The sequence below is a fragment of the Strix uralensis genome, chromosome 6 (genome assembly GCF_047716275.1).
Source record: "Strix uralensis isolate ZFMK-TIS-50842 chromosome 6, bStrUra1, whole genome shotgun sequence".
NCBI classification, from domain to species: domain Eukaryota; kingdom Metazoa; phylum Chordata; class Aves; order Strigiformes; family Strigidae; genus Strix; species Strix uralensis.
This window is the reverse complement of record NC_133977.1, coordinates 24,429,097-24,550,992: the sequence shown is the minus strand read 5'-3', so window position 1 is coordinate 24,550,992 and position 121,896 is coordinate 24,429,097. Positions and strand designations below refer to the sequence as shown.

The window sequence follows — 121,896 nt, the reverse complement described above, 5'->3', positions numbered from 1 at the left end:
TCCCCTGCGCAGGTGACTGCAATTTGTATTTCTTGATGCTTTCTGTGGCTGAAGACACCCGGTGAGGTACCGTGATCACTGGGCAGGTGTTTGTGCCCTCTACTGCCTGCAGTCAGGCTTCACAGTTTTTTTTATAACTATGCTGCTAACAGCTAGAGGAGAGATGCTTTTTTACTGAATCTGATTTATTTATGTTACTCAGCAACATACATTTCTGCTTAAAAATAATAAAACACCACCCTGAATATATTTCAGGCCTCTTTACAAAAAAAGCAAATGAGCAATATCCTATCTCTACCCCTTGCCATTTTTCCCTTTTATATTTTTACAAGTAATTTTGCATGCTGGATGCAGGAGAAGTCTTTGAAGTGAAATAGTTTTGTTACGGAGTTGAGCAAGGTCAAGATTTTAGAAAAACAGAACTTTTCCCCTTTTATGTCCTAATTTAGTGTCTGTTTGTTGGGGGGGGGGGGGGGGGGGGGGGGGGGGGGCGCGGGGAGGTGTTGATGGTACCTTCATGAAATAAAATACACTTACATTCCTGGGTGGGTAAGAGAGTCAACTGTGTCTTCCATAAAGGCAAGTAACTTCCAGGTGTACTGGAATAATTTCAAAGAAATATAAAAGGATACAAGTTTATTCAAAAAGATACACTTAAAATCTGCAAATATATTACTCCTTTTGCAAAGGACCAAAAAGTTTAGAATTTGATTCAACAAAAATGGAGAGTGACTTCAGTTGGATTATGGTTTCAATAAACATAACTTTAATGATAGAATTTTTACAGGATAAAATTATTTTATAAATGACCTCACACTACCAAGTTTGTAGAAAAATTATTACATACACATTTCACGCTTATTCCACGTGGAATTTTTAACTACCTACCTCTCCAGCACTGACTTAAAACAATTTTGTTCTTTAAACAGCAATTCAAGAGTATGACCAAGATTTGTTAAAGCATTTACATTATTAATTTGAGTAATTACTGTTAGCAGCTAAGATATGAAAAACAATAACTATTCCGGATTTTTTTTTTTTTTTAAAAAAGGGTTTTAATTCAAATCAGATACAGTTAGTAAAACCATACACATTGTCCTTCCTGTTAGCTATATTGGCCCAAGTATAAGGAGCTACTCTTCACACCAGAAATGAGAATGGAAAAAAAATGCATTAATTACTCCAGGCAGAGGTCAACCTGCACACACCCTTCCCCATACCCTGCCCCCTGTATGTAGTAACCTCTTGCCAGGGACCATGCCTGTTAGGCTCTGTAAAGGCACCAGTTGCCTGAAGGCAGCTGTGAGGTGGCTATTAACACCTCTAACAGGTCTTTTTCCCTTCTCCTGGCAAGCATGGATTTCCTGACAGGGAATGGGATTAAAGTGACTCTGTTATCCCCTCTGTGGGGCTATTTTGGTGAGAGGTCCTAGACCAGCCACCCCAGGGTGAGCAGTGTCTGCTGGATCTGCTGCTCAGCAAGAATGTGGAGACACCCTTCATTGGACTTGGCCACCAGAAGACACTACTGGAGCTCTTCCTGGGCAACTCACAAATGTCTGACAAAACCCCACATATGGGATTATTTTCTAAATTGTAGAAAAACTTATCTGGGCAGGACAACATAATCATTTCTTTCATCTAGATAATGACAAGTTGATATTGATCTAAGTCATAAAGCAACATGTGATCTAGATGTCTAAAACACACTGCCTCATTGCTAAAGGGGATCCCCCTTAATTTTACCAACCATTACTTGTTAATCTGTATAAACTTCATACAATAAAAACACCAAGACTGGAACGAGTACATAAAAAGGTTATCTTTATTCTTTTGGATTGTTAGCAATGTAGTTATTTTTAGTGAAACAACTTCCTGCATGCAGTTCATCAGTACACTATGAGCCAATAGTTTCTATAAAAGCAGGAGCCCATCTATATTCTAGTTATTTTATAAGAAATGCAAGGTATTCCACTGCCCATTGCACAGGTTCACTACTCATTCTCATGAAGAAAGACTCTGAATAATAAATCATATTTAAAGCATTTCTACTGCAGTATGAATCAACAAGAAAGGCAGACAGTGTGAGACTAACACTGGGGAAAAGCAATGTTTCTATGACTAAGATTACCCTGAAAATTGACAGACAGGATTATAATTTCAAAAGAAACTCTTCTGTCTTGTTTCACATACAGAGACCTACCTACTGATCAGAAAAAGAACTGTACTGTCCATTTCTTTTAAAATTATTCCTTATTAAAATGTTTAATATAATTAGCAGAAACTTGCAATTACTAATTCACATTGTATCTTAGGTTCCCCAGCAGTAAAGTGTCACAGGTAGACAGCAATAACAAGATGAAGATACATGTAGTTTTTGTAAGTATAAAATGTTATAAAAGAAAACTATTTTCAAAATAACAAGAATAGATCAATAGATATATATTATAAAAGTTTTTTTCTAGACCCACATTTTAAGCAATATATTTGTCCTGTGTAGTCTGGTTATTTACTGCATATTTGCTGATTACAAAACTCAAACAAAATAAAATCTATAATAGCAGCAGACTATTGCTTACTGGTATAAGGAATGACGGTCTCATTGAACAGTTTTTTTCTTTTTACCACTCACATGTCTTCCCAATCTTAGACTTTAAAAGCTGTAGGATAATAGCAGCAAGCATGCATCAGTTAAAGCTACCCAATTATGTGGAGTATTGCAGAATATATCATATTATCTATTGAAATGTTATAAACTACATTTACTAGGGTACATATGTGATGCAATAAATATAGTACTTAGGCCATTGTCTCTTTGTTCAAACAGGTACCACTGCGTAAAACAATTGATTAAATAATAGATGATATTTTACTTACATATATAGTGCCAGCCTTGATGATAAAAAAGTCATCTAATCCACAATGCAGGACAAAGCTGATTTAAATATATCCTTTTGGTCATCTCAGTCTTCTATAGAAGATTGCATTACGTACAGTGGAAACCTGACTAAAGTGCCACAGGGGGTCAAAACCAACTCTGATATATGTGTTTTGTGTCTCTAGCATGACCCATCTTCCCAAAGTATAAGCAGCTACTCTTATATTTAAGTCTTAAGACTTAAATTTCTTAAAGTCTGAAGTATATATTAAGGTGGTATTTGTCCCAAAAGGTACTTTGCTATCAATTTATACACATAGCTTTGATTATTATCCTAAGTGGGATATATTCATGTGAAATGAGAAGTATAGAAACAGATTTTTGGAATGAAGTATGGAAGCTACTCATGAAATTAAGGGTCTACAGTTAAAAAAAAGATTTTCTTAATTTCAATAATTCCCTGTAGGCACAACTTGGCATTTGTAGCTTTTCTGTGAAAAGGAGTTGTGTGTGTAGCATCATTTATTTAAATCACTGTATCTGAAATGGACTGCATAATAAATTAATAATTAATAAAAATATTAAACATAAGTATATTAAAACCAAGAGACTAAACTACCAACCTCTTTTCTGTGAAAATTATCCCTTTGCTTTGTTTTCTGATAAATTCTCTATCTATACTTTTTCTTTTTTATAATTTATTGTTGATTTGATCTAGATTCTGAGGTTTGGTAATCTGGAATCTTGGTTTTCTGTTTAGAAGTGACTTGAAGAGAATTATATTCACATTATGATGACATAATTTCATATTCCTGACATTTGTGTTTTTCTGCAAGAGTATTTAGTTTTTTTCTCAGCACAGCCGAATTACAAATAGCAGTATTTGAATTAAAGCAAATGATATCATGAGAAAAATTGACACACATAGAACATACATAGATGAAATGTACACAGTAGATACACTTATTCCACAAAAATACAGATTTATTAGGACTGGTCATTTTGCACTCCATTAAGGGTTCCTACAGTCCAAGTAGAAATTTTGTGTCTACTCTCTATTTGGTGCCAGCTGATAATAAAAACTGTTCTTCTGGAAGGTTTTTTCCCCTGTTACAGACTGAGAGTTTGCTAGTGAAGGGTCATCATCCTGGTACAGGCACTGACTGCAACAGTGGGTAAATATGTAAATTTGTAATTACAAGTTTGTAAACTTGTAATTTTGGCATAATCCTCCAGTAAGAGTGCTATTGATAAAAATGTCATCTTCTCAGGCTTGTGAACATTTGTCATGAACAACCTCTTTGTCTTTTACTTTTTATTTGGTTTTCTGTCTTTCCCCTTGTCTTCTTTTTCTGATTTGTCATCTTCATATTTTTCTTTTTCTGGTTTTGTTACACTATCATAAGAAGGAGGAGAAGCAGTGGATGAAGACATATCCGTTTTCTCTGGAGGCGAGTTTTCACTTAACTTACCAATAATCATATCTTTTTTGATAAGCAGATCGACCCCATCCTTCCGATACATAAACGAAAGTTTCTTTACTGACTGTCTTAAAAGATAACGTCTATAAGCACGCTGAATAATGAGAGCAGATACTTCCTCCTGTTTTCTTTTTAATGTGGTTGTAATTGGTTCATAGGAGACTTTAGAAGGATTGGCTGCCATGAACCGATCTTCCATCTGTATTCTGAGGGCATCCATCTCATCACTTTCTCCCAAAACGCGCTTTGTGAAAGCAAACAAGATGTCAAGGCAGTGAATTCTGTCACCGCTTACCATGGGCAGATCCATTGCAATAAGTTGAATTGTGTTTGGTTTTGGCATATTAAGAGGAGGATCCAGAGAAGCTGCAAAATCAGACAATTTGCTATATTCTATGAATTGTGTTGCATCGGGATCATATTTTTCCCAAACCTCATAGAACATCTCAAAGTCATCCTCACTCAAGGGTTCAGCGCTCTCTTCAGTAGCAACACTGAAGTTCTCCAAAATCACAGCAATGTACATGTTCACCACTACCAGAAACGATATGATAATGTAGCTGACAAAGAAGAAAATCCCAACAGAAGGGTTGCCGCAGTCGCCTTTCACAGAGCTCCCTGGATGAGGTTTGTTAGGGTCACAGTCTGGCGGCCCACTGTTAAGAATTGGGTCTAACAAACCATCCCAGCCAGCAGATGTGGTAATCTGGAATAGGCAGATCATGCTGTTGCCAAACGTTTCAAAGTTGAACATGTCATCTATACCAGCTTCCCTCTTAACATAGGCAAAGTTGGACATGCCAAATATCGCATAGATAAACATGACCAGGAACAGCAGCAGGCCAATGTTGAACAAAGCAGGGAGAGACATCATCAAAGCAAAAAGCAGAGTGCGGATTCCCTTAGCGCCTTTAATGAGACGCAGGATTCGACCGATTCTGGCAAGTCGTACAACTCTGAACAAAGTGGGGGATACAAAGTACTTTTCAATCACCTTAGCTAGAAACATACCTGTGAAACATAAAATTAAAAGGGTAACATTTTATCACAGATTACATATTCCACAACAAATTATGAATAAAGAACAACTGTACCTGTGCAATTAGCAGAAATTATAATTGGAGATAAATTTTATCTGCTCTAAGTAATTCTAGCTTTTTTGCCAGCACTCTTAGGAAAAAAAGAGTATTAAAATTGATAAAGAATTATTAAGTTACTACTCTAAAATATGCTTTTCATTTCCTAAATAATCAGAAGGAATTAAAATTATTTCCTCTAATCTGCAAAATTTGACAGAGATAAAGCATTTAGTACCGATCTTACTATAGTTCATTTTGAATATAAGAATTTCTTACCTACTATTGAAAGAATAACAACCACAAAATCAAAAATATTCCAACCAATGGTGAAGTAATAATAACGGAGCGAGAACAGTTTGAAGACACATTCTCCAGTGAAAAGGACAACAAAGACCAAATTAATCCAGTATAAAATATTTTGCATCAGTTCACTCTGGTCATCTGTTTCTATCATCATGGTGACCATATTAAGACAGATGAGAACCATAATGGTGATGTCAAATCCTTGCTTTGTTACAATATCAAACACCAGACCTTGCAATTTGTTCTGAGGGGAGAAAAAAAGAAAAGGACATAGTATGTTGTACGTAATGAACATCATTTTCCTCCCTCCCATTTCCTTCTCCCTCCCCCAAAATATACAACCAAGCAAAAGGCTGAAAAATATAAGAAAAGCACTGTCATTAAGTTTTCCCCTCAAAACCCAACAGATTCTATTTCTTCAGATTCTTTGATTCTCTACTTCATCAGGCATGACAAATATGAGACATTTTTCTTGAAGAACAGAAATATATACAAGTTTCAATTCAGAATGAAGGGCTAACTTGAATGAGACCTAAACCATTTCAGAGTTAAGGAAGAAATTTTTGGTAATGTACTGCTGCAATTTTTTCCCAAGCGTAGATGATAAAAGAATAGCACGCATTCTTACTGCTGGTCTAGGTATAGGTTTTTGTGGTTTCTTGGACCCCAGCTTCTTCATTGCATTGTAGTATTTCTTTTGTTCTTCTGTCATGAAAATGTCTTGACCTCCAAGGTAAAATAATAAAAATAGAACTGATTACAGCCAAACCTTTAAATCCATTAATTTGCAGCATTGCAGAACATGTTTTTTTTATGAAGGATATATTCATAGATTGTTATCAAAACAAAAATATAGTAATTATATCAAAAATTGTTAAAATATCTGACAAGTCTTGATGGAAAAATAAAACAAATTAAGGAACAGAGGAAAAACCCCAAAACTTCTATTTATTTGTTATTAAAAAAACCCCATACCTGATTAATTCAATTAAATATGTACCAGAAAACCTTGTAAAAACATACATTCCATAGATACTTATAAATCTAAGATCATGAACTCCACACTGTAAATCAATCAACCAGAAATAAAAAAGCTTCAAAGGTAGAAAGATTCACTGAGAGCTGATATGCCTTCAAGGAAACCATATGAGGAAGAAGAAATTACTGATTCTACTTTTCAGGATGCATGCTTTATCATTTGAGTACAGGTATCTCAGTTCAGATGTTCTTTTGTCACAATAATACTTTGACAGTGTATATGAGGCTTGATCATTTCCCTACATCATTCAGAGATCACCAGAAGCATGGGCTTATTCTGGGGTTTCTTGCCTGAATAAGAGGACAACAGTTTGAGTAAGAAGATATCTAGACTGGTGTGTTATGGATATTCCACATGTGGAAACACTTGTCAGAAATACAATTTATGTTGACAAGTAAGTTCTTTTTTTCCTCTCATGCATTGGTTTGTAAGTACATTCCAGGCATGCATGATGCCAAAGCAGTGACATTTGGAAATGAATTTCAGTCTCCCAGGTGATACTGTGACTTTGTCAAATGCAGTGTCAATCTTATTGAGAAAGTAATGATGAATCTGGATGAAGTTGTGTTTGAGTTTTTCAGCTGTGGCTACATATAGACATGAAGATTTAGAAGTCAAAAGAGATCCTGTTTAGCAGGTCTCCTATAAGCCAAATATCCAATTGAAATTCAGTTCTTCCAGAGTAAGAGGTTTGGGAGAAAACCAAGAAATTAATTTGCTGGTTATGGTGGAAATGTGATGTGACTCTGTCAGGAGATTTTACCCAGTGGGAAATAAAAAACCCATGCTACAAAGGAACTGGCATTGAACATGGGATTTCTTCTGCTGTCTCACTGATGTAATGGCTATCAAGAGTGAACAAGTTGTCTTTGTCTCAGTGTGCTGTCCATAGGAAGAATAGCAGTCTCAAGATGAGATACATCCTACATGCCTTTGAGGACTGTAACAGTTAAGAATCTGTCAGCTATTGGAACTTTTTTTTCCTCATAGGAACTAATGTAATGACGTAGGATGCACACAGGGACCAAAGACATGCACACAGTTTAACTACACAGAGACAATATATTGGAACATGAGGTCTTTCCCATTCATATCCCAACAATATTGCCCAAAATGGAGAGATCTCAGTGATGTGAAGGCAGAACAAAGACCAGAAAAATACTGCTGGGTAGCCATGCACTATGTGATCTGCACAATTTTATGAGCATGGGTGCATCTATAAATTCAAAAGACGGGCAACTAATGTTTGCTAATTTGCTACATGAAACTGAAGAATAGCATATAGATAAAACTTTACTCAGCCTAATTGTTGTCCTTTGTGATATTGGCAGTATTTTTTCTTTCTTGGTGACAGTTATAACAGCTACAAAGAGGTGTATACCACACAGCCAGAAAAAGCCCTTTAGCAGGAACACTTCTCTGCCTTCTGAGTCATAATGACTACAGTAGACAGTGTCTGCCAAGTGAATTTATAATCACCTCATTACTAAGGTCACTTTGTCACATACAGACTGCTAAAAATGCCAATAGCATGTATGTAACCGTAGTCTTCCTCTCCAATGATAAGAAGCTGAACTACCTTCCTCTTAAGTACTGGAAGCCCCTGATGTTTATCTAATGGAGGTGCAAACATCTTGCAGGATGATGTCATCAGGTTTGGAACCACAAACTCAACCTTTCTATTATGTGAGTCTGCAGATAAGAGACTCAAAGGATCTGAAGAAGCAACATACGAAGTTGCATAGTCCAATCTCAAGTGGAAAGATTTAATGGAAGTTTCCACTGCAGTAAGTCTAGCCATATCTTTTTTCAGTACAATGAATCAAACTTGACAAACCATCTAGAATCACAGAAGAAGAATCACATGAAGAAATTATGTACTGCTTTGGTATTACTGAGCTTTTTTTTTTTTTTTTTTTTTTTTTAAAATCAACATTCCATCATGATTCTTCTCTAAATGTGTACAGAAAAATAAGACTATTGTAGACCTCAGACAGAATTTATAGTTTAAATAGCAAGTAGAATTCAATTTGCCATCATAGCCTGCATTTTAATCTATTTAAATGCTCCTGGAGCTCTTGATAGAATCCTGTGTTCATCTGAATAATAGAAACAATTTCAGTTGAAAAGAAAGACTACACATTTTCAAACGTCAACAATTTTTTTTTTCTCTTGTAAATTCACTACTAACTCGAGACAGTTTCCCAACCATCTCTAATCTTACAATACAGAACAGTAGTTCCAGAATTCAGCTTTTCTGTGTTAGTCTCTTCATAACTGAGAAGGCCCTCACAGTACTGATTATGTTTATCAACTTTGATATTTGTAGTTTTGCATATTCTCTTCTTCCCTGTCATCTACTATTTGCTTGAATTAAGTCATCTGCATTTTCACATAACTTTGTCACAGCCCTGTAAGGGTAAGTGGAAAACAGTACTTAAATTTCTGATGTACAACATTATCTTTGAGCAGTACAGGAATATGAAGAATACTCAGACACTCAGTGTAAGTTTAAATTACTTCAAATGCCTTAAAAAGCAAAGACATTTAATTATTTTGAATAGAATGAAACGAAACCTTAATAGCCGATTTCTTTTTTTCTCCTATGATAAATTTTAGACACTCATATTTATCCTTGTATGCATTTGCTGAATGCTCAATAACAATGAAGTGTTGTGAAAATGAAACGTGATACTTATCTTCTTTTTTTGTTGGTTGAAGTTATCTATGATGACACCAATAAATAAGTTTAGGGTGAAAAACGATCCAAAGATGATAAAGGCAACAAAGTAAATATACATGTACAGGTTGTCCTCATACTTGGGCTGTTTCCCTGTCTAACACAGAAAAACAGCAATACATCACAAATACAGTTAAGACAAATTACATAATGCCAAGCAGGAACAGAAGTTGCATCCAGCTGGTTAGCAACTCCTTGACAAGCAGGGGAAAACAGCTGTTTTGGAGCATACCCTACACTTGCCTTATCTTTGAACTTCAAATTGATCTATTTAATACAGGTGTCTTTAATTGCACACACAGACCTGCCATTCCTCCCCTTTCTGTCTGCCAGTTCTTCTCTAATGACATTTGATGCAGTACCTACTAAATTTGACAAAAACGTGCAAATCTCAAAAGCAATGCAGTTCCTATGGTCTTCATGCAAATCATGAGCTGGATAGAAGAGAGATGTAAACAAAGACCAACATTAACAGAAAAACAAGCAAAATTCAGCCATGTTATTTTTTGAGATCACCAGAGTCTGCACCTCTGGATTAGTTTTTGCAGGTGATGTCACTTGATTATTTGAGCTATTTTTGGAGACACAGGAAAAACTTGTTTCCTAATCTCTACAACCTCAGTGACATAAATTAATAGGAAACCAGATTTCATTAGTTTTGTTATTTACAGATGACTTATTACATTAGTAATACTAATATACTGCTGTAATTTTTTTACCTATTAGAAGTATATGCACTTAACTACTTTATAGACCATAGATGTATATAGAAAATTTATCAAGGTTTTACATTTTTATTCTTTGTATTTTACTTCATTTCAACAGCCATTCAAGAAGGATTACATCAATTTTGGATCTGATTTCACTCAGTAAATTTTATATTGGACTCACTTCTCTAGAATCAACCGCAGCGTACATGATGTCCATCCATCCTTTAAATGTTGCCTAAAAACAAAGTTTGTTAATATTTTATATCAAAGCTTCAATTCTGTAAACTTTCTCAATAAAACACTGTCTTCTGCAATGTATTTGCACCCACAATAATAAAGACGATTATTAAAAGCCTGGTAAGACACGAGTGGAGTATTCACAGGAAGTAATTTACTGTGAAATACTTCTCCCTAATACTTGAGCACTGAATAAATTCTAAACTTCATGAAAATTCATATAACCTCTATGTGGGACAAGTTGCAATCAATATCTGAGCATAACAGAAAGACTGCAATTTTTAAGAAGGCTCTCAGTTCCAACTTTCTGACTACCAAAAAAAATGGAGGACGACTCCAAAAATCAGCCATCATGGGTTGGCATTTTTCAGACAGAATATGCAAATAGTCCTAGAAGAAACTCCAGAAGATAAGTAGTACCAAGAAATCTTAAGCAAACAATAGAATCATAGAGTGGTTTGGCTTGGAAGGGACCTTTAGAGATCATCTAGTACAACTCCTCTGCCATGGGCAAAGACATTTTTCACTATATCACACAACCAATGATGGGGCACCCACAACTTCTCTGGGCAATCTTTTCCAGTGTCTCACCATCCTATCATTGAAAAAAAAAAAAAAAAATTCCTTATATCCAATCTAAATCTACCCTCTTTCGGTTTAAAACTGTTGCCCCTTGTCCTGTCACTACAGACTTTGGGAAAATTTTCTCTCCATCTATAAGCCCCCATTACATATTGAAAGGCTTCAATAAGGTCACCCTGGAGCCTCCTCTTCTTCAGGCTGAACAACTCCAACTCTCTCGCTCTTTCTTCATAGTAGACATGTTCCAGCCCTCTGATCTTTTTCTTGTCCCACTCTAAGAGGTCCATGTCTTTCTTCTACTGGTAGGCCCTCATGAGAGTGGAGTGGATGAGAAGAATCACCTCCCTCAATCCATTTGCCACACTTTTGATGCTGCCCAGGATATGATTTGCTTTCTGGGCTGTGAGCGCACATTGCTGGCTCATGTCCACTTTTCTGTCCACCAGTATGCCAGGTCCTTCTCTGCAGGGCTGCTCTCAATACATTCATCCTCCAGTCTGTACTGATACTGGGGATTGCCTTGATCCAGGTGCAGGACCTTGCACATGGCCTTGTTGAACTTCATGAGGTTCACAAGGGCCCACTCCTCAAGCCTGTCAGGGTCCCTCACAATGGCATCCCAGTCCTCTAAACATATCAACTGCACAGCTCAGCTTGGTGTCATCCGCAAACTGCTGAGGGTGCACTCAATCCCACTACCTATGTCAGTGATTAGACTATTAAATAGTATTGGTCCCAGAGCAGACCCTTGAGACACACCACTTTTTACTGGTTTCCACTTGGACATTAAGCCACTGACTGTAAGTCTTTGGACACAGCCATCCAGCCGATTCCTTATCCATCTAGTGGGCCTTCCATCAAACTTACTCCTGTAAGCTGTGATATTAAGTAAAAACAAGGTATGAATGGTGTGTTTACTACAAACATTATGTAGCTGAACCATTCTATGCAAGATATGTTGCAAAAGCTAAAAGCACTGCTGTCCTTTACACTTAATTTATGCAATCAACTAGTGCTATTTAGCAATAGCTACTGTCACTCCCTGGAGCAGTCAGTGCCTGCTAGCACAATATTGTTAAATACTACCAGTTGGAGAGTTTTAAAACACAGATTAATTACCAAGTGCTTATGAGCACAAATATTTTTCCCAGAAGTAGTTTGTAAAGCGAACCTGATTAGGAATGTATGTTTCTGCCCTATTGGCTCCAAATTACAGATGCTGCCTCTGAAAAAGTCTTGTGCTTTGAAATCTAGCACTAGTAAATTCTGCAACTGCTCATCTAGAATTTAAAAACAAGCCAAACACTATCTTCAAAAAACCCACTTGACAATAATTTATAATGACTGGAGTGGGACTAGTAAGAATAATAAAAAGGGAAAGAAGAGAAAGGAAAAAGTGAATTTAAAAACTTTTTCTAAATCAATACTTGGCTCTCTTCTCGTTTGAAGATCAGATGAGCCCCTGAATGTATCTGAGTACTATGGCAAAAATCTAAATCAGCATGCCATTACAAATCAAGCAAATAAAAGAAAATTAATCCAAGCTGCCTTTTTTTTTTTTTTTTTTTTTTTTTTTTACTAGATACTGTATTTCTGTAGTACTTGGAAATGTACTAGTGATTGGGTGCCAAAGAACTTTATATCCATCTGGTAGATACTAGATATTACTCCTCTTCCAAATGGCCATAAAATGTATCAGATTTTTACCATAAGCAATATTAAGTAGCTTCACAGACGACAATTATAAAATCAAATCCCACATCCATTCATATATTGTAAAATAACACTGAAAATTATGGAATTAAATGTTATGCTACAAAACTTAAAGCTGGAAAATTAATTTATCAAAATTTATAACTTACTACTTGAAGCAGAGAAAGATAACCAGCTCCAACATTATCAAAGTTTACTTTCACATTTTTCCACTGAACTTCCACAGCAGTGTTCATAAGAGTTTTACACATAGTTACATTACTGACTTTCTCTGGTAGAAACTTCTCACCAGTTGTGGTGTTAACACAGTGATAGAACTTGCCAGCAAACAAATTTACTCCCATGATGCTGAAAATTAGCCAGAATGTAAGACAAACCAGAAGTACATTCATAATGGATGGGATTGCTCCAGTAAGAGCATTCACAACCACCTAGTAAATAAACACAGAAAAAAACCTTTTAAAAACAATATGTAAAGCACTAAAAAGATTACTTTTTTTCAAATATAGCAAAAGATTTAATGTAAAGTATTTAAATACACTGAAGTAATGCAAATAGAAAAGGAATAACACATGTAATACAATCAAACATGCGACTGTTGGCCTTGAAAACAGACATGCAGTTCAGTGTTGGTCCATGATTTTATAATTAGGCATATTTTTATGAATTTGTTTTACACACTGTTTCTTTTTTTTCTTACCCTCATGCCTTCAAAGCGTGATAAAGCTCTTAGAGGTCTCAAAGCTCTTAACGTTCGGAGGGATTTAATTGCACTGAGTTCAGAGAAACCAAGGGCATAAGCTACTAAGCTAACCAAGGAGACCTAGAGGAAAGAAAAAACAAAAGAATTCTTTTTTTTTTAGTGGCCTCACAATACAATGTAATGCCTTGAGGAAGAAAACTTTGATCTGTAAATCAGAAAAAAGTTCATAAGGACCCTAAACTTCTAGCAAGAACAAATAAAAAAGAACAAAAAATTTTTAAAATTAACATTATGTGTAAATTTCAGAACAGTTTAAACAAAAAGAGACTTTAATCTCTGGAATTTTCATCACAGTGCTAATTAGAAGAATGCACATCATACCTGTGCAAAATGAAGGGCAATTTGGATAAAAAGAATTTGAATAAAAGCTCATCTTCCCAATAAACAAACAAAGCCTGAAATCTACCGAAAACCTAATCCCATTCTACATGACATGTTACAGTACTAAACAGGGCCCTACTACAGATGCGTTATTACAGTCATGACAGAATGTGAGCCAGAAGCATTTGCTTCTGTTAATTTGCACTTAGAATAATTCACATAACAGCAGATGCATTAATAACTAGTAATTCATATTGCCTGCAGATGATGACAGGCTTGGAAGTGGAATATACTCAGTCAGACAGGACTCTGACATGTGTGACTCCTAACCGTATGACAGACACAAAGAAATACCAATGTCAATACAATTACCTAAAAGCAATGCACTTAAATGCATAGAACACAGTAGACAGCACTTTCCTGGGAAGTGGAATTATGACAGAATTAATTTGTGAGCTATGGCTTGTTGCCTCTTCAGACTACTACAATCTGGATATTTAAAAATCATAATATCAAATACCAGAAGAAAATCTATGTTCACCTCCATGTGGCAGAGAGCACAGTTTCTGGTTTTTGAAGTTCAAAACTGAAGTTAAAAATTCTAAGTCCAAGAATGATCAAGGAGCTGGCAGATGTGTTTTAGAGTTATCTGCCTTAGAGTATTGAAAGGGGTTAAGCAATGGCACATTATAGAATACACAAACAAGGAGAAAATGGCTAAATTTTTATGCCTTTTAAACAACACATGCAGTGTTTTAATAAAATCAAGGGTGATTTTAAAAAATCAAGATGCAATATTTTTTGTAAATCACACAAACTAGATAAAATTAACTTAGGGAACTTAGCATCTGTGCAATATATGACATACAAGTCAATGATCACTACAATGCTTTATCATGGATGACTATATACCTGTATTTGTGAAATAACCCATCTAAAACTTTAGATAATTCAGTTGCTGAAGTAATTATAATTAGGCCACGTAGTTCAAGAGAAGAAAATTTCATTTAAGATAGGAAAAAAGAAAACTAGAAGATCCAGAAAAAGAACACATTCACTGAGCGGAATGACCTTTGTTTATGCCACCAATCTGATTTCATATACAAACTCAACTATAATACTCAAGTTTCAGAAGACTGTGCCTTCTTTAAATTCAAATCCTAGACGAACATTTAGCATAGAAAGCACTAATCTGTATGAATCCATCAAGACCTTAAGATCATTACGCCTTACTTTTCTAATTCTCTCTAATTTGAGAGAAGATACAGAAAAATCTGTTTCAAGTATTCCTGTCAGATAACCATATTTTCTTAGATAATGAAATTATATTTGCTTATTTGTGTTGCAAGAAATCCTCTTCCTGCAAAATTAGCACATCTCTACTTAATGATGCTGTAATTTTATCTTTCTTTGGAAACTAAAATACAGTTTAACATATCTGCTTTCTTTTTTTCGGGGAGGGGAGAAAGGAGAAGGAGGATAGTTCATCTCATCACGTGGTGCTGATGGCAATTAAAGCTTAAGTTTTCTGGTACCATCTGTGGATGTGTATGCATGTGCATACAAGCATTTATTTATTTATTTAAATAATTTCCTCCTTTTCCTTATGTATGATCATGGTTTGAACAACTCCTGATACCAGCTCTGAACTGTCTTCCACATACAAAAGTGCTAACTGTAACATTTCTGTGATGTAAAATTAGAAAGTAATATTATATACTTTCACCAATACAGTAAATTCAAAAGGTGTATTGTAACAAAAAGAAAGGGAAATGTAAAAATCACACTGTGACGATACATGTGAGACAGAATCCATCCTCAGCTTCATTTCAACTTTCTGTTCTTGTAACTACAAAATGGGGCATTTGCAGAAAAGCACATTGTTAACGTAAGGTGGAAACATCTTACTTTGGATTTGTTAAACTGCTTGTGTTTTGGACAATTAATATGCCTTGAGATTAATTTCCTCTTTTAATATTATTACTCTTGCAGAAGACAGGGTCTAATTCACAATAATTTTTGAAGACTTCAGTACAATTAACAGCTCAAAAGCTGATTGTCCTGCTGTTTTCTGGTGAGAGTCAATGACTTCTTTCCTCACTGAGTCTTCCACACCAGATGGTTGTCTCCTGTTGCATTTACACGAGGAAGTCTCATGCAGATTTCTTTCCTCCAAGGGTAGTTCAAGCAGGCTGTCAAATACTACACAAACCCATGTTTGTTCTTTTTCATTATACCCTTTGAACTTGCACATGGAAGGCTGAGGAAAACTGGCATTTGTACTTGTTTTGGGGCTAATTATCCTTTTCTGGAAACACTACGAACACCACAATGGGCAAGAATTTCTGTTTGTGTGCTATAAATTCTTTCCCAAAGAGGGGACAGCTGGACAGTTTAGACCACCAGGTACAGAATAGTTTGCCTAGAAAGATCCTGTAACATGTTGCCTCACTGTGAAACATTTAATTAGACTGGTACTGGTATGGCAAATTTGTTCAATGTTTAGCTGCATAAAGGCATAAGACAGGAAGATAAAGTAAAAATAGATTCAAACAGTTGAGGGCAATGCACTGCCTGTTACCTAAACCAACAGGTAAAATGCCAGCAGTAAGAGAGAGTTAAAGTTGCTTGCTAGTAGCTGAAAACAGTAACAAGTAAATTTGTCAATAAAGTCAGAAAAATCTAAGCAGACCACCACTGACTTTTTCAGGGGGATAGGGTGGGGTGAGGAGCAGGTTTACAATACAGGTGGTCACACACTGGAAACAGATTGCCAATTAAGATGGCAGAATCTCCATTCAAAACTGGGTATCATCCTGAGCAGCCTAATTAACCTTAAGGTTAGAGCTAATTTCTAAACTGGCCCTGCTTTCAAGGCAAGGAGCTACACCAGAAAACCTCCAAAGGTACCTTCCAACCTAAATTATTCTATGATCTGCTGCTATAGGGTCATAAGATGTAGGCAATTCCAAGCAAGAAATGAAGATGGCTACATGAAAGCATTGAAATCACTGAAAGAAGGAATAGCCCATACCTATCCATATGGAGATATGGTATGTTTTACTAAGAAGAATTTATCTTAAATATCATTCAAGATCAACGTTTCACAATACAGGCTCATACAAAGATATTAATTCTGAATATGTCTTAATGGTTATCTGTTTATTTACGCACCTGTCACAAATCACAACTCTAATGGACAAATAGAAATGCAAATTTAAGTATCACAAAGAGTTCTGGAAACATACTGTCTTGGAATCCTAACAGGAAATGAGACTAAAGCATGGCATCAACAATTTTATGCAAAGAAGACAAAACCCACCTGGATGATTGCTGCTGATTCCCATTAATCATAAAATTGTCATACTTTTTCATTTAACATTTGAGTACAGTTTAAAAAAAAAAAAACCCTGAAGTCTATGACATCCATAAAGAAAGTAAATATAAAAAAAATATATATATATATATTCAGCCTCACTCAAAGACAGCCAACTTTTCTTTCCTTTGCCTTATTAAGGGTATCTTGTTTTGCAGAATTTAATCTTAAGGAAAGGGGAGAACCTCTTATACTTACTAAGGTTCTTAGAGATCAATACATCTGTTCTGGGAATACATGTTGACTTTATAATTTGTAGAAATATATATTGGGTGTTCACAACAGAAGGAATGGAGAGGACATGAAAGAAGAAAGCAGAAAACTGCATTCCCAGAGAAACCATGTGTCATCTCATGTCACTGAGTTAGCCCATTTGATCAGAATGGGGATTCTGCACCCCCGCCCCATAACTGATGCTAAAAAGAGAAGCACAGTTAAATGAGAACAATGGATAACAAACACCACTTGTGTCTTTCCCTCCAAAAAATGTATTTAAAAAAGAACATTACTTAAGTTTCAACTCTCTTGGTAGGGGACAAAATTTCCATCCTAATTAATAGATTCCTTCTCTGTCCATTTGTTGAATTTCCACTCAAATGTCTACACAGAGAAAGAAGTCCTTTATAAGAACATACCACGCAATGTCACTAATTTAATTAATTCTTTGGAGTGCAATTTCAACACTACTTTTTATCATACTTGTTGAAAAATGTTACTTCTGTCATCTAAAACTTGGCTTTTTTTTTTTTGTTACAAGAATTCAGAGAGGCTGCAAGAGGCATTCTCTATGATTGGAGACAGAGCCAAACAAAACCAAAACAATTTCAGCTTTCAAAAAAGTATCTTTAGAAAGTCATGTGTCAATGAAAAGTGGAAGAGTTGCACTGAAATTAGACTTGCATAGTACACAATGAGCACCACAACAATCAAAATGAGGATTGCAAATGAATGATTCCCACCTTTTTATATTGATCCATAGGCCATCACCTTTCATTTTCCTCAGTCCTTCTCTTTACTCCAATTGCTGCCTCCTTGCCCCTACCCCTCTTCTTTTTCTGTCTTGATTTTCTGATACTATTCCCTCTTGCAGTTCTTTGCCAGTGACTCATTAAGCCCAGGATCAACTGTCCTGCCCCAACCCCATGTGCTCACGTAAACTTCCCTTTCCTTTCTGTGTCTGCTGCCTCCTTGTTCTCTGTCATCAAATCCAGAAGACTGAAGTCCAATCAGCTGGTAGTCCTCACTCACTGGTTGGGACCCAGCACAGTAAAACATAGACAGAACACAGGGAGTCAACAATAGCATAAATATAAAGGCAGATTTAGTTACTCACTGAATAATTACAAGGCAATCTTATTCACCTGTATGTAATTTTTTTCTTATTTTAAACCCAATTTATATTCTTCACTATATATATATATATGTATCAGATTGGAGTTACATAAAAGGACCTGCCTAAACAACAGAAATAGGCTACTTAGAAAGTATAGTACCTACATCAACAATCAGGAAGTCCAGCCAGCACCAAGCATTAGTGAAATAAGTTTGAAAACCATAGGCAACCCATTTTAGCACCATTTCCAGAATAAAGACGTAAGTGAAGATTTTATCAGCATATTCCAGTATGATTTTTACAGTTTTGCGCTGTTCAATATATATATCTTCAAAAGCCTGTGAAGAATGGGTTATATATATGTCAGATATTCATAGGTCTTTGCAAACTACAAATTAAGTCAAAAGAACTGAATTAAAAATGGCAAAGTAAAATCACTTTCAACTTGAGATGTTTTACCTTGAAAAGCCAGCATGAGCAGAGATTGCAATCGCATTCTTTCAGAGTTTTAGATTTTATCATTGCCTGACAATGGAACTACAATATAATGACTGAAGTTGCCAAAAAGGTTTTCAGAAACTTCAATAATAGTCAACAGAGAATTACAATTTATCAACATAAAAAGCCTAGTCAGGCTCATTCAGAAGACAGTCTCCCGATTAAAAAAATTCAACCAACAATAGAGAATAATGAGCTACAGCGACCAAATATTATGTTGCTGCTGATCATTGCTGAATTCCAATATTGGGTGTTGGTGGCAAGGTTTTCGTAGCAGGAGGCTGCAGGGGTGGCCACTGTGAGAAGAGACCAGGGGCTGCCCTGTGCCAGCTCCACAATGGACGCACTCCAGGAAGCAGCTGAGCCCATCAGTGAAGCTGGTGGTGCCTCCATGAAAACATACTTAAGAAAGGGCAAAACACCACATGGCAGTATGAGGACTGAATTAAAACAGTGAGAGAAACTACCCTGCAAACAGCAAGGTCAGAGAAGGAACGGACATGGTACTTCAGGTGCAGGAGCAGAGATAATGACAGCATATACCAAATCCTATGTCAATCAACAACCAAAAAGAACCATATATTTAGTATCTGTCTGAAGGACTAAATGTCACGAAGAATAGTATAAAGGAATTCAAGGATTCCTATGTAACAGTCTAGAAATACTGAAACTAAAACTACAGCAAAAAATTAACTGAGAACATGATAAATTCAGTATCTCTACTGCTTCTGGGGACAATTTTAAAGTAGAATAATTGTTTCAGTTATTGCATACAATTCATTTTGTATGATTTTTCTAATTTCTTAAACAAGATTTTTAGTTTAATCCTTTTCATAAGCACCCTCACACACCCATATCAACTTGTATTCACCAAAAATTCATTTGCAGAGTGTTATTTGACAGCAGAATTTTAATGATTTTATATGCACTACCCAAAATTTTCTGGGAATTTGGTTCCAAGCACTTTTTCAAGACAACTTATTTTCTTAATGAACATACATGTGTTATAATACTATCTCTGATAAAACATTTTTTATGGGTACTGTTTCTATGGGTGCAAGCTTTACTTACCAGAGCACCACTACTGAGAAGAATCATGAAGACAATGAATGTTTCAAACCAGTTGTGTTCTACTATCTTGTAGCAGGTTTTTCGAAGGTTCCACCAGATTCTTCCTTTTGTGCTTTCCATACTGCCTTTACAGCATTTAAACTTTTGTATACAGCCTAATAATACAATGACAAGTTGTTATAGGGTAGAATGTTCATTATCCTGAAAAAGCATAATCACTCTTAAGTAGCTCCTGTTTCATGAGGTGCAAATTACTTCAATTTACGCTTCAAATTACTGCATGCCACTTAGAGCATCCTTACCTTCTCGATTTGATACTCTGGATGTAGGAAGACTCTCATGTACACAATTTTTCTACTACCCTGATGCTACATCAAGTAATAAAAAATAGTCATAGACTACTATAAATAGACTAGAATAAAAAAAAAAAGTCATCTGAGTGAGCTAGTTTTCATTTATAAACAGATTTTTAACAATTATTTTTCACTTATATACAGATAATCAAAGAACATGTGAATTGTCAGGGAGTAGAAACAAAGAGCATAAACACATAGCAACTTTCACATGAACTAGTTCAAGAGAACAGCAGCTTCTTTTAAAAGCAGTTTTGACTCTCAGCTAAGGTTCAGATAAATCACACAGACATAAACGCTCTTTATTTTATTATACTGAGGAATGACCTCTGCTTCAAGGGCTAAGTATACCTCTTTCATGACAGAAACAACTGATTTAACTGGAGATTGTGAGAGCTTTTGCATGTGGTACAGATTTGTGGCAACCGTCCACAGAATCCTGCCTCACCTTAGAGAGGTCCGTACCTTATCATAGGGCCTCAAGGCAGTTTTCAATGAACATCAGTATCTGCTTGGCTAATAGCAGTCTCCTCGTTTCTTTAAAAATGATTAATTACATAGAAACATAACCAGGTTTAAATGATTTTAATGGGTCCCAAAGGCAGTATTCTAGTTTTCCTGGGAGTGTTGTTAAGTTCATATGTTACAAGTAAGTTACACTGTATTTCATCAGCTCAGATAAAACAGCTACCAATGTGAGGAGCATGATTTACCTTACCTTCAACTACTCAAAATTTCTACATTATGGAAAAATTAATCTTATGCCCTAGGATTGACAGATATCACATAATATAAGGATAAGGAAGAACTGTAATATAATGTGAAATTATTTCAGAAGTGTAGGGGTTTTTTTAATCAAGAGCTTGATATATTCAATACAGTCCAACATTCCAAAACAATTTTGGTTTTTTAAAGATCAGTGAAATAATATTTCAAAGCACAAGAGTCCTAGCCTAAGTCAAAGGTGTCTTCATAACAGTAAATCAAAAAGCATGGATAGGAGAGTTAATCCTGGAACATATTTTGTTTTGAATTATTTGAATCCTGATTTAAAAGGAAAGTGAAATCTGTACTATCACAAAAATGGGAAATACATTCCTATACAGTAAATTTCAGTAGTCCCCTAAAAGACAGCTACACAGAACTAAAATAAATCAAAACTTCGACAGACATGCAAGACTTCTTTACTTGAATAAAAACATAAGATCTTATTCACCTGTTGCATCCCACATTATATTTACACACTCCCTTCCCTCATTAATGGTGTAATGTCAATATAATATCTCTATTGTTTAAGTAAAATTTTCCAAGATCTGAATCATCCATCCGGATTGCTTTCTAGCATTATGAAGGGACCATGTGTAATCACATGATCCTGGTTTAAATTTCTCAGTGGTGAGGGTTTGGTCTTGCAGATTTCACTAATGAGGATGTCATTGCTGAGAATCAAGTTTGTAGAATTGTGCCTAGTGTTTATTTAAAAAATATTATAAATTATCACATACACACATATTTAACTTTGCATCACACAAATGGCTCCATGGACTTCAGTCCAACTATCTACAACCGGCAAAATTAATCATATTATAAGACTTGACAAACTAGGATACAAGACTGCTGTAGCAAATAGCTTCTTTGAACTGCTAATGCTTGTTGCAAACAACCAAAATGTAATTGCTAACCCCAAATTTTATTTCCATACCTTCTGTAAGACATACCTTCTGTAAAGCATGCCTGGAGCTCTGATGCTTTTTCTGGTTCAGTTTCAGCTTTTTCTTCTCCAAAAAGAGCTAAATTAACTGTACTTCCTTCAGATGAGCTAGAAAAATTTAGCTTCTGAAAATAAAATTCAGTAACAGTTATACTTTACTACTATTTACATTTTTAGAATTGTAATTAACTTTAAGCATGCAACACTGTGCGCAAGTAATAACAACAGTATTTGTCACCAGAAATACACACAAACATCCACATATAGCAGTCAATGCTGTTGAAATGTGCATAAACCATCTGCTTTCTATCTGAAGATTGCAAGGCATATCATGTAATCTTTCATGGAATTTCAGAATTTCTGGTCTAAAAATAGTACAGCGTTATCATTCATCAAAGTTAACTACTACCAAGTAGATTTCTGATACATATTTTATTTATTTTGGTTTCTACTGTTATTTTCATACTACAATTTCTCTTGCTACATTTTAAACCAGTACCATTTCTACTGTATGCTTTAAGATGATGTATGTTGGCAGCTACTTTCATTAGAGTAGTCTCTTCAACCAGAAAACAGTAAATCCTGACAGCAAAAAACTTCAGATTGTGAACTGTCAGTGTAAGCTGTCCAAGTGAGAAAATGTAGCAGATTTTTAAGGCCTGATTTTAATTCATAATATAAAAATAATGGAAATTAATTATCAGTTCTTTTTCACTGGCATCTTAAACATCAGTATGATGCAAGCTAACCACTTCTGGCATATATGACAATTTATAATATAATTTGGTTACCTTTCACAGCAGATAATTTAGTTATTTTTCATTTTAATATCATTCTTATGATCTAGACTGGAAAATGTTAAAGTAAAATCATGATTAACATGAAACCTTTTTTCAGATGTGAATTTGAACATCACCCTCAATGCATTCATAAAACAAATTAAGCCTGCCCTATCTTAACCCATAATTATCACTAACATATGAACCTCTTTTATGTTTTTTCATATATACTGATAAGTTTCAAAAAGGAAAAAGTATGATAAATACATTTCAACTGGCATTAAATTGCATTCTTTATTGCCAATGCACATATGTATTACATTGTGCATTCTGAAACTACCCATTACTTTGGTACACACACCCGTACAGTTAACACCCAGAAACAAAGGATGTTTTTGTTTTAATAATTAAAATTACATAAATCACATTAGCATGAAAAAAATGACTTAATAAAAGAATAAGCCTTAATTTATTTTTTATTTTGTAATCTGCATGCGTATTGGAAAGATCCATAATCTGGAGATTTTAAAGGAAGATGCGGTGTCCTGTACACTTAATCTGAGTATGAGAGTACCAAACTAAGTCAAAGTAGTTTTGGTCACAGCATTCTCTGACATTTTACAATGTTATTATCAAGAAGTATATAACATCAGTAATGAATTCACACAACTAAATGGTCCTTAGGGAATGATGTAAGCACACGTTGTAAAAGAGCATCAGTTTTGTAGAATTAACACCATTTTCACTAATTTAGCTAGACTTGCATGATTAAGAGACGTTTAAGATATTAAAGCAGACAAGTTACAGGCACTATCCAAACTATATTTATACCTCAACTGCAAAATGTGAAAGGACAAAATTATTTTAGGTATTAAACAATTTTTTTTTTTTTTGCTATGTTTGTGAAAGAAGACAGAGACAATTTAATAAGAAAAAGTAGCCCAGCGTTCTGCATTAACTTTTATTAAAAAAGATTCAGTAACATTGCCTACTTTGCTGTTACTTCAAGAAACTGATTATCTGGAATAGAACCCCCAAATTACTCATATTTAATGTAAACACCTCTTTTCATTTTAGTAGCATTAATTTTAAAATATCAATGTTCACAGCAAACACCTTTTCCTATCAGTAATTCTATTGAACCTGAGGATAGCAATATATACCTCCATCTTTTTAATATTATGCTGCTTTCATCATTCCATGACATAGCATACATATTGCAAAATGTTGCAGCAGTGGTGGGTAAACTGAAATAATGAACTGAATTATAAATCAAATTACTAATTTTAAAAATATATATTTTTTTAAGAGTAAGGAAGTTTTGTGTCATATTGCTAATAAAAATTAAAAACAACATGAAGTACCCTGGGTCATTTGAACTATAAGCTACTTAGAACACCGTTTGAGTGGATGATATGAATTCAACTGAAAGAATACAGATTTTTATGAATTAACAACATTAAAAGATGAACAACCATAAATGGAAAAGGAAGTGGAAAGAATCAATATGTTTAGAATGCAAAACTATATATGTCATTTAATACATGGTAGAAGAATCAGAGATTAGAGAAGTTTTTTATTTTAAGTTAAGAAAGGCAATTTTCTTGACTTTAGAAATCAAATTAAGAAGCTCAATGAACTATTTTGATATAAAGGACAGGTAGCCTGGTTCCCTCTTTCTTCTAAGGACAGTGTAGGATATAATCCTGTGCTCGAAGAGTTACAGATTTAATTAAACATTGGTTCTCTTTTTTATGTGGGGTGCTCATATTTTTCACTAAGATGAAGGTATTGAACAACCAAAAAACAGACAGTAAAAAGCAATATGCAAGAGCTTCCTGTTCTGATTAAAAATTCAGTTAGTTTCTTTGCTACGTACAATGTTCACAAAGATCTAACTGATTTTGTGAATCACTCCAGGCAGAGGACTCTTAGGAAAGACAGAAATGTTCATCCTTCACCTTCCAGGGCACTTAGTTGCTGTTCAAATATTACCAAACTAAGGTAAGAAGGCCTCATTTTATATACACTAAACACTGGATTGAATGGCTCAACTCACATACTCAAAAATTTATTAGCTGCCTTGATGTTTGCAAATCAGCAGCTAAAACATTTTGTTATTCCCTCAATATAATACCTTTTTTTCTTTTTCACTGTTGGCAGTAAAAAGCTATTCAGATTTTGAATACATTAACTTTTCAATACAAATATCTACTGTAAGGTTATAAGGTCAAAATTTGGAGCTTATGATCTTTTTTTTTTTCTGAAGGAGTCAAGGTATGATGGCACAAACACGTTCAAGAATAATGTTACTACTACAGATTGTCCCACTGAAGTCACTTGTGATTGCTTGAGGTAATTCGTAAAGTCAATCTTTAGTAAGCATCATCTTAAAAATAATAAATGAACGTACACAAAATTGCAGATAATGACTTTAAAGAAAATTCTGTAATAAGGACTAATAATAAGTAGGCCACTTTTTATTCACATGGTGTAACCTACTGTGCATTCAACTTATAAGTCATTCACATTTTGATATACAAATAGTAAAGGAAAATCTGATATGTTTCCCAACCTCCAAAGCAAAGAACATACCAGCAATACAGCTGTTAATAGGAGGAAGAAAAGAGAAACACTGTCTTGTGTAATTTAAAAACACACCAAAACCAGAAACCAAAACAAACCCAAAGGAATACTGTGCTGCTTATTCTCATCTTCTCATTTACTAAGGATCTCTCTCTCTCTTTTTTTTTTTTTTAATAATTTAAGTAGACTGAGACTTTTTGCACTGGAGAAGGAGATGAAGAACTGCAGTAAAATGTGGAAGACAGTTGTTGACAACAGTGCTTTGGAAAGTATGTTCAGGAACCTCTTAGAAAAGAGGATCTGAAAATATTACTACGACTACGTAGAAATGCAACAGAAAACCTCAGTGCACCTGTGTTAAACCACTTATATTCTATTAGTTGAATATTTTCCTGCTCAATCAGATCTATTTTCAGCAGGAAATACTTCTTCAATAAAAACAATCTCATTTTTCCATTTAGTCCAAACTGTTAATTAAACAACAAAAAGGACACAAAGCACATTTTTTGTAATCATCTTTACTACATCAGCTTGACTTATCACTGAGTATGGTACTCTTCAGCTTAAGCACAGCTGGTAAAGTCACTTTTATTGAGATCTTTTTATCTTTTCCTGAAAGAATAAAAGTATGTCTATAAATAAAGCTTGCAATTTACCCTTTAAAGAGACCAAAAGTATTGTCCATAGAAAATACTTAGGTTTTTTTCACCAAACTAAAACCAAAACCTACCTCTCCTACTCTTAGAAAAAAAAATATGGCATGCATATCTTAAATTTTAAAAAAAGCATCACCTTTTTTTAATGTAAGGAAGTTTACAGTAAAACAACGTGACATCCAAATGAAAAACATTCAAGTTTTCAAATGATTACAAGGCCCTGGTTTAATATTTTGCATGCTATTTTACACCTGTCCAGATTCATGACAGCAGAAGTCCAAAGAAGGAGCAGCATCACATAAACAGTATCCATCAAATCAGCACCATCCCCCCATACTTAGCACCCAGGAGGATGGGATACTACCACATTCTACTCTCCCCTAAGTACCTTTTCTAAAATGTTTTTTAAAAACCCTTAGAAAGATACTTTTCCATTCCATCTTTCTAAATAGCTTACAGGTCCCCTGGGCACAAAAGTGAGACCTGAAATATTTCCAATATATAATACAGTGCAAAAGAAAACATGAAAGATAATGCAGGATTCCACAACAAAACCACGTGAACAGAATTTGTATTTGGAAAAGGAATACCTCAGTGACCCCTAAATGGCAAGGAGCAGAACTGCCCAACTATTCAGACAAGATCATCAGGAATAAGAAACACATAGTTTGGTAAAATTAAGGTTTGTTTTACAGTTCTGGAGTTTAGACATTCAGGAGGGTACTAGTTCCTATTTTGTCTTTTTAACAATTGTCTTAACTTTAGCTTTATCCTGCATTTTCCTAATTTTTATATTTCTTTCTTGGTTACACTTCCTTATTTATATCATTCTAAAACACACAGATTTATTTAGACACTTACATAGAATCCTATATAGAATTTTTGCTTGAAATTATGTTTTACATCTGTCTTTCTAAAAATAAAGCAACTGGATTAAGTTCATAAAGAAACAATTAGTGACGATGAAGAGCAAAACTGATATAACTGATTCCCTAACTTCCAATCTTGCAGACATACACAAACTTCATGAGTAGAATATAACTAAGTTATTACATCCATATTCAGAAGGACTATGCATATGTATACAAAAAGGTTATGTTTGATTGTTCGCAGGAGTGTATCTTTCATCCTATATTTTAGCTTCTCTTATATGAGAAAGCTGGAATGTAAATTATAAAAACATTGTGAGCAAACATGAAACAATTTATATCAAGACATATAAACATTTTAGCATACAAGTAACTGCATATATGTAATATCACAAAGGCATTGTTCAAATGAACATGAGCAGAAAATGTTTATAATTACAAGACAGCTAAAAATATGGTTCAACAGATGAACAGAAAAAGTCAAGTGAAGATTACCTTTCCATTTTCATAAAATCATAGGCTGTTAACCTTCTGTAAACTTGAACAGTCTCGATACTTAATAATTCAGTTAACAATAATAAAAACCTACAAAGCATGCAGGTTATGCCACAGAAGTAGCACAGAAAATACCAAAGATGTAACAAGGAGAAAGAAACATGTTGGGGTTGCCCTCCACCATGCTGTGACTTGAGTCATGGGACTCAGCTTACAGAGCGGCTTTGCATGTTTCCACTATATTGCAATGGATGGGGAAAAATATATTGTAGCTGAGTAGCATGCAGGCCAATCAATCTCAAAAGTGATCATATATGTATGATTTGTTTAGGTAACCTGTGTAAACATGCTGACACGTTGCTCTGCCTGGTTACAAAGCACCAGATCTGCATTCTTGACTGATCCAGCTTGATTTTACTCCTGTGAGAGGTAAGAATGGTACGTAATGAAGTTAAAACACGGTACCCTTTAGGTTGGTTGAGTTCTGGAAACAGCAGAAGTATGGATTCCGACTTATTAAAGATGTGTTTTCTAGGTATGTCACACATTTGCAAAACATAACATTTATAGCTGTTGATTAGAGCTTTAACCATATACAAAGACATACTGAAAGAGTTAAAACTAGCAGGATATTGAAGCTCACAGATGTATATCGGACTTGGGCCTGAACTTAAAAAGAACCCACAAAACCCCGAAAAAACCCAAACCCCTCCCTCCCCCTCCCTCCCCAAAACCTCCAAACTGAAAAGACAGATACACCCACACTATGTATATTACAGCTTTAAGCATCCTCTAAATGGTAGTAGTTAGACTATTAAAATAACAGAAATATATTTTTCCTTGCATTTAATTTTCAGGGTTATTCACGGTCTTCACTAGAATCTAAATATGTTATCTAGGATACACTTTCAGAAAGAAGTCATGGGCAAAACAAAACAAAACAAAAATCAATCATACCAGGTCAAACATGAAAATTTTGGGGTAAACAATTTTTCCCAGCATTTTAACTTCATGACTTTAAAAAAAGTTTCAGCTATTTTAGGGTGCATTATGGATTGTAACAGTTATACAGCAATGTAAAAACGAAAACCCATGCCTAGCAATGAACCTGTCACCTCCCAAGTACCTCACATCTATCTTTTATTAGTGTTGTGGTATAAATCTAATCTCACTTCTCACCAATGACTTCTCAAAGGCTCATCAAATAATGTATAGCTATCCAACAACTCCAACATAAACTGTTCCCATTTAACGGGAAAGTCTGAAAGACAGAAATGAAATAATCTACAAAATGAAAGACAATTTCTTTACTGACTATGAACTAGCGTATATGAAATGTTTTTTTGTTGTTAATTTACATATCTCCTATGACTGTCTTTCAACTATGCCAAGCCTTAGCCACTTTACCAAATTTGAGTGGGTTAAAATTAATATTAGATAATAGTATCTTATAAAAAGCAAAGGCTTATGTTTAATCTTGAATATCAGAGGTGAGAATGCATAATTTTGTTAACCAATTCTTAAATATAAAATAGTGAAGAATGAGGTGTCTTAAATTGCTGGATAATTTCCAGGTAAGGGCTAGATTTAACACAGTTATCAGAGCAAGAGTAAACTACCTAGGTTCATCAGATACTACTTCCATGAATCCAAGTTGTATTAAAACACACTAAGAAGGCCAGTATCCTTTATTCAGACTAATAATACGTAAAAGATTTAGCAGCTGTTCAGTAAACATTATAGCTTCCTTACAAAGCACAGTTAATACTTTAAAACAATTATGAATATTGTCTTCTCAAGTGAGAGGTCAACATAACATACGGAGCAACAGAACCTCCAAAAAAACCATGAAGCAAATCAAGTGTCAGGAAATGAGCTGCTGAAGTAAAAAATGAGTGTAATACTATTGAACACTGCACTCTAGGTGATAAAAGAAACAGCTAAAGAGTCACCTTATTACACCTTTCAAATTTAAGTTTAATTTAACTACACTTTGCTAGAACAAACTTATTTTCTAAAATTTGGAAACAATATGGGCAAATTCATTGCCAGTTCAAAACAACCAAAAGCATAAAAGCCCACAATCAAACAAATAAAAAAACCCCAAAAGAAAACAAAACAATCCAGACAAACCAACCCAGACTGGAGTTGTCTGCATAAGAGTGACACTCCATAATACCCTTGTGTCCTCAGGTGCCAAGGGAGTTGATACCAGGCACAGTCTGTATTGGAGCCACTGCATAGCAATCTGAATTTTCAGAGTCTCTCAGGATCCTGCTGAAATCCATGATTTTGCTTTCCCCCTCAGTCTGCAGCTGCTGACAAATGACTACTTTCCTAAAGCTGACCCAGTTTAAGGTCAGGCAGCTGTCTTTGAAGTGACTGGTTCAAGACTCCCACCAACAAGCAAGAAACCAGTATCTTTTCTTTCAGTAATGCTATTTTTTCTCATCATTTTTACCTGTCCTATTCACCTTATACTACTGACATTGTTCCCTTGGCTTTCCCCTATCACGTTTACTTCAGAACTCAAAAACTGTTGTTATTGCTCTCATTAGCCTGAGTTAGCACCTCTGTTAGATTATGCAGTACAAATGATGCTGATTTCTGTAGAACTCAGTGAGCTTTAAAAATCAAATGAAAAGGGTGTTAATATTCTTATTAATATCTCCTCTAATCTTTTAAAATAGCAGTTTATTTTCATCCTCACTTCATGGAACTATGATTATATTAAAAAAAAGTCTTTCATCTCTGCTTATTCTGTACATATATGCTAGTTTGTCTATCCCACTAAAAATTTAGAAAAGCTTGTTTTTCAAAACCCTTTTATAAATGGGTTTGTATATACAGTCCTGCCTGGATTTCCTACTCTTTGTAGCCCCACTTTTCCACTTCAGTTTATTCACTCTCAGTACAGTCCAACAATCTCAAATCATTTGTTTTCTAAGGAGGAAGAGCCATACTATGAAAGAATACAATCAGTATAATTCATTCACAATATATAATATAAATAATATAATACAATACATAATAATATAATACATAATATAATACATTTAAATTTTACCTCCTTGCTTTCCTCCAAATCGGAGTCACTGCTAAACTCTTCTGTATTTAGATGTTCAAAATCAGATTCTCCAACAGCTATTGGTACTGTAACAGTAAGGCTTGGGTTGTTTATGAATGATGTGTAATCACTGCCACCTATAACAGTGGCCATTCCATTCTCATTTTTGTGATAATTCGTATCTATCCTTATTTCAGCGACGGTACAGTTGGAAATGCAACGGTCTCTCTCATCATTCAACTGATCAGTTGCTGTTTTTTGATTTACAACAGCTGGTTTCCCTTTACAACACTTTTGGACACATTCACCTGCTTTTTTCTTCACATAACCTATTCCCTTCTGAATTCTTGCAACAGCAATCTGTAAGTTGTTCATTTCATTATCATCCTCTGTAGGAGAAAGGCTGTCTGAACTAAATGAACTCAGCAGCAAGGCCAGAAAAAGGTTCAATACCTAAAAAAGAGGAAAAAAAAAAAAGACAATACAGCTGAATTTTCTCACTTAATTTTTCATTCACACGCTTCTTCTATCACCCATTATGAACTTAGGCTTCACATGTTTTCCTTTGCTGTATATGATTCTGGAAATTACACAGTAAGTAAAATGTAAATGCAATTTAAGCACAACACCTGTCCTATACTCCAGTGCAGGCGGTTTTGCATTGCTGTATGACTACGAAGACACTTGTAAATTCTTTTTATGCTCATGATTGTAGAAGGTCAGAAATTAATGATTCTTTGGTACTGACTGAACAGATCCAAAGTGTTTACTTCTCTGGCACAGGGAAGCACTCTGCAACAGAAGACATAGCTGATCTGTGCAGAAAACAGCTTGCTTAAACACCGGTCCAAACTCAGACAAATATTTTACTGCATGCGACTTAAAACTGTAAAGCACACCCTGTCTCCTAACTCCCAAGTCATCCTCTTCCCATGGCAAGACAAAACATAGAACAAATACCAGTTATACAAGCCCAGAGTTTACCAGAAGCTCAGATGGTACTAAGATAGCCAAAGAAGCAGAGTACCAGCTCTTAAAGCCTTCAGATCAGCTGTTCCATACAGCTTTGAAGACAACAGGGTAAAAACTATGTGTTGGGAACACAAAAAGACAACTGGATAACAGAGGCCTGAACATACACCAGAGATTGTCTACTCATGTACAGAATTCTACTAGAGCTATCATATAAAATCATAATACAGTATATACTGTGGAAAAATTCACAGAGATGGATTCTTCATTCCACAAAGTTCTATCCTCTGGTTTAGAAAACTTTAAGGAGGATGTTTTGTTTGGTCAACCAATTTCACAGTTGTCTTCTTTATAAGACAACAGATTTGTAGAAAATCCTGGAGCAAGTGGCTGTGCTACCATTAGCAATGCATTATTGGTTTAAAGATAATTAGCTTATTCCTGTTAGAAATTTTATTCCTAAAGAATGCCTCCAGTATGGCTAATTTAAAATCTCTTTTGCTACTGACAGTTGCCTAAAGAAAAGATGTAAAATAATAGAGGAAGACTCAGTAGGCAACGAGAAAAACAGCACAAAAGGCAGAGCAATGAAGGCCTCAAATACTGGTGAGTTAATAAATATAAAACATATTTTAAAAGACAAATTTATACATGGTAATGTAAAAACTGGTAGAGATCTGATGCTTTCCTCTCAAAGAGAAGATATAATACAGACCACTTTAAAAGTGTCTGTAAAAAGCACTTAAAAAACAAGAAGCAAAAAGGTGAAGAGGTGAAGGAAAACGTGAAGTATTTGAACCTGTTTTTTCTGCAGAACTGTTGCCTTCCAATTCAAGTTTCCTTACCCCATTTGTGTAAAAAGTTGGCTGTCCAGCAAGCAGGGCTCAAAATGGCTTAAATTTCAGAGTCTAAGAATGTTAAAGTGGTCTTTTAGACAGGAGAGAACAGGAAAAATAAAAAAAACCAACAACCTGGCTATGTATGATTGGAAGCGATGCCTCAATCAGTTAGATAGAAAAGGCCCCGGTATGTTCTCTTCTGCAAACAGCAAACTACCATCCTGGGAGCGTAACACTTGGGGTGCCTTTGCCCTTCTCTCTCTCTCTCTCTCACTCTGTAACAAGGAGTATTCCACAAAAACCCTAACACACAATGCTTCTCTCTGTCACCCATATCCTCTGAATTTCACTCCAGACCCCTGAGGGGGCCCATCCTCCAAGCTGAAGATTCTATATAGGATCAATAATCTAACAAACAGGAAACTCTATTTCAGAACCCATACTTGTAGCAAATTCAAAACCATAAAAAGCATATTTAAATAACACATTTAATAGGGCTTAAAATCTTCATTACTGGTTCTGTTACCATTCTTTCTCTAAATGAATTCTCAAATTCTTTTGGCTACATACCACTAGGTTTCCAATCACCATGACCATCATGAAGACAGTAAGGCACATTGGTTGGCCTGCAACTTCCATGCAGTCCCACATCGTTTCTATCCATTCTCCACACAGCACTCGAAACACAATCAAGAAAGAGTGGAAAAAATCATTCATGTGCCAGCGTGGAAGTTCGCAGTTGCTAGAGATCTTGCAGACACATTCCTTGTAGCTCTTCCCAAAGAGCTGCATTCCAACCACAGCGAAAATGAACACAATGATGGCCAGCACCAGGGTCAGATTCCCCAGAGCCCCCACTGAGTTGCCAATAATTTTTATCAGCATATTTAGTGTTGGCCAAGATTTTGCCAATTTGAAAACTCGCAACTGAAAAACAAACAAAAAAAATACATTATTTGCAGTACTTACAAAAATGCTACAGAAATAAACAGATTATGAACCAGTGACTCTCAGCAGTAACAAAAAGAAGAAACTTCAACATAATTCCAACAACCGTAACTTACACAGAAACAGGAGTTTCATAAAATCCACACTTTTAAAGCTTAATACACGTTAGACTTTGCTCATTTTTGTGTAGCATATCTGTATTCTTTTCTACATTAAAGAAACTGCTGGTTGAATTTGTTCAGGTAGTGAATTCTGAACATGGCAAATATCTCAACCATTATGTGCAAAAAAGAATTTTTTAAAAAATAAAGCTCAATAGGATTCTACTGAAGGAAAATAAAGGATTCTGAAATCCTCAAAGAATGGGGTCTTCCAAAAGAATATTGCCTCCAACAAATTTAAAAAGAATCAGACAGACCCACAGTCAGGAAGTAAAAGCCAAACACAAGCTATAAGTCCAACATTTCAACTTATGAAGGGGAAAAAGTATAATTCATTCTTTCTTACCCATAACCCACCCAAAATAAAAAAGGTATTAAATACTGTTTTCAGATAAAAGCAAAATGGAAATGCAAAATGGAAAGAGATTATAGGGGAGAAATGTCTCGTAGTTAATCTCTCATTTATAAAATAAAAATATTTTTCTAATAAAATAAAGCACTCCTTTTTTGTTTGGGGGGAAATCAATCTTTTTTAAAATTAAAAAAATATTAATTTTATAATTCCTACATTTTAAACATCACTTCTAGTCCTCTTGCAATTTCTAGGTATGGAAGTAGACAGAAGACTACAAATATTTATCTCTCTCAGTATGCACTAAATAGACTGTACTCTTCACTGTGCTTTACCCATCCATGTTAAAACACTTACAATAAAACTATTATTCTTCCCCTTGAAAAAATACTTAGTTGCTTCTGAACCATAAAATGGTACATAGTATTCAGTGATAACATAAATAATTTTGTAAAACATACTTGCAGAGATATCCTATGACATTTAGCAAAAAATATACATATTACTAAAAAGTGTCTTATTACATGAGTACAGTTAAAATACAAACATAATGCACTAATTAATGCAGATATATTATTATCACTAATTTATTTACCAATCTGAATGATCGGAGAACGGATAATCCATCCACATTTGACAGAAAAAGCTCCACCAAACTAAGGGTAACTATAAAACTATCGAAAATATTCCAGCCAACTTGGAAATAATAAAAAGGATGCATGGCAATTATCTTAAGAACCATTTCTGCTGCAAAAATTCCAGTAAAAACCTGAAAGAAGAATGTTTATTGTTACTTTATAGATGAGTATGAATAAGTTGAACTAGCAGATAACAACTTATGTAAGAAGGAACAACCCTCTTACAGCAGGATGTCAGTAAGGAAAATTATCACAAGCTGAACCTCACAGAGAAGGTAAGTGGCAACATCAGAATGAGCTGTAGTGTAACTCTTAACTTTAGTTAAATCCAAGATACATTTAGTGACTAGTGAAGAATACAACTATTCCTAATGGGCCTCCTGATTGCCTCTCATATCTGCCATCCGTCTAAAACTTTCCTCAGCAAGGTAACAATTGATCTTGCCACAGATGGAAGCTGCTTTAACAAAGGTGTGTGGAAAAAGATGGATGTGCTATTAAATGAGGTCTTCATGAGAACTCACAGATACAATAAGCATATCTTCTCTCTCTAGCTGCCAAAAAGAAAGGCCAATTATGCCAAGGCACATGTTTGAAGTAAAACTCCTTTCTGCCTCTGAAGCCTTCTGAAGAAGGCTAACACCTCTGGAATAAATTAATTGTATTTACTGTAGATCTATGTCCAGCTCTATGAAGATATATGCCCAGATCTATGTAGACCTGCATCTACAGAACTGCATAAATTATTATCTTTTACAAGAAAGATGAATGAACTTAAAAAAATCAGGAGCATCTGAAAAACCTTAAAAGATAGTGCTACACAGTTCAAACAGCAAGAAATCAACTGCTGAAACTACACCTGGTTTATAGTGGCATTTTAGCTGACTGGGAGGAAACACAAATTCTTATCAGCATGAAGGAACACTTCTACTCACACAGCTCAAAATTAATTAATATTAATCTACTTCATAACATATGAAAGTTAAAAATGGTTGTGTTTCCTGGGTAAAGCACACAGGCATGATCACAAGACAACCCTCTGCAACAGCTATTGATCCTAACCTATTCATCTTCCCTGTCTTTCTCCTCAAATACATCCTGAATCTATTTTAAAGAGCACCATGACACGATTATCTTCCATGTAAATAATCTCTGACTCCAGGTTAAGATTAAAACATTGAACGATGTCTGTATTGGCTAAAAAAAACACAGCATACAATTTAAATGTTGACACATTAATAACTCTGGACTTAAACCTGAATATATTCCCAACACTTACTAGAATTTAATATATTCTAATTACCAAGTTGTTTTATTATTTTGCTACATTATAATCACCAGAATTACTACTTACAATAAGCACAGGTTAAGAAGTATAGCAGATAACATTATCTATATTATTGCCATTATAAAACAATCCAAACAACCACCCCAAACCCAGCCTACAGACTGTGTCCACTAGGGAACAAAACCAAATTGTATCAACAGACACTCTTGGAGGAAGTCACACATTCTTTGCCTTCCAAACTGGTATGGACCAATCAAAGCAACATTCTTCATGGAAATACAAAAATAACAGTGCAAATAATAATCCAAAATAACACCCAACTCTTGTGTTGTCAATGATACTTACAGTAGAAAGGATCTAATTTGGCTCCTACTGTTTTTGTAATACTAAACAAAAACAAGTGAGATTTCTTTTGGTTTTGTGTCATTCAAACTGGTTGTTGAAAAACCCATTTGCATAAGTTTTTACATAGAAATCAAATTCTTACATACAATATATCTCAAATACTATTTTTAGACTATTTTTAGTACAATTAAGCTTTAAGAGTTATTTTATGGGATGATAATAAAAATAATAAAAGTAATTCTATTTCAAAGAGAAACCAGGTTCCAACTGTATCAAATTATATAGTTTGATGGACTTACCTGATTACCTATTTTAAGTACATTATTGAATTCATCAGTCATTGGATAATGTTCCATGGCCATAAACAGTGTGTTTAAAATTATGCAAACAGTGATAGCCAGATCAACAAATGGATCCATTACAATAAATTCAACTACATTCTTTACTTTTAACCAGGGCTCCCAACAATTCCAAATTAAGAAAGTGTGGGCAAACTTATACCAGCAAGGTGGACATTTTTGTCTGGATTCTTCAAGTTCTGGGAAAAAAAGAAACGTATAGTGAACAACTTTTGGAGAAAGAGAGATAAATTTTTGTTTATCTGCTTTTTCAGGTTTTAATATTTATCCGAATCATTAAAGATCTTTGGAGGAACCTCCTCAGATTTCCATGGACTGAAATTATTGTTGCTGACTGAAAAGGTTTTAGAAGACTAGAAGAAAAAACAGTTTTGAGGTAATAATTGAAAAAGTTGTCTATTTTTAATATCATACAATCCTGTTTAAAAAAACCCCACTATTTATGCTTGCACTTAGGGATAGTTTTCTCAGTAGAACTTCCAACTTCACAGTCCTCTCAAATTTCTAAATATTTATTTTTGGGAAAAATAAGATTAATTTCACCATAAATATGTTTCTGAAAACTAGTCAAGCTTATTCAACAATTTCACTGTTCCAAATAATTTTACTAATAATTTCTTTCTCCTTATTAAATAAGGCCTTGCCTTTAATTTTCTGTAACATTTTTACAGTATAGTTAGTGAAAAATCTATCACAAGGCATTTCTTCCAGTAATCGTATTGCTAAACATGAATAACTACTATAAAACACATACATATTATCTATTTTAATTAGAACATGTTTCTTAGTTTAGCCTGCTTATCAGATTCCTTAGTTTCTTTTTTCACTGTACATATGCACTTTTGTTCTATTATTCAGTTTATGTATTTGCAATGGCTACATATTTTTTGCCTTCTGTATTTGCACTGTGATATAATACCTTCAAGCAAGTCTAAGACTATGTCAAGAAAGTTCATGCACCTGCAGTTATAACATACCTTCCATTGTATTCGTGATAATGCCAGCTATACTCATGGCTCTTTGCCTTAAGCTGGGATCCTCCAGCAACTCCACTGGTATTTGGTAAGAACTTGTACGCCTCTTTTTTATTTCTATTTCTGTAGTAGTGCTCTATAAAAAAAGAGGGGCATAAATTAAATTCAACTCTATAAATACTGCAAAACAGGTATCAGAAAGACTTCAGTTTCAATGAATTCATGATACGTGAAGTTTTGTATTTAAGTGCCGTTACATCAGATTTTTTCCCATTATACATAACATAAGCCTAGTATTTTTTTTTTTAACTACTATTTTCATGTTGTACTTCTGAATACTGTTAATACTTATAAAATACTAAAACAAGATTTTGATATTAAGTTCCCAGATTACCACTGCATTTTAGTTAACTACTATTAACTCCACATTAGACATAGCCGAGGAAACTTGGCTGCAGCACTAGAATTGGAAAAATTCCCAGTTCCCAGTTCCATGATTTCTCTACCAATATTTCACTTTTAAACTAGTTCAACCACAAAATACTTATAGTAAGTGATTTATACTAGGAAGTTTTCTGCAATAACAATAATTCTCTAAATTCTCTAAAAAGATCGGTCTTGATCTCCATACCCATTCAAAACTAATTTAAAGGATATATTTTACCTTTCATAGCCATCATCTCTGATTTATTTTATGAATTTCAACTAAAGAAACAAAAGTCCAACTTAATTGACCCGAAAAATGAATAATTTTTTTTAAAGTATTTTATTAAAAACATTGAAAGCTGTGTTATAGTCATATAATTGACCAGACCTCAATAATAAAGAAGTTTTGAATGCATGAGCATGGCTAGATTTTTTTCAGTAAATTAAATAATTGCATGAAAATTAAAGTATAATAAACGGCAAAAAGATTATAACTGTAAGGATTTTGGCTGATAACTGTAGGAATCTGGCTGATGTACTTTCAGATGCTGTGACCCAAGTAAAAATTTTTGTTTCAGTAAAAGAAGGTTTCTAGGAAAAAAAAAAATGCAACAGATCTCTCTGTTCCATTCCTAAAGCAGACTGAGGGAAAAGGGAAAACTGTCCAGAGGAAGAAATGGATGAATCTGCATGTACTTTTTTTTTTTTTTAATTATACCCTGATCCTAGGCAGTGAGAAACTCAGATCATCTCAGAGACCCAGGAGAAAAAGAAGGCCTTCAGAACTTCTAAAATGTCAACATAATCTTAAAGGCTATGCTACATTTGCACAATACCAAATATATGGATGGGGAAAAAAGTAGAACCAGCAGGTTACTGATAGAGAATTAGGAAATACATTTGAAGGGAGGCTAAAAGCGTAAGGAAAGATAAAAATTCAAACTAACATAATAATATGCAGAATGTTTAGAAAGTTGAGCACCCTATTTTGGATTCTAAAACAGATTTAGCAATGGCACATTACTAATTTGATTCACTATGCAGGTGCATGCATATCCTTGCTCTGCAGGTATATAAAAATCTGCTACTTTGTTCTCTTTCATTTTCATGCTTCAGCCTCTCATTTTTGAGTGAAATCACCATAAACCCATTTCATTACAGTAAGATATGCAAAAGCATTCAGAACTTCTTAACCATTTTCAAAGCATTTCATTCCATTAAAACATGGCCAGGTGCAATAAAGAAGGGTCATGAAACCTGGGGTAATTTAAAACTTTCTTACATTGTCATCAGTTGTTGGTTTATCTATTATCACCTCTGGCAGAAGCTGTCCAGTAGGTGACAACAGACCTGGTGGTCCATCCACTAAGGAAACCACCCCATTGCAATCCACAGTGCTGTGCATCTTCCCGTTCACTGGAAACAGCCTTCTTGATGATCTACTGGCCTGACTAATGTTACTACTGCGCCGTTCACCATGTCTGCGTGGCAAAAAGAGAGAGCCTCTTCTGCTCCCATTATCCTCAAACGTGCTGTGCTCATCATCAGCAAAGTCATTTTCAGATCCTATCTCTCTTCCGTATTCTCTAAAACTGAAAAGACTTGTTCTGCTGCTACGTCTGGGAGAAAACAGGGAGCCACGAACGCTCAGTAAAGACTGCAAAGGAAACAAACAAAATGGCCAGCTGAAGATTTTAAATATACAAAATGCATGTCTATATATTTAAAAAATAGTAATTTATATTCCCCAGGAATCTGCCAGTGTTATTTTTAATACACTGCCTTAGGTAGATTTCAGACATATGCACTAGAGATTAAAGTCATCTGAATGGGTCAATTTACGGTATACCTAAAGAAATTATTGGAGAGAAAAAAAATGAACATGCATAAGGCCACAGTATTTTTCATCTCTGTATTAAAGAGAAAAATCAAGACTTCTAGAAATTCTAATGATCCACATAGATCATGCATTATGTTAAAAGATATCAATACCCTTAGTCTTCTACACTGATACAATACACTTAAATTTTCCTTTTATGATGTAAAAAGGGATTCCTATTTCAAATTAACTAGGAAAATGCAATGCTGCTGTGCATGTTAAGACCCACTGGATCCTCAAAACACTTGTTTAGGTACAATCTAGAAAATAATACCAACAGTAAGTTGGTATTTAAAAACAATGCAATATTATTTTTCCTTGGTTGTATTACTTTGCAAAGATGTAGTGAAGTTTGCTGGATATTACAGTTATCTCACAAACCCACAAAATTACAACTGCACTATTCACAGTACCTGGTGGGGTGATATGAATGGCTTCCCATAAGCAAGTCTGCTCCCATCGAAAGAAAAACGGAAACCTTTCCTTTTGATACTTCCATCTGATTCAGATTTTGGAATCTTTTCATCCTTCATGTCCTCCTCTTCTCCAGAGAGCTCCCTCTGCCTTCTTTTCTTCCTTCTATTTCTCCTTTCTTTGGCACTTTTTGAGCTAAGCTTGGATGCTTCTGAAGAACTATCTGAGCGTCCACCAGTCCCACTTTCACCACTGTACTCGGTCATCTCTGCTGCAGCTGCTGCTATTGCCTGCCACAGCAATTATTTAATGTGATGCTTTACAAATCACACCATTTTTTAAAGAAACCTATAGTCCTTGTTCTTAAGATTTATATCAAATTACTTCTAGATGAGTGACAAAAGCCTACATGGATTTGTGCAAAACTTCAAATGTAATTCTGTAATATGAGTTACAGTAAAAGGTCAGTTACAAAAGTTGCTGTTCAAATGGAGTTCTACTTTGCATACATATCATGGAGTCAGTCTGCATTGTGTACAGCATTCTGCCACAAAGTTCATTAGAAAATACTTGAAAGTTAATACATTTATTATTTATAGTGAATGCAACTGCAAACAAAAGAGCTAAACAGAGTCATACTTCAGTCTGTATTAATTTAGTAAAATAATTTTAACCGTTATTGTAAGTAACAGCTTCCTTAAGCTGCTTTGCAGAGAAAACTCTGGGGTACTGCTTCCAGTCTTTGATTCACTGGTGGTTATACAAGTAGTAAAAATTAGTCAGAAATTTATGAATAAAAATATTTTAAACTTTACTCAAGGCTTGACAAGTATTTCACAAGTATTGTAATTATTTCTAAGCTGAGAATTTGAAAAATCATCAGGACAGGTTACAGGATATTACCCCTAGATAAGAAATATTTATTTCAAAACTATTATTCTGACTTGGGGAGTACTTTTTGTTCTCAGTTCAGAAATTTATTACTGCTTTAGACATTTAAAAACGCAATAGCCATAGAGAAAGCAGTCTAAATTCAATTATTGGTTTTGTTTTGAATGAATAGCATGCAAAGGAATACACTAAAGCTCAAACTCTTGTTAGAAAATACCTGAGCTTCTTCTTGCTGCTTCCTCAGCTGTTCAAGCATCTGCTGCAAGTCTGCCTCCCTCTGTTCTGCTTCAACCATAGTTGCTTGATTTTGTTCTTCATAGGCCATGGCAACCACAGCCAAAATCAAGTTAATCAAATAGAAGGAACCCAGAAAAATGACCAGAACAAAAAATATCATGTATGTTTTGCCAACAGCTCGTAGTGTCTACAGGAGAAAAAGAGAAATGATCCATCTGGTGAAGACATGCATCAGTTCTGCATTCATAAGCATTTACTGAATTTGAAAAGTGCAAAACTCAATAGAGTTGTTCTTCCTTCTGTAATAAGATCATATAAGCTTTCTGAATTACAAAGTAATCAAAATAAATGGAGCATTCACGTATGTGAAAAACTTGTTTAAGGATCATGCTGCTTTGAGACAAACCTCTTTTAATGCCTAATAATCTTGAAAAGGATGTGGGATCAGAGTAATTAATGTAAATTGCATATCACAGGTTGGATGCTTAGTATGCTTACCATGTATTAGCATGCTTTCCCCGTAAAATAACCAAAAGAATTAAAGATGGCACAATTTATTAAATAATTCAAAGACAATATTTATTATAATTAACAAATTTTCACACACCTTATAATGAAAAGCTATGGTTAGAAAATTTATATCAAGACATGCATTCCTAGTTATCAAAAATAGTATTCAAAGTACAAAAATGAAGATTCAGATTTTGCTGTCAAAGAGTATTTTTACAATTTAAACTAAATATTAAAATTTCTGAAAAGAAGATCTTATCGTGAGGCACAAAATGAAATATACACTGTAAAAATCAAATAAACGATCGAATAAACCTCATGTGCCTCTTCAGAAATCATGTGAGATTCTGTAGGAAGTGCCCATGTCTGCTTAATTCTGCAACTGAATTTGTTCCGTTTCATAAATATTGTTCATTTTCAATTGCTAACAATAACAACGGTATGTAATACAAATATGAATGGCCTTTCCATGTTTGATTGGGGGACAGTAAGACACTAACCACAATTTTTTCTATACACTCACCAGCTGATACAGATTTTCCCAGTAGTCCTGTGTCATCAGTCGAAACAGTGACAAGAAAGCCCAACTGAATGTGTCAAAGCTAGTATAGCCATAGTTGGGGTTTCTACCAGCTTTCACACAGATGAACTCTTCTGGACATTTACTGGGAGGAAAAAAACAAAAAAAAAAGTAAAGCAATGCATATAAAAAAATCATATAACACTAACATTGTTTTTAAATTATTGTATCTCGAGCTTCTAATGAAGGCTAATTAGATCTAATCTGTGAAGGGGGCTGCTATTTGCAGTTTACAACATTTTAAAAATTAGTGAGGAAATCAAAAGAGTGTTCTTTAAAAAAAGCCAGAAAAGAGCAAGCAAGTAAACAAAAATCTTTTTTCCTACCTTCTTTCACCATTATACACAAAATAAACCTTTTTCCCAACAGTTTGGTATTAGCTCTGCAGATACCTCTTCAATGGAAACAATATATTTACTTAACACAAACATTCCCTAAGGTGCATATTTCCATGCCAAAAAAAAAAAAAAAGTCAGTATATATATTTTATGCTGAATTTTTTCTGTCAGCAGGGTTGGCATACCAGATTTCTTGGTTTCTTCGGGTTTGTGAATTATTGAAGTTAAATTAACAAATTCTACCAATTCCTCAACAGCAAATAACCATCATAGTGGTACTTTTATCTCCTGAAACTGTACATATCAGTTTTGAGAGTAGGTGATCCAATCTTGATATCAACTGTAGGCACACTGTTTCAGTTCTTGAAGGGTAGAAGAGGTTCTTGCCTCCAAAACCTCTATAGAAAAACACTATAAAGATTTCATATGTGTGCATGTATATTTGATGTGTATTTACACACACATAAAATTATCTGGTAGTTACTTACATATATGCACAAAATGTTTACAAAAAAAGATTTAAGTATATCTGTTTTAAAGACATAAGCAACCAAAGCCAAGGGATGGACTGATACATCATTAGAATATAGAATTATGTGATTTTATTACAAAGTAATGTCACAAAAAGAGAGCAAGACAGTGTTATGCACGCAGTCCACAGACAGAAGAATCCTGAAGATGTCTTCCCAAAAGTTGGTCGTAAGTCCCAGTGCCCCATGCCTATTTTAGAGATGAGAAACCACATGAAACCCATGATAAAGAAGTATATTCTTAAGTCATTGATAATGCAGTATCTACCTGCTGAAATGGAATTTCCTAGTTACATAAGTTTTAAAAATAAATTCACAGTGTTTTTTTATTTAACAGTTTTACTCATTCAAGTGTTTACTTACTATGAACCATGACCACATATTATTGTGAATTTAGGTAGCTAAATTAACTTCTTAAGTTTAGAGTGGCTTTTTTTACATTTTGTTTAGACAGGTAGTATGTAATTTTCAGTGTACCTTACCCTGCATCTGAGCTATTGCCACAAAGCAGATAATCCTTTTCTCCTATGCGATAGAAATGACCTAAAGAAAAAATAGGAAGTGACATGATTATAAATGGAAGGAGGTTTGGGGGGGGGGGTTTGTGAGTATGAACCCATGTTCAAGTTATCATGGTTTGAATGTTCATAATCTCCCATTCATGTTTTCCCAATAATGGGTTCAAATACTGGCACAGCCATACTGGTAAGTAAAGTTGCAAAATTAAAGGATAAATAAAAACTCAATGTAAAAATAAAATCCTAGAACAATGGTTAGAACAATATAAGTTGCATATTCTCTTCTTGATTCATAGCAAACTCTGAATATCCTTCCAAAATCTGATGTTCAATAAATGACAGAAAGAAAGCACAAAGCTTAAAACTCCTTCTCTTATTCAGTAGGTAGACTGTAATCAGACAATTAAAACATATCTTATTTCAAATGAAACTATTTACAATAGCTGGCTAACAGTTTTGAAGTCAGAGCAACATTACTAGCACATCCTGTGACTGAAAAGATGAAGGTAACATTTAAAAAGAAGATGGATGCTCCAATGACAATAAACAACTTCACAGAATTTTTTTTTTAATTATAAGGTGGTAGCCTTCAGAGATAATCATTAATAAAAAAATGTATTCCTTTAACAACTGTGCTGTCCTTAAAAAAAAAAAAAAGAACAAATAAAAAGATACAAATAGAAAGATGATAACAAATTGGGGAAGAAGTTAATATGAGTGAGAGCAGACCCCATTCAGAGAGATGTAGGCAGGCTGGAGGAATGGGCTGACAGGAGACACATAAATTTCATCACAGACAAACGCAGAGCTGTGTACCTGGGAAGGAAGAGCCCCGTGCAGTGATACAGGCTGGGAGCTGAATGACTGGGGAGCAGCTCTGCAGAAAAGGCCCAGGGCTCTTGGCAGACAGACAGCAAGCTGAAGCGTGCCCTGGCAGCCAAGAAGGGGAACAGCCTCCTGGGCTGCATGAACAGAGGCACAGCTAGCAGAGTGAGGGAAGAGCCTATCCCCCTTGGCTCAGTGCCCATGAGACTCTACCTAGAATATTGTGTCCAGGTTTGCCCCCCCCTCCCCAGTGCAAGAAAGACATTGATAAAGTCGAGCAAGTTCAGCAGAGGGTCACCAAGGCCATGAGGGGCCTGGAACATTCAGCCTGTGAGGAGAGCTGAGGGACCTGGCCTTCTTCAGCCTGGAGAAGGGAAGGTTGTGGGGGGAGTTGATAGAAAGCATCCAGCAACTACAAGGAAGTTATCAAGGGGACAGAGCCAGGTTCTTCTCACTGGTGTGCAGCACAATGACAGACAATGGGCATAATTTGAAATAAGAGGTTCTGACTGTATATAAGGAGAAACTTTTCACTGTGAGGATAGCCAGGCACTGACATCTGGAAAAGAGACAGAGACCTGGAGAAAACTTTTATCTCAGTTAAACTAATCTTCTGTCATCCTCAATGTACCTTTCAAGCTGACAGAAGGCTTTGGTTTTTCACAGGGTAAAAAACTAGTGTAGTATTTAAATAGAAACAGCCCATGGGATGAAGAATCTGTGAAGATAGGAGGATTCTAAACTGAAAACTTAAATCAAAACTAGTGATGCCAGAATCCTACCATTCAAGAACAGTACTTATACAGTGTTAGAAAAACTATAATCCTATTACTTCCATAATAACTTTAGAACCAGCCAAAACTCTGAATGTTCAGATACTGATCTAAATACCAGGTGCCAGTGCTTTGACATGTGGATACAAGATCTGTGCATGTATTTTATAACAGTGAATCTGGCCTTGTTCCTTAATAAATGAAAATGCACAGACATTAAGAAAAGTCACTAGAGGGTATCACACTCGGTCACGGCTGACCAGCATATGATATGCTGAAAAAAAATATTAGTAGGATCTACAACTGAGCTTAGTAAAATTATAATGCATCTGACACATACAAATGATTAAGAACAGGTTATACAAGAAAGGAGGAATACAAACACAACTGGATGGAACTGCCTTGCCTGCATCAGCACTCTGTAGAGCCTACCAGCAATATCAACAGTTGTAGCATAGGAAGCAACTGACATTCTGGAAGATTTTAGTTCTAGATTGCTACTTAGTGGGAAATGGAAATAGAAAATCTATATACTGTATTTGAAGAGAGAATTCACAAGTATTCTACAGCATATAAACTATCAGCCAAAATTGCCCACAAAGCACTATCACCACTCCATTTTCACAACCCTTCTTAGGTAAATAAACTAGCTAAAATGATAGATTGCATAGAAAATGTAACTACAGTCACAGAATTTCCAGAACTTTAATAATTCGGAAGTATAGAAAGAAAATCTGAAAATACAGAAAACACCAGAGAACTTTAATGTTCATTTTTAAGGAAGAAAATATGACTTATCAAAACTCAGCCTACAACAACTGTATTTTCTTTTAGGTCAGTGAGGAGGAAAGCTAGTATCCATTATTTTACCAATTTTATTTTACTTAAATACACTACTTTTACAATTAATTACTGAGCAATATCCTGTGAATCCACTTCCAGCACAAACCCACACATAAAAATGAATTAAATTTTTGGCAACTAAAAGCTGTTATACTACATCTCATGATTCATTGCGTATTACAGCTTTACTGGTGCTATCACAAATCTGTTTCTAAATCAGCCTGAATGTTATCACTTTCGTCTATAGAGATTAAGACTGTTGCAAAATATGTGGATAAAGATGTCTTTGTCAGCCCCCTTAGCAACAACAATAGGTCATACAGATGGATACCATCTCCTTCCATACCAGAATCTCTACTTGCTTATTGAGTTCTTCATTTCACAGAGAGCAATTGATTTCTTACCTCTACCTAATAATAAAAGTACATCTTAGTTAGGAAATCTCTGACATTTATCTAGTGCTTCTCTGTTTTATTTATAACCTAAAGATACAGGGAGAGGCTACGAGAATTGGTTTTATCCAGCCTTGAGAAGGCTAAAGCGTGTGTGGAAGGATCTTCATGCTACCTACAAGTATAACATGAAAGACTGTCATGAAGATGAAGCCTGACTCTTTTTAGAGGTACACACTGGAAGGATAAAAGGCAACTAGCAAAATTTGTGCATGGGAAATTCTGAACTGGTATTAAAAAAAGTTACTGTGAGACTGGTCAAACAGTGGAACAGGCTGACCAGAGAGGCTGTAGAATCTCAATCCTTGGAAATATTAAAAACTGGACTGGACATGGTATTGAGCAGTTTGCTCTAACCGGACCTGCAGCTGAGCAGCAGTTGTCCTGGACAATTGTGGACATCCTGTCCAACCTGCATGATTCTGTAATTCTAAAACCAACCTAAACCTATAAATACGTTTCTAAGTGCAGTTAATAGAAAAAACAAACATGTCAGCATGAGTCTGAGATCCAATACATAAAAATCCCTACTCTTTGGTCACCCTATTTAATTGATTCTTATCTTTAACCTACAGTATGAAACAGTAATCTTGTGTAGGTGTGTTCATACACAAAAATTTTAGCAAGTTACAACAGTATTTCTTACTTTCATTCTCAATGTATGCCGTCCAATCAAACACTGTACCATTAAAGTACGGAGCTAGGTATTTTTTAAAAGACGTTGAATTTTCTGATGGCCATAACAAGCATTTATTCTTCAAGTTGCCCATGAACAGCTGCAGTCCTATTAGTGCAAATACACTCAGGCAAAACACAGTCAAAATCATTACATCTGAGAGCTTCTTCACAGACTGAATTAAGGCTCCAACAATAGTCTTCAAGCCTGCAAACAGAAAGATTTTTATTATACATTAAATATTTACCTAAGCTAAAATGCAATGTGAACTACTCCAACACAATATTAAATATCATGCACAGCTTCACAAAAACAGTTTCAAAATGTTTTCCAAAGTAAAAGGTACCAATAAGTCTCATCATTCCTGACAAATTAATTTGAAAATATGAATGGGAATGAATGGTACACATTCCATAGCACCTGCTCTTCAAATGAAGTAACTTTTTATTCATGCTCTCTATACATGTAAACTACATGTGAAGAAAATAGTTAATTTTATTTTCTTCTTGATGCCTCTTGCTCCAAACCTTTGCCAGTATTCTATTCCAATACACAATATATTGGTTCCGTAACTGCAAACAAAACCAGAACACAACTGCATTGTAATAGAAATTTTAATGATTGCATTCTGTTGCATCCTATTCAAGTGGAGGTGGGGTTTGGTGAAGATAGGCATCTTAAGGTAATAAATACATCATGCAATACCCATGCTATTCTTCATTATCTTATTCCTTTGTCAGGGATTCAACTTTTACAACAGATTGAAATTTTCAATCCCAAATGTCTTCAATAAACAGTATCATTCACATTAGTAAGAGAAAAATAAAAAGAATTAATCTTGATCCTTAACATGGGAGAGAAAATTTGACATCATGAAATGGAAATATACACAGGCTATGGAATTCAATTTCTCATGCAAGAATGTATTAAACTCTGAGGCTGAGTGTTTTAGACAATTAAAAAAGGGAATCAAATTGAAGTTAAGATTAAAACCTGGATGATTCTGTTAAAAATATGAGTTCAGCTTCTGTGGAATTTCAGTCAGCCTCAGTGTTTAACCTAGCTCTCACCTGGAATGACTGATATTGTTTTCAAAGCTCGGAGAACTCTGAATGTTCTCAACGCTGAGACATTGCCCAGGTCCACAAACTCTGTCACATATCTGTAGTAAGGGATTCCACACACAAACACAATGACAGCACACACAAAATTAAACAGAGGTGATGTAGAGCGCCTACCATTTTACACAGCTACTTCTTACCTGGAATTACAGAAATAGTTTTCAAAGCTCTCAATACTCTGAAAGTTCGAAGAGCTGAAACATTGCCTAGGTTTACAAATTCTGTTATATACCTGTAGGATTAAATCACAGTTATTCAGAATTAAGGTAGAGTGTATACTACTTACCTGGAACTGTATTCCAGACTATACTTTTTGGAAGGGGCAACTTTAAATGAAAGACTTGCATTCATATTTTCCTGTTTCAACTAAGTTTTCCCTAAGAAACACACCCTTAACGTATTTTCATTAAATGCAAATTAATAATGAAATGGATCTCCCTGATTTTCTTCTTCAAATACTATTTAAAATTGATTGTTCAGTGGTAACTTCTCTTTCATACTGTGGAATAGTCCACTAATTCTGCTGTGTGCTACATTAGTGTAAAATATTAAAACGGAAAAATTTGAAACACAATTCAACTACAATTAATTTTAAATGAGCTAAAATAACCCAAACAAATTGTTACAGGTTCAAAAAAATTCTAACTGATATTTTACTTAAAAGAAATTATATACTTACGCAAAGGAAATGACAACAAAATCAAGCCAGTTCCAGGGGTCACGAAGGCAAGTAAAATCATTTATGCAGAAGCCTCTTGCAAGGATTTTTACCAGAAATTCAAAAGTATAAATTCCAGTGAAAGTATACCTGTGAGAAAACATCCAAGCAAAAGTTAAAAGATTGTCATTCAGTAATACAACATCACAGGCATAAAGGAAAATCACTCAAAACCAGTGAGGAGTACATATACTGTAAGAGCAGTTACAAACTCACATAAACCAAGACTGTTTTCCCACCATTCTTCTGCAAGATAACTAGATTTATTCATTTTACCTGAACATATTTTTGCAGTTTCTGGCATATAAGATTTTGAAAGTTCAGCACAAATAATAATAATCATGACTAACATGAAGAAAATACTTTTGCTCAAATAAAAATTTCAGCAAAGTTGCCATGTCAGAGATAAAATCCATGAGTAAGTGATAAAGTTACTTGATGGCTGACCAGGTAGACTTAAGAAAGCATCTTCCACACTACAAAGCAGTAGTTTCAGGTTGAATGGCTATTTTCGTCCTTTTTTCTTTTTTAAAATAAAAATGCTAAAGGAACAGCTCAAGAGGAAGAATGCATAAAAACATTACTTGCACAAACATTCTGAACTGTATTAATCAGAGTCTTGTTCAGAGAAAAAGGTTAACAATATCACAGCCTTTCCTTCCTAGAGCTTGCAGGTCTGTGCTGCTGTGAGTTGCAGCTAGGACTAAGCTCCAGGCTAGAAACAGGAGAATACTGGCATTACACACAAGGGTAAGTAAAACTACATGGTCTAGCTCTTAATTTAGCTTTTTGTTTTTAAATCACTTAAAAAATTACTAGCTAATTTAAGTATACTTACTCTACATTCTTTGTCCACTCTGGAAGGTTAGTCCACGTCATAAATACACAGTTTGTCAAAATAGTGAGCATAATGAGCATGCTGAACAATGTTGACTGTAGTTAAGGAACATACTCTTTTTTAATGCTGAATTTGCATCAGACAAAACATGAGGAATTGACCAGACTATAGAACACTGACAACATATATGACACAAATCAGTTTACTATCACTAGCATTGTCATAAATAATGCAAAGATGTTTCACAATAATGATGACTATACCACTAACTCTAATCTAGGCATATCTGCTGTGCATCTCTTCTGAATTTCATCAGAGGGTTAAAGTGACAAATCTTAGCTCCAATGCATTTTGAGAGAAAGAATTAAGGGTAGGAAGACATTTAAACACCAAACCAAAAAACCCAGTGTTATTACATATTAAAAAAGACCAGCAATAATTTTTAACAAACCACTTGAAAAGGATATGAATGAACCAAAATCTTAATAGCTATTCTTCTAATAATATTGAAAGGAGATAAAAGGTACAAGGCAGGTGTGGCACTGAACCTGAAGATTGTCTTCCCTTTATTCAATACTATAAATGTCTTTAAAACAAAAAAAAAAAAAAAAAAAGAGGGGGGGAATAGGAGATAGGAAATTAAGGATACATGTTGGCAATCTTACCATAAATAAGAGGATAAGAGGCTGCACTTACACAGACATAAGTAGCCCAATTTATTTTCAGTAGAATTATACAAGCAAATATCAGATTCTAACTTTTCACATGAGCAAAGAAAACCGAACGCCATACATTCTTTGTCTCTGTGCCCTTAAACAAAATCTTCATTTCAGCATTTTCCAGGATATAATTAAAAATTTGTCATTTTTAACATTTAAAATTAATCCAGCTATATTACTTGCACTTCAGATGGCAATGCAAAACAAAGCATTTAACTAACAATTTCTGGACACTTACGAGCAACTATTTAACCATTTCAGAACTTTAAAACTGCTTGAGGTGAGCCATCCTTGGGTTTTAAAGGCTTTACTGCCTTTATTGCCTGTGCAGTCATCACTAGTACCATTTATGCAACCATTTTTGATTTTGACTAGGAGACACAATGAAAATATCACCTAATGAAATCTTAATTCAATCTACATCTTATGATTATTCTCCCAAAAGGCTAATATCCGGAAATAAGTAGGTTTTCTAATGATATTCTATTGTCAAAGAAATAGATCATTTGACAGTAGCCTTCATGAAGTTGAAACAACAAGAACTAAAATAACTAAAAAACCTACATCTGATTATTAGTCTTCAATGTTCTGTACTAGCAAAAACACTGCTTTAAGTTAGTTGCTTCTTACTGAGATAATATAGCTCTTTGGTCACTTACTTACATGCAAGATACTAACCTGTTGATTATCCAGTATTTCATTTCAAAAACCTGTTTTTAATTCAACAAGCATTTTATTGATTACACACAATAAAATAACCTCTCGCTGCTTATTTTCTACTGCCTTCTTAATGTAAACTCAATTTTGCTTTCATTCTGAACATCATTCCACTTATGCCTACAGAAGAATATTTTTCCTTCATCTGTACTTGCCAAAGTCATCACCCTTGATCCTTTCTCCTTTTGTTAACATTATATCTATAAAAGAAACCAAGTCACATTACAGCATGTATATATAAATTTAGATTTTGTCCTCAGGTCTACTACAGAGTTTTAGTCTTTACACTCAGTCCCATGTGAGAAGTTAATGTGGGGCTATTCACATGAATTTATTTTTATACTGTTTTGCTGAACTGATATTGAGCCACAAATCCTCTTTTACATTAAACAAAACCACACCGTTTATATAAAATTTCTAGGAAAACTTTGTATTCATGTAGATGTAAAGTGATTCTAAGAGGAATGATGCACAGACTTTCAAGAACTTCCTTGCTCTGTAACATACTATTATTGAGGGCATGAGACCTCAAATTGTCCTACCAGTGTACTGTCTTCATGTTCCTCATGGGGCAATGCAGGGAGTGATTACTTGCTGGAGAACTGGTATTAAAATCATCCTGATTATTAAAATAATCAGGAAAAATCTAAGTGGCAAGAAAAATCAAATCTTCCCCATGACACTCAGAATAGTTGCAATGGTTCTGAAGCAAACTAGTACAATGAGCTCACATCTGTAAGTGAGACAAGCTGTTACCAATCCACAGAAATCACATCGCATGAAGCTGGCAATATGTGATAATTTTTTTTTTTTTTTTTTACTTATGTCCCTCCCTAGTCAAATAGAGTTTAACATTTAACTTTTTATAAAACAAGTATTTCTATTAGATTTCAAGGAAATAATTTTTCAAGGTCAATCATTTTGGCAGATGACTGAATGAGCACTTTGTCCAAAGACCACCCTACTGAACTAGATCTCAGGTACTATGTTTCCTAGAAACCCCAGGAACAGAGAGGCTCAGCATTCAATCAGATTTGGTGAAGAAAGGACATCTAATGCAAAATCCACTAACTCAAAATATCATTATAAGGAAGCCTTAGACATTAAAAGAAAAGCTCTTTAAAAAAAAAAAAAGGCAGCTTCAGCAAAAGAGTTAGTCATATTTATAGTGTATTCAAAATAATTAACATGGTATCACATACCATATAGTACTTTCAGCCAGCGCTTCTGACTACCTCCACATCAGAGCATAGTTCATCAGGAATGTTCTAATTAGACTCTTAATATAAAATACTTACTTTTTTATTGATATAATATGGATCCAGGTCCTCCAGGGGCTCAGACACCATTCCTGGAGGAATATCACCATAAATAAATGGCAGTGTCTTTCCTGCCTCCAAGTCATTTCTTGGCTTTGGGTGATTTTCTTCATGAGCACCATCATCTTTATGCTCATCTTTGTCACAATGAGAGGTTTCATCAGCAATACGTTTTTCAATAGCTGCAAGAGATTCTTCGGTGAAATAGAAGAAGCTGTCAGATCCTGGTGGTACCAGCATTGCCTGTGCCATCTTTTCATTCTGCAAACTTTAAATGCTTTTAGGCTCTTGTGCAAGAAGATCCTAGGAAAACATGAAAAAAAGAAACAGAAAATAGAGGGCAACAGCAACAAAAATCCACAACTAAAAGCTTTTGGCATAGTCATCATCTGCCTCTCTTTTAATTCTAAAGCACCGTAGCAAGAAGTATTTTAATTAATTGTCAGAATCGTAATAGAAAATTAGCTACCAGTAACGACATAGCAAACAGATACAAGTTATGAGGTAAGGAAAAAAACGAAATGGGAACAGAAAAATCAAATTTGCATGCAGTTTGTCAACTCAGGTTAATACAAACCTCACAACAAGAAAAACATTCTCACCCTAGTCTAAACATTAAGTTAAAACACACCTTATTGTGAAAAAGTAAGAAATGTTTTAACACAGCTATGTACTACAGCCAATGGTTACAGCTTCTAACATATGGATTTATACACCAAGTTGGCACAGTACCTTAAAAAATCTTGCAAGTTATGTTACAAAAGTAGAAAGAAAAACCATACCTTTTCTATTACTCTTTTAATTTCTGATGGCAACACTACTCCATCTGGTGGCTTATACTATGCTTGCTAAACTAATGTTTATATTATACTATTAGACAGGTACTACATTCTACATTTAAAGCCATATGCACAAGAAGAAAGCAACTGGGCTGAAGTTTAGTCTTTCCCTTTTTGGGTTTCCTGACTTGCATCTTCCTGATTTTTAATTGTAATTTTGGTGGTGCTATGCCCCATAATTAAAGAAGTTATGATGGATGAAGAGTTAGATTTATATAAAAAACACAACATACTCTCTCCAAAGTTACAGTACTCTCTCTGAGGCCAGATATACTTTCAAATGATGTAAAAATAATAAATTGATTAAATTACAACAAACAATAATAGATCACTTCTTTTAAGGTTTCTATTTTCCACAATGAGAGCACAGTTAACACTCATGGGCACAATATCTTCAGAATAAGCCAATTTTATGAACAGAGACAGAATGGAATCCAGTCCTGCTTGTTGACACTGGTGAGTGTTGCAGCCCTTGTCAACACAACCTTGTAGTGGATTGACCTTGGCTGGCTTCCAGAGTCCCAGCCAGCTGCTCTCTCACTCCCACTCCTCAAAAGAAAGTGGGACGGGGGAGAATGAAGTGAAAAAGCACATGCGTTGAGATAAAGACAGACACTTACCAATTACTGTCATGGGCAAAACTGACTCGACTTGGGGAAAAATATTTTATTACCAATTAAAATAGATTTGGATGGTGAGAAACAAAGACAAAACCTAAAAGCACTTTCCCTCTGCTTGTCTCTTTTTCCAGGCTCAACTTCACTCCTTCATTCTCAACTCCTATACCTCCTCCCTCCCCACATGGCCCTGGAAGGATGGGGGCTGGGGTCAGACCACTGCAGGTCCTCTCTGCTACTCCTTCCTCCTATTCTTCCCCTGCTCCAGCATGGGTCCTTCCCACAGGCTGCAGGGCTCAGTATAAGACTGCTCCGATGTGGGCTCTCCACATGCCACAGCTCTGGCATGGTGTCCTCCACAGGCTGCAGTGTGGATATCTGCTCCGGCATGCTCCTCCATGGGCTGCAGGGAAATACCTGCTTCACCATGGCCTGTCCCAGGCTTCTGGGGCATCTCTGCTACAGCACCTGGAGCCCTCCTGCCCCTCCTTCTTCACTGACCTTGGTGTTTACAGGGCTGTTTCTCACACTTTTTTGACTCACACTGACATGTGGCGTTTTGCCCTTTTTTGGATGTGTCTTCCCACAGGCGCCACCATCTTGGCTGCTGGACTCAGCTGTGGTGGGTCGGTTGGAGCCAGCTGGAATTGGCTGTGTCCAGCATGGGGCAGCCCCAGCCTGTACTCACAGAGGCCACCCATGCAGCCCCGCCATGGCCAGATACCCAGTACAGAAATATTGTGAACACTGGTCAAGGTGCTGTGAGGCCTCATTCCCAAGAGGAAAAAAGTTGAAGCAGATTTAGATGAGTTGCTCCATTTGCTATAGGCTTCTGTCACCAAAAATGTCACAGTCTGAGCTTGTGCTACCCAGGAGGTGAGAATTGGCTAGACATAACTTCTTTTCTGATCACAGTGTGAGCTCAATATAGTAGGGGTGTGCTGGGAAGGAAAAAAATTGATGACATACTTTTTCACAAAGTGTAACAGCTCTGAAGTCAGTTAACACATGACACCATGAATCCCAGAAATCCGCCTCTTCTATGTCAACTTTTAGGTAACTTTTAGGTCAACTTAACATTACTTGAGGAAACTTTCTATTTTTTAACAATTATCCAGCAGAAAATAAATTCTCATGGACATGCAACCTAACGTCACACAAGCCCTCTCTTCCTCAAAATCAGCCAGTCAAGGGTATGCACAGACTTTAATTCCCTGCTTTTTCAGCTGTGCTACAAGATCTTTTGAGTCCTTAGCAAATACACTTTACCACAATAAAAGACACAAAAAAGGGTCTTTGCACAGGCTAGTAAAGAGATGAGAAATTTCCTACTAAATAGCTATAGCAATCAGACATTTTTCATGTCAGCCACAGAGCATTTTAGGAAAACACAGAAATGTTTTTTTCTCTGGAACAGAAAGCCCAAGAATGCCAAATCTTCCCTTATTTATTAAAAAATGAATAATTTCATCTGTGACATCTTAAAGAGATTCACCATTCTCAACTGAAAGGTTTGATCGTTGTTTAGCCTTCTCCAGCAAAACCTTCTCAAATCCATAGCACCAGTGACCCTGAAGATCTGCCCAGTCACGACTGGACTGAAAACCAGCTGTGTCTCAAGAGGTACTTTTCCTTCAGAAGCTGAATGACATCTGTGACTAAATACCCAGCAGTCAGGTACCAGCAAAAAGGAAGACAGAGATCTGTCTTACAAGGAAGGACACCAGGATCCTTTTCCATAAGCTGCATTTTTACCTAAGAGCTAAAGTAAGTAATGCAGGTATTATTTGGTACCCTTAGGTCCCATATTTAGCTTACAACACTGTTTTTCAGAAATAAAATGGGGGGGGGGGGGGGGGGAGGGTGTTATTATCTGCTTCTTTTTTTGTAAGCTGAAAATTCACAAGTATTTCCTTAGTGCGAGCAGCCATGTCTATTTAAATTGGTTTTTAAGTCAAGGAAAGTTCTTACTAGCAGGGGCTTTTTCCTACACCAAGGTAGTAGCAGTATTAAGTTTAGTAGGTTTAGGTTAGTAGGTTTCCCCCCCAAAAAAAATTTCTATATGGTATATTAACCAATAGTGTACGTGTTGTAACAGATTCTGAAGACCGCACTTAAATAAAATTTGCCTTCTCTGTATTGAATGATGCAAACTAGTTTATATATATACAGTATATGTAATCACACACACTCAATTATAATCTAAAATGGTTATATGGTTGCACAAACTCTAGAGTCTGAAGAGACAAGAGAGCAAGATCTACAGCCATTAGAACAACTTCTACCTTAAAAATCAAAAAAAACAGGAGCTGTACACACAGTGCTGCCCTGTTACAGGCATGCTGCTCTTTATGAGCTAAATACAATACAGGTTTTTCAGCACAGCTACACACCACTGACCAGTCCACCATGCCTACGAACTAGTAGGGGCATACTTGGCAGTCTAAGACCTACTTACACAACTTTGTGGTTAGATGACTATCTTCAGAAACAAAACAGGCAGAAACAAACATGTCAACAAAAAGAAAGGAGAGACACTCTTAGAGAATAAGACAAATATATACCATAATATTCAGTTAGTCTTCTGGAGGATGTGCTCATTTCTTGGAGAAAGACTTTACAAAACTTTATAAATAGTTTTCTAGTCAACATTATGAACATAGTCTCAGAAGGTGATGAATAAGATGCCTGCAGAAACTACTTGTTATCAAACAAGTACTTGAAAAATGTCACTAACTTATGTCAGTCTATGCATTTAGGCTAAATTTACACTTTAGAAGTCGATAATATGTAAAGCTAAAAGTTCATAACTGTTCATTTTACCAAATACCACTATGGCCTTATGGCAGTTTTTCCTGAGTTGTCACAGATGTTATCAGAATGAAAACCAATCTTTCCGCTTGCACGTTCATATTCCACTAGTTTATTCAGCAAGGCTTGAGAGGTACCCTTAGGGCTGAGATGAACTCCAGTATTTCTCTCTAGAGACACTATAGCCAATGACTGCAGCACATCTCTCGGTGTTAACATAAAATAGCAAAAGGTTCTTTTCCAATACATCACAGGAATCTCTTCTATCCAATCACAACCCATGCTTGGAAAAAACCCCACACCTATTAAATACATCTTGAGTTACAGTTCAGTGACAATATTTTCTTGTCATTACTTTTTTTAAAGTACTGCACGTATATAAACTCTGTAACATTGTGGAGCAAACTGATGCTACTTATATCATGGAAATCAGTTTACCCAAGAAAGATGAATGGATTGGTTTAATGACTTAATGTTCTCTCTCTCTTTTCTGCAATCTTGATGGCTTCTGTATTACAAACTAGAGGTAATAACAAAACAAAACAGAAAACAAAAAAGAAAGTGAATCCTCAAGACACTAAAACTGACACCCTTTCCTCCTGAAAACCCCACAAAGGTTCTTCTGAAAGCTTCCACCCAATCCCCCTCCAAAAAAAAGATAATCCACTAACAGTAAAAAAACAAAACAAAACAAACAAAAACCACATAAACCCCTGCTGTTTTTCTCAGCTTACTATTAAGAAATAGGCTTCTCATCCAACATGGCTATATTGTGCATGTAAGCCTGAATGGACTCTCTCCATCAAGCAGGACAGAAAAAGCAAGTTATAAATGAAAGATTATAGGCAACTGCTGCATACCACTGACTATCTAGTTGCACAACATTAGGAGGAAATTCCTGGGTACAGGAATGAACCTATAAGAACATGATACTAATGTAAAGATTAATATAGTCTTATGGAATATGGTTGAATGACCAAGAATAATTTTTAAATTATCTTTTAAAATATATTTTTAATATCTATATGAAGAAAAGCATCAGGGTCATATTTATGTCATTTTAGAAACAGTGTATCTCTTTATACATTCGATGTGTAAACAGATTGCTGCTCCAATACATTCTCCACCAAGTTGTATTAAATCTAGTCTTATATTATTTTACAGGTAGAAGTTTGAGGTTTTGAGCTTGAGTTCACTGGGCTAAAAAGGAAAAGCCATACATTGTTTATATTTTCTATAGGAATCTACAAAACGTTTATTTTAACATTTACAAAAACAATGTGCAAGCTTAGACCCAGACCATAGAGCAACAGCCCCTCAGTACGGAGGAAATGCGTTTCCCATACAGACATAGTATACTTATCTTCATATTTTTCAGAGTTAGAAACAATACATCTGCTGTTACTACTCTATGTTCCATAACATAATGATTCATTTTTACAGTATTATTTTCAATGCTCTCTGTATTATGGTTCATTTCTTAGTGCTATATGAATAACTTGAATAAAGTTTTCAGCATACTAAAGAAGCCAGGTGAAATTACTAAGTGTCAATGAACATGTAAGTCTCACATGTATGAATATTAATTAAAAATAAGAAGCTACTACCATGACAGTCAGGTGAAGATGTACAGTGAAATTCAATTAGGCAAATGATCAAATTTGATGAATCATAAGCAAACCTACAAATATTTTCTTTGCTATGGTCTTTTTTGTGCACATGTGTATATAAAAGAATATGGCTTTTTTCAGGGATATTGAATTTTACTATTTAAATTAAGATTTACATTATTAACTACTATATTGTCATTATTCGATGATGCAGCCTTCAGACCATTACATTTTCTACAGAAAATAAGCTGGTTTTATCCCTGCTACTTCAATATTACTACTCTGATAGTTTGCAAAACAAGAAGCTGGCTATAATACAAATCCAGAAAAGTTCTTAGAAAAATCTAGAAATCATCTGCTCTAATCAGCAATTAAAAATCTAGTATTCTTCCTTCTCCTCTCAAATAATTTCCTGTGTAGATGCTAAAAGTACATACACGATTTGTCCACTTATAATGCTAAACATCAATAAGCACTAAAACATTTCTGAATTATTAATTGCTCTGAGACCGAATTAATTAGACCTATGGTATATTTCACCCCTGATACTTCTTGGCAAGAGACTGTGTCAATACAACAGCACTAAGTGGGACAACTCATTTTAAACAAAATATTTTGCCACATCCTTCATTTATAATTTGTTTCTTTCTCTACAGCTTGTCCAGGAAATCATTTTAAAGACTAAAACAAACACCTATGAAAGACAGACTGAATTTCTTTCAGTTCTAGGGATTCAACTTCTTATATGCAACCCACCTTACATGACCTGTATATTTTCTGAAGTTATTCCAAACCACCTATTTTCAATTCAATAACCTCTGATTTCAATGTATGAATTTACAGTAATACTCAAAGATATCTGAAAAATATTAATATTGCAGGAAAGAAAAATGTTTAAGAGGTAGACCACGCTACAGCTAATCTTAAAAAATAAAATTTCTCTAATATAAGCCCATTTTTAGAATCTGCAATCACTTAGGCAAGCAGATCTGCCTTTTCCCTTTATGTCTGAAAATATATTCACCAAGTGCAGATCCAGGAAATTCAGTCCTCACAACCACCCAATCCAATCACTGATGTATCAAACAGAAAATCTGGAATGGAGCCAACACATAGCAAATACAAAACTGTGAAAGTTTTTTATGGTTGACAACACAATGAAAACCAGTGAAAAACGTGATTTACGTTGTCAGAAATGTGACATGCACATATCTTTACTCTAGCAAGTATGATATTTCTGTCATTCACATAAGTGACTACTATGACATTTTTGCAGACCACAGAAATACTTAAAATTTCAAGACCCTGCTTCTAGTTAGGTCTGAATAAATCATGTAGCCAAATCCCTGGATAATAATCCTAATTTAAAGCTTCCTCAAACTGTTAACTCCTTTTACAATCTAAACACAAGTTTATATCAGATATGCTCCTACACTAAGACTAGTCTTTCACTTCAGTAGCCCGTCAGCCACTGGTGCTTTCTACTTTCATGTATTTACAGTAAAAATTTTCATCTGGCAATACGAGTTCAGTGAACCTTTTCTTTGAGTCAAATAAATTATGCCAGTCACTTAAACTTATTTTTACATTTTTTGTGCTTGTGTTACTTTGTGGGACAGTTTTGCTTTTGTAAATCCTGATGTTAGGTCTTGCACAGTTTCATTAACAATGTGTGGAGGTTTTTTTCTCCTCAGTTCTCCAGATTCCTCCTTCAATTTGCTGCTGTATTTATGTATCATTAAATCAGTTTACGGCAAAATAAGACTTTATGTAGTTTCCAACACAAAGCACTGATAATGTGTGCTAGGTAACCCTTGATCCAAAACACTTCTCTTTTATGACACTAAAGATGATGACATCAAGTTAATTACATTATGACCTGTGTAAGTTTGGATAATTTTTCTGTATAAATTCATAGCAAAGACAACCATCAAAACTTTCAAATACTATTTCTACCAGTGGATTTAAATGAGTATGCATCTAACTCCTTGCTTCAATGCTTAAAAGATAAATAGAAAAATTATATATATCCATGGATACCACATAATAACATACTGTAGCTGCTCAGATATTAAGCTACGAAACAGTACTCTCTATATGTATTTACAATTAATCATGGTACTTGCAGTGTTTAGTTTCCTTGTGTTCATTAGCTGAGAGTATGAAGGAAGGGCAGCCATCATACAGGATAAATTTATTTTCTTCACACCGAGTACTTATTACCCAATAATTGTGTTCAGTTACAAAACTGAGTACACCACTTGAGTTGACTTTAGCTATATGAACTCTTTACAATGTAACTGTCAGATCCCCCAAATAATCCAAAATGTATTTTATCCAGAAATTATATGGACTTGATCTTGTATGATTTAAATCCTGTAAGTTCATGCACCAAGAGAAGTTAGCGAAAACACAGTGAAAAAGAACTTTTATTCTTGTACAACAGAGAAAATAAAGTTTTAGAAAAGGCAGGTTTAGGGGGATGTTTAAAAGGAAATTGAAAACAGATCTCCAGGAAGATGTCTGTTTCCTTAAGCACTCAAATTTAAAGGAAGGAATAAAAGTGTTTTAAAAAAGAAAAAACAATAAAAAAAAAGATTTTTCAGAACTACTTAGTCTGGCTTCATTTACAGAATAAGAACTCAAACGTACAAGAAAAACAAGAATGGCAATGACAACATTGCAAATTACTTTTCAGAGTTAAATTTCTCTTACATTACATATTTGCTGCAGTGATTCCAAGAAGTCAATAAATAACACTTTCAGAAAAGAAGAAAGTACTACAGTAATTCTAGATTAAATTTTCAGAAGTTCTCTGGCTCAAATTTCACCTTCACTGAATGAATGCCAGCTGAAAAAGAAAAGCACACATCCTTGAAATGAAATTGTGAAGAAAAGAATTGCACAATAGGCAGAAGTCTTGCTTTAATATGTTTTGCTACATAAATCCAGACATCTACAAAATTCTTACAGACTGTAGTCATGGCATTATGACCCGCACATGTGCTCATTTCAGATTTTCTTGGAGAGTGCAATTTTTAAAATGAGTAAAAAGAACCCAAAACTTTTTGCTTGAAAAGAATGTTTTTTCAGGAATAATCTTTTTTTGTGTGAAGCGGAAAGTCATAAATAAGTTTTTTGGGTTGGTTTTTTTTTTTTTTTTTTCAAATAAGATCCTGACAAAGTTGCGCTGTCCTTAGAAGGATTCTGATGCACAGAATAAGAGCTTAATATTCACATACATGTACAAAGAAATCCAGAAATTGCACTATTAGAAATTGGAAAAACATTTATGTCAAGTTCACAAGTTCATTTATTACCTGTCAAATACTACGTCACAACAAACTTAAGACCCAGAATTTGGTCCAAGTTCTTAAATCAAGAATTCTTATTTGCTTTAGCATATATATGAGAACCAAAACTTTTAACGTAATATCTAAAGCTGATTATGCAGGTCCTTCTTGCGTAACGGACCATTTATTGGAAGGCGCTCAGCCACTCTGCTTTCTTGAACAGCAGAAGCAGCATAATTGTATACACCATTATGTTACATGACTAATGTTAAATTACTTTTATCCAAAGCCACTCTCAACTTCCATTAACATATGAAGGACATTAAAAAAAACCTCAATTATGTTTAAAGTGGTTAAGGTCTCCCAAACAGTCTTTGTTATCAAGAGCAAACATTTACAAAGAAACTGCATTTGGAAATCATAAACTTGGAGTCAATAAGCAACATTTCTCTTCTGAATTAATGGGAGAATAATAACTTTCACAAGAAGTGAATTTGCACTGTATTACAGTTGCATATGAAACCAGAATAATATATTTTAACATATTAAGTGACATGCTTGGAGAAGGACATGTTAAGTGAAAAGCAGAGGCATTTTTCCATGCATAAAATGCAAACTTCCTGCAAAATAAAATGGACATGGAGACAAGATACCTAACATTTGGCCTAACATCTACATTCTGGTTGCGAGAAGCCTCATTGCAAAACCACAGCCATGACACTTCTCTATGGTAAATATATTAATGTTGAGTTCAAAATCCAAGAAAATTTTAAGCTTGTGTGTAATCACAAAGTGTTGTCAGGGATCTTCTTCACTTATGTTTTGTAAAATGAATACCAAAGGGAAAAAAAACCACAAAACCACAGCTACTCCTATGTCCAACACTACGTTATAGGAGAAAGTTTCAATTAAATCTCCCAAAACTCAGGGCTGTGAATAAAGGTGATGGACTAAAAACATTCTGTTTAAGACTGAAACACTAATGAATAAGTCAGAGGCTCTTCCCAAAAGCTGTCTGAAAAAAGTTGAGCACCAGAGATGTCTAGGCATCAATCTCAGAGTAAATTACCACCTTTAACAAAGTCACACAGAGAAGGCCAGTGTTCTACTGCAACCAAAGACAACTAGTCAATCAAACCAAAGAAGTTCTGAAATATCTCCATTGAGAGCTTTAATTCTGGGGAAGTGTATCTACAAAAAGTGGCAATCAGATTATTTTAAATAGCTTAAACAAAAGGAGTGTGCCATGCATTTCTTCTTGTATATGGAAATTTCCATACATTTCTCCAGGTGAGAATTTCCTGGTCTCATAGCAAAAAGCAGCAGTATCTGAAATAACGAATCTAACGATCTCTGCATCCAAACAATTATTATTGCACAAGAGGTTTATTGACTTCCTACTTAAGGATATTATTTCCCCTGAAACAGGTCACTTTAAATTACCGATATTCTGCCTTCCTTCAGAGACAAACACAGAATTTCTTGTCTCCAGCAGTTGGAACTTCATATCCATATAAGACAAGCAAGCAATTCATTACCTTTCTAAACAAATATATAATCTACCTGAAATTTTAAATTATTTGAAGTTCTAAATGAGTCTCCCCTGAGAGAGAACTCAACATTAAGTAAATTTAGGAGGAGGAGGTAGGTTATACTGCACACCATTTCAGCAAATGTTGCAACAAATGAAAGGAGGTGAGCCTATCTCAACGACCTGCATTCACTCCTCAAACAAAAGGACGTTTCAAGTTAATCCATATGATACACTAGTCTAACTAAAGCCTGGCAAGACCATTACATCAAACATAGTATGAGTTTTCAATAACCTATTTTGTTGACTAAGTATTTTGTTTTCCTTTGTCATACAGTGGTACTGCTAATGGCCATGTCCTTTTATGATCAAATATATTTTTCCATTAATCATCACAAATTTATTGGGGTCCACAGAGCTGACTAAAACAACAATATGGCTTTTCTTGGCTTTGCTTAGAAGAGACACATGTTCCTCACATTGTTGGCAATGTATTATCATCATACTAATATCTACAGAGCTCTGTCCATAAACCCAGAAGACAATCTAGATTTACTGATTGGTTGTTCTTACCAATCATTAGATAGCAAGACATTACACAGGAAGAGTTGGAATAGAAGCAAAATGTCTCAGATAAATTGCTTATTGAGGGTGCTATTTGAGAAAGAATTCTCGAAGACATATAGCTGATCCTCTGCACTGGTGCCTGGGGGAACCCCCATGACGGATGGAACTGCTGTCAGTAGTTACTAGGATACAACAAGATAAGCCTCTGGTTTTTTGAAGGCAACTCACTGGATTTTGCGAAATTTATCACTTTTTAGGAAATGGGATAATTCTTGGAATCAGTCATAGCTACAAAAGACACAAAACATTTACTAGAGAAATAACTTATACCCAGCTTTTGATAGAAAAATTAGACAACCCAACAACAATTTCAATTTCAGTTCTCTCTCTCAAAAATAAATATATAATCCTTCCTTTAAAGATGTTTTCACTGCAAGTTAAAAGATTTAGAGCTGAGAGGAAGTTTCTTTTGCCTTTTCATAGCTAGGTGCTGGAATTTTCACAGTGAATCCATTGCTAAGCCATTAAAACACATCCTCTCAAAGTTCATTTACTATCCAGAGACACTGCCTCAGCAGCAAACCAGAACTGTTCCACAATTTGTTCAGACCTCATAATTTAGTATTAATGAATTATTAATACAGTAATAAATAAATCACATGCACGCAATATTACAAAGTATATAAGCACTGTGCACAGCAAAGAAACTGCACACATCCACATACATGGGGTTTTTCATTAGTTTGGCTCTTATAAGCATGGAATCAAAGTCATCTGTTGAGCCACATACATCAGAATGCCTGATGTAAATTACTCAAAGTTTGTACATGATACTCAGATATTGCAGAAACATCTCCAAGTGATTTATTCCAACTCATGCAGATGTAGCACTTGCTATAATTTTTTTAGACTTTAGACTGTTACATGGTTCAGTTTTGTTATCATCATTCCAGTAACTTTGCTATAAAATTGATTTAAAAATAAAATTATCTTGAATGTCTTACCTCTATCAGATTAAAGTCAATGCATTGGGATCCCTCTGACTGTACCAACACAGTCTTTACATCAAAGAAACTTTCATTAATGCAGAATGTATTATTGTGAATTATGACCAATTTTGTGAAAGTTAAAAGAAAACATTGGATTTGGGTATTCCCACACAGGGAACACGTATACCATGTTTGAAGTAGAAGATATAGTTTATTTCAACTACAGCTAGAGAAAAAAAGTCAATTTCTGATAAGATTTTTAGTATTATATTTATAATCAGTTATGTAAAATAAGATTACCAAAATCAAAGAAAAAAAAATAGTTTGGGAGGCACCTTTGGAAGTCAGCCAGCTCAAAACAAGGCTAAGGTTACCTACCTTATATCACCTGCAGTAAGAATTCAGTAAGTTCAAGGGGTCTGTTCCAGGTTGCTTCCCCATGTCCTGCCACGGGGACTCTCCAGAATCTCCCAAGGTCCCTTAGTAAATCCTTCACCCACCATATTCCACCCTGCTCCTCATGCAAGCCCAGGCTTCTTTTACCAGCTCTCTGTTAGTCCTCAGCACCACCTGCTCCTCCAGCTTCCTGGTTTGTGTTCTACCAGGTACAGCTTGGAAATACTTGCTGCAGGTTTTTTGCTGGTCTGTAATCAAATTCTCCTTTCTGTTTCTCTGCTTAAGTATTGGGCCATCGCTAACACAACTGCAAAGCAACAGCAATAAATGATGTCAAACCAGCACAGCTCCCAAAAAACTGCAGCTGAAAACTTCCCTCCTGAACAACAAAAATTAATTAGGAACTGAAAGAGAATGAGTTCTTTAAGCTACCCCAAATCAAGGTTTAAAAAACAGAAGACTTTTTTTTGAAATTAGGAAAGTCCTCTTTAATAATAATTAAAAAAAAATGGCAGAGAAAATGTAACAAAAACTAACAAGATACAAGTTAATATCATACTGCAGAACCCAAACCTGTGTTTCACTGGATCTGAAACAGTAAAAAATAAATGTACACATATCCTGTTTTTTATCTATCAGAAAGCTCAAAACATTATTGTTTCCTTTAGGTCATAGCAGCAAAGCAGATGTCTATAACACAAAATACATTTTTCCATTAAAACTGCTAAAATTCTGAAGCAATCTTTATTTGCTGTTATGAATAACATTGTTATGACATAATAAATGTGACAAGATTTTTATTAGGTGATTCTAATGACTATTTTAAAAATTAGTAATTTTGTTGTTGATTTTTCACATAGTAAATGACAAGTTCTGTAAAATGGTCAGAGAGCATAACTGCACAGACAAATCTTTTGAAAAATTTTAGAAAGCAGGTGTGCTTTGTTAGTGCTTTATAGTCTGCAAACACCAATTGTGTCAGGTTTTCTCCCTCAGATGTTGGAAAAGAATATGATTTTTTTTTTTCTTCTTGCAAATAAGATACAGGACAGGACAAGGGGGAGAAGAAAGCAACTACCTCCCCCCCAAGTAAATATACAGAAGATGAAAACTGACTACAGAATGTAAAAGACAAAGCAAAGAGTACAGTAAGACCTCTTTCAGTTCCTCATTCTGGCCAGACAGGCTCTCTATACCTCACTTAATGGGCTCATTAGTGTAATCTGAGTCAATTTTTTGTGCCTAATTTCCTAGTGAGGCTCAGCTGCTGCTCTGCAAATGGATACAGGCTGGGTGCAATCAGTAAAACCTGGCTCGGGTTATAGTGATATGGAGGCAAAATTCCCAAATCCATTCTGTGTCTTTGTGCAAACACCCTGAAAATGGAAAATTGCATCAGCATACATCATTGCAGAGATGTATGGCAGGATGTTCTTGAAAAGGTTCACACAGCAGGTTCAGAAAGGATTTAGCACCTCCAGTATATTATTGAATTTTTATATGTATCAGAAAAAAACCTGTTTACTCATGACATCCATTAAAAAGCCACAGAACCAGAATAAGCCTGTGAAATTGAGATGACTGTTCAATACCAATTATTCCTTTCAGTTCAACAGCCTGAAATGCAGTCCTGTGTTGCTACAAGAGATTTTGAGGCTGTCAACCACATTGGCAAAGTTCACTATCTGCTTCCCAGTGAACATGAGAGCATGAGACGAAACGAGAAAATATGCTACAATACGTGACACCATGATGGTAAGTCACAGGAGATAAAGACGAAAGCAGACATGTATCAGAAACTGAATTCTCACAACAAAACCTTGCTCACTTACTTCCAGCTAAAAGTTCTGTTCACAGTAATGAGAGATTTTGGAGCAACGCTAATGCCACTGTTTATACTGCATCCAATCTGTACACAGAAAGCTTTATTTTCTAAATATTTGAATCCACACTAAAAAAAACCCAAAAATGAACAGATGCAGTTTTTAATACCATTTTTTAATAAATCAACAGCAAGAAAATACTAGCATACTTTAAGTTGCATATTCAGTTCTTCCCAGAGGAGTGCCCTAAAGAATAGCTGTGTCCCCTAAGTAAAGCCAGAACACAGGAGCTGGACAGATCTCTATCAAAGATGATGGTTCTACCGGTGTCCTGCGGGGAGGTAACTGAGTTATGGGAACAGAACAGCAATTGCCATCAAAACCTGCAGAACCTTGACAACATGGGGTATTAGAAAGGACTGGAATGAAAGAAAACCTCTCTTATTTGGCAATCCCAGTTATCCTTTTTCTTTCCCCTCATCCACTAAACTGAATATAAATTCAAAATAAAGTTTGTTTATATAAACTGCATCCCTGAATAAACATGCATGAGTATATGTATTTATGAAATAGGAAAATACAAGTATTATTAATTTCCTAAGCTTGTAAAGCAGTTCATATGAAAACTGCCAAATAGTAAGAATATTAGAAAAAAACACAGAAGTGTTTGATAATCTGTTAGTAAAAAGATCTTGTCTTGGCCACAGTTAAACTATCTGAATTCAAATTTAAGCCTTAACATGACCTAGGCTTTGAAGTTCCTGGATTTTGACAAGATCTGAAAAGAACATTATCTGACCTTTAGTCCTGGGTGATCTATTTAGGTAGTTCATTCCAAGTTAAAAGTGATAGCTAGCTTTTTCTTGAGAAACTGCAACCTGGCCTCAGTTATAATTTAATAATTAATAAATCACACCATTTTTGAAACAGAAAATGAAAACGCTTCCATAGTTGAACAGGAAAACAGATATTCACAGATGTATAGGAATATGAATTGACACACAAGAGGCAAGAATTTGCAGCAGATCAAGTCTGGAAACTAATTACCAACTCTTAATTAGCAGGTCTATAAGCCAAGTAACTTTTTTTAAAAGCCTAAAATATAAGACAAAATGGAATATATGGAATAACCATTTGTTTATATTGCAACATTATTTTTTTAGTTTGAATTTAAATCAGTATTTTGAATCAAAACCTACTGAACGCAGCCTTTCACTACTAAAATTTAAAATCAAGATGGAACTGTTGATTAAACTCAGATTTAGATTATTTCCTTTTTCTACGGTATTTTACTATTATTGATGATATATGTATTAAAAAAAAAAATCACAGTTACATTCAACTTCAGCTTTACTGTCAAAAAGCAATCTGATCTACAAACAAAAATATAGTTAATATAAGGAAATGAGTCTTGTCATCCGCATATTATGTCCTGACCAATTCAATTAATATAGCACAATAACATTTCACAATTACATTTACATACATTTCTGTGAGTTTACTAAATCCCTTACTTTTTATAAATATGAACACTAATGTAAGATTGTGCCTTCACTTTGACACTGTAGCTACAGAATATCCATAGGAATGCCCATCAAGCAACAGTGTCAGGAAGGCATAGACAAATCAAAATGTGTTAGAGATTCAAAGAAACTCCTCCAGCTAAAGCAGAAAATATATATAGGAAATATACACCTGTTATCTAAACAGCAATGTAGGAACATGCAGAACATGGTAACATTACAAACAGCATAGCAGTTAGAGGGGATGTAATGGAGCGAGAGGAAACAGTGATGGCCTTTTTCCTCATGCCAAATTTATCACAAAAAAAGAAAAGCAGGCACCAGCATCGTCATTGTACCCAAATGTTAACCAAGCTATTTTCACTATTATGCCAGTGGCTGAAGTAAAAAGATAGGAAGCATTCCCTTTGGTTTTCCTATACTAAAAGTCAGACCTATTTCGCTACAGAATTGCTTTCTATCACAAGTAAAAGACAAAGGGTAAAAAGATTGTGAAAGAAACTTGAAAAACAGATTGCTTGGATTTAAGTCTTAGAAAATGTTATGGTGAGACTAGGATGATAACCACAGGTCTCCTTCACAATCAAATGAGCCCTGCTTTTGTTAAACTCCATCTGTTTTGCTCCGTTTTGTTCAGGGATGTAATTCTTTTAAAAAGAAAATTTTTCCCTATGACCACTGAGTCTTTTCTGTAAACAATGTTAATTCTCTAAGTCACTTTCAGACACTCATGTGATCATAAACCAGAACAATGGAGCTTCAAGACAGCTTTGGCACTCATTTTCTCTGGGGCTTGAATCCAAAAGTCTTTATATTTTTTGAAGTATTTGTCCTCCCTCATCCCTTTTTTTTCTTGGTTTTCTATTTTACTTGGCTCTATATTGTGAGACAGGTCTGCATTAAAATTTATCTGACAGTACACCCAGTTGGCAAGAATACAACAGGAAACCTTTCTCAACTTGCACAAAACCATACAAAACCCACACCACAGAAGTCTCTAAAGGATAGCCAGAAACACATCTCTCGTTTTCATTTACTTTGTTCATTTACTCGTTTCTGAAAAATTACTGCTGTTCTAGATTGTATAAACAACAGTTATGGACAACAAAAAATTAACTGGATTAGATTAAGTTATTCTAAAACAGAACCCCAAAGTTAATGCTACCCTTGCACCTGCAGGGGAAATGATGAACAAATAAACAGATATGACAGTATCCTCTAAAAGAAAACAAAATCTGCTGAATGAAAAAAGAAATCCAAATCTGAAATAGTAATCTAATTTCATAATTATTTTCTTTCCACTGAAAATGTTTTGCTCTCCACATTTAAACTTAGAGTTTCAAAATCAAGATTACACTGGTTGAAATCAATTGCCAGCTGATATATGAATAAGAGGCAGCAGAAAAACACTATACCACATTGGATTGTTGAAAAGCATTGAAATATTGATAGTAATTAAGGAAGCATTATTATTGATAATATAAGAATCAATCCAGGGAAATATGTTCTGCAAACAATCTACCTGATTCAGAGCCCAGTTTCAAGGATTCTCTCAATGAGAAAGAACTTTCAGCAATTAAGTATAAAAGATTCTTGAAGATCAGTGAGAAAAGGATCAACTTGTATGAGCTATTTCATGATAATCTGTAGACAAATGTGTTTGGTGCAATCCACTCTTCTGGTCATTGATAACATACAAAGAATTCAAAAGAAAATTCTTTTTTTCACCTCATAGTAGTATGATAGATATACATATTTTTCCAAACATGCTCAAAAATTCAATGACTAATGAGACAGAGTTGATAGTGTTATTGACCTAGCTGAAATATATTTATTTATATTGTATATATATTGTATATTATATTTATATTATATTGATAAATTCTGAAATATTAAAAATGTTTGCAATCATTGAATCAGCTGCATGACTACAAAAAAAAAATCTACCAAGTTCATGCTATATTATCAGGGCGTGCCACTTGGTAGAAGAAAAAAACCATGGAAATACATCTGCTGATAATACCCATTCAGAAGTCACAGAACCATCTACTGGCTTGGAATCACCAATTTCCCCCACAATTCACAACCCTTCTGAACAAACCCACCTGGGCACTTGGCATGGTTCAACAAGTCAGGTTGGACAGGGCTTTGGCAATATGATCCCGTGAAAGATGTTCCTGCCCATCTATGATGACAGGCCTGTCTGCCTGTCCCTGCCTGAAAGATGTCCCTGTCTCCAATACAGAGGTAAATACCCTTTTGATCATTACAGGCCCCACCTCACACACATGAAAGCACTTCCTAGAGTCCCACTTTTACTAATATAGCATCATTAGCACAGGAAATACCTAAATTGATTTTCCTGATAGTTATCAGTGTTTGTTCATTATCAAATCTACAACCATTAGGAATACTTCTGGAAGTAACACCTGCTAATCATTTACTTTGCAGCACAAAGCACCAGATGAATATGGACAACCTACAGGCGGATCTTTGAAAATATACCTACAGTAACTCATAGTAGTCATAAGCATATAGGGGATGGACATACCCCCAATTCTTCCAACTCAGATTTGCAACTGGCAAAGGTGGCTATATCACAATGTGCCTTTTAAAAAATAGTCATTTAGAGGAATTATATTCCAGGTAAAGGATTACTGGTAAAATAACGGGTAGCATTCCATAATACTGGATCAAATTCATTCTTCATGCAATTTTGTCATTTTAAGGGAGGATCTGGAATCACCCTAAAGTAAATATGCAATTGAATGAAAGAGTCTTGCTATAAGCTCTGTAGTAAATGTGGAGTAAAACAAGAAATTTGAGGGCCTTTTTTTCTTTTTTTGCAACATCTGAAGCAACGAGAAGGGCTCGAGAGGCCATATCTCCTTCCCAACCCCTGCATCAAAGCTGAGAGAGCAGATGGCAAACTGCGTATAAACAAAAGCTCTTGGGCGGATTAAAACATGAAATTTAAAGAAAACTATTAGAAATACCCATAATATGTTTTCTTCATGTGAAAATATTCTTAAAATTAAATATTTGTATTATAAACAGCTTTTTCAAACTCATTGTGAAGATTTCAAAAATAGCATTTTCCATCATGCATTTTGACATCAAATACTGTATTATTGGCTAAAGCTTCCTGTATTGACTACCACCGTTTAACTCATATGCACATTTATAACTTCTGTGTGCAGAAGAAAATCAAATGGTGTCAAATTCAGAATAAGAAGTGCCAAAACTCAACCCCATATTTCTCTGCTTTTCCATTGGATTAAAGACATCTTTTTAGACAGCCATGTGAAAAACAAACAACAAAAAAACCCCAAACCAAACAAAAAACACACCAAAATGTAATTTAGTACATGAACTAATCTATTGTTCCTTGATGTAGGCACATAATATACATGTAGTAGTACATAGCTCCCGAGAAACAAGGGAGTCTTTGCCCCAAAGTGCTACCTTGCTGCAGAAAGCAGCAATAATATTGCACAACCACAATATAATTAAAACAGAATTGCAAGACATTCACAGAAAACATTTCTTAAAAAAGCACCTATATAAAATGCAGCAGTTGGTTTAAAAAAATAATTTCCTTTTTTTTTACTTAATTCACCACCACTTCCTTTTTCAGGCAAAAAGAAAGAAGCTGGTTCAGACCAGACCACCAGAGTCACTGTACCTTATCAGCACTGTGGAATGACACTCAGCTTCAAAACCTTCAATGTTCCTTTCTTTCCAGTCATACAGGAGGAATAAATAATTTAATCAGGTATTCATCAGGAGAGTGGAATAGCCTATTAGTCTGTGCCTGCATTCCTTCCCCCTCACTTCCTTGCATCTCTTAGAACTCCAGACAAGGTGGAAGTATGTCTTTTTTTTTTATCTGTGTATTTTATAGCTTAGACAAAAAACACTTCTATGAATGAGCTTAAGAAAGAAAAAATTGTGTATATCTTCAAATTCACGCACATTTACATTTCATAAATTACTTACAAAGTACCAAGCTACTGTCATTTGACACATTCATCCAAAGATGAGAGGAACATTGTCCTCAGCCTGACTGATCAGGGACAGAGTCTAAACAGAAAAACTGAAAGATCATCCTTATTTATTATTTCCATTTGAGCTGGACAAGAAACCTTGTTAACAACAAATACAAATGGAGCAGCAACTAGTGTCCTTGTCAGACACTGTTGTCCTGCTTCTAACATTTTAACATAAATGTTTTAACAACATAAAAGCTTGAGAAAAATAAAAATATATTAGTACTGCTCTCAAACATACAATATGCCTGTGTTTGGCCCTAGAAATGATGGCATTTTCTTAAAAGAATGGGAGCTGCTGTTCTGAGGCTTATAAATGCTTGATGCTATTTGCCTTCTGTTTTATTGCCACATTGTCAACCATTTCTCTAAAAAACAAAAACCAACAGTCATCACTTCCCCAAGAACTAGAAATTTACTTATTTACTTTTTTCTTACAGTGAAAGCTAATGGTATGGTATAGTATGGTGGCTGTAAAATAAAAACAAACACAAACCCACCAAAAAAAACAAACCACAAAAAACTCACAGCCCCAAAACACAAACCTTGAAAAACACTTTACAATGTAAGAACTTGAGATTTGAGATTCATTTCTAGACTAGAGTGACTTTGGTTTCAGTGCAGAACACTCTACTTCTGTATCTATGCACCTCAGCAAAATTATAATTGTTCAGCAGATCCATGCAGTACTATTTAATTTTAAAGTAATCCCTATGATTTGTCATTTTAGAGTTGTCAAATAATTTTTTTTTTTAGATTAATAGAAACACTCTCTCACCCTTCACATGCCTTTAAATTAGTATGTAATTGTTTGAATCTTGTGGGTTGCTGGTCCATTTGGCCCTGTGTCCAACTCAAAGAAATTAATAAAAAGTAAGTAAAGTGCTATGCAGCAGAAAGTGCATAATTTACAACAGTCTCAAAAAACAGTGCTTCTGAAAGGCTCTGGGAAATCTTTAGAATCCACAAAACAAGAAGGTGAAAAAGCACAAGGCTACAATAATTTCTGTACTCTCTTTTCACAATAGATAAAACTTCTCAGAAAGCAAGTGTCTGAAGACTTTGTGGAGAACTGAATCAGCTTTCTACAGCAGCAAACAAGAGACACTCTTAGTTTTGTAGTGCCTCGCCAAAGTCCATTTCAAGCTTCTGGACTTCTCCAAATTATTATCTCAGATATATTGGTGCACATGTTTCATGACAGCAGTATGTGTCTTATCCCTAAATAGAAAACCACTGTGATTATTCAAAAAGGAAATAAATGCAGATACTTTTGCTCATAAGTGTAAATCATCACAAACCCAATCTCTGTTTACTTAGTGCAGCAAAGCCTCTGGAAGTCATTATTTTATTCCTTTTCATCATCCATGAAGTCATACATCATCACTACATGGAAGGAAAGAACTCTGCTTGAATTCAGTGAAAGGACAAAGAGGCAGCAAGATGAAAATAAAATATGCCTCTAGGGATCAGGAGACGGAAGGAGAGTTAAGGAAAGAAAGAAAAAATATGTCATCATGGCTATTTGGTGCTCCAGACAAATGGACTCTTCTTTCATTCAATTTATTAAATCTAATTAACAAAATAATCTTTTCTAAGCCACAGAAACTGCTACAAAATATCATTAAATATCATCTCTGAATCATCATTAAATATTAACCACAAGTATCTACACCATGAAAGCTTTAAGGCACGTCTTCTCTATGACAGTCTTCGTCTTACAAAAAAGAACTGAAAATTGATACATCACTTGAAGGACATACAATAGATTTAAGTCTTTAAGATTATAAAGGTAAAAAAAAAGTAACAATTCTCATTGGTTTTACTTACTTATATATTCTTTAGAAGTCCTCCAAGGCATCACTCTAATTCGGAAATATCTTTTCTCACCTAAAACTGAGGGTCATGTTATTAATGAAGTTAATAACTTGAGATCTCTTTTTAACATAGGAAATTATAATGATGTAAAAATACATCATTACATGGGATGTATCTAACATGGGAAAATATGATGATGTAAGAATACATCAGTCAGCCTTCAAACAGAAAAATAAGATTCTGAGAATTAGGATCTATTATTGAATCTAAATGTAAGTTAATTAACATTTTTCTTAATAAATGTGGCACAAAATATAGAGCTCAAAATTATCTAACACAATGGCCACTATGTCATGTAGTTATGCTCTTTGAAATCTGATGCGCAGGTTACAGAAGAAATACAGGCTGTGTTGATCAAGAATTTTGAATCCATCAGTGACAGGACTGAGTGCAGGCAGAGGTCAAGCAAGATACACTATCTTATATCCACCAACATAGATTGTGAGATTAACAGAGGTTCAACACAACCCATCACCACCACAAAAAGCTGGAGTCCAAGTCCCCAAATAAGTACTGTAGCAAAAAAGGAATTGTATTTTTACTAAGGTAGGAGAGAAGAAAAAATAGATTACACCATGAAAACCACTGTCACCTACCCAGTAAGTGGCTCTGTTCCTGGACGAGATCCCTCTGACTGTGCTGAACTTGAGGTCTCTATTTTAAATAAAGATATTTCAGGTTTTGATGAGGTAAGGAAGGTAGTCACCTTCATGGCAACCTTAATGTGAGATGACTCCAAATATGAAGTTCCTTCACCCCCACTGCTCTTTCTATAGACATGTTTAGCTAAGCAGTGCCTCCACACTTATTTTCTTCAATAGCTATCACCTCACTGGACTGTTTTTAGAGCCCCACTCTCTCCTTCCTCTCGTCTCAGTTGGCTTGTATGTATTCAATGACAACCACCACTAGAATTACTCTATCCAGTAATTTCAGCTCCTGAATAATGACCCTCCCCTTCCCCCACCAAGTATCTAGTTAGGAAAAAAAAATAAATAATTTTGAACCACCCTATGCACTACAGAAATAAATCCAGCAAAACTTGTAGCAAATCATAAGTTTCTTCAACAAAATGCTGCAAAGCCTTTTTAAATACATTGTAGCTACTCAATATACTGTAACTGCTTTCCTCTGCTTCTGACTATACCAATTAATCTGGGTATACATATTAAAAACTCTGAAGGTACTGCATACCTTCAAATTATTGAATTTATTTCAGTTCCTTTGAGGTTTTCTGCTTGAATATAAACCTTGCTGTAAGAGAAGAGTTCCCAGATAGAATCAGGATGGAGATACGAGAGCTGAGCAAGCACAGAAAAAACACACCACTTACTGGTCAACCACAGTCTCAATGCTGAGGAAATGTGCAGCTCCCAGACAGCAGGTACCAGAGAAGCCACTGATGAATTTAGGGCAAAGAAGCACAAGTCCCTACCAGGTGGCAGACTTTCAAACCAAACATTTCCTCGCTGGCTGGCCAGCGACTCATAAGGCACACTTCTCACTATTATAAAGTATTTGCAGACGAGTTGATCAAACCAGATGGCCAAGAAGTATACACACATTCATTAAGCATTTGGGTACTAGAAACAAACAGCTCCTTCCTGGCTGCTATCTGATCAAATATCAAATATTTCCTCTACACTTGTGGTTAAACTGCCAGCATGAGAGGGCAATCATCACAGTGGGTGGAGGCAGCAGCCTGAGAGTAAGTCAGAAGGAAATGGTGGAGACACAAGGTTGGCTATGGTAAGAAACACGAGGTGTGAAATGGTCAAGAATTACTAATGGAAAGAACAGACAGCAAATGCAGTAGGAAGAGGAGGATGCAGCCTTTATACAATCTGTAATAGCTCATCCACTGATCTAAAGTTATTTATACACAGTAAAAATATCTGGACATTATGAGAATACAACATTCTCAGGGATGTTGTAAATAGTCCAAGACATACCTTATACATTCAGGAAATCTGGAGATGTATTAATGAACACAGTAGGATTTCAACTTGCATACTCAAGGCACAAAAAACCCCCTTGTCAATGATATTGTAGCAAGGTAAATCAGTATCTATAAAAGTACTGTAAAGTCATATGCACCTTAAAATGAGATCAAAGTGGGTTTCAAGATTGTGTTTACTATTTGGTTATTATTCCTCCATAATATCTTCTCACTGTATTATCTACTCATTTTCCTACCAGGATAATCTGTACAGTAAATCATAGTTGTCCAGATACAAAGCCAAACAGTGAGTCAAATGCAAAGAGCTTGCCTAGCTTTTTCCAGGAACTCAGGCAGCAAGACTTGGCGGTCTCTCAGGAGTACCCACAAGACAGACCAAAACTAGAGATAACCTGCCTGCTGTTGCACTGGGTGCAGCATAAATAGCATCAGATCTCTACACCCTGGCAAGCACGCTGGGCATAGTACCACTCCCTACGGCACCCCAGCACTGCTGGCCCCTAGATGGAAGGAACAGCCGCTAGAGAATATGTGCTCCAGCCTGTGTGCAGGAGCAGGTAAGGCTGCAAGGGCACAGAGGGACACTATGTCTCCTGGCTACTCAGGCCACTCTGTCTAAAATATGGCAATTTTAAACAAGAATTTTACATTCAAAAGTTCAGGAAAACATTGGATAATGATTCTGCAAATGCATCATCTGAGACAGATACCATTTCAGGCTAAAAGAAAAATAAACTAGATCTATATGTCAATAATCTTGTCAACAGAATAAATAACCCAAGAGGATCAACTAAATGTGTAGATACAAGGGGGTTTCGCATTTAATATCTGCCACAAATATATCACAAAAGTGCATATTCTCAAAGAGGCTTGCTGGAGCACTGTTGTTTTGCCTTACTTAACTTACTGAATTCCAGACAAGAAAATTTCATGGTGTGACTTTCAAAGAATCCAAGCTTGACAGAGAACTTGACAGAACTTCTGTGGAAATAACTGTATTAAACTCACCTGCTCACACATGAAAATATATTTAAATTTCTGTTGTGTTGGGTTTTTTTCTAGTATGCAACAACTGCATGCAAGACAGTTTAATTCTTCTTCTAAAATTCTGCTCTGCTACTGAATTTCTACAGTGGATTTCTTCCAAGACTTTAAGAAAACTATAGTGAACTTATTACATTGCAGGGGAAAAATGCAAACTTGTGTTTAGAAATGTGAGAAAGAGTTTAATCTCCTATCTGGAAATCAACTAGCTGATGGTGACAAAAACCTTAACAAGAGGAACAGGACAATTGATGGGAAATCTCCCCTGATAACAGACCAATGTGCTTCAGCCAGCACCACCACTCAAATTGAGAATGACTCAACTCTCTCTAAGGAGCATGACATCTGTAATTATTATTGATAAATACATCCTTGTCCTGAGCTGAGTTTACAATTTATTTCAACAGGAGGGAAAAATCCTTCTGAAGATTAAATTATACCAGTTTTCTCTATATATGTTCTGGATTGTATGCATATATGCAGTCCCAAAGGACACACTGTAGAAGGCATCCAACTTAGTGTCCCTACAAAAAAATTAAATGTGAACATATGTGCTTAAAGGATTGGATCCAGGGATAGTATGTTTCCTTGGCCTGTAATAAGGTAGAATGTCTTTTACATGCTATCACTGCTTGTTAGTAGTAAGTATGTATTAACAATAATTTAGCTTTGCTTATATGAAGAAAAACCAAAGTATTTACAAGCATTACCTCAAAGCTTCATCTCTGCCTCAAACAAGAGAAACAAATTTTAAAATAAAATATTGAAAGTAAAAACTGTCCATATCAATATTGTACTGCTGGTAATAAAACCTTAGATTAACAAAATCTACTTAAAAGCCTAGGTATTTGGTATAAACTTTAGCTAAACACACCTTTAGAAGACCATTTAAAAAACACAGCGTTTTTAAAAACATGTAAGAAAGAAGCAAAAACCAAGAGCCTAGATGAAACTATCCTCCTGAATCCCTAACACAGACAGGTGAAGGGATGGAGTGTGGGTGAAGATAACATTAAAACCCTTGGACTGGCTAATGGCAAACCTGGCCCTCGGCAAATCTTGCAGCACCCTGTGCACACCTCCGACTGCCCCGAACCTGAGTGTGATGCATACAGCAGAGCTCTGCCTTCCCACCCCGACACACCCTTTTTCATCAGGGCCGGCCAAGGAGCCGCTGTGTTTCTCACAGAGAGAGATCAGAGCCAACATACAGGATGGATTCTTCCCATTTGCCTGCAACAAGCTGCATTTGGCAAACAACAACAACGATGCAGCAACTGGTTGGATTCTAATAAAAAGATTTTTGGTCCACTTAGAAGCTAGAAGATGTTTCTCCACACACACACTATTGACATGAAAATGGCAGTGTCAGAACTGCCTTTCATTCCACATGAGAATTCACACCTTAATAGTGCTGTCGTGCTATGCATCAAATGGTAAACACGTCATTACAGCAACTCATCTTACAAAATACTAAGGTCTTGGGGGTTTTTTTTGTTGCTAACTCCCACACATATATTTGCTCTAAAACAAGTTCAACTGGGGGGGAAAAAAAAAAAAAAATCAAATTTTCCCTTCCACTACTTAATTTTGTTTCTTTCATCCCACTGAAACTAGAAGTCTTTTTAATATATTTCAGAAACAATGAGATATTTTGGTAATGAACCATTATATACATTGGAATCTTCAAGTTAAATGGCAAAATCTGAATTTACATAAGTAGGATGAAAGTGTACTGAAATTAATTTTCTTGATGAAAAACTTCCCACTGCATGACTTTTCATAAAGCAACCATGTACTTTTGTATAAGGGTTGCTCCCATCATTCGTTTTCCAAAATTTTTTCAGGTTGAAGCAGTACCACTCACACGGAGAGCACAAAGTGCACTTTTCTAAATAACTACTCTTTGCATAAGTCATGATAAACCAATTTGGGAAAACAAAGTAACTTTGCTCTACCTGGAGTACAAGATGGGATGCGAGAAGTTTAGAGTTAAGATAACAAGGTGCATAAGAACAATTAATGTGTTGGGTTTCTATTTTCTACACAAATACCCAGCAGGTAAGGCTGCCCGAGATGAGAACATGACGTTCTTCTGAGCTTTTCCTGTTGCTCTCTCTCCTCTGCGTGCTTCTTCCATCTTTCTACAGATGTGGTCACCACTGCTTAGCAACCAAGGGGACATGATGGCACAGAGGAGAATCCTCCATCTAGATCTCACCCTGCTCCACCTCCACGGCTGCCAACTCTCTTTCACGGCAAATGAAGAAGAATATGTTTTCTTTGTTGCCTCAGAGATACCAAGTGGGACCTCAGATGTAGCTCGGTGTGAGCGCAATTTTCTTTCCTTTATGGGTGTATGGGAGAGAATTTAACAAGCTGGAGACTACGAGAACCTGAGACTTGCTGATAAACCAGCTCCCCAAATGCTAATGCCAGTTAATAAAATTAAAAAAAAAAAGAAAAAAAAAAAGAAAAAAAAAGAAGAAAAGCAAAAAAAAAAAAAAGAAAAAAAAAGCAAAAGCCAGATGCCGCGGTGATGGGGACGAGAGAAGCACCAGAAAGACAAGGGGATCCGCCGCACACCCTACCTACTGCTACCCAGCGCTCCAGCCGTGCTCCTGGGCGAGGCCAGGCGAGGAGGGGGCAGCGGGGCTCGCCAGCGGCAGCTAAGAGCAAAGTCCGGGCAAACCCCACAGGCAAAACCCAGGACGGAAAATACTCACTTCGCCCATGCCACAGGTAGGGGTTGGCTCCGCGCTGTAGGGCGGCCGCCGCCTCCCAGCCGCTGGGACCGTCTCCTCCGCTCGGCTCGGCTCGGCTCGGCTCCCCGGCTCCCCCGCCCCGCCCCGCCCCGCCCCGCCGCAGCCACCGCCCCCCGCCAGCCTCGCCCGGCCCCGAGAACGGAGCGGCCGTGCCCGCCACCGCAGCGCCCCCTCGCGGAGGCCGCGGGCCGGGCGGGGCTGGAGGGCGCGGCCGGGCCGTGGCGCAGCCCCCGGGCGGGGGGGAGCCGCGGGGCGGGGGCTGCCCGGCCGTCAGGGCGGAGCGGCGGGAGCGCGCAGGGGTCCCCGCGGGAGCGGCGGTGGCCCGGCGGCGCCGTTGGGGCTGCCGCTGCCGGCAGGCGGCCACCTCGAAACTCTCCGGCGGGACAGCGCGGTTCCTCCGGGCAGCCATCCCGCTGCCGCCGGCTACGCCGGGCAGCCCCTCGGCGAGCCGGAGAGGGGGCCCGACCGCCGCGGGGCGGGTGGCGACGCCGGGGGGCGCAGGCGGCGGGGCCCGGGGGGCGAGGGGCGCGGCTCTGCCCGCAGGTGGCGGCGGCGCGCGGGTCGTGCGCGGCCGCTGCCTCTTGCTGCCCTTCGCTCCCGTGGGATGCTAAAGGGGTTTCTGGGTGGGAGCCGTTCCTTGGTGTCCCTGGGCCGCAGTCCAAGGCCGTGACATTAGAGGTTTGCCTAATGCGCTTTTAAAAAAATAGAGGCGCGTTTTTTCTACTGATGGCTAATTGTAATACCTTTTGAAGGTCTCTTGGAAAGCATGCAATGAAAAATAAGCTACTCCGCAGCTCAGTGCGGGAAGGGGGTTTTATGTGGTAGTTTGCTAAAGCAAGCGCCTCAGAGTTGTTGGGTCGTACTTAGACAATAAAAATGTTCTCCATGCTTCTGGGTGTGCACAACAGACAATGGTTCTGAACGGATTTTAAGGGAAAACAGGCACCTGAAGAGCACTAAGCATTAGAGCTGTAGAGCCTCATTTCTTACAGTGTGTATCTAAAAGCATTATGGAGAGCTAGCTGCAATCAAAACCACAGCTAAGCGTGAGTTAAAATGCTTAGCCCCTGTTAAAATGCCAGCCCACCTAGGCTGCACAGTGCTTTCACCATCAGGGCTTCATATTTCCGAAGGCCTCCTGCTGTGGCCTGGGCACATTGTCTGCACCGATTCCCCACGCTGATGTTCTTAGAACCTCAGTGGATCTAGAAGGCTGTATAAATTAGCCACATCTGTAGTTTTTGTCTGTGGTCATAGCATAAGACCATGAAAAAAATCACTGGAAATACCTTGAATTCCCTGCTGCTTCAGAGCAGGGAAGGACAACATAGGATAGTTTTGATGTCAGTATGAAAACTCAGCATATACCTGTCACAACAGAATACTAATCTAAGTAATAGCAATTGTTTTCTTCATCTTTAGAAATAAATCACCTCTCACACCTTCTTTAGAACTATGAAAAAATACATTAATAAAATTCACAAGCATAAATTTGAAAATGCTCCCATGTGATGTCTTCTGTGCTCACATTTGCTTGCCCCAAATCTGTCACTTTTCCTGATGCAGCACCAGGATACCACAGCAGGGAGGAATTGGTGCCAAGAGGACATTTTCCTCTTCACTTCTATAATTTTTGCACAGGTAGCAGGGTCACATATTTCTGTAGCACACTTGGTCGTTTCCCCAAGTTGGGTCAGGTTTGGCACCAGCCCCCAGCCACATGGAGCCTGCATAAAACGCTACCCAGGCTGTCCTCTGTGACTGCCGGAAACCAGCTGCTTGATTGTGTCTGGTTCTCTTTTCATTTTAAATAAATTTTAAAAAATTAAAAGAGGCACTTATTCCCTGCGGTGTAGTAACAGTATTTGATAGCTTAAGTCTGGTTACTCCAAACAACATATATTCTAAGAAGCTGTAATTTAGCACAGGAGACAGTGTTACCTGACTTTGGTGACTGAAAATTAAACCCTTTAGATTTCTGCATGCATTTAAAGTTGAAACTGGAAGAGATCACATGAGGAGGGAGAACTTTTTATTTTTTCTTCTGACAACCCAAATAAAGTTTTTTTCCCCTTTTTACTATGTTCTTTTAAGCTGTTTCCAATTTTTTTCTTTTCCTTATCATTTTGACATTTTGGTGCTGATGTACATCTGCTTTCTGAATGCCTTGTTGAAATCTGTAATATTTCAGTATCCAGTGTTACTAGAATAGTCATGTTTGTCTTAGGGACAAGATGGGCGTGCAATATTCCAGGTAATGATGATTATATAGTTGGCTAACAATGGCAGTGCTTTTAAAAATTACTGTGCATTATACAACTGATAGATTTCCTATGACACAGAATGCTAAATTAAATAAGTAACTTGTTACATTAAATTGACATAAGTCATTCAAAAGCATCCCCACACAGCTGTGGCATTTTTCTTCTGTTTACATAACAACATTTACTGCAGTGGGATCTGGATTCATTACTAGGCTGTGATTACTCAGTGCTGGTCACACAGACAATGAGTACAGACTACGGCTAATTTACTTAATTTGGTCTCTGTTTTTAAAGTCTTAGTCATGCCCATAATAATAATAAAGCAATTATTACTACTTAATACAAGTAATAGGATCATAAGTGTAATTGCTAATTAATAAGTGAAAAGTGATGGGGTTTATCGGATGGTACAACCTGTTTCCAAGGGAGAGCTAGTGAATTGCAATAGTTAATATCATAGCACCACTCAGTGTTCAAACTGGATATAGCTTCGTAATCAGCACATTTCTTAAGAGCTGCATTGCCACCTGAAGAAATACAGTGATGGTCCTATTTATAATCTCATTAATCCTGTACGTATGGCAAAGTGCCGCTTACTTCCGGTGAGAGAAGCAAAGCATGGATACAAGTGTGCTGAATATAAACATGTTGGAAGAAAAATTTCTAGTACCTGTCTTGATATAAGTGAGCCAAATGGAAGTATTAATGGAATGGAAATTGCTACGGTTTGTTACCAGCATCTTTTCTTCAAAAGCTCAGAAAGAATTTTTGACCCATTTAGCCCTTTGGTTCCTTATCTACTTTCCTACTTAAACAGATCATCCTGAAGAACAGAACAGACTTACCCTCTGCCCACGCTTCCTGGCAAATAATATTATACTGTATAATGCATTACTGTGCTAACTTTTCATTCATGGACATGATTAGTGAGGAGACGGTCGATAATTGGCTTCAGAAAGTCTAGCCTCTTGCCTCATATTTCCAGCTTGGCATTGGGCCATGTTAAAGTCACAATGCTTGTATTAATGTGACTGTTTCCTCTCAAGGATTGGATATACATGAAATTAAAATTCTCCTGTTTTCTTCTCCAGCAATTCTTGTTTCTGTCAGTCATGAAATATTGCTGTCTCAGGAGCTGCTTCACTGGTGTCTCTGCAGTAAACCAGTATCAGCAACCTCCTCAATGCCTGTCAACAGTCAGAAACAATTAATTTCAGTTTCCAACACAAAACCAGTAATACCAATAAAGTTTGACCTACTCTACATATATGAAATGTGTACCTGTATTCTGACTTAAATTCTAAATAATCATTATTAAATTAATCTTGAAAATGAATGTGGGCAGAGATTAGGTGCTTTTGAAAATTTATTTATTTAAATCAAGCCTTTCTGCAGCTATTCACATTTCTTAAGTCTTTTTTCCCCCCAGGTTGATTAATTTTTCTCTCCTCCAGTTTTAATTGTACTTGCACAATTTCTTTATGTGATTGAAAGAGAAATTCAGCTGTTGAAGTCAAAGGCAAAACTGCCCTGAAGAAAAAGATTTTCATAGGAGCATATCATGAAGAAACAAAGTGCTTATTTCAAATAAAGTCTCTACTTTCTAAATTACATGTGTTATTACTTGTCCACCTACTGTAGTTTATTGACTGGCCACTATGTTGATTTGTAAAGAAAACCATGTCTACTAAGCCCATAAAAACCATCTTGAAAACTTTAACAAGACTTTGTGCCCACAGACTCCATAAGAGGGCACCCTTATCTAACAGCTGAATTTTATACAGAAAATATAAAAAGAGTAAAAAGGCCTTTCTAAAAGCTTTAGGAGGGGAGAAAACCCTATGGAGAGTTTAGTGAGAGACAAATCTATTAAATTATCTTCATTGTCATTTTAGTGCTGATAAGGCAAGTCTAACTTAAGGCATGCATTAACTCTCTGTTGATGTTTTTCTAAAACAACTTTGTTGAAATTTCATCATAGTCTAAAAGTTAAAATAATGTAATTAGGTCAGCAGAATTATAAAGCTTTTTTAGCATTTTCTAGTAAAATAGGTTTATTTACCCAAGACAGACTTGCTAGCAGGAGCATTGAAGTCTAACTAATACATCCTCAAGCAAGAAGCACGTTCCACCACTCCCTTTGTTTTATCTTCTCTTTCCAGAGTAAAGTCAGGTTTTCTAATTTTGTTGATAGGGAGCCAATGTTGACGAGAGTGTTAGCTGCTGTGTCTAGGTCAATTACTACTGATATGTCTGTGATAATGTCAGTGATAACATTTACATGATAAAAAGTCTGTAAACAGTGGATGAAATTATTTAATTCATAAATTGTCATCTTTAAATTGCCATGAAGATGTCTATCGATTTGCTAGGGTGTCCAAAAGAAAGGAATGCCATTTGGAAGTGTCGGAAATGTACTTAAAATATGTGTGTGTCTGTAGCAAAAAAATACTGCTCTGACAAGAAATTGTAGCATTTTCACTCATCTGCTCCCCTACTTCTGACAACAAAATTTCATTTACAAGAGCTTTGTGCTGGTTCTAACTTCCTCTGTTGACTTGTATATATTCTACTTTTCTCTTTTGTTACCAGGATACTTGAGGTAGAGTTTGGGTACAGTGGATTGGACTGGTAGTAGGATACGTGTTTCAAAAGCATTTTTAAGATACTGCTTTTGACGGCGTCTTAGCCAGGAGGAAGACTGTTGGTGTTTTTAAATGTTAAAGCAGCCTGGCTAAGTCTGTTTTCTGGAAAACCATGGTTTGGAACAGGAAATCGAAATTTAGTCAGGGCAGACTTTGTGTCCGAAGATCAACTCAGCAGCTTTTTTAAGCAGCAGCTTTGCACACTTTGTATATGGCTACTGAAAATTTGTAGCTGTAACTGCTCTGCATTTTTTCAAAGCAGACTGTAGGTCTCATTTCATTCCCTCAGAAATCGAAAAAAAAAAAAGCAAAGCAAGTTGTTCTCTGAAAATGGGAGTCAGCAATTTGCCAGGCATCGCACTAGAAATTTGTGCCAGCGGCAGACTGGAAAACCGAGGTCCCCAGGGTAGCATTCAGCTACTCTCTGCAGGAGACTTGACCCTCTTTCTGCAATACCTGGCATCATCCACTCCACATTACCAGCTTCTACAATACTGTTCACCACTTTAATATAACTTAGTTATATAATCTTATATTAAAATCTCATACATGGTCTTGAAAAAAAGTACAAGTTGTGTTATCTTTTTTACATATTGTTCCGTTGTTTTAAAAACTGAGTTAATAAAACAATGGCTGTTAATCATACATTGATTCAGAGGAATATCTAAATATAGTGGTTGGGATCTAATTTGTGCTCACGCACAGCTATGTTAACAGATGCTTTTGAAAAGTAATGCCGAAATTTTGCTTTGGATGAATGAGCTATACAGATTGTTTTAATGGTTAGAGGAGTTCCAGAAAACCTTTGTCCTCTATTTCACACATACCTCTACAGCCTTTCTGTCAACGTATTGGAACTTAAATAAATTGCATCATCACTCATCATCCCCGTAACATTTTTACTTGCAATAATGGTGGAAAGAAGATTGAGGAACACTGCCATACAGAAAATGTACTTTGGTTAAAAAGATAGGACTACTGAATCTTTAACAAAGATGTTCATTATTTAAATATAAACCCACCATTAAATTGCACTATATACCAAAAAATAGAGGTTATCTTTTAAAGAATTTGTTTTAAAAAACTCCTTTGCTGGATCCACTTCAATTTCTCAATTTACTAGTTCTGAAGACATCACACACTTTTCAAAAGGCAAAATATGTGTGAAATATGGTTATGTTTGGAATGGGGAACTTAATGCAGCAGTAAGATGGTCGTATCTAAGATGTTCAACAAGATGAAGAGGATTCTAGAGTACATCTTTCATGAGTCACTGACCAGATGTTTATGCAGAGTACTATCAGGGGAGTGGCAACATAACCCAAATAGGGGCCAGTAAATTTCAGTTTGTGCAGTTGTCAGAAAAAAAAATACTGGTGGCCATCATATTTATGCAGAAGGAAAATAATCACCAGAACAACTTCACCATCAGGCCTTAAGCTATCTATACACTGGTTTTTCACCCTTGGAAAGAGATTTGCCTTCCCTTAACTCCTAAAGAAATATTTTTAATAATAATTTTCAAATACTGACCTGTTAGAGTATTTCATGGAGCCGGTGACACTCTTGTGCAGCTGCCCTTGTTGGGATGGTTCTGGGGCACAGAGAGTGCTCTGGCAGCTACGTGGGTTGCTGGCATTTAGATCAGTTTGCTCCCCAGCATTTCAGAAAGCACCGTGCCTGCTGCAGCACTGTGCATGCTCAGCATGAGCAAGAACTGTGCACCCCACAGAAAAGATGGCAGTTACGCACGGTATGCTGCTGTGCATTTCTTGTCTGTTTGTTCTGCCGGTTAGGTAGGTCTCCCTAGGAAGTACCAGATTTGCTGGGCAAATTCGACACAGCAAACCTGTTCAGACCAACAGGACTAGGCTTCTGCCATGAGCACAGCTGTAAGGGACAGGCTGCAGCACACAGTCTTCCCAGAATACTGGCAGAAGCTGAAATACTTTTTCCAGAAAGGTTGAGCACTGTTAGTTTCCAGCAACAGATTTGTATATATGAAGGAGGCAGGGAGTTTTGGTTAGTACTTTTTTCCCCACGGACCTTTAGTTTGTCTAAGTACCTTTTTTCCCACTCAGGTGTGGCCTTAGCAGAGGCAGTTTGAACGGACCTTCTAAACAGACATTTCAGTCTGTTCCAGACCAAAAGTTTCGTCATGTGCTTGAAAACTCTTTTGCATTGTCTGGCTTTCTTTCGTAGTTAGCTTTGACTACACGTAACCAGGGACTAACTTTCCCTGTCTCCAAATTTAGCATCTTTAAGATCAGACATCATTTGTTGTTATCGTCTCCTGAGTACAGTAATGCAAATGGGCAGAATCCCTGGAATAATGAGACAGACACAGGCTTAGCGCCAAGATAACATGAATTGCTAATAGGAGAAGATCAGCTACAGCTCCCTTCTGACTAGTGCTGTTCCTTCTAGCCAGACATGTTTTACTTCCACTTTCCTCAGGATATAATCTTAGGATTACTCCTTGAGTCTGAAGTTGTCCTCCTCTGAGGAGACCTACTCCTTGTTTGGGAGCTGTCTTCTATGTCACAGGTGTAGAACTCTGATGCAGTGTTTTGGCTCACTACACTGGTAAAAAAATCTCTCCCCTCTCATCTGTTTTTAGAGGATGAAAACCATTAGAGGAAGGACATCTGTTGGCTACTCTTTCAGAAGGAAGGGCAGGAAGCTAGGTAGAAATGTCTCCAACATCCATACCAAGGGCATAAGACATGCCCTGTTCTGGCACGGGAAATTGTCACAAATTTCTACCGATTGATGAAAAGTATTTACAAGTGTTTCCTGTACACGACACTGAAGGCAAGACAAGTTGTACCATTCCTTTGTTACCAAACCAGTAAACACATTGTGTACCAGTAAAAACACTGTATATTAGGTCATATCCAGTATTATGTACAAACATACACTTTCTTTTCTGATTTTGCACATCTATAGTTACATATGCTTTGCTCTCTTGTCCACTGCAGTTCTGTTTCTTTCCTTAAAATGGAGTCTGATCTGTAGCCATTGTCTTGTCTATCTCCCTGTATACTCAGATTGTAATTTTAGTTACAGAGGTAGCTGCACCGAAGAGTACATTATTACCCCTGATTTATGTAGTGTAACTTAAAAGTTAGACTTTTAAGAGACTTCAGCCATTCCTGTGAAATACCAAGGGGAACCTCTCTGAATCACTCCCTGAACCACTTTTGTTGAATAGCAGTAGTTCAAAGAAAAACATCACTGATTTAAGAAGAATAAAAATGAAAAAAAATGACAATCATTTCCATGCCTTAAATCACAGACATAATCCACAAGAGAAGAGACTTTAAACATCCTATGTAAATAGAATTATAAATGTATTGAAAATTGTTTTTCAGTGAGAATGAAGGTAAGGTTGGATAACTTGACCTTGAATTGTAAATTAATTTCTAATCATAATTTTTAGTGTCACAGGTTATTTTGAATTTATTTTCAGAAGATGCAGGTTGTCTCTGCTGAGTTTTAGGAATAAAATTACCGATTTCCAAAGGAAAACTGTTTTCATTCAACCTAATATCTTATTTAAGGATTATTAATTCCAATACCTGCAATTTACTGGCAGGAGATCTGTCAAACTAAAGGAACTTCATACCTCTGCTGTGTTGAGCTGAGCAACAGTTTCTTTAGATGCCTGTTTTACATTTTCTCACCTTTTTTTTTTTTTTTTAAGCAGAGTACTGTTGACTACTTTTTTCTGCCTCAGACTTTACTTGGCCTGATTTCTTTTTCACATTCTGCTCTCATTAGACCGAGATGCATATCAATTATTTTAAATGGCCCAAATCCAATAGAAGTGAAAAATTGGAACCGTTCAACTCCAAGTCTATTTGGTAGAGAAAACTGGCACTAATATTTATGTGTGTATATCTGTTCCCTTAATTCTGAGACTACCACCTTTTCTAGACTGGTTGACAAGTTTTTCCTCTTCACCATATGCATACATAATATACAAGCTAGGGCTGTCCTTCTAGCATCAAAAATAAGTAAGTTTTAGGGAACTTTGAGTTTTTAAGGAGTATTTAAGCTATGAAAACATATGTATGATGCAAGAATAAGGCCAGAAGCAATTGACAGCTGAGACTGGAGAATCAGTAGTAGCTGACATAATATATTTTATTCCCTTCTGTGTATTTTAGTTCCATCATTTTCCTTCTTACACCTTTATGAAAAAATATTACTTTTAACACCTGGTAGACAGCCACATAAGTAATACAGTATTTACATTAGCAGGACATAAATACTAATAGACTAACAAATTTACCGCTACTAGTACTATAAATATGAAACAAATTATTTGTTACACAGGTGTTTTGTTTCACTCAGGAAGAAAGAATTCAGAAGAACATGCAAAACACTGAAGTTACCCATGATGCCAACAGACAGCAATTGATAATCTACTTGATTTACTTTTATCTCCATGGAGCTTTTAGTAGTCATGGAAGGCACTGAATTGATTTTCCTGGAGATAGAAAACTCTTGATTTACAGCAAAGCAAGCTTTCCTTATCTCCAGGATAAGGGATAAGGGGGGACCTTGGGGAGGCATATAGTTCAGTCTCAATAGTCACTCATTCTAACCAGAGATCAAAGATATAAATGGTGATGGCGCTTCTCGTGTCCACTGGAAGCTGACCTACATTGCAAAAGTAGTGGCACTACATTTCTCAATGCAGCAGCAGGTTGCAGTGATTATCCCATCTATCTTTAATGTTACCTTGAGTGCTTCCACATATGCATTACAGCTGACAAGAGTAAAACAGCAGGACCATAAGGAGAATGTCAATAATCATAAAAAGCCAGATTTGACCTACTTACCCAGAGATGAGTAGCATCCTGTTTTCAAGCAGCAAAGATAGATGACATGCCTTATCTACATAGGCAAGACAGATAAAAATAACAGGAACTTGACAGGTGAGCTGAAAGGACTGCTATAAAATTTGGATTTGGAAGAAGGTGAGAGAATGAAGACAGTGAAGAGGTAGCCCCTCCCTTGGCTTATGACTTTCCTCTTTCCAGCATGGAAGATTCAAAATTCTCACTTTGTTCCACTCAATTCAGGCAGTAGGACAGGAAGCCGTATGGCAGGGTGATCGGCTAAATAGTGCCTGTGAGGCTTTCCTGACCAATAGCATCTGCCAAATGAACCTTATCTTCCCTTATGTGCCTGTCAGGTATACTATATTATATATTGACAAGACTAATTATCCTTATTACACCATTAGATTCACATGTTGATGGCACAGCCATTCTGGTTCTAACAAGGTTAAAGTACAACTGTGATATTTTTGTTTGTTGCACTAATTATTCCAGCCCATTCAGTATTATCAAGACAGAGTATTCACCTTCATATAACAGATCTAAGCTTTCATCTGTACAAAATCCCTCTTTGCTTTTAGGGATTTTCAGCAACTGGAAATCCTGACAAGTACACTAATTTACTATTAACCTGGTCTTACGCTTTCAGAGAGGAATATACCTCTGAGAGGTAGATGGAGAGCAGACTCACAGGCCATAAGACAAAGAGAGTTCCACATTAAAGGAACTAAGAGCAACCAAGTCTGTTTCATAAAAGGATTATGCTTTTAAAGGCCTAGGTGTAGGAGAGTTGCAAGCTGTTTTGAGATTTCTGCTAGTAATTGCAAGGTGAAAGTCTTGAGGAAACTTAATGAGACACTATTTCTTAGGAGTCATTCTCCAGTAGGAATTTTCTTTTCAGCAAGGGCTTTCTAGTCTAGCTTTTATTTCAGAGGCTGAAACCAAACATTTAAAATGGAGCATTTGCATTATGAATATAAGGACAACTAGAGCTTCAAAGGGAATTGTTCTGTTGCTGGAGCATCTAGATCAATATCAAAAGATTATGATTGCTGAGATACAGTTAGCTGAAAGCAGATCCTTTTTTTGTTTGTTTTCTTGTGCAGAAAGTTGGATTCAAGCATTCTGAACAGAACAGTAATAATCTTTGATCTGTTTTGTGGACTTCTGTCACAAAGAAATCAGAGAGTTCCCTTACTGGTAGTAGATGATAAATTCCTCTGATCAGTGAAATTGTATTATTTTTGCAGAGAACTATACACATCTATAAGAACATAAAACTAAACAATATCACTGACTTATCATGCTTTCAATGGAGTATGAAAATTTGATTACATCATGAAAGAAAGAACAAGCTGTAGTACTTTGGCAGAAGGCAAACAGTATGGTGGGACAAATCAGGAGGAAGACTGGATGGAAAACAAAAGAGTAATACATAAGAAATCTTTTTGTAGGAAATAGAAGAGAAGAGAAATCAAAAAAATCCATGTAATTGGGAGTCTTTTGGAGAGCTCACTTGAAGAAACATTCAAAATAGATCTGGTCAGACTTTTCAAATTTCATTCTGCTGGGAAAGTTTTCATTCTGAATCAAAGGGAAAGCCCTGAAATTTTGAAGCTTCCCATGGGTAGGAAATTTAGGCTGTCTAATTTCATTTCATTTCATTTCATTTCATTTCATTTCATTTCATTTCATCCCATCTTTGGAGCCCCTTCCACTAATTTGATTTCTGGCACCCATGAAAATCTGCTAGCCCAGTTTCTGATCCTGGAAAAAAGGCATTATAGAGCAATTAGTATGGCTGTGATCCCTAATCTGCAGAACACTGCATCTACAACTACAACCACATCACATGCAAGAGTGCTAGGACACCTGCTGTGAAGAAGGCAGCCTAGAAATGGAGAACAAAAGATTAAGACAAGGCTAAGGATGCAGGAGTCTTCACTCTTAATATCACGGCAATAGGCATCCTCCAAGCACTAAAAGTTCTGGTTCAGGCTTCTGTGTTGGAAAAGTTCTTTACTTTTTGCAGTAACTTTAAGTAGTGATTCATGCAGAATCTACTGAGCAGACAGAATGCAAACCTACAGATTTACCAAATAAGATCTGGAACAGAGGAAAAAACCCCAATATCTGCAGAAAATAGTGCAAATTAATTCACTTTCAGTGGCTCCCATAAACAGAATATAATAATCAGTTTTGTAACAACGGCCTCAGAAGATAAGATTAACCAGTTTCTTACGAGCCATATTATTTGGCATCACATTTTGATTATGAGATTTTCCCCCCCAGCAATTCAGGCTGCATAACATCCACTGTCCATTTAACCAAAATGGATTAACTGATGATGGATACTTTTAAACAGAGTTAAATTGACTGTGCAGCTGTTTAAGCACTGAAGGCACTCAAGCAACTGCTTAAGCCATTATTGCTAGAGGTACTGCATTCTGAGTCTAACTCTAACTAGGGAAGAAGTATCTTTCACATGATTTTCATGAAACATACATACTGGGACAGTTACAGGGTGGGTACCTCTATAAATATGGTTTGTAGAGAAATTATTAAAAAATTATACATTTAAAATCTCTTTTGGATAACATTTTCCCCAGGGTTTCCAGGTCTCTGTTGTGAATTTTTCATAATGCCTATGTTGGAAATTTAAGGAACGTGATCTACTTGGAAAGAAAAAAAATCAAATTAAGCAACAACAACAAAACCACTGGATTTTACCCTGCTTATGATGTGACATTCTTCTAAAACAGTAATGGGCAAGGTGGTTTGACAAATTCATTGTGTTATTTGCAGAAAGCAGAGCTATTTCGAAGCAAAACCAGTCTTCACTGAAAAGCGTTCCTGTTGGTTGATACTTCTCATGAAAAAAATCAAAGTTAAAAACTCTTTAGTGTGCTTAGAGCATAAAGAACAGAATTATGAAAAATTTCAGCACAAACTTCTCAGCATTTCTACTGTTTTGAACTTCACCCTGGAAATTCTAGATGTCATTTATGATCCTCCCGTCTTGTTCCTGGTTTGTTGGGGTTTTTTTAAAGCCAACTCCTGACTTCAGATTGCACTACCTGGTGATTATGGTCAAATGTCTTGTGGAGGAAGGCTGCTAAAGTAGCTTTTACCTTCCTTTCTCCCACAATAATTCTTCCATTATGCCTTACATAGCAGGGCCACTTCTGTCATGTCACTTGACATGTAGTGAAATAACCTGACAAGGGAATCCTGCAAGAGAAGGAAGAAACTAGGAAGACCAGTCCTCTGCTTTGAGGTCAGGGCTAAACTCACAGCCAGCTAACGAAAAAGTCTGTTTAAGTTTAGCAATACTATTAACAGCACATATTCTTGAAAACAACTCAGAACAAATGCTGGTTTTATTACCTTCATATTCCTCACAGGAACATAAGGATACAGAATTCATTCCCCATTTCTCTGATATAGATGATAACCATCCATTAATCACTCTGTTTTACAAGTGTTTTTGCATATGGGTAAACTGCACAATTTTGTTTCTCTGGGAAAATTATAGTTTAAGTAATAATGAAACAGCATTTTATAAAACATATATTCTCTTGATTTGTTTTACTGTCATGAAATGGCTGACTACATGGAAAATATATGTACAATTTGTCAAATTGCTTTCCTATTTCAAAAAAATGTAACTGTTACTCTTTCTGATTATTGCAACAAAAAATATCTTTGCTTTTAATCAGAATGGTTTGTCTAGGGTTTGGATATAAGGACAATAAATGGGCATGTAGAAATCAAATTTCTGGAGCAGCTTTGTAAATGTTCAGTTTTTGAATAACATCTATTTCAGATTAAAGAGTTTGGAATATAAACGAAAATCTCTAATATGGAATCTGCACAAAAACTAGTATACTTGCCTACAAAATACTTATCCTTATTTCTTATTTTTTTAAGACTTGAACTCACTACAATACAGTACAATTATAGATAATAAATATTAAAGAAAATATTGACAATTTCAAGTTTGAAATCAACAAATTTCAAAATTTGTCATATTATCAATTTTTCTAATTTGAAATTGTCAAATTGTTTCTTATTGATGGCATGGTCAAATGGATGTGATGTGAGATATACAAAGTACTTTGTATTCATCATGTACTTGGTCATGCACCATAACTTCAAATGGACAAAATGGCACCTTGGGAAGACTGAAATATTACTATCTGCAAGGAAAAAAGAATAAATTTATAAAAATTATAGGGCCCGTCTCATCATATTATGAGAAAAGGATAAATTAATATTGTGCCATTTCTTTCCCCCCTTCAATATTTGTCACAATAATGAGGTGTAATAGTCTTTAATATACAGAATTGGTAGGATGCTAGTCAGTCCCAATTCAGTCCCAGTGGCTTTTATGAAAAATGAGGTAAGAAAAAGTCCATCACAGGCTTTGGCTTGAATTAGCATTTTGGGATCTCATACAGTATGTTGGAATATGGTGGTACCTTGTCACAATAATAGTTGTGAGAATGACAGATATCACAGACAACACTAATTTGGATCTTCTTACATTCTATAAAGATAAGAATGGCATTGTTTTGGGGAATCTGCTTTCCCATAAAGAATCAAAGCAGACCAGGAGAAACTGCTTTGAAATGAGGTAGGTAGTACAGCAGACGTCTTAACAGCTTTTCAGAAACACACAACACAGCTGCAATTTGGTACATAAAACTAATGGCGCACTATTGACTCCCAGCTGCAGAGCAGACAGATGGCAGCATACGGCCATACATTTGTGAAATGAAGTAGAATTTCAACACTGACCTTCTGAACCAGGATCCCAGGGGCTCACAGAAATTCCATACAAGTTTGACAGGGTGTCTCACCATGGCTTCATGAGCTACTTACAGGTAAAAAAAAAACAAAAAACAAATAAAAAGAGCTGTTCACTGTCTTTACTGGTACCTTTTGAGAATAAGGATCTAGGTAACTGGAGAACCGATTGCAAGAATGAAAGATAAACCTGACATAAAACAAAAACGCTGCCCATAACAGCCTAGATATATAAGTACAAAGATATATTTGTTGGTTTGGGTTTTTTTTTTTTTTTAAGTGGGATATGTGCCTGCATAGAGTCTTACAAAAAAGTTACAAATGTATACTAACATATGGTTTCAGTTTGAATTCATACATTTAAAGGGTTTTATTTTAAAACTTTCAAGTGTTGATGCTCATGCACATGCAAGATTTTCAGTAACTTCAGCACATCACACATCTAAAACAGGAATTATATTCATGCTGGTGGCTTTCCAAACAAGCAGGACGTGTGCAGGCATGTTTAGGAACATCGCATGAGTCTGTCGGTCTCCAGTAGAATTTTGGCAAGAACTTGCTGCAGAAACTATTGATAACTCCTGTATGAGCAGAAACAATACTTTAAAATGACAGAAAAAAAAAAAAAAAGCTTTCATTCTGACAGCAGAACCCACATTGTTTAGAAATTACTTGAATACATGCAAGGTTCCTAGTGTAAAGCAGATGAATAGTAAAAAATGAAAATGGCCAAACTTAGGTCATTGTCCCCATTACTTGAAGAAATACATCGCCACTTAACCGGAAGATTCCTCACTTCATGGCCTGCTTATGAAGAAAGTTCATGCTGGTATAACTAGACAGGAAGGATGTCTGCAGCAAGGATTTCCCAGCAGAAGCTGTAAGGTATAGGAAGGGTAAGGAGGGGGCTATAGTTCTAAAAATCTACAGATTGAAGTGGAAATAGTTACCCTGTGTTGCCAAAAGACTATCACCTGACTGGAGAAGTAGGGGAGAGCATTGCTGGGTTCTCCTCTCTCTCTTACTACCTATGTCCAGCCACAGAAAATCCATGCAGGAAGGTAGAAGAAAAGGATAAAATTCAGTTGTTTGTGCAAGTGTTGTTTATTTTGCACAGAAAGTTTCCTTCATATGCCCAGATTACTGTGGTGTGAAATGACTGAGTTTCACAGACTCAAGTTTCTGTCTAGTATTGGAAAGCATCCTGTAAACTGCTGAGCAATGTAATGTTTGCTTCAGTGATCATGTATACAGAAGTTCCTCTAAAATGATTCCTCTAAAATCATTAGTTATCAAGGAGTTTTCATACTGTAGTCCCCTTTTTTGTCACCATCTAACCCAGCACTCAGTCACTTCTCCAATTTAGTCTGGGAATAGCTGGAAAAATGAATTCCATTTCCCTTCTTCGAGGGAGTCCTTGTCTTCAGTAGGACAAGGAGCATGAGGATTTTGCTCAACTTTGCTACATCTTGAAAGACCACAAAGTAGATCAGATACTTTCTCTTCATAGCAGTCTTCAAAGCATCAGTTCCTTTCTCCTGCAGCTGTTAGCAAGATCAGTGGGGCCTCCAGCAACATAAGACATAGGGTATCAGCCTCCATGTTAGAGTGTATTGATGCAAGAAGGTTGTACTGCATAAAGTCTGTGTCACCCAGAGAGCACAAGGTAAAAAAATTAAGATGCATATTATTTTAAATGCATAGCATTATTTAAAAAAGAAAAAAAGAAAACCTTTTAAACCTTCAACCTTTAAAGTAAAAAAATCTGAATAAAAACAAAATAGTCACAGGCTCCCCCAAAAGCATCCTTCTCAAAGAGTAGTGCTTGCCCTACTGGGGAAGAAATGGGATTGGGAGGGGGGAAGGAATTCTCAAACTTGAGTTTCCTAAGTCTTGGACACAGCTTTATGGATTAGACAGAATTCAGTGCTTGCTGAGCAAGCAAGCCAGACAGTAAGAAAAGATTCCTGTGGTCACCAGCAGATGAAAATGTGAAAAGTTTTGAAAGACACCAAGAACAAAGTTTCAGCAAAGAAGGGAGTTCATGAGTCAGTCATCATATGTGAGGGATAGGCTATGGAAATATGGGAACCTTTGTCTTCAGGCTTATTTCTTAAGGACATTAAGAAATAACTATTCACTAGAGTTTTTGCTTCCCTGCCCTCCTCCCACTGATTTTTTCTGACAAATCTCAGCCAGATTTCATAAAAGTAAACCTGTTAGCTATTAAAGTCTAAAAGTTTCAGGCAACTAAAAGGTGTGCAGAAGGGCTGGATGTTATTAGAACCCTCAGTGAGAGAGAGACTAGAGCCTGGGTACAAGAGTTATTAGACACCAGAGCATCCAGATGGCATAGAACTATTACAAATATTTAGTTAAAGTTTGCATCTCATTCAAAGGCATTAAGTTAAGCTCCATTATTTCCAGTATTCAAAAAAACTACTGTAAATGTCCTTTTGATGTTGTACAGCTCTTTCATATATTGACCATGGTTTACATAGCAATAGGTATGTAAGTATTCACATAAATATATGATAATTTTTCAGATAAGTCCTATTTTCACACATGGAGTGCAAAATGAAACAGCCTGAGATTCCTCTTCTGAGAAGAATGTTCACAGAAGGAAAGACAACTAGAAATACTATTTTCTGTTTCATCTTCCATCAGTTCTGTTTTCAGCCCGATGACCTGACTTAAGCCATCACTGTAAATATATTCTGGCTTACTGGGCATGGAAGAAAAGAGAAAGGCTATATGACCTGTTGCCACAGCTGTGTAACAATTAAGAGATTAGGAGATTGTTTTTGGGAATAGACCTGCTCCATGTTTTTGGATGTCAGGATTAAATTACCTTTATTGCTTTGGGAATCTTCATCCTTAGACTTTGTGCAACTGTTTCACACTTGCATAAGGTCTGGAATGAGTCCTGAGCTAATTAATCATCATGGTGTCATTTAAACTATCCAGTTGAATTTAATGCTAACTAAATGCTTTGTCAATCTGTTTGCCAGAATGCAGGCAAAACAGGTAGCAATATCAGTAGCTGGTATCTCATTTGTTGATGGGTTGGTTATATTTTTAAGCTTTTTTTTTAGCTCATCATTTATATTATAGGAGTCAAAAGACATTTCATCAAGTACTTTGCTTCCAAGTTCTGCTATTCAATTTGCCCTTTCTAAGTCAGGTTTTTCAAAGGTAGCTGCTGTTGCCTTCTGCTTCCCACAGACATGTAGCACAGCTAGTTTGCTTTTCAAAGCTTTTCCAGCTGAGCATGGGGTTCTGAAAGCTCTTCATAAATGGCAGTGTAGTCTTTCTCAGGCTGCCCTCTCCTACTGACAGGAGCATGCTTGGAAGAAACCAGTCTTTGTGGCTACCCTGATTCCCAAATTGGACATGGGTGGCCAGTTCTATTCAAATACACCTCTGAAATCAATGTGACTATCCTCATCTTTTAAATAGACATAAACTCTGAACTGCAGGATGGGCAATTCAAATGCGCAGTGAAATGGGTTTAGACAGTAGGAATTCAGCTGAGTCTCCTCCGGTGTTACCTTAAAGGCATAGGCATTTGCCTCATAGCAGCATATACTCACAACCTGTTATAGAGATTGATGTAATCTGTGTTCATTTCTACAGTAGTAGTAATTGCATCTTTGTGAATTCTAGCCTTTTACTAATGGCTTGACTTCAGGAAGATAAAGCAGGGAAGATAGAGAGGTAGGGAAGCTGTCTATATCTTCAGAATTGCAGAGGAGATGTCATGGACATACACAGAGGTGAAGTAATGTGACAGAACAGAATGAAATCCAAAGCTATTAGAGCCTCACTTGGATTAGTCATTAAAATTATTCATAGATTGTCCTATTTCTATCAGCATATCTGTGTAAATAAGGGATAGAAATATGGCCAGGTTTTCTACAACAAAGCTTGTACATTCACTTCCGAAATATCCTTTCTTCAGGCCAGTTGCACCAGCATAGCAGTGGGGGAGGGACTTTGTTTTCCTTTGCAGTAAGTGAATATGGAATTGGTCAAGGTGACACTTTGGAGGGAGCTGGAATTCTTTAGCATACATCTAATAAAGTGCATAGTATAAGAAAACAATTTCAATGTAATTTCTCAGCTGGCTGCTGAATTATTTCTGCCAGTCAGAGTAATGAATGCACTGGCTAACATTTGTAGTCCTTATTTATATAGTTAGATTTAGAATCCCCCTCATAATCCTCCTTTAAATTAATCCTCATTCATGTCCTCATTTCAATTGCATATCTTGCAGATGCCTATTTTGTATTTAAGAGAGCAATCCAAAAAGGAACAATCAAGGAAGCAACAGCATAGAAAGAACATTTCACAAGAGACTATTTTGAAGCATATTAGTGAAAAAATACAAAAGCAAATTTTTCATGGTGAATTTTTATCATGCTTTAATTCCTGCATGACTTGAAGACTGAAGCAGCCTCTACATGCTCTGTTACATGAACCACCCTAATTCTCTTAGGAGGGCAATGCCATGGTTCAGAATGATAACACTGCAATATCTTTGCTTAACTTCTTATGGTCATCCATGAAAATGTTTAAATAATAAAATTTATTTTAAAGTAATTGTGCTGATGTGTCAGAGGAGGATAACATTACCTAAGAACTGTACCAAATCCCTGAAGCTGGCTGTGCACATAAGCCAGCAGACTTTCAAATCTCACAGGCCTTTTCCTTGAGTTTGATTGATGAGCATGGCTGCGGTGGCAGTCATGCAGTGGCAGGATACACAGGCTGTCTGAGCAGCATGGCAAAGAGGAGTTGAACTGGACTGCAGCAGAAACACATCCTGGAGAGACTGGGTCACCTGCACAAAAACTAAAATGGTGCTTTCTGCCTGATTTTTGTCCCTGTGGCCGCCATCATGATAACATGCATTTTTTTAAAGGAGTAACATTTTTGGAGAGAAGCAACGTACATATATAGAAAAGAACGTTTGTCTCACAGGTTCTTTTGGGTACTTTAATATACCTTATTTGCTTCTTACTATTCCTACTTGATGGCATTTTTTTATCTGTCTGGCCATACTGAAACACTGCTGCCACCTTCTGAAATTCTCTTAACTGTAGGCATCTTCCTCTATGGGTTCATGACCAAAGCATTTTGTATTTGAGACAGTAGTATAAGTCTTACATCTATACTTCTGAATGAAAGCATGATGGTATAATACCTGTGCAACCATTTTGTTTGTAGCAGAAAAACTAGTATGTAAACTACAGGACAAAGATAAATTTAAAATTAAAGCAAAGGACTAAATGATTTGGGTAGTTATAGCACATATTGCTGCCCTAAGGAAGTCGGATAGAATGAAGAAGACTACTTTCCTTCCTTTGATGTTGGGAATTATACATAATATTGTTTTAAAATGGTAGAATCACTCAGCAACTTTCATTCTTCTGGCTGTGTCAGCTTTTTCAGTGCTTTGGCCTGAAAGCTATTTTTATGATGTGTCTAAGTGAAGAGGCTGAGTGATGAAGACTGTAGATGAACCTGAAGACAGACTAATAGCCAAATGTATTTTTCCTGACTGAGTAATCACCTATAGTATTTGGTTGTATTTTACTTTATACCCTCTTAAAGAGTTTTATATAGCTAGACTGGATTTCTGGCTCCCTTGTTAGAATAAGATGACATAGTGTCCTTGTGTTTTTGGCAACACTTCAAAAGTGACCTAACATTTTCAAGAAGAAATACAATTCACAGTTCATATTTTTTCAGTGAGTGAAATTATTATATATGAATGTTATAAAAAATTTAGAATGCTGTAAATAGTTACAACTGGGTGGAGAAGAACTTCCTTTTAAATTCCCAGTATACTTAACCCATGCCAGTTTAATAAGAGAAATATTTTCTCCAGAATATAACTTTTTAGCCTGCAAAGTATAGCCATATCTGAGATTTTCTTTTATTTTATGTTTGGAAACAAAGCCATCCTCATCTTTAAAAATTCAGTCTATCATCCTGGATAATTATGTCATTCTGATTATCATACTATCTAAGAATCTGTTTAATAGTAAAAGCAATTATAGACCACTCATTTGAAAAATAGTGTATTAAAAATTCAGTTAGAAAAAATAGTAAGATACAAACTTTCTTAATTTCCCATGGATTTATTTTGTTAATTATTATTCCCCTAGCTTTATAGTTTGGTAGTTACAGAAATACTGTAATTACTGTCAGCATCCCATAAAGCATTTTTAAGTACTTTCTTGAAACTGAAAATCATCTAGTTTGTACCTCAAAAATTTGCAAAGGAAGATGAAGAATGAACCCAATGATTCAGAAGTTATTTAATATACACTTGCAATATTTTGGCTATCGGCAGGAAATGCTTGAAAATTACTAAGGGCATTTCATAGTTCTTTTGATAAAGTGCACACTTTCAATTTTAAAGATTCAATATATTTGTGAACAGTGGTAATTTAAAATAATGCTTCTGTTTCAAATCATCCATATTAATTCTATATCTAGTGTTGCATGTGTCTTAACCTTGAAGTAATGGCTGTTGATAGAAGAGCTGTAGGACATCTGAAGAAAACATAAAGCCATCAGGGAATGTTTTTAGGCTCAGGCTTAGGCTGTGCTTCATAACTATATTTCTCTCAAAAAAGAAAAAAACCAAGTACTTCTTGCTGCAATCAGCATATATTTTCCATCTTGAACAAGATGGCCCATTTGAATTTCATTTTTGTGAGAGTACTATCACCAACATCCTCCCCTGGGTGCAGAGAAAACAGTAACTTTTTGTATCAGAATTTAATGTACAGCTTTGTACATAACTCCACATGGTTATGATTAATGACCTACCTATCGCATTTTTGTAAGCGTTGGAACTTCAATATATCAGGTAAAATATGGGCCTCATTGAAGTCAATAACGTAATTCCCATTGACTTAAGAAGTTCCATAATTTCATCCACTATCCTTTGATTTCACATTGTTCTTTATTATTCATTTGAGTACTCAGATGATATGAGAGATTAGAAATATGTATTTTTAGCTATTCATATTCTTTTAGGTAAGCTGCAAACAGCTGTTGTTTCTTAAACATAATTAAGTGTTCTTGCTATGAATAAAGAAATCTAGATTTCAAATATCTGTCAAAATCATGTGAAAGCAACAGTTGATACTTCTCTTGTAATACTTTAGATACATACACAAATAAATGTATATACAAGTTTCAGTAATAATGTATTCATATATTTAAACATAAAAATGCATTTTGAATATTTGGTTGTGTCATGACCTGAAGATTAGAAGTTTAATTTTTTTCTAAGCCTGAAAATTCTTTAAACACTCTACTGGAGATCACAGATCAAAACCAGTTTTGAGTTCTTAAATAAATAATGGTTCAATCACTTTTCCACATCTAGTAAATATGGAAGTCTAATACTTAAGTAAAAGTAATTATAATACTAAGTAATACTAAAAGGGGTAAGAGATATAAAGGGGACAGAAAAGGCTTTTCAGCATGTTCTTTCCTTTGGCCCACTGTGCAGTGTCAGTGTTGCAGAGCCAGCAGCAGGGCTGTATGGACAGAGCTGCTTTCTCTGGCAGTATTCCCTTCTTCCACGTCGGCATGGTTGTATTGTTCACTCTATGACAACATGGGCACCAAATACACAAATCATGAAAATAAATACCAACCCCAACTTGATTCAATATTACTACCTGATATTCTATATCCACTAAAGTCCTTTGACTTTCAGATGTTTCTGCGCTATTGGATCCTTACACTTGTATTTGCCTCCATTAACCGTACTGGGTTTCAGAGTGATCCACTTAATGTGGCAGTGTGTCCTAATAACTAAAATGCCTAATTACAAAAAAGATTGACAAACATGAAAAACAAAAAGAAAAAAGAAAAAAAATACAACCTCTAAGACACCGAGACAGGATTTATGCTTAAAATGAGCTCCATGACTTCATTTTCCTGTACATAAAACTGGTATTTACATGCAAACTTATTATAAAGATGTTTTGTGAGACTCAATATATCAGTGTCTTGAGTAGAAGGAGATATAGAATGATAAGAAGATAATATTAATTCAACTATATAAGGTATTACACTGGTAATAATGTCCAAACTGTAAAGCTGCATTAGGTTGTGTTTTAACCATCTAAGGAAAAATCAAACACAAGCAATTAGATAAAACTTTGATGCCATAGAGAAGAGACTGACAAATCCTAAATTATACTATACTGTAAAACAAGTGCTTAATAGCATCAGAGCAACAATAAATCCCTGCTGTTCAACTACACTGAACCTTAGCAGCATTACCTAATGTATCTATTTCTGTCCCTACTACACCAGTAATGGTTGGTTCAGTGCTGCCATCAGAAGAAAGGTATCAGAGCTGCAAAAAAGATTTGAACAGCCTGATTATATCAGGATTTGAACGACTATTCTTCCCAGCGAAATGCTGGATTTATCGGGAGAGAACCACATCAAATCATGGGTGGAAATGTGTACATGTACCCATGCAGTTGACCTAGAATAGCAAAATATATAAACAATAATTTTGAACTGTAACTATCACATAGAGTAGATTAGCAGCGAAAATTGTAAAAAAGCATACTAGAACCCTGACAGCTGTCTTAGAGAAGATATCCAAGGAGGTTTGCAGAATCCCATTTTATGCTTTTACTTGCAAGAAGTATGAACACAGAGATAAAAAGCTGGCATGTTTCTTCTTCCCTCCACCCTGACCAGGTCTAATGGAATTCTGGCTATCAATAAAACAAAAGGGTGATTGAATTTTGACACTCTTCTTGTGAGAGTGAATAATAAAACAGAAAACCTTAATCTTTGACCGTGCTCCAAGGAAACTCCCCCTGCATTTTATGATAAATTAATATTTGATGACATTCCATTTAAAAATTGGTGATATACACTATCATTTTGTAATAATAATTTCATTTCAGTTTGTTTAGATGTGCTTCAGCTTATTGTCACATTCATTAACTACGTTCACTGCAATGGGAGTGTAACACTAATCTGTTTGGATTAATTTCCCACAGTCAAACAACCTGGGAAGAAGATAAGTGCTCTTTCTGGGTTTCATATGTAACTTGAGGAAATCTAGTTCTGAATCAAAACTGTGAATTTGAGATTATCATCCCTGATGTTAACATAGGTATAAAAAAAATGAAGTTCCAACAAAACACCAGGCTGGTGGTACTTAGCATTACTTATGATTTGCAAATTGATTTTCTGGCCTTACATATCTTTAAAAACCAGTTGGGCCTATTAAATACCATCATTTTTCATAAGCTGATGAGTAAGACAGATTCAGAGCCTCCCAGCAAACATTCCTGCCATGATCCAATTCTCAGAAGAACACATTCACAATATGAACTCCTCAACTTTTTTTTTCTGCTGTACATTGTTTGTGAAAATCCTCAAGATTCCCAAGAGTATTCTTTTCCTGTATTTCTGTATTCACATGAAGATTCTCACCCTTCAGCATTTCTTTTGCAACTGAAGCTAATAGGACTTTCCTTGTATCTGCATCACAAATTATGTCAGTAATTTTTTTTTTACTCAAAATATGAGTAAAACTGATCATAAGAGAACCTTCTGTCATCCTTTTGAGAACTTCTGCTTAAATTTGTCTCGATTCAGAATACAGACTGACATTAAAATGAAGTTTTAATGGCCCCAGACCCATCTACAAAATCAGACATGAATCCTAGGCTACTCAAGATTCAGTACTGCATGTATAGGCCTGAAATACTGCATGCCTGGGAGAAGGAGCACCTTAAGGAGAACTTCATGTACCTCAATATCTTATGATATTAAATGCTCAGCTTGAAAACCTGTTAGGAAAACAGTAGCTTCCCAGTCTGAATTAGCCATTATCTTACCAGAGGGTCACTCTGAAGGACTCTCAAAACAAGATTTAAATGTTGATTACCTTGAACATAGGTACTTCCGTGTTGAACTGAGAAAAAATAGCACAGAAAATATAAACAAAGGATATTTGGATAAGAAGATATAATGTTTACTGAAAAAGATAAACAATATCAAAAACATTCTTTTTGAGTTCTTTAAATTTTATGAAAGTTATGTTAAAAACAAAATGCTGTTAAGAAAGTTTAATTTTAGAAAAACAAGCCCAGATCGAAAACAGTGGCAAGTTGTCTATTGAAAATTTATATTTTAATTACAAATTGACTTTACCAAACTGTAATCTGATCTTTTCAGAGAAGAGCACCGTACTTACTACTTTTATTAAAAAGCAGCAGCTACATAAACTCTTTTTACAGGCATGTGCACTTACTCAACCACTGACTGCCACAAGGTGTCCTCTCTCAGTAATTGTTCTCTAATAGAGCCAGGGAATAGCACTCCTCTTTCAAGTGGATTTTTTCCATTAAATTATAACCTCAATCTCTGAATTTAAATGACTCTTTCTCCTCTATTTTACTAATTTAATTCTATTATGCAGGTGTTTGAAAGTGATTTGGAAAAATACTTAGATGTCTGAACATCTGGAAATAAAGTTTATACATTTGCCATGTTACTGTTACTGTAGTGCATAAGCTTTTTTCCCAGATTAAGAGATGTACAGCTATAGCTACATAGATTCTGTGGAGTATACAATTTTAAACAAAGGCATCAAACACCTTTTTAATAAAGGGGTCACTGGAAGTTCAGATTTGACATAATTGTTTTTTGTCAGATAGATTACTGCATCAATGATATTTTCCCTCTATTGGGAAGGTTTTCTACTCAGCCAGGAAAGCCAGTAGTCTTTCATGCCTTGGCTTCCTTTTGTTGTTGTTTCAGTATTTATCTAAGTTCAAATTGTGCAAAGTGTGCTGGGTCTGTGTTGTCACTGTTTGCTTTGATACCTCTGTTTGAACAGTTCAGGCTCTATTCTTTACCCAAACCTTTAGGGATCTCACAAAGTAAACATTGCTCAGGACTCTTTTACCTAAAATTATATCCTACCTGATAAATTCAATCATTACACAGAATGGATCAAGCATGCTGGGAAGGTTCTTTACAAACCAGCATTCAGTATAAGTATAAAAGGGGTGAGAAGGAAAGAAAGTGAAAAAATCTGTAGGACTTTCAGTGAAGGCAAACAAGATTTCATTTAAATTCTTATTCTAGCCATAATCTGTTACCAGTGGTATCTAAAAGGGGAGAGTGGGAAAGGAGGGATCAAATGACTCTAAAAATACACATTAAGAAGAAAAATTATCCATACACATTAGGCCTACTAACAGCAAGAGTAATATAATTTTTTAATATAGGCCTTGCTATTTGGATTAAAACTACTCTTCTGCTTTACCAAGCAAAAGATTCACACTGGAGACTGTAAAGAAAAAAATACAGTGATTTCTTCCTGTCCCATCCATTTTAAGCCCACTGGCCAACATGACAGAAAGACTACTAAAAGTACATGTGAACTCGCAGTTGTTCCTTGGTCTTTAAAAGAAATATATTCTGAATCAAATTTCTCCTTTATGGATTGGGTGGTGCTGTATGTTAGGGACTGTTATGATTGCTTTGAGTGCAAGTGTAGTGAAGACAGGGTGGAGTGTCTTTTTAGGCGTTGGAATGGGCTGCCCAGGGAGGTGGTGGAGTCCCCATTCCTGGAGGTGTTTAAGAGTAGGTTCGACATAGCACTTAGGGATATGGTGTAGCTGGGAACTCTCAGTGTTAGGTTAATGGTTGTACTAGATGATCTTCAAGGTCTTTTCCAACCTAGATGATTCTGTGATTCTGTGAATTTGATAAATAAATGCCATAGGGAGCAAGGAGAAGAGTAAACACACAAATAACCAGCTTCCTAGCTTCTGGTGGGCCCAATAACTTAGAGCATTATCTTTCAAGTTACAGAAATTTAAGCTTTGAGTTATAGTATTTCCTTCACAGTCATCAACAGGTGTTTGTATTTTGGGTTTAAACTGTAAACTGTTTAATGTAGGAAAAAAGTATTTTAGCTTTTCCACTGTCAAGGGACAATACTAAGACATTTTCTTAGGCCTCCTGTGTATTGAGTTTTCTAGCGTGCAAAATGGAGCTTAGTACCTACCATTATAAAGGGGTCTTGGGATGCCAAGTGGCAAAACAGCAAATCCAAGGGCTTTAAGGCCATGAAGCCTGTTGCGTAATATAGTCACTCTGACACCATAGTTACTGTTATTACAAAAGTCAGAACCATTTTGCATATCAAGACCAGTCTTCTACCTAGACTTAGAAAATTACATTCAGTTGCATAAAGGTTCTGAACAGCAGCCACACAATTTATTAGAGGATGGAAAGAGGTATCTAAAACCAGCAGCTGATCCATTGCGATCATTTGTCTAGAGGTAGGTAGGCTACAGAGCCAGTTCCTTAAAAATGAGAATCGTGTCCTGTAAAGTCAGGTATGGATCTTTGCTGCTGTGCTTTGCTTTCCGAGTTTGTCCTGTGCAGCCAACATCAAGCAGTGCCTCATTCTGTTGGTTTGTGAGTAACAGGTTGAAGTATTAATATGTGGAAAAGTCAAACCTTCAAGAAAAAGCAGCATATTGAAGGCTCTTGTCTCATGTCATTTTCTCAGTTATTCTGTATCTTACAAAACAGTGTCACTTTGTCAGACATTTTGTGTTGCTTCTTATGTCTGTATCTTGAAAATTTCAAAGAGGTTTGAAGAGTAATACACAATGATCAGACAGACATCTGTCAAGCCCAGGCATACCAGAAGCAATGATTTCCTGTGGCTGGCTGGGGACAGGGTGATTGATCAGATATTCTCTTTTGCTGTGACCTCCTGTAGAAGTCACAAGCAGAGTGTTTGCAGACTACATCTGCTTAATCATCCTCTGCCAAATTCGGATCTCTTAAAATTCAGAAGTCATATGCATAACAGAGGAAGCTACCATGGTAATGTAGATCCTGGGAAGAACAGCCATCTTTTTCTAGTAACAATATCACAAATATATTGCAAAAGTAATTCCAACACTTGAGCCAATATTATATCATTACGTATCAAGTGCAGAATTTTCAGTTCTTCCTCACTGGCAAAGCTTTTAAAATCTTATCCAACGTATCTTATTGTGTCTTTCATCATCATAATCTTTTTCTCCTTGCTGCTATTGTTGCAAATATGAATCATAAAGTGTGTTTACATAGTATTGGGGTTTGGGGTTTATTTTTTTTACATGCAAGGTGGAACCAAATGCTTTAATTCTAAAAAATTAACTATTAAAAATCTGATTTACTAAATTTTGAAGCTCTTAAACTCTTCAAAATTAACTCATATACTACTTTGGACATTAGAGATTATGGGAGTCAAACGTAATTTGTCATTTACCTTAATAGTAATATGTTAGGTGTCTAATATTTGCTAATACTGAAAAAATGTGTGTCTGGGCTACTACCATTAGTGAGGCTGTCATTCAGCCATTCATTTGGGCATACGTCTAAATTTTGAACATGGTACCATTGAACCCAACTCTTGCTTGAAGACAGCAATGCAATTCAGGACCTTGCTGGATCATAACGCAAAAGAGGTTCATTTCAATCTACAAGGGCAGCCATTAGAGAGACTCTAGTTTAAACCACTTAGAAATGAGAATTTTAACATATTTACATCCCTTCTGTACTTCTTGTACCTAGAGACAAATGATCCTCAAGATACAGACTCCAGCATATTGGAGCCCAAAACATTAGCTCTCTTGCCCAAAGTCATGCTTCAATTTAGTAGCAGAAACAGGAAAAAACTGGTTTCTCAATTAATATCTGTGAAATATACCACCTCCTTTTTTGTTATCCTTCCTTTCCATTTCTGTTCTCTCCTGTCACTTCCTCCCACCCCTTTCTCCTGCAAAAAGATTAAATGAAAAATGTACAGAAAGGTCAAGGGCAGAGAGTTTTGTTACTGATACTTAGAAGAGGTTTACAGTTAAGTACTGACAAGTACAGTCAGAAGTCATCCAGCTATATTCTCTTCTCTAAAAAAGAAAAAGATGAAGCATCCACCAGCAAATACATGCTATGGCCTTACTATATCCCATCAGTGACAGGCTACTAAAACTGCAATGTAATATATCCCCCTTCATTGCTATCCTTTGTCTCACTAGATTTGTTTCACATCTACCAAACCATTCAGCATTACCTTTTATTTAATGTCATAATTAGTATTCCTGGAAAAAATAATTTATTGCTCATTAATATGGCATATGGCACAGTCAATAGAAAAATACACTTTCTGGATATTTTACTTCTTTATGGGCTGTGTTTGCCTCCATTTCTTTTTCTGCAGCTCTACTCACAGGCTTTGTACTCAAAGCATCATGACTGCTGCATTTACAGTGTTGCTCTCTAGATGACTTGACTTTTCTTTTTTTGTCATTCTCTCTGGATTCTTTAATGGATCTGATTGATCAGAAGACAATAGAGCTGACACTTTAATTCAATACTACCCAGTCTGTGCTTCTGCAATTCCTTAGAGTGCACTGAAATTCCCAAACATCCTACTTTCGATTAAAACAAACCCCCAAACATGTAAATGTGGCTCTAAAAATACCCAACTTTCCTGTCAGGTTTTGAATGTATCTGAAAACAGAAAGGGGGAGAAAGCAAATCAATATTATTGTTCAGCCATACTACAAAAGAAATTTAAGAGAGCATTTAGAATGAAAAAAAAGGATCAGATGTTCACATTGTCCACAAGTAAACTTCCTGATTCCACCTAACCACAAAATCTTATGTGATAAAACCACCCTCTTAATCAGGTAAGGATCTGGGAAAAAAAGCAGGTTTTGTCCAGGTTGAAAAAAACCCTACACCTAGTCCCACTAGCCTCAAACTCTGCAATCATCAGGCAATAACCTCCTGTGTCACAGAAGCATCCAGGAACTTGAGAGTAGGGAATGTCTGACCATTTATGACAAATGCAGTCTTGATCTAATTCCATCTGAGATTAACAATCACAGTTTATTTTAATGCTGGAAATCCTCCACAATTTAATCCATTAAAGAAAAAATAAGTTCTCCCCAAATGTACATATGTAACATTTTACAGTACTGCTCCTTCAGACTTCCAAATATATAACTTAATATAACTTATATAGACTTAATAAAATATATTAAAATATCTATTATACAAATGCATGTTACATCAAATAAAGCCATGATACCTAATTGGTTGGATGATTCATGTTTATTAAGCTGTGGTTTGCATTACAAAACTACTCAAATTGACCATATTTGATGCCTTTGCAATGTTTGTCTTTTTTTAAATGAGAATTTTCCCCCAATTTCATGTATCTTTTAATGTCCTGTTGTGAAGAACTTTACATGATTCCTTCAATAATTTCATGAGTCTAATTAAGGCATTTATTAAAACTTGTTAAGAAGGTCATTCCGATACTGTGGGATTACCATATTTTCTCTTGAGAACCAGAGAGGTCCCAGCTATAAAACTTCCCCTATCTCTGGAGCAACAGGATTGAAACGTTGTCCTGGAGAGTTTAAGCTGGAATTTTTAATTCTGCAGGGAAACAATGTCTTTATTCTTGCTTTAGACATTCAGACTGACTAATTAATAAAAAATAGAATCTGGACTATCACCTGACCCTGGCAACAGAAGTTTTTCATTTTATATCTAGCTTTTAGATTGCTATTATCACAATGAATGACTCTGCAATGCATTTTGCAGTTTCAGTTACACTTACTATGGATTGCCCACAGTCAGTACCTGATTATGATACCTGATTATTCTCTAAACAAATGGCTTTTCCTGAGAAAAACATAGTGATATAAACCATGCTCTTTCATGTACTTAGATTTTTTTGAGGAGATTTAAAATACTGAAATGACTATCAGGAGCATTCTAATTAGCCCTGAAAGCATGAAAATAGGAGGTGAAACACTTTGAACCACTTGTAAAAATAGGATGTAATCAGTTTGGGTTTTTTTTAAAGCTTGGATGTCCTCTGTGGAAGTCTACTCTGCCTTAGAATGTGCATTTGTTGAAAATTATTACTGGTGTCACCAGACTGTCTTGTCTGAAGAAATGCTTTCTCCTGTACTTTTTTGTTTACAAATGTTGTCAGCGAACTGCATAGCTGTTTGAGTAATACTGTAGACCTGCTGTGTATGAAACTGTTCTCTCACTGGAGAAAATGGGAGTAACCATGCCAAATCATAAAAACATGTTGGTTTCAACTAAGTTTAAGGGCATACTCAGGGCAATATAGTGTTTTTTAAAGAAGATTTCAATGTGGTCAATAAATATTAAGATATTGAATCTTAATTTTACTCTAAGGTAGAGAGTACCTGTGTTTAAAAATGAATAAATTGAGCACAGAATTGTGGCACAGTTGAGAGAAATTTCAGGAGGAAGGATGACTTGTGCTGATGCACTGGTCTGGGCCTTGAATGATCTTTGATCTGTTCCTAGCTCTGCCCTCAACTTACCTAGAGACACATGCGCTTCTTTAGTCAATGTTGCAAAGGTATTTAGATATCTGAAGATTCAGAGAGGTGTTTACTAAGGTTTTGAAAACACTTAACTACACTAGGCAATTATATCCTCTTGACTTTGAATTGGAGACCTGATCTCAAATGTGGCCTGTACACAAATGATAAATAGCGTAAAGTCCTTGTTCAGACAATACTTTATCTAAGACTCAAATTGATCATCACACCTCAGCAACTGAATCAAAACATGAAGTCAACACCTCCTCATTCCTGGCAGCACTTCAGTTTCAGTAACTGACAGAATTTGAGTTGCTGTGCTTTAGGGCAGTTAACCGTCCATAGGTCTTATGAAGATTTCCTTCCCCTGCACCTCCCATGGTCACTAAGTAGAGAATTTTGAATAGATATATGCCCTTTGGTTACCAGAATAAATCCCATCATTTACCTATGGATATCAATTTCTGGTTGAGGTTTCTTCATCCTTTTTTTTCCTCAGTATTGCTAGAGGATAAATGTATTCATTTTCTCTGAAGAGATTCTAACTGGATCAGACAGAATCATAAGATCAGAATCATTTGTCGGGCTAAGGCTATATGTATTCTAAGAGAAAACAGAATGCAGTTTCTTCTCTATAAATAATTGGGAATTCATAAATATTTTCATTTTATTATTTACTCACATAAAGATTCTAAATAGTGCAAATCACTGAAGCCGATGATCATCTTACACCATTTGGAAAATCCACTGACAATAAGACTCTTTCACCTTCCTTAATCCTTCCTGGTTAAATGATTTAAAATCAATCTAAGTGACAGAGTAGACAGGAGTTATACTCTAACCTAAAGTCTGTCTAGCTCTAGAACTTAAAGTCCAGAAGAGGGAGTAATTTCCAGAGACTCTTTTTTTCTAGTGGGAATAATATATAAGTTTATCTTCAGGACAAGTGTGATAGCTTGTGCAGGATATCTTACCTGCTTTAATCAAAGACTTTCTACGTAGCTAATGCACTGGCCTACACCTGGAAGTAAAAGGGAGGAGGATGAGAACAGCAGAGGATAGAAACTACAGCTATTGATATAATAGACATAGGATGGGTAACTTCATTGGACAAATACACTGTGCATGTTGATGTACTGGGTGCTTTCCAAGAATGGTGCAAAACAGGGTGTCCTTGTAGCCCTGAAATAACACACAAGGTCCACATCAACTTAGATGTAAATCCTCAGGCACAGCATAAAACTGTTTGGAAAGTAACAGATAGTCATGGGTAAAGGAATAGGGGATATGAAATCTTTAAGCTCTCAGTTCCACCTCATGAAGGCTAAGTGTAAGATACTCTGTTCACTAAAAATCTCTGGCTTCCAATTAATTACACATGAAAAGTCTCGCCATTGTCCTTGCAGAGGTCATGAAAGAATCCCCAGGTGCAAAGCATTAGCCAGGCTGGTTTTCCAACAGCTTCACAGACAGAATCCTTGGCCTTCAAGTGCTCTTCAGATCACAATCTGATTTCCCTCTGACTAAATCTAATTGTTTCATGAGTTATGGCAATGGAGTACAGGTGTGAGTGCTAAAACACTCACTGAATGCTCATAAGCATCCAGTACTATTTACAACATTGCAAGCTCACCAAACTACCAAAGCCCTCATGAGTGTCTACCATCAACAACATGCTACACTGTGAATGCCAATAGGGGAGAAGAAGTAGTTTCCTGTTAGGGGTAATGGTATAAAAGAGTGCATTCTATTTCCAGGCTTTTCAACACACATGCATATACTACTGCAACAAAATCTTAGGGAGATATTAAAAAGGGGGTGGGGGATAAAGATTTCCACTGCTGGATATCTTTCAATTATTTTTAGGCATGCTGCTAACATAACACTATTTGTTACAAATTCTTGCACAATGCAACAGGACAGTTGGTGGGAGTAGAAACTATCCCTGAATAGTCAGTTGCTGGCTCAAAAAATAGTTTGCACATAAAAATATGATGCTCCTCAGAAGCAAGCTGTAGAGGTAGTAGCTAAAAATTGAATTTATGGTATCATATATTATTCATGAGCCAAGGCAAAATAAGAGAACGTAGTAGAAGATGGTTTGAAGAATTTCAGAGATAGTTCTGACTCTGGAAAGGCAGTCAGACATATTTGAAGGAAGTTCATTGAAACTGGATGGTAAAATGGCAAAGACAATATAACATGTTTCAAATGCGAAGGAATTTGATATTTTGATGGAATGCATACTTAAGATGCATGTATATTTTAGGAATATAGCTTGCAAAAAGCTATCATGTTTGTGGAAGTCAGTGAAATTGCTGGATTTTTTTGATGTGGGGGAAATTTCAGAAATTAATTCATCAGGTTGGTCCTTGGTATTCTCAATAGTCAAATCCCATGAGACGTGTTAAAACTGAACTGTAGTAAAATATTGTGAGTTTGGAATAATATAAATGAACACTATGTATTTAGACTGTTTTATCTGCAGAGAATTTGCCCTTGCTGAAATTCAAACCATGCCGAAACTATCTGCTCTGATACCTTCTGCCAAAGTAGAACTTTCTGTAAGGAATCAAGTCATATGTGGCATCTAAAACTTCTTATGCTGTAAAAGGAGGAAAATGCTTTCTTAGAATCACTGGATATACGTTACAACTCACATTACAACAAGATTTAGTAAAATGAAAACAGACAAAGCCAGAAACACGGTGTTACTGAACAGAATGGGTTTTATCACTTCTTGGGTGACTAAGTTACATGAAAATTAAAGTAACTGGAGAGCTCCTCAAATGACCATAAAATCCTATTTCCACCCACTCAGCAAACAAGAAAATGTTTCTGAAGTGGCCTGGAGGACATACTTGTAATACATGACAAGAATATCTATCCCAACTTACACTGGTAGGCAACAAGAAAATCCTGTATTTTTTATCACAGACATTTGGAGAAGGTAGAACCCTTCACCTTCAAGCACAAATATTACACTTATACAGACAACATACTTCGTATACCAGCTTTGTCCTGACCCAAGGTTAATACTATCCTTTGATCAGGAATCCTAAAACAAACATAGAAACACCTGGACTGGAACACTACAAAGCAAAAGCTGAGTCTTTCAAAGCCACAGAAAATATAAGCACAATAATGTTGAATTTCAGTAGATAAAATTTGTCTTTGTAATTTTCAGCAGAGAAGATTACTTCTACCTCTTGCCAAAATATAAGCATCAATTAAGGTTTTGAGCTGCTTAAAAGATCATGTAGGGTTTAGTTTTTGGTACATTTTTGTACCAAAAATTTTTTTTTTTTTTTTTTTACCATGTAAAAATTTTTTGGGGTCAGCTGGCATGGATGGGAGAGCCATCTCATCTTTTTCTAGAATGTAGAATGGAGATGGTTTTCTATCTATCATCCTCCCCTTTCAATTAAAACGTTTTTTCTGATGATTTCTAGATACAAATAGACTTTCCAAATACACAACTGAATTTAATGACTTTTCATGTTTAGAAAGGAACTGCAGCTTTCACACTTGAATGGGTATTCCATAGGAGTTTCTGCAAGGGTTCTGTTAGCAACAAAGTAACATTAATGGAAATATACCTCCAGAATAAAAACTGTCAATCTCTAATTTATGTATTTTTAAAACAGTACAGTTGTACAGTTGAAGTCAATTGTGCAATTCAAACGAGTTTGTACATACTCCTAGCCTGTCAGGAATTACTGTAGCTATAATATAAAATGATCAAAAGAGATACAAAATGAGCATTGAGACAGAAAGCTCAAATGATTGAATCTCTTTCCCAAAACCAAAATTAGAAATACCTCTTTTTCATTCAGTAATAGTCTAAAATAACTTACAAGAAGGTTGGAAAATAACATGGGAAGAAATCTTAAAATCATGATCACTGAATGGAAGTGAAAGCAAATAATTACTCAAAGATACAACTCTATGAAAAAAGTTAATCTCATTATTTCATTATAAGTTTATGCAAAAGGTAAAAATATTAGTTTAAAATAAAGATACAATATACAAAACAAAAAATGCCTTTAGAAAACAGCAAAATATTTTAAAACCACCAGAATATTTACACTAAAATCTAATGTGTATAATTTAAAATATTGTTGTAAATGTTGAAAGCATTCATGGTTCCAGTTCTCCTCGGTGGGTAGGACAAGACAAAACTCTCACAGTATATGATCACAGTATATATAATTGTGCAGCTATGCAGTCACAAATACTGCCCGCAGGGATCTAACTCCACATTGTGTGGGTACAGGGCTAACAATTTTAATTATTCTTACTCCAGATTCATGAGAAGAAAGCCTGCAGTTCACTGCAAATTTATTTATGCCTAGTGGCTTGCTCATATGAACATTGTAAAAATGTTCAACACATCTGATAAAAATGTGGAAAAGGAGATAGCGTGTGCATCTACCTCATATTTTCCTCTAGGGGAAAAAAAAAAAAAAAAAGAAAAAAAGGACAGTCTCAACTCAGAACTTCTGTCTTTATACAGTTGGATTTGATTCGCCTTGCACTGAACAGGTAGCTGATAACCACAATCCACTATTCCACAGGCATTAATAATCACTTTGATTCCATTTTTACTTTCACATAGTTGCTACTGTTATGTGCAGATTATACTGCTGTGAGGTCACTCACTCTGTGACACTTTGCTTTTAAATTCTTGGGAAATACACATTCTACTTAGTTGCAGACCCACACAATAATCTCCCACAGGCCATAGAAACATTTATGCTAAACATCAGGCAGGGGGTGTGTGGGGGTCAAAGAAAGTGTATGCTCCCAAATACTGCACAAATCATTGCAAATGTTGGGATGATACTTGCATATAAACACATACATGTTGTCTGTATACAAAATAAATTAATAATTAAAGTACATAAAGAAAATAGACTGTTTGTTTTGCTATTTAAAACAACAGGCTTACACCATGCAATGAAATATTTATTCACCATGTTTTCCTTTTGCTGATCTATTTTTCTGGATTGATTACCTCTGGAAGCTTTCCTGACGTGAGCTTTTGTACACTGACAAAAGAGAAGTGAAGCAGAGCATCTTGATTAGCTACAATGCAGATCAGCTTCTAGTCAAGCTTACCAGACCAGGAAGACCAGAGAGCATGTGGTCAGAAGACTACATCCATCATAAGTTAGGTTTTATGCAGAAGAGTAATCCACCCTCACATTTTCACAGAAAGCAGAAAAGCTAGCAGAGAATACTTACAGCTGAGCTTTTAAATTGGCTAGCTCAGTTCTTTTGAGAAATAGTAACAGAGTGGTTAGATTGGATTGTCATGCAAGCTGTAGTCATCATAACAATTAATGTGCTGCCTCAAAATCAGTAGGTTTCAAATAAGAGCCTTAAGCCATGCCTGTATTCCTAAGGTCACCTGCCCTTAGCAACTTCTATTATACTCAACTGCAACTGTACCAGTGTATATTGTCTATTCAAGTTTCCCTGAAAAAATAGTTTTTAGCAAAAACCCACAGAAAGTTTTTTATTACTATCTACAGCGGGAGATACAGACGTGCGGATGATCACACTGTGATTAAGCAATGCCAATTTTATTATGGTGGAGCAAGCCTTTTATAATGCAGCTGAGAATCACATGATATAATCACATGGTATAATTCTTTCTGATTGGACAGTTAGCTTTGCACACGCGCCTTAAGCTTTCTTCTGATTGGATGGAAGCTGCCACATGGACATTGTACAAACTTCCTTCTCCGCCCAAACCCACACCCTGAAGTTGTTTAACTTCCTGGGTTCTTCCTCATTCTTTCCGGGTTATTTCCTTGCCGACGCTGAGGCTTTACCAGTCTTGCTCATATGCAGGAACGCTCACACGTCCATTTTCCCATTTTCTCTCAGGGACTCCTTCCGAATCCCCACAATCTACTGAACTTAAAAGGCAAATAGACTTGCTGAACTATTTCTGCATGGTATATTAACATCCTCCATGGGAGTGTAACATTTGTCCTTCCCATATATGAGGATCTAGCCCTACTATTAAGTTCAACCTTCTAAAGCCTATGTATATCACTGCTTACATTTGCATGAAGATTAAAAAAGATGCATCTATAACAGCCACAACTGTTAAACTGCTATTTTAACTAGCACTAACCAGGCACTTTATCTGTGTGTCACTAGGTAGCTTTCCAGTTGAACCCACTTAATTTTTCGTAATTGTTCTGACACTTAATTTTTCGTAATTGTTCTGACACAGATTATCACAAGTAGTTATGTTACCTGTCAGTGAAATAAATGAGACCTCTTTATTTCTATGTAAAGTTATGCTGCAATTTAATAAACCAAGCCCAAAGTATAGATAGAGGTTTATTCTATACATTATGGTCATTCAGTTAAAAATGTCTTATGATTTCAAAAATTTATTTCTTTTTCTGCTTTGGAGTCAAAATGTAGTGAAAACAGTATTTTCTAATAAATAACCCTTCACTGAGATTGTTGTTTCGTGGGTTTACTATTTACTAATTTATGGAAAACATATAAGTACTGTTAAAAATTATTACTAAATCCTCTAAGAAGTCCACACTGACTCCCAACAATAAGCTTCATCAAATAGCTATATTATTGAAGAAAACAAAGAAGAACAAAAAACAAAGGCAAAACAAAAATGTGACATATTTACATGTATATTACAGATGTTATGTTCCATTAGAGGCAGAAGATTTGTGCTGTCTAACATGAAAAGATCACCATTACAATTATAATCCTTGGTAACTGCAGTCTGCATAAGTCAGTGCCAACTAATTGCTCAACAACTTAGGGGGGTCCTGATCAGTCTCTACAGTGATCTTGAATCTTTAGCACAGGCCAGAAATCATGTAATTTAGCTGCCTTACAATGACTCAAATTTATGCTGTGACATGGAAGACGACACAGCCCAAACCCAGGAAGTTGAAAGTGAAAGGGTGACAGCATCAGTTTTATGCACCTTGTTCTAACACTCCTCAGCTGCAATTAAAACTGAGATCTAGCAATCACTTGGTTCTTCCTAAATAAACTGTTGTTCTCTAAATATACTATATCCTGTCATAAAACCCTTAAATAATTCTTATTTGCTCTAAAAATGGCAATCCTGTCCTAACTTTAACTCTGCTTACAGCTACCTATGTAATAATGTATGTTGAATGAATTGTCAAATATAGCTGTGAATGAAATCAAATGCCAGACTTGCACTGACGCATGGTAGAAAATTAAGTTGGATTATATATCATAGGATTTGTATAGTATGTGTAGTAATCTCTTCACAAGAAGTGCCCTGCAAATGCCACAAAGGACTAATTAACCCTTCGGCAGCAGTTGTATTTCAATCAACATGTCCCTTATATCTACTGGAGTGTATTTTACACATGCTGATTGTTTAGGTTTTGGGTTTTTTATAGGAAGGGAAATGCTTTTCTGTATTATACCTCCCTGGGCCAGTTGCTTGGGAAGAAAACAATGTGGAGAGGCTTGAGGACTCCAAACAGTTTGCTCAAAGGCTATTTCCTACCATCCAATAAAAAATAAGTATCATTATTCCATCCGTGTCTGTCTCTCCAGATAATTACAAACAGTATTCATTGTGTTCTCTGTATTACAGTATCCATGAAGATAAGGATGTTGAGAATTCAGTGTCTGACACTGAATCCCTTTTTGCCAAGTTCAAAGGATGACTTGAGCACGCTCTTGCCAGCATCAGTCATCTCAGATCTGTATACTCAAATACTACAAGCCTCGCAAATAATTCCTCCTTTGCTGTGTAGTAAATAATTCTTATTAGATATATAAAATTCTTTAACAAAATAATTTATAAAATCCTTAACTTTTATTACGCACAGGATAATCTGCAAAAAAATTCATAGAATTCATTAATTCCTAATAGTAGCAGAAGTTTAAAAGGAATACTAATGTTTTGTAATTCTAACAGAATTAAATGCTAAGTAAAGAAGTTGCTAGGTTTTTTACTTTCTTTACTATTACAGTTTTCTCTATTAATTCCAAATCTATAGAGATTTCAGCTAAGTGAATGTGTACTCACTGCTTGATAACTAATTGACAGCTTGTATCATGCAAAATGTATCAAAATAGTTTTCTTATTACAAGACAAAACACATGGATTTTCTGATTTTTCCTTTCTGTAGCCTTAGGATAAATGCAAAATTGAGTTTAAGAGAGATGCAGCACAGGGTAAGGATGAGGTTGAGTATGATATCAGACTTGTCAAAGCATCAGTAGAAGGGTCACAAGAGTCATCTAAGCTCTTCCACCAAAGTGTCTAATTCAAATTCTAGTGCTCAGCAAAGTCGGAGTCTATTATTCCATTCCTGTTTCTATGAATATTACAGTCCCTTGTACATGGTACTTTGGCTTCAAAGCTTCCCACTAAGGTGAAGAAAGGAAATGCACACCTGACCTGATGCTATTGCAGCTGTGGCTGAAAAAAACCCACTTCAGCAACCACTTATGGTATGTGTATTTAACATATCCTAATGATGCTTTACCATGAGTAATTTTTAGCAATTAATCCCTAACAATGGGAATAGATTCTTTTAAATTACATTATTTACTACTGGTAGAACAACCCAAAAACACAGGTTGACTGCTGTTGTAATCAATACATCAGTTCCATTCACATGTGTGTACTGCCACAAGCAGAAAGGACAAAAGCTTGAAGGTCAAAGAGTATAGGGAAGCCCTAAGGAAGTATAATGTCAAATTGCTATCCGTGCTTCTAGGAACATAAAGATTACAGTCTGAACAACATTATCTTGTTACCACATTATGAACAGTTGCAAATATTCTACATAAAATGCTACACCCTTGCAACTCCTTTGCTTTTGAAACCAATAATTTGAATGATAATTTATGATATCTAGTGAAAAACAACTAATTCTTAAAATTATTTTTAATACAAAAAAAAATCATCAGTGTGCAGTACAGACCTTTAGATAGGCTTCTTTCCACACACATCCTTAGGGGCCCGTTATTTTCATGCTTTTTAGAGTGTTCAATATATTTCACAGAAGTACAGGGACACTGCAGCTACACAATGTTTTCACTAATAGCAGCTTCCAAGAGAAAAAGCCAAGAAATGAGCCATTGGTAAACATTTTATTTTCTAGCTGAGATAGAAACTCTGAATTCATCCCAAAACATTCAAAATGTTGACCTTCGCAAGCTGTGAGTGACATACAATCGGGGGGTGGGGGGGTGGGGAGTAAAAAAATACTATACTTTAGGAATCTGAGCAGAACCAGAAAGTTAGAGCAGTTTCTCTGGTTATCAGAATGTACTTCCACTGTGAAAGTCAGAACTTAGGGATTTTGCCAGGAATACAAGCAAAAGCTGCCTTGGCAACTGTAGTTTCACGTGGGCAGGGAAAGTTTCTCTCCTGAGTGGAGAGATAACTGGATGCTATCTTACATTTTATAGTTACCACTCTGTCTCTCCCCTATAAAACAGGCAGCAATGAAACATCACACACATACTCAACATAGTCATGGTACAAATACAACATATAAGAGTAAATAGCCATCACACATCTGTCTTAGCACTTGGGACTTCATCAGAAAGAATCTAGAGTAGGAGCAGAAATTTATACTGCTGTATCATGTAAATATACATCCCTTATAAAGTCTTTGCACACCATCTTATTTTACATAATGTCTTCATTTTCTGGAAGTAAATGTGCAAAAGACAACATAAAGACCTTGCATTAATTACAAAATCAGGCAGTATTGTGAGTTTCATCCATTTTGAAAGCTGTACTACTAAGATGAAGAATCTATTACTAGAATGCTTTATAGCTCTGCTGTTAGGAATGAGTTAAGAGTAAAATTTCACATATAAAGCTCACAATGACATTTTTCCTATACCAAAATTTAATTTAAGAGGGAGATGCTGCATTTTAATAAAACATCTCACATATTTCAAGTATATTTTTATGGTTCTCTAGGGAAAATGGAGCAAATTGTATTTTACATCTACTGAAGTTGTCTTGCTGATATATTTTCTGGTTTTGTTTCAGTGCCATAGTATTTACATTTTCAAATTATCTGCCAATCTATATTCTCAGTATTTACTCTTGTTACGATTATTTTATCTTTTTACCATATGTTCACTATTACTCAATTGTCAAAGGTATTTTGAAATGCATTCCATGACTGAGCATCTAATCCAGGAAGAAGCCATGTGTTGATATGTTCCCTGATCATTTTCTCATGGAAAGAATAGATCATTGATTAGATTACTTTCCATACTGTATACATATTATATGGCTCAGTTTAGCCTTAGATATCATAACTGA

At 35.8% G+C, this 121,896-nt stretch overlaps 1 protein-coding gene across 5 annotated transcripts; it reads right to left on the bottom strand.

Annotated features, from left to right (window-relative positions):
- Positions 1-1,807: 1,807 nt before the first annotated feature.
- Positions 1,808-80,593, bottom strand: LOC141945319 (sodium channel protein type 2 subunit alpha-like). 5 transcript variants are annotated; one of them, XM_074873328.1, is made up of 29 exons: positions 80,497-80,593; positions 75,363-75,420; positions 74,719-74,784; positions 52,820-53,143; positions 50,554-50,671; positions 50,086-50,176; positions 49,209-49,337; positions 48,670-48,761; positions 47,379-47,615; positions 43,804-43,864; positions 42,397-42,538; positions 41,344-41,550; positions 40,235-40,525; positions 39,225-39,599; positions 37,520-37,652; positions 36,483-36,721; positions 34,508-34,681; positions 33,022-33,378; positions 30,641-31,093; positions 22,196-22,313; positions 20,125-20,279; positions 18,720-18,893; positions 13,463-13,585; positions 12,912-13,193; positions 10,412-10,465; positions 9,480-9,617; positions 6,370-6,474; positions 5,715-5,985; positions 1,808-5,370 (listed from the first exon to the last, which is right to left on the bottom strand). In XM_074873328.1, exons 4-29 carry the CDS (start codon positions 53,090-53,092, stop codon positions 4,187-4,189), a joined length of 5,976 nt encoding a protein of 1,991 aa, XP_074729429.1. In that variant the 5' UTR covers positions 53,093-53,143; positions 74,719-74,784; positions 75,363-75,420; positions 80,497-80,593; the 3' UTR covers positions 1,808-4,186. The 5 variants fall into 5 exon arrangements, with proteins under 5 accessions (XP_074729429.1, XP_074729425.1, XP_074729430.1 ...); XM_074873324.1 differs by lacking the exon at positions 48,670-48,761 and adding an exon at positions 48,479-48,570; XM_074873329.1 differs by lacking the exons at positions 50,086-50,176; positions 50,554-50,671.
- Between the last annotated feature and the right edge of the window lie 41,303 nt (positions 80,594-121,896).

Bases quoted from the DNA above. Each gene is read 5' to 3' on its own strand.
- LOC141945319 (XM_074873328.1), bottom strand. From the start codon at position 53,092: ATGGCACAGGCAATGCTGGTACCACCAGGATCTGACAGCTTCTTCTAT. The intron at 40,526-41,343 runs GTATTTTCTAAC...TTGCTGTGGCAG, and splicing joins AGCAGCAAGAAGAAGCTCAG to GCAATAGCAGCAGCTGCAGC. The intron at 9,618-10,411 runs GTGAGTCCAATA...TTTCTGTGTTAG, and splicing joins CTGCGGTTGATTCTAGAGAA to ACAGGGAAACAGCCCAAGTA.